Source organism: Pipra filicauda, unplaced genomic scaffold (genome assembly GCF_003945595.2).
Source record: "Pipra filicauda isolate LSUMZ 115617 unplaced genomic scaffold, ASM394559v2 scaffold91_size2508729_pilon, whole genome shotgun sequence".
NCBI classification, from domain to species: domain Eukaryota; kingdom Metazoa; phylum Chordata; class Aves; order Passeriformes; family Pipridae; genus Pipra; species Pipra filicauda.
In genome coordinates this window covers 42,753-186,931 of record NW_024105109.1, presented here as the reverse complement: position 1 = coordinate 186,931, position 144,179 = coordinate 42,753, and the positions used below count along the sequence as shown (strand labels likewise).

Here is a 144,179-nt window from a genome sequence, read left to right as displayed (position 1 = left end):
TTAAGAAATAGTGGGCTCTCTAAAAGAATTACTTATTGATTTAGTGCTGGTTTTGGGGGGGTAATTGCAATATCATTTTTAAATGTCCTCTGTTCAAGTACTAATTCAGACTACTCCTTTGGGAGCTGGTGGCAAGTTTAGTTTGTCATGCTATAACCAGTGTGTCTCAGAGGGGCTAGTGGCTCTTAACTGAATGAGGAGAAAGACTACATTGCTGTAAGAATTTTCCAGTTGGAGGATCACACTCCTTGTCAGCTTGTGAAATCTGACATGAAACTTCATAAAACCCTATGTGCCAGCTGCAGTTTTGTGAGACAGTTCTAATAGGAATGCTATAAAGAATGAAGTTATTTTAGTTATTTAGTTATTTTAGCTTTATGTCTCAGCCTGTATGTATGCATACATGTAAGCATGCACAAGCCCTGAATTTATAGAAGCTGGATTCGGTCTCAGAAATATTTTATTGGAATATGGCTTAAAAATGAAGATAAGGGCTCAAGAAAAGTCAAGACAGCATTAAGAGAAACAAAAGAAAAGATGAAAAATTAAAACCAATACAATACAGTTTAACAGAGACCACCTCACAACACCAAAAGCAGAAAAGAAGGATGCCATGTCTCCAAAGCACATGTATAAGACTTTAAAGAATGAAATTCCTTGTGGAGAAAAGGAGAGGAATAAAAGGCTGAGCTGTGATGGTCCACATCAGCAGATTTCAAGTGGCACCAGAAGTAGATCTGGCATGCAATTTATATAGCATCCTACAGACATACTGTGGAAAGAGGAGAAGTACACCTTTTCCTAAAGGCATAAAGCATGTCTTTACTTTGCTGCTTTGGAGAAAACAGGATAGAAAAAAATGTATGTTTGGGTAATCAGTTGTAGGGTAAGACCATTACTGGAAAGGGCAAACCTTAAACTTTAGCTGGCCACGGTACAAAGTTCTGTAAAATTTCCCTTTCCTTCCTGAGTCTGTATATCTGTCTAATTTCTCCATGCTGCCTAGGCCTACAGAAGGCAACAGGAAGAAACACTCTGTCTGGAAAATTCTGCATTTACAGATAGTACATCCATAGCACATCTATTTCCCTACTTATTTAGGCTTATGTCACATCCAAATTTATGTGCCAGAACCCCTGTAGGGCTCAGAAAATTCTTTTGAATAAATACAGTTAAAGGAACACAAAAAGACAGATCACTCCATTTAAGAACTGCTTTAGGATTCCTTCTAGTATAAGCCACAATGCCTGTAGCAGGACTTGCTGTTGCAGTTCTACCAATGCAACTGCAAACCTCTTCAAATTAGACAAGATCTTATTTCAGCAGCAGAAGGCCTAAAATTATTTTTTCAGAAGACATCCTCTCTTCCATTGCACATCTCTCAGACCAGGTTCAACTGCTCTCTCCCTGGGGACTGGTGGTGTGTACAGTGTTGTTTTTTGATCTCTACAGGCCTTGAATGCAGCATGATCAAATGGATGACTGAGGAGACTTGACAGGCACACAGCTGTGTGATGCAGCTCCACTGCCCCCTGACTTCCCAGCTCATCTGTCTCTCTTGTCTCGCAGCTCACAGACAGGACAGAACAGAAGATTAAAGCTACATTACACATTACTGAATTACGTAGGAAAGAAAGCAGATATCAGCGGAGGATAATGCTCCTAAGTAATAAACTAGACAACAAATTCGGAGAGACCCTTTTCTCTGACTGAAAGGAAGCCTCCATTTCATTCTCCTCTGGATCTGCTTGGGTATTTTTGCTAAGGTTTTAGCAGTTTTAGGCTCTTTAAGGCCAAAAAGATTACTTCCTTATAAAAAACATAATAGCAGAACTGGGATAGTCATCTGTTTACAAATGTTATAAACAACCGTCCAAAAAAAAGATTTTTTTTTCCTGAAGAGCTCCTTAAGCTAGATCTGAGCTGAAGAACACTGTAAGCTAATGATATTTCTCCTTAATTTAAACTGACTTGCTCAATACCAGACACAATTTAGCTATATCAGCACAAAGCTCAGTACAACCTGGCTTGCCCTATAGCAGAACATCCATAAAGGCCTATTATAACTGCCAAATGTTCAAAACCAGTTTTTCTGAAAAGATTTTGAGAAGATGCTGTGGCTCCATCCTCGGAGAAGGGAGTAGATAACTGCACATACCTCACCAGGAAATTCATACCAACTTAACATTCAACACAGTTTGAAGCCTACGTTTGGGGCACGAGAGTAGTTCTGTATGTCATATTTCAGCTTCTATTTCTGAAGGCTGCCCCTACAGAATTTAAGACCACTCTAGACTTAAGACAGCTAGACCGTGTAATTGAATGTACAAAGGAGAAGATGAGTAGGAATCTGTGCCTTAAGAGTAAATCTTAAAGATAAAGACTTCCTGCAGAATCAGAGGAATTAACAAGCTAATGCTTTTATTGATATGTTTGAGCGCAGCATAAATGTTCTTGATTGCATGGCATAGTTGTACCTGCACAGGTAGCTAGAGGACACACAGCATTGCCACATACACCCAGATAGTTGCAATGTTCGGGGACTCCACAAACTGGATTAGTGCAAGAAACAGACAGGCATCCTTGAGGTTCATCCTTTAGAATGGGCAGACTGGTGGTTCCAAAACCCTTCTGTGTGTCTTCTGTCATGCCATCAGAAGCAGATTACTAGTTTATTCCATACCATTTATACCTAGTGAAAATACACCCACAACTGTCAGGCCAGCTACAAAAACCGTACTTTTACATTTACAACAACACCTTCAGCAGGTTGTGCTTTTCTCTTTTCTAAAACAAAAAATCCCCCCCATAAATCGCATATGTCTCCTTTTGAAAATGCTCAAGGAAAAGGCCTCTTCATTTTAATTTCATTTTGTAGTTGGCATGGCTGTGATCATATGCTGTATAACATGCACAGTGGAAAGAATGGTATGGTAAAACCAACATTCCTCATGAAAATTTGGAAAAATTATTGATTTATGAAGTACTTTATGTTATTTAACACAATGAAAATGATGGGGGAAAGGATATCTGTAAAAAACCAAATTTGAATTAATCTCTTGATTTAAAATCTGTCTACTGCAACCCACTAGAGAATACCTCATAACACAGTTGATTATCATTTGATAGCATAAAGCTCAAATTCATCAGGCAAGAAACATATCCATAGAAAAAGCACAAAATAATTTGGAGTTGCCTGCAAAAGTCAGGTTACAGCACTGCACACTTCAGCAATGGTGGATACAACCCCAGTACGTGCTCCTTTTCTATTCACTGATTTGACTAAGCATTCTGCAGGCCAGAACCAGCCAGCATACATTATACTGGTTAATATGTCATACCATTGTATTTACCAGCTTGAAAGAAACTTCTTCATTAGAGCTTTCTGCTTTTGATATACTAAGATTTTAATTAAGCAGTGTCACAACAGGGTGTGCATTAACAGACTATTGGCACATGCCTTTGGAGCATTGTGAAGCACTGGACCAGAGACCAATTACCTTCTACCACCCAAGCAGTACAACAGCAGCCCATTAATGCACACCCTGGTGTGGCCTGTTTCAATTAAAGTATATTTGTGAAAGGACAGGCAGTGTTGAACCACTGAGAAAATCAGATGTTTTTAGGCTAGGATGCCACTGATTATTCAAACTTTTACAAATGTACCCACTGAAATTCAGTAAACAAATTGCCCAGCTTACTTGGTTACACTGCATAGAAAGAAATGGGGCTATTAAGAGAACAGAATGTAATTTCCATCTGAACGTAGAAAATGCAAGGAGGAAGCTGTGGTGTCAGCACTTCTGCTCTCTCCATTCCCCCAAAGGAGGCTCAGTTTCAAGAATTTGGCAGAGACAACACGGAGGAGAAATAGGCTCTACTCACTCCATGGATAGAGTTCATCCAATTATGTAGCACAATGTAATTCACTAGGAACTTAATATCCTCTCTGGTTTTTGGTTTGTCGTTGGTTTTGGTTTGTTTGTTGGTTGTTTTGTTTTTGTTTTGCTTTTATTACAAACCTAGTTTTATACTTCTGTCAAAATTTCATGCATGGCTTCATTAAAAGGCGTATACACACTTGGCAAAAGCATAACTAAAAAAAAATAAATAACTAAACATAAACTAAAAATCCCTTACACAACAGGCAAGTCTCGCTTCCTTGCAGGTTTTTGTTTCCCTCTTCTCTTTCCTCACTCCTTTTCCATCTATGTATTTATGTCAGAGACTGTTTAGGGTAAGCATGAGCCTTTCTGAGATGCTCATACAGCCCCAGATAAAACATCTCATGCTTTTAATGAGTGCTTTCAGCTACTCTAACGGAAGTTACAAATAAATGGAAAGCATTAACCTGTGCTTGACTAGCAGAGTATAATTGCATGTTACAGGAGGAGAACACAAAGCTTTACTTTTGATTGTTTCCCTTCACTCTAATTCAAGTGCACAACACCACCACCAAAAGCCCTAACAATACAAGTTTCAGAAGTCACAGGAAGCAAAAAATCGGTGGTAAAAATTCTTTGGTATGAATCTCACTCAGTGTCCATATAAATCATCTGAATAGGTCAGCATCCAGCAGTTTATAAGTACACTGCAACCATTGCCAAAATACAGGGCTGAATGAATCTGGCAGGAGTACCAAATGTTTGACAAGCTGTATCCTACTTTACTACCTACCTACCTACCAGTGTACATTGAAAGATGTTGGATTGGATGATAGAATAATTGGCAACCGGAAGCACCAGAAAAAGAACTAGTTGCGTAGCAAAACAGAGTTATTACCAATAAACAACTAGGAATGAAGCTAAACAAAGTGATCTGGCTGAGATTTTTAAAGAGAGCAAGTGTGGAGAAGCTCCATGTAGGAAATGATGGTGGCTTTTCTGGCCAGATCACTGAAACTGGTCAGAACTCCAAGAAGCAATATTCTATAGGGGGAAGCCGGCATTCATGGGAGGATGAAGTGGATGGCACAGAGCTGCTTCTCCTTCATCATTTTCCTATGTTTCTAAATAAGTCATCAGCCCGGACATGTAATAAAGTGAAGTCATATACATAGCTACTTTCTACCAAGTCTCAAAGGTATAGCTCCATAAATCTGCAGTATAGCTAGTTAGTTACCCAGGCAGTATTACAGCCTCTAGAGATTTTAACTGCATTATTGCATGTAGCAGTTGGATTTGCTTCTGTATTCCAGGATCTATCTGAGCCAAGTTTGAAATGAAAAATGAGCAATGTGATGAAGATGCATAGCAAAATGATGAGATTTTGTCCCTCCTATTTTGTTTTCTTTCCTCAGGGTGTAGTCTAATAACTCTAAAAGCACATGTCATCTCATGTAAAATACTTTTCTTTCTCTCTTGCTGTAATAATGAAATTTGCCAGTTCTAATTTCAAAGAAAATGCTATGTCTTACAATCTTGAGTTACTATTTAAGTATTAAGAGAACACAAGTTTTCCCTGCTGCAGTCACCTAAAGAGCTGAATGCTGTGCCTATTCTCAATTTTGTATTAACAAACTCCCAATGCAGACAATATACTGCCAGAGTGATGGATATGGTTGAAATATTGACAATTAGACACTGACTTTAATCAAAACTGCAAACATCAGATGAATTTCAAAAGCATTTGAGCTGATGTCACTGTTTCTCCTGCCCTCTTATCTGTTTTTATGGAAATTTATTCTGGGATTGACAGACAATGTCCCTCCCATCTTTTCACTTTCCTTCAAAGGAAAGATCAGTCTTTCAATCCAATCATAAGGTAGTCAGAGAAAATTGGTAAAGAAACATCTAAACCTTTCACTAAAAGCAGTAAGAATATATTTCCTCCAATTTTTTCCTCTACCACATTAAACAGGATGTCTTGCAGGACTTTCAGGATCACTTAAGAATTAAGTTCTCTTCTTTCTTCTCTTTTCTGGATGAAATGATCTTATCATATTTTATTTCTCTTTAGATAAGTATCCTACCAAATTATTAATCAAATAAAGTGTGTATATATTAAGAAGTATAAAGACAGTATATAAATACAGTGAATACACATAAGTATAATAAAGAGATATAAAGTATATATCAACATAAATATGTATATCAAATATGTGTAATATTAAATGTATTAAATGTGATTCCTAATTCAATTTTTTTTAAGGAAGAAGCCAAGAACAGAACATCCCAGATATGGCAAAGGTATTTTCACAGGAAACATTAAAATTCATTTCTCTCTAGCTTTCCTAGAACCACTGTACAGTGGCATCTACTGACAAAACATTAGTGTGAGTTTGACTGAGACTAATATCTAGATAAAGCAAGGTGTAGAGCATTAAAAATTGAATAATATATAGTGGAGTTTAATAATTATGTTGTATTTTTTTATTTTATTTATAATACATTGTTATTATGGTTAAGATGTAGAAATGTGCAATTTTTATTCAAGGTTAGCAATATCTTAGCCCTTATCTACGTTCAAACAACCTTTGAGTAAAATTTTTTGCTCTCACAATAGGTTTCTATTCAGAATGAATCAACTTATTAGTGTCTGGCTTTCGGTGAACATGTCTAATTGAGTACTGCATGTACAACTTGCCATGAAGATTCAGTTGAACATTTAAGGATTACTACTTCAATCACAGTGTTCTTCTATTTGCTTTCTCAAAATTTCATATGATTGGGACTTGTTACCCTAGGGAAAGCAAGTAAAATATTCCCAAAAAAGAGAACTAAGTGTGCTTTCCATAAGCATTTGGGTGTATCATGTAAGAAAAAACGATACTAAAATTTGCACTGTTATATCATGTTTAAAATACTAGTTATTTTATACTAGTTCTTTTAAAGATGGCAAAACTGTTGGAATGATTCCATTTGTAACATTTCCTAAAACTTTCAAAATGAGACAAGAGAAATAAAGCATAAATTAATCTCCTAAACGGCCCTTTCCAAAATGACCTAGGTTAAACCCTTATACCTCTCCTAACAAAAGTCAATTGCTAACAGACAAAATGAATAGCTGGTAATTTTGTTGCTAGTAATCTTTTCTCAAGACTATGCAAGATAAAAGTTGAATTAGTTCTTCATGGTTCAAAGACTACCTGATAGAAGTTAATATCACATAAAGCGATATAAGGGCCTTCCTGGCAGAAAGAGGGCAGAAGGACTTGGTATAAGGGTATTATTTTACCAGTCCTATAAAAGAAAATTATTCTTCCATTAGGAATATATTTTCTCCATTGCTAATAATTGATTTCTTGCTTTAACTCAGGAATTTACTGCTGCACTGCAACTATACAAAGTTGAAGCCATTATTCCAACAGACACAGAAAGTTTTTTAAATTCAAATATTACCTATTGCAATAGTTTAAATAAAATATAAGGAAAACCAGAGTTCCTCTATTATTTTCCATGAATTGTGTTGATGTGAGTACTGTTACAACATACGAAAGATTTGTAGGTTTCAAGTACCAGCTTGTTATTTTATTTTGTCCTGACACTTCACTGATTTTTTGCACATCCTGCTAAAAAGGCAGGGAGCGCTAGATTTCCATGTGTGTTTTTAAACAGCAGCTCATGAGGCTGATCACTAGTTGGATTGATTTATGTTTTAATTTTATGGATGATATCACACAATTATCTCCAGATGGAATAATCGGGATGAAGCATTGCCAAAGAACATTAGACACTAAAGAAGTCAGCCAATGCAATCCACTCAGTACTATAATTATTTTTGTTTTGGCTTCAGATATTTGTACAGAGGCACAAACTCATTCTGGTAGGGCCTTGTTCAGTTTCTATATAAGTCAATGGAAAGACTTCCACAGATGACAGGAGCCACTGGCTCAACACCCTACACACCTCCATTCCCTCCATGCTTTCCCCTATTTCAGAGATTCCTTCTCTTCATTGCCTTTCCCTCTTTTGGCTTTTCCACCCCTGTGGCCACCCCTTTTTTTTTTCTATCTCTTCCCAGAACGGTGCAGCTGATATTTGGACCAATTGTTTGTGGTTTATTAAACAGACAAATGAAATCAAAACTTGTTCAGTCTGCGTAAAATAGGAAAATGTTAATTCCTATAACAATCTATATAGTTCTGATTTGTGTGTATTTTTTTGGATGAATAAGATTGATCACTTCAGGTTTCTCAATGTTGAACTCAATTATTTCTTCCTATGTTAAATCCAACAGTCTAAGAGATGGACAAGTTTCTTCCCCCCCCCCCCCCCGGGAATGCAGACACTTTCTGGCTTAACAGGCCCCATTTTACTCAGTATCCAACATTTCGAAACATACATTTAGTTCTCTAGGAGTGGATTTTCAAAAGGACCTGCCTCAGCTAGTAGCACAGATCCCATTCTAAATATAGTTTGAGTGTCCGGAAACATACCTAAAATCAAAAAATTGATTTTGAAATGTCAGTGTAGACTTCAGGTTGTGATATTTGGGCTTTACTGCCTATTGCAGAACCCAAACAAGCACTAGAGAGGAACACAGTGGATGGCCCTCTTAGGACATGTTGACATTGCTAAGTGCAATACCAGAGAGCCAATGAGCTTCCAGCTCAGAAACTGGAAGCAGTGTCATGACACCAGTGCAGCTTGAGGAAAGGTAGAGATAACTACTCCGAATTCAGAGCTGCACCAGAGTGTTTATAATGCTTTCAGGGCATATGTTCCATCATGGAGCTCTAATTCTTCCTATAGACCCATGTAGGAGTAAATTAAATGTCTTCAAATAATTCTGACCTTCTGATATGGTTTGAAGCTGGCTCCCTGCCAAGTCTCCAAACCTTACCACTCTTATCTGGTGTTTCCACCCGGTTTACGTAAAAATCGTAGGGAACACTGGGTAAATCCGGGCCTTTCCTTGGTTACAAACTGGTCACCAAGGAAGGCCTAGACCAAATTACCACACCTGCCCATAGATCTGAATGTGTTACCTTGTGTTCATGATATGCTCATGCTATCCTCAGAATGTTTGTCTATTATTGTTATTATGTATTTATGTCTGGCTGACTGAAATGTGACAATCTATATAGTGTAATAACATAGAGAGTTTTGCTTGCTTACGTTCCTGAGCCAAGGAATGAAGCTTTCAGACTTTAAGAGTCTAAGCCAAAGTTCCTGAGTTTCACACCTGTCTACTAGGTTTTGAATCAGCTACATAGATTGTGACTGACATTTGTTATTGTTTGAACTGCATGTTCTCCTTCTTCCTACAAATATAAACATATAAAAGTTTTGGGGTAGGGTATCATGTCCGATTATTTCAACTAATTCCTGAAAAAACAAAGAAAATATTAATTTGATGTACTTGTGTCATGTCTGGGAGACTTTTACTATCATTTGATTTCATCTCATTTTTCTGAGAGATTCTTTGCAGAATAACATTGATTTAAATATAATTAGGAAGCATTGGAAAAACAAAAAGACAAACAATTGAGAGAAGCCACTATGCTCTTTCTTCTCTTCTCACTAAGTGTTTGAAAAATTCAGATATTTGTAACAATCATTTCCTTACAAAATTCTCAAGATGTTTTGTCAGGAGCCACACAAAAAAACCCCACCACCTGCCCTCATTTCATAGAAAAGATATCTATATTTAAGGTCTTAGCTTTTTTTAGGATATCAGTTTACAGCTTATGAGCTACTCCATGATATGATCATACATATGTAAAGGCTTATCCTTTAACACAACAGTAGTAAGCTATCTTAGAGGGTAGAACCTTTAAAGTGGTTGTCACAGATCAGCTAACATGTAAATTCCCTGAGCTCCCACCAAACAAACAAGAGGTAATGCAGCCACTTGGTTACTCATTCTATTCCACCATACCACTTGGGTGATTTCTCAATTCCTATAAATAATTTGGCAGGATAAATTCCATTTAAAAGGCTACTGTGTCCCATTGCAGTGAATGCACATAGCATAAGAAGAGTAAACAAAGCTGGGCTCTGAAGCAGAGACACCACAGGCTAAATTGCAATACCTTTTTCACCAAAAACTTCATGCTGAGTTCAAAATGTTCTTGCTGAATAAGGTGCTTGCTCTAGCCACGATACAAGCAGACATGCTGACAAGATGACAAGTGAATTTATTAGACTGGCATTGAACCTGAGCTAATGAATCTTCTTGGAACTTCCTGAGCAGTATAGAGATGTTCAGGTGGCACTCAATAAGCCTGGCTGGCTTTGAACTGCCTCTGTGCAGTCCCAGTCCTTGCGGGAAATAGAAATGCAGTACTGAAGCCTTCTTGATGACTCCACAAAATGAGCCTGGGTCTTTAGGGCTTTTAGTTTGTGTTCTGCAGGACGCACTGTGGCTAAGCTGCTTGCAGACCCAAGCTGGCTGGGAAGGCAGCACAGCTGCCTCTTGTTGGCATTGAGCCTAAACTAATACGTCTGGGCGGCCCAATGTTGGCTGGGTAACGGGAAAGCTCAAATATTTCTGCTTCCATGGTATGATTAAACCTCAAACTGGTCAAAGCACCCACAGATAAGTGAGTGTTGATTGCACATAAGTTCAGAATCCCACAGAAAGCATGTGGCAGAGCCCAGGGCTGTATTTACATTTCCTGCATTGCAATCCTGTGCCTACAAGAGATAGTGTACAAGACTGTTTACACTTACAAAAAAGGAGTGTATTTTCACTCATGTGCCAGTGGGTAAAGGGTGACTTCTCAACACAGATCTACTAGTGCCTGACAAAATCATAATTAACAGAAAGACACCTACAACCATGCATAGGTCAAATAAAAAAGAGCATAGCAACAATAAGAACTAAAAAAAAAAGAGAAAGAAAAAAGCCAGAGACCATTCCTTACACATGATAAGTGAAGCACAAGGACTCTGATCGTATGTAGTCCCCCTGTGGCAAACTGCTTATGTACAAACTACAAAGCATTTCTTCCCAAGTCCCCTCTAGGCCCTATATTGTGCCAAGACAAAATTACCATTTATTGGCTTTATTTCAGGCTCTGAATTCAAACTGGCAGAAGTGATTACTGACTATACTGTAATCAGAGTTTGTAGCATTAAGGTGAAGTTGGGTGTTGTGCGAACACATTATGAGGATGCTTGAGGGGTAAAATCTGCTGAGATTATGCTGAAAAATCATATGAGAAAACACAGCCAGACATATGGCAGCCTTATCCACTCCGCTCTCTGGGGGAGGTCCCTTGAGTGTGTGCTCTTTCACAGAGTTGTATTCATATATTGCCTTAGAGAGCCAAGCTGAGTGGCCCAAAACAGAGCTGGGGTACAGAAGAGTGTAACGAGGGTGCTAATACTGACAGTCCAAGATCCAGTGCATGAGCGTCATGTGGTCCTCTTTTGTTGAACAGAGTACATTTACCTTGATATTTCCAAACTCAACTGGTTTAAAAAAGATATCTTTATATTTAGAAGGTATTCATGTATCCCAGAAATGATGATGAACAGAACTTGTGCATATTGTCACTACTCAATACATATTTCTCAGACATGAAAATAAAATAACCTTTAATTTAAAAGCTTGCTAAAGTTGATTTCATTTCCATCCTAGCAGTGTTCTTAGTGCTAGGAAGAGGCTATGAATTTATCTTTCTCCCTGTCCCCTCCTCCAACGATTAAAAGAAAACACAACATCTGATGGTGAGGAAAATAACCTGAGAGAAAAAAATAACAATCAGAACATATATAGGAAAAAGGAATTATATCCACCAGTGTATTGTGACAGATCCCCTCGTATTTGTTTGACAAACGCAATGAGTTTGTACAGTACAACAACTGAAAATGAGAGAAGTCACCTTTGCCTCCTCCTAATTATTATCAAAGATGAGTTTGAAAAATTCCATTACTGGCTTGTGACTTTATTATTTGCAATAAAAAGAAACTGTGCTAATAAGGATAACAAAGGTAAAGGAAATGAAAAAGCATTCTGCATGCATGGATAGCACGGTAGAAATCAAAATGTAGCACCAACTCACAACATCCCACCTAACCTCTCAGTGAAGGTCAGTGGCATTCTCCTCTGTATTCAGAGACTTCCATTTCAGAGGAACACAGCAGAAAGAATGCATAGGTAGTAGAAATAAGATTACAATAAACTCAGCTAGACCCCTTTGATTCCCAGATTAGGGCAGAACAAGCTACATTGATGCAGTCTAAAAAATTTGAGCTCCATCTTGTGCTGCATTTGATGGAGCATATTCTTGAGCCCTAATGAAATACTAAAACTAGCAGTAGAAACAGCTGTGGCAAAATGGTAAGATAGACATATCAATGAACTTGGGAGGTGGCAGAGAGTATTGGTAACAGCTGAAACTGCTTTGTCACCAATATTTTGCTCCATTACCCAAAGCAACATGTCACTTTTCCTACTATATGAAGTGACACTGTAAACAACAGCTTGTGGATTATGCTAGTTCATAAATAACAGTATGAATATTTTGTCTTTTAACACCTCCTCTGAAGACAATCTGAATAATGAAAAGTAGTCATGAAAAAATAGCAATTACTTGTTCTTGAAACTGTAGAATTAACTTTATTATAGAAAACTATTCTTAAATTATAAATAATTATTTAGAGGACCTAAAATTGCCCAGTTTAAATATGTCCTGTCATCCAAATTTTCTCCTATGCAACAATAACTGCCTTAGGGCTAGGGTGGGCAGTGAGGGTTAGGAAAAACCCCAGCAGATAGAGTATATCTTGATTTTGACTTAGCGTTTCCATCAGTAATCTATGAAATGAAGTATAGATTCCATTATCATACAGTGGGTGAAAAAGTGATTGTTTTGGCTGCCAAATTGATTATTAAAGAGGTCTATTCTAGGCCTGATTCCACTCATTGCTTTCTTAATGACCAGGATGAGGTATGAGAATATGTTTACGTATTCAGTAATGATAATAACTGGGACTACAAAGGGTAGAATTTATCATAGTGTTGAAAACTAAATATGGTTGAAATAGCACAAGTGAACAAAAAATGTAAAATAATACATGCTGGAGGGACAGATCAAGTGTAAAACAGGATAAAATACATAAGCTGTTCTACAAAAAACGAGAAGTTTTTGTAGTAAGCAATAAATATATTTTGAAGTCAGACCATGGCACCCTTCTTCTCCTACACTGTATGTAGTGGTGGTAAAATTTGTCTGGTGCACTTCTTTAACTTTGGGACATAAAAAGTTGGAGAAGAGAAGAAACTATCAACATGAATGGTGTGATTGCTAACATGTAATCAATGAACAAGAGCAGATTGATTTGATTAAAAAACTCTTCTCTGAAATGAGGAGAATAAGTGGATGTATGGTTGGAAATAGTTCAATTCTTTGCAAGAATCTTCCAGTATATAAAAGGGAGAAAAATCAAAAGCTACTGTAACTACTGTATGTACTACAACATTTTATTTAGAAGAAAATAAAAAAAAAAAAAAGGAATTATTTAGAAATCTCTTCCATTACAATTTTTTTTTCAAATAACTCCAAGAAAGGCTGCTAGGCATATTAGTCCTGTATCATGGTAGAGGAATTTCTCATACACGCTCTCTGAATCCCCTCCTAGCCCTATACACCTAAACTTATATCAAAAATTATTTGTACATGGAAAAAGAAGTTTTGGTACAGTGCTCTTATTTAAATATGCTTAAAGCTGAACAGCCCTACACTGATTGCCTTGAGTGCCTTTTAGATGCTTGTGCTAGGACTCCACGGGAGCTTAGGCAGACAAACACTTCTATGCTTCAAATGATATGTTTATCAGAGAGCATGAATCTTGATCTAACTCTGGTGTTTACAAAAACTGTGTTTCTGCATTTCCATTTTGCTTCTCTTGGTAACAGCACACAAGACAGGTAGTGGGATTTCAGTGCTCTAGCAAGTGCTTTGACACTCCAGAGTAAACACCAGCAAAGATCAAAACCTGGTTTAATAAAATACATTGCTTAAGGAAGAAATGCTTCATATTTGACTAACTTCTACTATTTTTTTTTTTAAACACCTATTGCCCAATTGCTGCACATTAGAGTTACTCCTAAAAAATACTGCTACTGATGTACTTATGTGTCGTAAGGTACACGCACAAACCCATCTAGACCACTGACTTGTGACTGGTCAACTCATTACTCGCTCTAATTCTAGGATATCTCCCACTGAATATTGATATGAAAAAGTAGCCAAAAGGAGAAGTGAAAATGATATTTGTGATGTACTTTCAGCTTGTCTTGAACTCCATGGACACTAAGTGATTCTTTGGTGTGGTAGGTATGAATTGCTTACTGTGAACATGATCTCCTAGCAAATAACCTCCAATATCTCTCTTTTGTAAAATTCAGTTCCAGATCCCCTTTCCACCTAGAACTAAACCAAATTTGCATAGTCTGCACTGACTTTCTCTCCATCACCCTGTCTTTTGACTAGTCAGTTGAAGGAATGAAAACTATTCTCTTCCCTTGGCTCTCTAAGTTTGGCTTATTATGAAAGAGAAAGGCAGGACAAGTTTTCTGGCATTGGGTTTTTAATTAATTTACATTCCTTCCTTAAATCAAACAATTTCATCACTTATGGCAGCTTCAATATTGCAATAAAATACTTTATGGGACCCAAAGTAGGTAAATACCTAAAACGGAAAAAGCCCTCAGAATGAAAGATCTTGTGGACAGAACAATAAACTAGTGTCAACTGCTGCATGGCAAGCCCTGTGGCACCTGTTTGTTGTAAGCAGATGATATTTCATCTAGAAAATTAATCTCCCCTTAAAGGTAAGCCTTATTCTCAGTGGAGATAGAGGCAAAAACTGAAATAAAAATCACCACAGCTAGAATTTTACACCCACCTGTTGGGAACATAAAATCTGGCCAGCTCTGCACTGGCACTGCCCCAGTTACTGTACTAGTACAAAATATACAGCCCTCTACCCTAGGCAGAATAGGAAACGCTTGCAAGGGTAATTTAATCTATCTGGTCTATGTAAGGCTCACTTGATAATCTTGGATGCTGTGCCATGTCTCTAAATAAATGAGAAGCATGCCTCTCTTTTTTTAATTGAAACCAATTTCAATGCACAGACTTCCATTACTGGGCCATTCCCCTGAGATTCTGCTGAGTCCAGGTGATGACAGCATTGCCAGTATGGAAGTTTATTTCTGTGCAATCTTGCATAACATTGCCCTGTTGGGAAAGAGCCCCCAAAAGGGCTTGAAAAAGTAGCCAGTCGGATAAGGAAAGCAAGCAGACTTCAAAATCTGAATTCTGACTGCCTACTGCCAGCCAGTCTGAAACACTGCCTAATTGTCCAGGCTAGCCTGCAATCATGTGAGAATACAAAGCTACACTTGTAATCTAGACAAGTGAATTGGCTGCTATTTCCCACACAATGATATGGATTTAGCTGGAATGCTCTCTACTGCAAACACAACTGAGGAAGAAACCTTTAACAGTATTAACCAACAGCCTGGATTTTCTTTGTCTTTTCTTCTTTAAATGAACAAGTATCAGAAGACTAAACCAAAAATGTAGACATTTAAAATTGGGCATGTGCCTATTAATATTCAAAGTATATCTATTCGAACCTCATTTTAAAAAAGACAAACAATAATTAGTTTTTCTCAGCAGAGCCTAAGATGTGGTAGTCTCTATTTTAGTCACCTACTTAAAATGCTAGCCAAGTTTCTCCTCTCTCTCTCTGCAACAGGTCTCCCTCCAACCTAGACAAATACAGCCTTGCCCTACCTTTAGCCATTCAAACATCATTTTCTTAGCTCACCTTTCTGTTCACCTCATGTTCCATATCTTCTTTAATTCCTTCCCTGGTTTTCTTAATCTACTGAATCTAATCCAAGCTGCTTCTCTTCACTTTTTACACTGACCACAACCTAACTTCAACAGACCTTTTACTGACAGTGGAAAAGCTGACTTTCACCCCACCATCTATACCTGTCATCCTTGCCTTAATTTGCATTTATGATTGGTTATCTAAGATGCATCACTAAATAAATTGGTGCAGAAATTAGCTTTTAGCATCTGGAAACATGAAATTTTATTCCATAACAAAAATTCTCAGACACTACAGTGATATAAATGATAACTAAGACCACTAATCTAACACACTTAAAGAATCTTCAGTAGTCTTCTACTGACCACTGCGTTTAGTTTTTTAGCTACTAAATAAATAGAACTTACCTAAACCTTACTAAAGTCAATAATATATTTAACATTAATAATTTTCAACCACTCCAGTTTCTCCCAGCTAACCTCACTGTTCATATGTATATAGTCATTATAAATGTGGCCCACAAGCCTGGCAATAACATTTTCCTGGAAAAGCCAGTTTGTCATTTTATTACAGGTGTGATCAAGAACACGTCTGAAAGCAATATACATTAGTTGTTGATTATACTTAAGACTGAATCTTCAGCTTTGAGGACTGCCATCATCTTCTCTAATTATTTAAACTTTTGAAGGGTGAGACCTTGTAGCTAAGATTCTTAATATGTCACTGGGAAGCATGGTGGTGTAAGAGTGAAGTTTCAATGGTTCTTTATTTCTTTCAGAAGGAGTACTGAGAAAATGTGGGCCCTTGGAATTTCTCCCACTCCCCTCTGTCCATATATACATTTATAAACATATCTATTCATATATATAACTTGTCCTCCAGAATCTGAATCTGGATAGTTGTGAGTGGAATGGGTCTGAATTGTGGTTTTACAGAAATTTTCTGAGACATAAGAGGTTTAGCATGTTATTATAAACCAAATGATACTTAATAGATTTACGGATTCTTCTTTAGCTATTTATTTCAAATTTCTACAGTTGCAGAGACCTCACACTACTAAGTCAACAGAATACCTAGTATTTACAGAATCACAGAATATGTCAACTTGGAAGGGACGCACAAGGATCGTTGAGTCCAACTCCTGGCCCTGCACAGGACCATCCCCAAGAGTCACACCATGTGCCTGAGAGTATCATCCAAATGCTTCTTGAACTCTGTCAGGCTTGGTGCTGTGACCACTTCTACTGGCAGCCTGTTCTAGTATTTAGTCTAAATCATTCCCACAAATTGCTTCTTTAACCTATACTCAGAAACATACTCTCCTTAGGCTGACTTGGTACTCACCAGCTGTTAAAGTCAGCATTTTCCTTTGTTGGAAAAGAAATCTCACAGAAACCTAAGCCCACCAACTCTTGTCTCATCTATCACTGACAAGGAAAGTAAAGAAGATTCCTTCCTTCCTTTACACAGCACCTTTTTATGTATCTGAAGGTTGCTCCATTGTATTCTGCCACTCTTCTGCTTGAGTAGCCTTAATCCTCCTAGATCATATTTTCTATGTGTCCAATCATTTTTCAAGACTGATCATTTCTCCACATCCCTTTGCCACATATGTGTTTGCCTGCATAACGTAGTAGCTGCTGTGGTGAGCTTGACATGCATTCACATAAGTTTGAGAATTATTTAGATCTCTATTTATCTTGTTTTAAAATTTGTAGGACTCCTTATGTTGCCTTCAATAGGACCATATCAGATCCCACTCATGGCAGCTTGTACTGTTCCTCTACTGGTGAAGCTCAGAGCAAGTCATCAACCCACAAATCAAACTTGCTTGGATGTCTGATTTGTAATTAGTACTGCAGTATACATATGAATGCTTTAGTTGATGGACTTCTCTATCTCGTATTGGCCTTTTTAGTCACGAACGTGATTGTAACAAATGTGGGTAAAGCCCTTCCTAAATCTTCATTCACGAAGCCTAGCCATGATGATGATGATAATGATGAGTTGATGGAAAATCTAGTTTACAGAATCCATTTATTTTCTGAATCATGAAGTCAAGAAAATTGCTTATTACAATTGTAGTCTATTGATAAAGCTGAACATCTAGCAGCCCTGTATTTTCTAGGGTTGAAAATGAAAAATAATTTAAGAAAAAGCTAAGTCAATTTGATTTAAGGAGTTTTAACTGATTGAAATAATAGTTGTTTATTATTTTTTTTCCTTTCTTCATAAGAAAATATGTGAAAGCCAGAAAGACCACCAAAGATATAGGCAGGATAGCTTAAAAAAAGAAAAAAAGTGGAACTGAGCTTTAACTTTGATAATACATATAAAAATCAAACTCATTTCTCTAGGTGTACAAGGGCTAACTAAAAAAATAAAAAAGGAGTAGCATGAAATCTTCAAATACCAAACTGAATGAAAAATTCATTTGATAGAGACCATGAATGAAAACTGAAGCTAACCAGTTTTCAGACATTATTTGATAAGCTAACATGAATGGACAATCTTAGAATAAGATCCGTATGGCTTTCTATGTTTTTATTCAAATTTGTAGTGAAAGGATTTAATTGGGATGGAAACCAGCAAATAACTACAATAATCAATGAAGCCAACAGCATCTAAAGAGGACCTTCTCTTAGCTTGAAAGGTGTTTATAAACACATCACCAGTTAATTCATTATTTACTTTCTCTATATATTTTTCTACCTCAATGTTGTCTTTCACCTGCAGAAATCATCACATGCTGCATGCTGCCAAATGAGTTACCCAAGCTGCACCTTAGACAGGAAAATTATTTCAGCTGGAGTGCAAGATCAAAATAGATGAAAAGACTGCAAATTACTTGGAAAAATAGTTCTGACTCCACTGGTCAAGATTCTTCATCCATGAATTCATTTTTGAACCACTTCTATGCAGCCTTTTACTACACAGGACAGGACTGCTTATTAGAAGCTGATTCCAGCCAATGTTGAGTTCAGTACAGGGTCAAACTTAAATGTATCTTCGTGATTCAGGCGTGAGGTGCTGCCGCCCTGACTACAGTTTAGGAAGACAGTTATTACTTGTAGAAGCCAACAGAAACTTCAGTACTAGGTTGTTATGATTAAATAGGCATAAAAAGAATGGGTTGCAAAGCATATAAAACACCTAAGCCACCCTTTCCTCTGGAGTAGATGGTGCTGTAAACAGTCAGCTCATTCTCCAAATCTGGCAGCATGGCCAGGATGTGATTAGGATGACCAGGGAAGGCACACATTTATCATGTTTTCACATTGGCTTTAATTGAAGAAGAATTCTTTCAATCCCCAAGGACTGAAAATTCTGCCTAGAGTGGTTTTTCAGAAAGTTTTGTGGTAGAAATTTTTTATTTAGTGGGTATATATGCTGTCTAAAAAGGCATGCACGTTGTCCCACGGACACTTAAAATTTTCTCATAATTAGACTAAGGGAGGTCTCTGTAGTACAGAAAAACAGATTTAGTAGATCAGGATAACAGGACAGATTGGGGGAATTACTAGCATATTGGAATAAAATTCAGCACATACATACATAAATGAAGGAATGCTGTAGTGATCCCTTTTGACAAATACAAACCCAAACCATTCTGATTTCTTCAGACCTTATTTGCAATAGGATGCAGTGCCATTATCTCCCTTCTGATCTGTGTATTCATAGTAAAGACACTGCTTTGAAAGACAAGAAAATCAGGGTCAACTTCTACCCCTACTAGCTTGGGGTAGGGCCTCATTCAAAGGCCTGTGCTGACTGAATTGTGCCAAAACAAATGCCTTCCAATTTTCCTAGCTAATACTTTTAAACTTCACTTATGTGTTCAGACGTGTGTTGAAACAATGATTCCTATCTCCCTCTCAAATGGGAGGGTGCCATCACAAGCTATCTGTTATAACCACTATTTTTCTTTCTATCTTGATGAAGATGTGATGAGTGATTCCTCTCTAAGAGAGGATGCCCATCCTCTATGTACAATATTTTTTCAGGGCAGCCCAACTCCTTATTTCTAGAAACACAGGCATCAGAAGCAGTGATGATCAAAATTCCAATTCAGAAGACTACACGATGCTGCTCGTGGAATACTTGCTTTTATATTTAAGGCTGATTTTTCACCATATTTTGTTAAAATCTATTCCAGCAAGGTTTCAGCTAGCCACTCTCCATTCTTCATTGCTATTCAACGTTCTGAAGTACTGCAGGAAAGAAGGGACCTTTCTGCTTCAAAATATCTACGGAATTTAGGTCAGAATAGCATTATAAAACAAATGCTATTAAATTACAGAAGGCTTGCTTTCTCCACCTAGTGGCTAAAATACAAAGCTAATATCCTGTACTACACTAGCACCTTAAGGAAAAATGGCAAAATAAAAAATAAAATAACAATAAAAAAGATAAAAGATAAATCCCCCAATTCCCTAATATTAGTGTCTTTATCTCATATGAAAAACTAACAAAGTTTTCCTCTCACCTCAGCCTCAATAAAAGAAATTTTACAGGCAGATCAAGGACATGGATTTTGCCCTCAATGAAAGCTGCTAGACTAAGATTCCTGGAGGTTCAAATCCCATCTTTTTTCATGGAAGAGACATAGTGCAAACAGCGAAGGTCACTATTATGACACTGAGAGCTGCCCAGGTGCTGAGCAACATGAGAGGAAGAAATGCAAAGGTAGTATTTTTCTTACATTTGTGATCCTAAGCTCACTGTGGGTAAGTTTTCCTGACTGCCATAAAGCAGAGCAGCCCAAAAAGGGAGGGAAACAGTCCCTCATCTGATTACCTAAAAGTCCCATCTCACCTAACTCTGTCTATCTCAAGCTGGACTTTTTCTAAATGCAGTGTAGTTTCCCAAGGCTTTCTTCAAAATCAAAGGAGATAAGCAGGTGCCTTCAGAGAGTGAGCCTTCTGGCCTTTCTCAGAGCTTGATTCAATATGAGCTGCATTGGATTCTGTGAGGTCCATCTACCTAGAAGAGACCAAGGAAGACTAGCTCAGAATCAAACCATTTCTAATATGGGGTGCTAATGTAGAGTAGAAGATTTGTACCCTAGCATACTAGGATGGAAATTTTTAAATGCTACATGCTTTCCTTTTCAACCTGAAGACCCATCAGCCTCTCAGAGCAAGGCTCAGAGTGAGCACTTTGTTTTCAAGATCAAAAGTCCAGTCCCCATATTTTTCACTATTTCCAAATAAGACAGGAGAGAGGAGAGTTTTCTATTCGTATTTCCCCCCTCTGTCAGCTAATCATGTAAGCTAACCAGCTCTAAGTTTCACAAAAACTGAAACAGGCAAGAAATTGAGGAAATGCTGAGGTAAGTTTTTTCCATTTTCTAATGGCCCAGTCCAATGAGTTCTGAGGTATTGTGGAAGTAATCTGGCTCAGCAGCTACCACTACTTATTGACCCACACAGATTCATTTGGAGATCACAAACCTCTTGCCCACTGGTTCATAAGGAGCTTGGTTCTGGAAAAAGCATCTCAATTATCTTTCTGGCAACGAGAAACAACAGACAAAACTTCATTCCTAACGCCCAATACATCCAGGCCCATTCAAATGTATATGTTTGCACTTGATATAAAAACCCAATGAATTCAATGTGCTTATGTTTACAAAGAAGACAACCAGAGCAGAGATTCAAATTCTCCAAGTAGAAGGAACTTTGTAAAATAATTGCAATTACTAAAAGTATGGTGGAGAATGTGTAGGGTTGGTTTGAGTTAAATGATATTTATGTTTGCCCTTACAATTAAGCATGTGATTAAGAACTGTACTGATTAGAGATTGATTTAAACCTGTACTTAAGTGTTTTTACAGATCTTTGTATATCAATGACAGTCAAAAACAGAGAACAATTTTGATTTCAGGATTTTCAACATTATAGGAAAATTACAAAAGACAATGTACAAAATAAATCCCAAACTTACAAAAAACCTCACCACTACTCACCCCTCCCCAGTACATGAGGAAAATAGGAATTATTTTTATGGTTTCTAAATCTCTTGAAAGTGGTGGGAAAAAGGAGGGGTTTCTGTTTGTTTGTTTGTTTGGGGGTTGTTGCAACAGTTACACTGGGGACATCCAGTTTATGTATCAATATCTTCATCAATGAGTCATCTGCAACTTAAAGTATGAAAAGCTGAACTGTACCACATTTAGGAAACGATTATAATTTATATTATCTAAGATAAATCTGAAATAGATTGTTCAAAAACCAGAAATGTCCTTTCAGAGTTACAATACCAAGTTTCTCAATGTCAGAGGAAGTTACTTCCTTAACAATATACTGTAAGAAGAAATATTACTGACCTACTTCCATTCTTCTCTTCAAGCAGTGAAAAGTATTGAACAGATACTTGTATGGTTTTGAAACATGCAAGTTTAAAGCAACTTAGGAAGAACCACCATCCAATGGCTTAGTACCTAAATTTAAATTAATAATCAGAGATGATCTTAGAAATCAATCAGATGTCTTAGAAAACAAGTTTTTTAACCTACTTCTGATATGTTCAAAAAGCTCAGGACTTATGCTTCTACATCTTGCACTCTCACTCTCTGAACGCGCTTAATACTTACAGTTAACTATTGCATGATACTTCATTCACCATCTTTTTTTATTCATTTTAGTATATTTTTCATGCCAAATTGAGATGAGAACAGCATATTCTGTATGTTTCCACAAATCTGTACAGGGTCACAACACCCTCTTCAGCCAAACCAGGTTTTGTTATTACTTCAGTACTTCAGCACTGCCTTTTGGACAATATTTTTCTACGATGTGGCAAGATGACTGTAACTTGCTAAACATGACAAAATTGCTAGTCACAATGCCTTTCTCTCTACAATTGAGCTTAGCATCTCCCTCTTCAGTGAAGGATAACACCAACTCAATGATGTATAACAGCTGACATGGTTGAATCTCCTTTTCTATGCTATGAAGACCCATGGCAGAAATATCAAAGTAGCTCTTTTGTTAAATCCCTTACTAGCAGTCTCTGATTTAAGTTCCTTCCATCTGACCAAAGAGATAGAAACACAGATTAATAGTACAGAAAGATAGAACAGGATGACTCTTTCAAGAAATTCATAGCCTTTCAGGAAGAATTTGCAATTAATTTCAAACAGGGTCTAGAAATACCTGTGCACTATATCTGCTTTCTGAATTGTTTTAATGGCATCATCTGAGCACAAAATGGATTCTTTGACCTATCACTTGGAAAACTTGTGCTCTGGACAAAATCTACTTTATTAAATGTTAAGCCACTTCTGCTCCCACCAAAAAAGACACCTCAAACATAAGCAAGGACATCAACATTTTCATCTAAGAAATTACCCAAATATTTGGAAATTGATACAAGTTGACAGAAGTCTCACAGGCAGGCTGCAAGAACAGAGCTGTTTGCATTTCCCACTAAGACACAAGCTATTTTTAGATGATATTGGCTCACCAGCCAAGCATGACTTACTGCTATCCTAAAGGTGAGATGGAAGGGCAGTACAACTCTTCACTGGCTCAGTAAAACTGATTGTTACTGTTGCAAGCATGAGAGGATTTTGCTGTTATTTTTTGAAGATGCTACTAATATTCTCTGAGTTAATTAAAGGAAAATAGGTGTTTCTGTTTCCTCTTGCTTTTTTTTGGCAAGGATTAGTTAATATCCTAGTTAGATACACAAGTTATATGTGTGTATACGTTGCAGCCAGCAGTCAAAGGCAATCATGCATTCATATCTCACATTTCCACCAGGAAAGACAATATGCCGGTGGTATAAATGACAGCTATTTGCACTGCTTAGGCTTCAGACCTGGCAAAGGTCGTTGACAGTCAGTATGCACTAGAAGGCTTTTTTTCCTGTGCTTTTCTGCGGTACTCAGGGGACCGAAATAATGAAACTGCGGGTGACATCAGTAATTGCAGGTAAAAATACAAGCAGAAATGAGAAATAAAAAAAAAAATAAAAGTCCCTCGCTATAATTAATGAATTACTTGGGTTGGGGGGAGAAGAAAGCAGAGAAAATGCTCAGCACCACAAGGTCTGAGCCTCACTGGCTCTGTTCCTTCCTACTCTGTCCCAAGCTATTTCACTCTGCTGAAGCAATTTCACATTGAAGTGACTGGGACTTTCAGAGGCTGATTCCTCATCACCACACACCTTGTACTTCTGCTGCAGTATAATTTCATTGTACAATGTCTTACTTCAACTGTCTGCTTGAGCAGACAATTAAATATAGTACCAAATTAATCTTATATTCCACCACTTACTAAAAGAAAATCCAGAAGATGAAAGATCCACTTCAAAAAGAGCTGCTGCAAATAAGGAAGAGTTTGTAAAAGCAAGATCTTGAGACAGAAAGCAATTGTTTATACAAATTTGTTTTTTAACCCAAAAACATGTATTTCAGCTTTCTGAATCTTCAAGAGTTTCTGATTTAGACTTATACTTAGGACTGAGGCCATACTTCAGTTTGGAGATGATCTTGCAAAGTCACACTTCAGTTTAGATAGGATCTTACAAGTCCATTTCAGGTTGTCTAACTACACATATGGTTTTAAATTAGATACATTGTAAGTGTATCGATGCTCTGTGTCTTAATGCAGTCCAGAGAGATGATCTCCACCACACTACAATTTTTTGTTGCAACTGGGGTAATTTGAAGCAGTAACTGTTTACCTGTAGGAGCTATTTATCCTTCAGCTCCTGCTTAGCACAATGTGAGTTGTAATTTCCAGATAAATCTCAGGAGACAGACTGATACTTGAAAGAAAGAGAGAAGCCTGCAGCAATGTAGTGCACATTACATGCCTAGCTCTCATCTACAAACTGCTCCTAAAAGTGGCTTAGAGTCATAATAGACACTGATCTGATGGAGGGCCTTGTTTGTGGGTAGGATTTTTTTTTTGTTTGTTTATTTTTTTAAATCATATACCCCACAGAGTTAGTCTACCTGACTGGTGTTGTAATCAACACCATAACGTGATTTCTTTTATGAGTATCACTCATTCCTCACACCTCAATGTGACTGATGCTGATGCTTTTTCAGCCAGTTTTAGTGTTCATATTTTACATTTCAGGTACAGCACTGAAATATCTCAAGATTTGCTTTCATGACCTCTGACTTCAAGGTTAGTTCAAATCCCATGAGTTCCCTCCTCATCTCCTTCCTCCCCCAGTAGTTCAAGTATGCACAGCTTATGCCTAAGTGGTGGCCAAAGTACATTGTGGATGCTCAATAGCCCTGCTTACCAGCAAATTGGTTGAGGGAGCAGAGGAGCATCCATTACACTTCTGTTCAACCCAGACACTCAAGAATGTCCAGGATATGCTTCTCTGTCTTACGTTATAAACATAGTCTCTCTTACCCAACATTAAAAGGATGTGCCAGATTCATGACAGGTATTCCACAGTGCTTCTCTGGTATTAACTGGGTTGCTGAAGCAAGGACAGTAGTTTTAAATTAAAATTTCAAAGATGTAGAGGCCTGCCAGAGAGTAGTGCTGCAGCTATAGTTCCCTGATGCCCCATCTTCCTACTCTTCTGCTGCAGTATCAGTATCAGTGAGCACAATATGAGCACCTTCTCCTCAGTGATAATTTGTCCCCTTTCCCCTCAGTAGTTTTATTATACTACCCTATTGAAAAGACCTCACTTTTCTACTAAGACACTAGGAATACACCATGCACTTGCATGAGCTGCTTCCTTGCACCTGGTGTAAATAAATCAACATTTTCAGTTTGTAAAAAAAACCAAACTGAACAGCAACAATAAAAAACCCATGACAACAAACTCAACCTTCTCCAAGTAAAAAAAAACCCAAAACCAAAAAACAAAAAAACCCCAAACACAAATTACCAAAGAAAACAAAAGCAAACCCCACACAACAAGCATCCCCCAATTCTAAATCACAAGAAAAATAATTGATCATGAATAATCTGTGTGGTTTGTTGTGGTTTTTTGTGTTTTTTTCTCTCTTCTTTTTTGGGTATTACTTCCTTGTTTTAACTAAGGAGATTTTTGCATTTTTCTATTGTTTTCTGCCTGTTTGTATTTTTTCAGGGAAACAAGGTATTCCTGTTGGTCAAATGACCACAGCTAATAATTTGTGAACCTGTTAACTTGACCAAATTTGAGAGGGATACAGAGACCTCAAAGCAACAGGATATTTTTTAATTAATGTTTTCTCCATTAAAAGGGTAGGAGGGAAGTTCAGACAGGAACAGATGAAGCACTGAAAGGCTAGTTAGCCTAGACAGGCTTGTCACATTTGGCACTCATCTACCAGGCAGCCGATCAGAGCACAGGTAGCTCTGACCCAGTCATGGTATGATGGACTTCCACATCTGAAGGGTTTGAGTGGGGATAGATTAGAGGTTTTAAAAGGGAATAATAAGAGCACAATTGGGGAATCAAGAAGATACGTAAGAATTGCAACAGGAGACTGATGGGGACATAGGGAAGTGAAGAGAATGCAAGATCCAAATTTGTAGTTGCTCAGGATTCATTAACTCAACTGCAAGCAATTTATTGTTCTCAGTATTCCTGTTTAGAATTACAAAAGACAGCTTCATTTATTCTTCCCAGTTTGCTCATTATTTCTTTGGGAAAGACTCCAATAAAAGTAAGTACAACAGCAACAAATTAAGCTTTTCACAATTGCACTCACACAAACCTAACATCTCTTTTCCATCTTCTCCCACATCCTCAGAAACACACACTATGAAGAAGGTCTGGGCAGAGAATGAGTGCTTACTACTTTATGTTGGTTTGGGAAAGTGAGATGTCTATACAAACTTTCAAATTGTAATGCAATAGTCTTCTATGAATGCACTCATGAGAAAAAAAAAGATGGCTGAAAATTAACCTTAGAGGGAGATACGCTAGATATTAGTTAAGAGGGCAAATTTGTTAATATGTTCATCTTCCTTAATAACTCTAAAGCAGGCAGGCAATTGTGTCACATTTCTTTTGTATAAAATTGATTTTATATTAAAATTACAATCCTATAAAAATATTGCAGCATCCTCAGGATTTAAAGGCAGCCATATATCTTAGTTTCATCTTAGAATGCATACTGACCATGTTTTACCATATGTCATATTTCTAGGAAACATATCCTATTGCATATGTTGACACCACAATGTGATACACACACACTAAGTAAACACTGGGAATTATTTTTCCTCGGACATGGGTGTAGAACTTCCACTCACTTTGGGGACTACATACAGGCATTCCCCTGTTTCTAGTGTAAGTTCAAATGAATGATTAAAAGTCTACAATCAGGAAAGGAGACAGAAAATAATGCTGCTCTATTTGAAACAGAAAGAGTAAGCCATAATTTCTCTATATGTGCTTGTTGTCAGTTTATTCATTAAGAAATACTAAAGTATAACCATACAGCCACTAGTTTAGTTAATTATAGGCCAAGAATCAAAACGGATGTTGTGGCATACTTCCACTATTGTTAATGAAACAATGGTAGTTTATACCAGTTGGATGTATGGTTTCCATTATCATGGAGTAATTGTTGCCCTTGCCCTTGTACATTTATAGCATGAGCAAATGTGGAATAAGAAGGCAGAGACAGTGAATGCCTTCTTTGCATCAAGCTTCACTGACAAGACAAGCCCTCAGGAATCTCCGACCCAGGACCAAGGAAAACCAATGGTGGAAGGCTTTCCCTTGGTCAAGGAGGATAGGGTTAGAGATCACCTAGGCAAACTTGGCATCTACATGTTCATGGGCCGTGACAGGATGCATCCAAGAGTGCTGAGAGCGGCAGACACCATAGCTAGGCTGCTCATGATCATCTTTGAAAGGCTGAAGTGAACAGGAGAGGTGCCTGAGGCCTGGAGAAAGCAAATGTCACCCATGTTCAAAATAGGCAAAAAGGAGGAACCAGGGAATTACCAGTCAGTCAGCATCACCTCAATCCTAGGAAAACTGATGGAGTGCCTCGTTCTGGAAGCCATCTCTAAGCACATGGAAGACAAGAAGGCGATCAGGAGTAGTCAGCTGGATTCACTAAAGGGAAATTGTGCTTGACTAACCTGATTGCCTTCTACAACTGCCAACTACCTGGATGAATGAGGAGACATCAGTGCATATTGTCTACCTAGATTTCAGAAAGGCTTTAGACTATGTCCCTCACAGTATTGTCATAGGCAAACTCAGGAAGAGCAGACTGGAGGAGTGGACAGCGAATTGGATTAAGAACTGGAACAACAACAGATCATAATCAGTGACACAGGGTTTAGTTGGAAACCAGTCACCAGTGGTGTCCCCCAAGGCTCAGTCGGGCCCAGAGTTGTTTAACTTATTTGTCAATGACTTGGATGAAGGGGCAGATGCCTCCTCAGCAAGTTCACTGAGGACAAAAAGTAGAGAGGAATGGCTGATACCCTGGAGCGCTGTGCTGTCATTCAGAAGGACCTCGACAACCTGAAGAGATTGTCACAGAGGAACTTTCTGAAACTCAACAAAGGCAAATGGGAGGAATAACCCCATATACCAGTATAGGCTGAGGCATGACGTGTTGGAAAGAAGCTCTGCAGAGAAAGACCTGGTGGTCCTGGTGGACAACAAGCTGTCCCTGAGCCAGCAGTGTGCCCTTGTGGCCAAGAAGGCCAATGGTATCCAGGGGTGCATTAGGCAGACCATTGCCAGCAGGCTGTGAAGGTGATCCTGTCCCTCTGCTCAGCCCTGGTGAGGCCACATCTGGAGACCTGTGTCCAGTTTTGGGCTCCTCAGTACAAGAGAGACATGGAGCTCCTGGAGTGGGTCCAGTGGAGGGCAATAAAGATGATCAAGGGACTGGAGGACAGGCTGAGAGAGTTGGGCCTGATCAGGTTCAAGAAGAGACCTCATCAATGTCTATAAGTATCTGAAGGGAGGGTGTCAAGAAGATGGAGCCAGGCTCTTCTCAGTGGTTCGAAGCAGTAGGACAAGAGGCAATAGGCAGAAACTGATGCACAGGAAGTTCCATCTGATTATGAGGAAGAACTTCTTTACTGTGCAGGTGACTGAGCACTGGAACAGGTTGCCCAGAGTGGTTGCAAAGTGTCCCTCACTGGAGATGCTCAAGAACCACCTGGACACAATCCTATGCAATGTGCTCTAGGATGACTCTTCTTGAGCAGGGAGGTCAGACCAGACGACCCCACGTGTGGTTCCTTTCAACCTTAAGCCGTTCTGTGACTCTGTAATTAATTATCAGTTATCTCTGAGAAAGTTACATATCAGGTTGTGTCTTTTAGATATTAAGAGAAAATTCTAAAGAATTTGCTCATAATTCAAAAGTTTCCTTCATTTGATTTTATGGTTTTGGTTAAAACTGGGATTGGCTTGTCTGCCATGCTTCTTAATGTATCAGGGAGTCATACACTGAGTTGAAATACACTGCTTTAATATGATTTCACTTCCTTATTGGAGAAAATACAATGAAAAAAAAGACAAAATGACACCTTATTTTAGCCCCAGAAATGCTTCCCTCAGGTACAGAAAGATGTAAACACAAATCCAGAAATACTATATTTTAGTTAGTTAACTCACTACCTCCATTTTGACTTTAACTGAAATGAAATCATGTGCTGCATACTATGTGCTTACATGTTCACCTCTCAAAACAAGCTTTCTGGTGATTAAGTCCTCCCCTTAAACTGCAACAAACTGACCAACCAACCAATGAACTAACCAAAAACAACCAAAAACCCACAAAAAACAAACCCTGGAATAATACAGAAAAAACCAACCAGCCAACCAAAAAAAAAAAAAGGCAAAATTTTGTAGCACTGGCTGTTGGCTGTCAGTGTTGAATTACATATCAAGGAGAAGAGTTTTATTTCCATAGGTTTGTTTGCTTTGGTAATTAATGTCTCTTCTTCTGTTTTTAAAGCTGTCTTTAACAAAATGACAGCTTAAAAGCCCTCCTTATTCACAGCTTGAGGTTGAAATGGAATCAAGCCAGAGTTGGAATGGCTTTCCAAATTAGCAAGGGAACCTACTGTTGAAGTAGACTATTACCCTGCATGTGTTTGTGCGTACAGCCTTATTTCCTCATACCCACAACTGGGCTAGCTATCATTTACTCACCTCGCAAAGCTGCCTCCTTCCTGTTCTTCTCAAAAAACATAGTCAAAACAAAAGAAAAATCAACAGAAAGTCTTTTGTGCTTGAAAGCACTTTGCCACTTCAAATGGCCAAGCACCATCACATCATCTAGGAAATAACACTGAAAGAATCTACAAGTGCTCAAGGAAAACACAGCGGGAAACATTTTCAAAGGGGCTGTGCAAGAGGCTCTGAAAGTCTCATGTCTAGCGAGTACTTACACAGTGTGAGTAGTTGCATGCAAAAGGCATGGGCTACAGTCACACCAAAGAAACACACAGAGCAAATTGCACAGATCAGCTGGCTAGGTGGTCTGCTAAGGAACCTCTTAACCATATGCAAAGACAAAGCTTTTTTCTTTAATTCACCCAATTTGGGTGACCCCATTTAGGGAACACCAACAGATGCAACTGCTTTAGAAATCAGAAATCTAAGTCACAGAAAGGCACAGGAACATAACAAGAAGACCTTTAAAGAGTTACTAACAAAGAACATGTCCTTCCTGATCTAAGTTTCCTACTCTCACACAGAAGAATCCTGAATTTTATTGGAGATTAACAGAAATTACTTAGTTTTTGGACTGGCTTTCTTACAGGTATTAGCACTCACAAAGCAGCCTAGCATGCAAAGATGATGGGCAGTGATTTCCCAAATGTCTCTTGATCATTTTCTCCACAATTACATTTTGCACTGAAATCCATACAAATCATCAGTAAATGTGCTCCTTACGGAGATGCTCCAGAGCTCAGGAGCAATGAAGAAGGGCAAAAAGAGCAGCAAAACTACTCCACAGCTCTTAGGAGATAAAGGGAAAATATCACACGCAATCAGCTGTGTATGTATATGGGCTGCAGTCATGGCACAACTGCATCTTGCAACCCAAGAGCTCTGTGCTGACAAAGTTTAAAATAAAGGGAGCTAAAATAGGAATTTCACAGCTAAGTAAAGGGCACATACAGAGCCTAAAACCACCAGTAAAGTTGCAGCAACAGCAAAATGAGACCACATGTCAAGAATACCACAGAAACTGCTGACTATGATAATGAACTACTTTTGAAAAATACAACCTAATTCCACCTTGCCAAGTGAGTTGGATCACACATTATTCCCTAAAGCAGCAGTTGTTACTCACAGTTCCCTCTCTCAGCTGCCTTGCTGTACGCTTGAACTATAATCTGATGGAGCGCCATACAGCCAGGCTCTTCTGGATCAGCATTCAGGTAAAGGGAATCACACGTAACTTCATGTGCCTGGTGGCTTTCCTCATCAGCTGATAGCACTTCTATTTAGCCCTCTGAAAGAGCTAATGAAGAAAATATGTGAAAGGAGGCTGTAGACAGTTGTAGACTGAACCCCCATCAGTTCCTTCTCCTAAGTAACAAGCGATAGGACAAAAGGAAATGGCCTCAAGTTGTTCCAGGGGAGGTTTAGATTGGATATTAGGAAAAATTTCTTCACTGAAAAGGTTGTCAATCATTGGAGCAGGCTGCCAGGGAAGTGGTTGAGTCACCATCTCTGGACGTTTTTAAAAGACACATATATGTGGCACTTGGAAACACCCTTAGCAGTGAACTTGGCAGTGCTACGTTAATGGTTGGACTCAGTCGTAAAGGTCTTTTCCAATCTCACTGATTCTGTGATTCTCTGGAAAAGGTGGATGCAGCTCAGATTGACTCAGCTTGTCCTGGTTTAGGCACTAATCCCTAAAACCCAGGTGAAATTCAACCCAGCCTTGGTGATTATCTTCTGCCAGCAAGGGGTCATCAGAAGGGACAGTAAGGGTTGATTTCCCCTTTCTGCATAGTCCTGAAGGGTGGAGCTGTGTGGCCTTTCCCACCTCTCTGCCTACAGTGGTGTTCACGCACAGCATGAACTCACTATGCAGGATTGCATGTGGGTGCCACCTGCTTGTCTGTAATTTACTGTATACGCCAAGCACCTCACTGAGACAGAAATGGAGGGAGCGGCTGGGCTGGGGATCATCTACAACCTCCTGGAAGGGGTGGCGGAGGCAGGACCACTGCTGAGCATCCTCAGTGCTCCTCCTGAGTACATGGTGCCTTGTCCAGCAGTCATGCTGACAGAGAAAGTCTCAAGCACTTTTCAAGCTGAGCTCATGGGGCTGCATGTGTGGCACCCACTGCCCGGGAAAAGTGATGATGGGAGTCCACAAGCAAGGCAGTCTGTTACCTACAACATAGCATAGCTTGCAGGGCATCAAAGCATTAGTTTTGGTAGTAAATCTCAAAGCCTGGCAAATGTTATTGCACTTCTGGTATTGCAGTGGGCATTTTTTCATAATTTATAGGTGGCTTTTTCAGAGAGTAATCTTACTTCATAACCACTGAGCTTTCCTTTCCATAGATTATTGCAAATGGCACAATTTCAAAAGATGCAGAAAAGACAGGGCTTTGGGGTTTTTTCACCACTAAATTAAAAAAAAAAGTCCCAAATTGCTTAATAAAATCTCCCTTTTTAAAGCAGTTCCCTACCTGAAACTGATTATCTCAGCAAAATATCTACCCTGGAATCAGAGATCAGTGGTCTGAGACAGAGGAGCTGCAAATGAATGTAGAAGCAGCAAGGACCAGAGGTGTTCCTGCCCTAGCACACTAATCTTGGTGAAGAGAGAGAGAAGACAATGGTATTTATGTTGTGAAAGGCCAAGCCTTCTGAAACTGTGATGGAAAAGAGATATACCTCTGGCCAACAACGGCAACCCAGTACAAAGTGGTGCTACTCCCAACCGCAGCAGTTAACTGGAAATGCGCACACAGATGATGAGTGACATGGGCTGCCTGTGCTGGCCCTGGCACTCAGACAAATGGTCTTCAGTCACTCTGATATGAAAAAGAATGACTTTTAATGACACCAAACTTTTCCTGTTTGTCCAGACTTTCTGTTCCACCTATGTAACACTTCCATGGGCTGGCTAAGTACAGTCCCCTTGAACGCGTCCCAGCTGCATGATCAATAAAATCTGACTCTCAAAAATACTTTCCTGATGGGACTTAGTGGAGTGACCAAGATGATTTGGCAAAGGAGTATTAGACATTAATCTTAATGGCCAGGAAAACTTGGATTTTATATTTTAAAATATGACTAGGGCTTAGTATGATGTAATATTTTATTTATGTTTTAATATTATATAAATTATATAAATGTATATATTTTTAAATATAAAATGAAAACAAAATAAATCAAAACAATTTATTGGGGGAAAATCTTCAGATATACAATACATTGGCAGGGCAGGGAGGAGGGAAGGCAAACTTCTTGTTTTTTTGCATTTTATTTTAGGTATTCTATCATGCAATAGAATCAATCTTCACTTAAAATATGTGCCAGTGTGATGTATTTACTGTTTTCAGGGGACCTATTTTCACACCAGAGTGCTACCTGGCATGAGTGAGCCCACGTGGAATGTTTTATCTGTCTGACAAAACCTGATGTGTTTTGGGTGCTTCATCATTATACCAAGAGTTTTAATATTCATAGCTCTCTAGCCTTTGTTCCCTAACCTAAGGCTCTCCCCCACTTCTTCTCTTTATGTCCTCATCCTGTTTTCCAGCCTCTTTCCCTTGCACCTCCTTCCTTTTGTTCTTTTCAGTATTTCACAGCCCTTGAATCACACCCCTGTTGCCAGACAGTTTGTCCTCTGTACTGCTGAATGGGCCCTTCAGAAGGCAGCGTGTCTCCTTCTCAGGAAGCGACTGCTTATTTCACACACAGAGAGGAGCATCAATTCAGCACAGCGGGAGAAATTACAGAACGCAGCCTGGAGGGGAGGTCGATGAGACAGAACATTCTTCTGGAGCATTCTGGCTTCATTTAACCTCTTAATAAAAGCAGGTTAAAGCATCCTGATATTAAGGACCGTGTGAAAGGGGAAAAAAAAAAAAGCAAGCATAGAGGGGGAAAGGAGAAGGAGAAGGGAGTCTTTAGGTAGGAAACATGTCCTTGCAGGTACTGCTCATGGAATTCCTTCCTGATGTATACAGTATAAGGGATTGTATTATCACGCTCAGCTCTGCAGTTTGCAAGTGTGCTTGTTTTTGCCAGACAGTATCAGGTCTGAGCAGTCGAACCTTGAGTCATGCTTTTTCTGCATCTGAGCAAGGTGGGGGAGAGACTTAAAAGGAGAGGGTGGAAAAAACATTGTCACTTACAAGTCATACAGACGGATCTAGAACATAATGTGTGCTGTGTCCTTAAAAAGAAAAAAAGTGTCTGAAGGTTCAAAATTCTTTGCAAACACAATTATGCTTTCAAAGAAATGCTGAGAAAAGACTCCTATTCCCTTTTCTCTACATGGGGAAACCAAGGAAATCTTAGTTAGTTTTAGACAGCTCTGGACTGGGCAGGCACAGGTAAAGGGATGGGGACATTACCAGTAAAATGAAATGTAAAATTGCCTGTTAATAGAAAATGAAGAGGCTACTGCTTTAACTTCATTGCACTTACTAATGTAGACTGATAATGAGGGGAAAAAATAGACCAGCAAGCCAAGGCAGTTTTTACCGCTGAGTTATGATGGATAGCTGTGCTCCAATAAAGACGTTTGAGTGGGATTTCATAATACATTATTTCTGTTTTAATCAGGCCCTATAAAGCAGCAACAGGACTTATATACTTCACAGCCACTTTTGATTATTGAATGCTCACAGTAGGCTGAAAGAGCACTTATAGTTCATCAAATTAAGCAAAAATGTAGAAATTAAGTACCATTAAGCCCACAAGCCAATGCATTTATGGGGCGTGAAAAGGGGGAAACAGAAGAGATTTAAAGGATGAGGCATTAAAATGTACTTTACAGTACGCTTTTAAGAAATGACATTCACGACAGAAGAAAACAATTAACAAGCGTTTCAGTCTATCCATCCTATGAAGCTAAGACCTATTTCCACACCTCTCCCTGGTGAAGTATCTATCTTCCCATGTCAGGTATCTATCTTCCCTGGTCATTGATTATTGCAGTATTTCCAAAGAGCATGATATATTGTTCCCCCCACACACTGCCATGCCTGTCATGCAAGGCAGGCTCAGCCTGGAGTTTAACAAATGCGATGTGGATACCAAGCTCAGGATCTCCCACCCAGAGCCTATTTTGCAGGATACCATGCAGAGCAGAGGCACTGGGATGCTATGAACCAAAATTGCAGCCTTCTGAATGCAGAGCAGCTTTCCTGTCACATAAAAACCTCATCCAGATCTAATGCTTCTAGGAATTTCATTAATTCTCCCTGTCTCTGGGCCACCAGTGATGGTACCTATATGGAAACTCTTAGCTTGCTTTTTGGCACTATGAGTTTGCTAGTCAGTCCTTTCCTTTGCTGCTGGTTCCTGGACACCCATCATAAATTAGTGATGCATTTTTTTCTCTGGTGGTTCCCATGCAAGTTTTCAATACATTAAGGATTTATTAGGGTTGTAGCTAAGACTGAGGCTAAGACAGGCTGAAGATGTCTTCTGCATGAACTGGAGGCAGCAGGTACCTGCCCATTTCAGAAAGGGTTGGAAATTAATGCCTTGAAAGCGTAGGGTGAGAAGAGGGCAGTAACATCTAATTGGGAGAGAGGGAAGGAACAGCTGGACATAGACAGATGAAGAAAAAATGTAACAAACTGGGTTTTTTTCCACATACAGTACCTAAGATGGTATAATTTCTGTTGTGCCTCTTACTGTTGTGATAGATTACAGGAATTGCCACAGAGTAGATAGTAGCACAAGCTAAGACAGCTCTTTAAAAGCATGGAGGGAAAGCCATCAGGAATTATGAAAATGTCAGACATTGAAACAGCTTGGAAATGAATCACAAACCAAAGCTTCTTATGGATTTGATAAACTGTTTGCAAGTCATGGTCATATATATCTTTAATTTAAATTGCAGCACGAAACATCACCTTTCCAGCAAGGACTTTGTAGTAAAAATATGGTTGTTCTCAAAAAATTAACATTATTTCACACGACTATCAAAGCAAAACCTCTGACATAAAGCAGTCAGCTGAAAATCCCCACTGAAGGCTCTTCAGGCCAGGGAGAAGTTTTGTTTCTAAAGCAAACTGACACAACTCAGAATTAATTAAGAAAAAAATTGGGAATACTATGTAACAATCAAATTTGCCAATTGTGTTTTAAACACTAAAATAATGAAAGTTTTATGATTATTATTTGCAAATTTCTTTTAAAACAATTTTTCTGTGTTCATTATTAATTTCTGCTCATCTTTCAGATCTCTTACAGGGAAGTTGTTAGATTAAGCTATTGAAGAGTCAAATTAAGATAAAAGAAGTAACCAGTTAAGATAGAAAAAGTGTTCTCTTTCCATTGCCTACAAAAACATTGGGTAGGCAGCCCATATTGGAATTGTTGGATTGGAACAGCTGGATTGAAAAGATTTCAGATTTGGATTCCATGGAATAATCCTTCAGCAACTGGACTGCGTATAAGAATGACCATGCACCAGCTATTGCAGTTTAAAAGAAAGTGGTTACCTTACATTGTGCTAGAAAGTAAAAGTTTATAATATGCATTGTCTCTTTAATAATTTTATTTTAGATAGTACAGAGTGCCTGTACCATGAGAGTGTCAAATATAGAAGCATTATTTATAGCATGGTCTCAATGCAAGGTGTTGGTTGGTCTTGCTCCTCCTTCTGCCCTCTGTGGTAGGATAAGAGACAAGCAAAATGAGGTTTGTAGGTATCTAGCACTCAAAAGTCTTCACCAGCATATACATGTCTATGGCTACGTTCATATGCACATATATTTATACAAATATATATACACACATATGTATAGAGAGTGGCTATGGATTACAGTCTGTGGTGCCATCTGGTGGAAAGAAGTCAGCAGCAGCTTTACTGTTATCTTGAAAAAATACAAATGCAGGTATCCTTAAAATAAGGAAGGAATGAACGAATAAAACCCTCAAAGAAGGAACGTCTGATCCATATTATTTATGGAAGTCACAGTGTTCATGAAAAAACAATCAGTTTCAGTCTGCCTCAAAACCTAAAACTTCTTACCTTAACTGTCTCAGGCTGTCACACTCATTGATATGGATCAACAGTCATTAATGAACATTTAAAAGCTTAAATGGATAACGGAAAAATAGAAACACTCACAGAAATTTCTAACCATCTCCATTCCTGATTCTGTCTGAGGTAGAAGGGTTGGAGTCTTGCAGATTTAACGGAACAGCAAACATCTTCAATGTCTTCAATGTCTGCATCTCATAGTGAACCTTTTTATAGTGAGCAAGTCATGTTTATAGAGGCAGTCATGTTTTATTCGAAGAATGTGGACTGGCTTTCTCAAAATTCCCTTTCCGTTTTGAAGAAAAAGAAGTATAAATGGACTGGTTACTTTCTTAGATAAATCTCCTATCTTCAAGGACAGCACTCACATCAGAACAGACCAAGGCCTGGAGGAATCTGCTCAATATAAGTAAGGTCTAATTCTTCACTAGGTTATGCAAAATTTGGTCATTTGGAAATATTCTTCTATACAGAGTTAAGATATTGTGTATTCAGAGTTACACTGAGGACTAAGGATCAGGCATAACATTGTTAAGGCTTCCATGGCAGAAATAAATGCAGCAAAAACAGTTTTGCAGACAAACAAAAAAAGGTTGAAATGTTCATCAGCAAGAGTGGTGGCCTTTTATCATGTTCATATTCCTTTAAAAGTAGTTTGACCTATTTCAGCTTTCCTATTTTCAGATTAAGATCCTGAAATGAGTCAGTTAATGAAATAATGATCAGGGGTGTTTAAAAAAGGCTGCATAGTTTGTCAAATGTTCTATGTCTCACAAAGAAAACACTCTGGAAAGCAGAGATTTTAAGTACATAGGTGAATAAGCACAAATACATATCCATATGCCAGCTGATAATTAGTTTTTGCAGCTAAGGCAAATGTGCTACCTACACCTCTTTCTTAATTTTCTTTCTCCAGGTTCTCTTTTCCCCTTGCCCATTCAGTGGTTATCCATCACTTCCCCACTTAGTTCTCAGGCTCTCTCAAGGCCCCATCCACCTCCCTGACAGACATCAAACCCTCTGAAGAAAGCAGATGGAAAGGCAGTGGGGAAGAGAGGTGATATGACTAAATAAAATCCTATCCCTGCTGAGATAACATCCTAATCCAATGGCAGTCTTTCTTGATAAAGAAGGAGAAAAACCTTGGATAAGTTTTCAGGACTTGAGTTGGGGTTAAAACATCTTTAGAGCCACCAAATCAAATGTATTGCTTGCTTTCCAAAACTCAGCATTGTCAAAACGTAAAATTCACTCCAAAAAAAAAAAAAAAAAAGGAGTTAAAATGTATTATTTTTGTTTCTGCCATTGTCTTATTTCTGCAATTCTTGCTTTTTGCTTTAGTGTTCCTTTGTTTCTCATTGCTCATATTATGATGTCTGAATCATAGGCTGCTTCTTGTATCCAGTGAACTCAATAGAATAATTTGTATTGACTTTACTGGGTATAGAATTGGATTTACTGTCCATTGCTCTAATCTGTTAGATTACTTTCCTGCTATTTCTTTTCTATATGTAAATAAACAATGAATATAGGGCTGTTGTGCTTATTGGCTAATGTAGCTTGTTGGCTAACAAAGCTAAACAAAAGCAATGGCTATTTTGGGGAATAATTTTCACACACTTTTGAACAAAATATTTGCCATAGTTTTGACTGATTAGGATTTGTTAAAAAACAAACTTTGATTTCCTACTGAAATGAAACCATTTCCCAATAACTACAGATTCCCCTTTCTGCCTTCCTGTAGCTGAGATTTTTCCCCACCCCCATCTCTCACCAAATCCATTGGGAGAAAATTATCTTTTTTCTCCCAGTTTTTCTAACCAAATTCCTTGTTTTCTGTGCAAGCTCAGGAATAATTACTGACTGGGGGAGGGTTTCATTTGTAAAACAATTCAGCAAGTTCAGTGGTGAATGCCTGGAAGACCCTGTGATGTGCATTGTTACTGTGATTAATGACTCTTATTATTGATGCAGAACCATAAATTTATACAGGATCTGTCAAGAATAAATAAGAGAGCATTGTGTTCTGCTATAAAGAATTACAGCATGAAAATAGCAAAGATTTATAAAAAGCAAATCTTAACAGATAAACAAACACATAACCAAACTGTGAACATGCTAGTTCTCCCTTTGTAGCTCTTGGAATGTTGTCTTTTCTCTGTGATGGGAGGGGGACTGGGCTCTTAGTGGATATAAGAAAACCAGAACACAAAATTTGAATTTAACAAGGGAGCTGATTCATTTCCTCCTAAAACCTTGAAAAAGTCATTTGAAGACAATTTGTTTATGAACACACACTTAAACTGATGTCTGATTGAAGAAACTGACAGTAAATGGGATAGTGTCACAATTTTGGCAGAGCAGGAAAGAGTGCACCTTTTCAGCCTCAGGGATTTCTTTGCAGGTTATCAAAAGAAGCATTATCTCCTGCGGTTTCAAGGTGCTCTTTTCTCTGGGGTGCTGCTGCATGTCCTCACTCAACGATAAACTCTGTGCATAGGTACTGATGTAAACTTGGAGCGTGGAAAGCAGGAGCTGGTAGTGTCTGGTAATCTGGAAATTATTTAGGCAATCAACAGCCAAGAATATGCACTTTGGGAGTTGGTAGTATTTACCTTGTTTAGATATTCACCTCTGCCTAGGGCCAACAAAGGGGAGACAGTGTAATTTCACCTGGGGCCTTAAAAACTACCAGAGAGATACAGCAGAAAAAATCAGGGAATTGTGGATTCCATATTAAAGAAAACATACTCAAGCTCACTTTCACTGTTTTTTAGTTGCAAAAAGGTAGGAATGCCATCTGATTTTGTGCATAATAAAAAGTATCTCTGAAGTGTTTATGATGTTGTAAAACATAATATGGAAAAAGTAAGATCTAAACACTTGAGAAAACCTCCAGAGCATGTAACTGGATGTAGAAGTGAAATCTAATACCCTGAAAGAGTACAAAAATAACAAAATAAGTCACATATGAATGTTGTATTGACAACATATAAGGAAGGAATGGGATCAGATGTATTTCAAAGCTGAGGCAAGAGGGCACAGATAGCAGCATTTTTTCTCAGAACCTCAAAATCATAAGAATACCTTACATGATCACATGCATCACACTTTTTCTGACATCACCTCTGTCTTTCCTGTGTCCTCATACTATACTCAAAGGAATAATTTAGGCTCCTCTATACTTGATTCTTCTGGGCTGCTCTTGTTCCCTCTGTGGTTGTATTCCATGAGGTTTCCCATTCCCTGCAGTCTTCATCGCAGGGACTCCTTCAGCTGGCACCTTTCACACATTGCTTCTGGCTTCATTCTTAACACACCTCATAGATATTTCCATTGCTTTTTTAATTACTGAAAATGTGCCTGGGCAGTATCAGCTGACACTAGCTGGTTTCCTCTTTAATATCAATTGAAAAATGAGTTCCGTTTCTTGCTCCAAACATCACTTTCATGTCAGTTATTTCATGAGGCCCAGGAGAGTTTTACTAGAGTAGCCAGCTGCTGTGGGTGGAATCGTGCCGTGTTGGACCAAGCTCTGCTAGCACACACTCAGCTGTTACTGGTGTTCTGCATTTTGAGTGCTCAACACCTACAAGAACACCAAGTATTTTGAACAGACATGTGTTTGGTGGGAAGTGGAGGCACTGCTGCAGGGAGCTACTGTGCAGATAAAAGCAGTAATGAATTTTATTGCAAGGAAAGGAGCATCAGAGCTTCTTAAGTAAAGCTATGGGAGAGGACTGAGAAGGGATTTTTTTATTGCTCATTATAGTGAAAAGATTCCCCTGCTTAAGTCTTTCTGTGACCTCTGCACAGAGACCATTTTTCCTCTCTAGAGACTTGGACTGCCGTACTTTTTATTCTCTATAGACCACATCTCTCTGCTGTGTCTGTTGCACCAAATGGCACCTGCAGCCATTAAAAGTGAGGATGGAAAGAGCCTGAGTTTGCACTGGCATGCAGTGGGGTGGATCAAATGGACAGGCACATTTTATATGTATGTCTTTCTATTAAGCATTTTTTATTACTGAAAGTGTTGTAGAAAGAAAGAAACAGGTTGTCAGCTGTGCAATCTGCTTTTTCATTTGAGTTCTGAGGATGGGTTATGGTTTAAAGAAGGTTGAGGATAATGCCACATAGAGTCCCTATGGCATAAAAGTATGCCAGGTGTGTTTATACACATGTATATATACATTGATATCCACAGCATGATGCCTTTCCTAAATGGCATTTTATACACGGGCAGAAGCAAGTGGAACTTTGCAAAGGATGGATGGCAGACATCTTTCTTTCCTTTGGTCAGTACCTTAGTCTGCAAACAAACTTATCACACAAGTGTGAGTCTTCAAGAGTCTAATTATTTTTTAGTTCTTCTTTTTTAATTTAGGAAGTAAGTTATTTCAGGGTGCCTTTAGCCTCTACAGTAACTCAATTTATGGTTTTGTTTTGCTTTTTTGTTTTTTTTAAAGTTTTATTATTTTAAATTCAGTTGTCTTTCTTGGAAAAGAAAATTAACAAACTAAAATATGAATGCTATCTAGGAAGTCAAGAGAAACAAGTCTGAAATAGTCTCACTGCATTTCTGCTAAGGTCTATCGGCAGGTGTAGCTGTGCTGATGAAATGTCTGGCTACGTGTGCTGGGAGTGGGGGAAAGCAAGAGGTAGCTGAGGGATGAAAGGGACTGTGCTGATTTTTTTTTTTTTTGGTAAATAAATTATTTTGGATCACTGTAGAGATCACTACTGGAAAAAGTAATCCTGCTATAAAATTTTTCATCCCATGTTTCTGAGTCCTTGTTACTCACAAAGTAAAAGCTTGTTTGTGAGGACTACACAGTTTTCTGGGCCAGGTGTGGATGTCCTCCAATCTGACATTCAAGTTTCCTTGTTCCCTCACAGCCTGCGTGAACCTCAGCCATCCATCCTGCTTCAGTTCTTCCCCTTTTTAAGCAAAATTAATCAAAATTATTTGCTAATTCATTCATGAGGGTAGCTCATGCTCGCTGTTATCTCAACCTTCCTAAACTGTACCAACCTCTAAAGGAGAGGCAAAATGGGGCAGAGCCTCACTAGCCTGCAAAGCCTCTTCTGACTTAGGGAAGGTTCTTTCTTACCTCTTCTCTTTGGAAAGTTCATTTAGTTTTTCCCATTTTTGTTCAATTAGCTACAACATTTAATATTTCTACTCAACAGACAAACTGCTTCTCTCAGGTAAACAGTCTACATTACCATAATGAGCTTTGATGCTCAAGTTCCTACTTTTTAATGAGAATTCTTTCCAAGACTAATAAAAAATTATACGCTTTGGAAAGAAATAACCAAAGAATTCCCAGCAGAGAATCCAGTGTGGTTATAGCTTGGCGGTTGTGCCTCGGGTACCTTTTGAAGGTTTATTCTGGGTGCTGCGTAGACAAGTAATGGAAATCACCTCAGAAATTGGCATTGTCTACACTCTGTCTGCCAGAAAGGATGTGACATATGGTAGGGACAGATAAATGAGCTTGACGTGGATTGGGAGGAGAAGGAAGTTATAATAAAATAAACTATAATTTAGCTGAAGAGCAGAGGTTTTTGCTTTTGCAATTCCCTGATCCTGGGTCACCACAGCTGGAGGAAGTTTCTTGACAGCCCTTTTTTTTTTTTTTGGTTGAGAGGAGACACGAAGGACTTGTTCTCAGGACTTCCTGTCAAGAGGAGCTGGCTGCAAGAGCTGAAACATATTAGAGTAATAAACATATTTCACACAGCCAGGACTTGCAAATGGAAGCACTACTGCTGCAGCCCAGGGAATTCCTTGATGTGGAAGAAAACCTTCTTTGTCCAGGGGCCTCTCATGACTCTGTGCAGCGGCAGAGTCCTCACTAGAAGTACTGACATTGTTGCCAGTATGCAGTGAGCATGGGAAGGGTCATGTTCAAAGGGAAAGCAAGGAGAAAATGTCATTTGCAGAAAACACTTACAACGCAACCCCTGTCCCCAGGGCAAAAGACAAAAGAAGGGACAGTTTTATGACTAGCTCACTGCACAAGTCCTTAAACAAAAAAAGGTTCCCATCTAGCTTACATTCAGGTGAGGTACTCTTCTACAAAGACAGTTCAGTTGTCTTGTGTAGTAGAAACAACCCTGCTGTGAGCATCCTTTCTCAGATATCACTATAGACAACATTCATCACTACTCAGAGCACGCTCAAAGCTTTAGTACCTTTTAAAGGTCAGGCAGGCCCCTGACATAAGTCTTTTTGGACTGAAGGAGTATCTCATCCAAGCCATACAGGTCTGCATGGGGTGAATCATACACCTCAAGATGATTTTGGTGACAGCACTTGAACTGACTGAAACTACTGGTAACTATATTTTTCTAATCGGCAGTAGATGTTTCTTTTGGGCATGTTTTCTTCTCAGAAAAAAAAATGGGTCTTCTCCAAAAACTGGCATCTGCAAACAGCTCTTTACATCCCTGAGACCTCGTAGCACAGTCAATATATGAAAAGGCAAATGGATTTTGGAAAGCAGTCCTTGCACTCTGAGCTATAGCCAGCCATTGCTGTGAAAAGTAACCAGTAACACTAAAGCCCGCTGTACACAGCTGTGTCAGAGGGTCTAGCAGAAATCTGAATCACTGAATGGATTAAGCAGATCATTCTTCCTTCACCTCATAAGCCTAGCAGAACATGCCTTTTTTTCTTTGCGTGGCACCCGGAGACTGAGGCCACTGTGCTACTGTAATAAATATTCATCTGCTTATTTGGAAGCATGCATGGGACATAATACTGAAGAGACACAATTAAGAAACAGGGGAGAAACACTGCAAAGCTGAATTTTTTTTTTTTTGGTAGTAACTTTCTGTCCCTCTCAAGGACTCACCTCTACAGCAAGAAAGCCAGGTTCTCAGGGTGCTTGCTAAGAAGACAACCATTCACTGCTGGAACTTGCAGCACAAACAGAGAAAGGAAGCATTGGGTCACGTCTTCACTTCTCCTGGTGGCTTACTCAATTCTGTTCGCTGTGCAGTGATGTTAAGGCTCAGGTGAGCCGAGAGTTTAAGCGGTTCTGAACAAAGACACATGTATGTCTAGCTGTGCCACTGGCCACATACTGCACTTGAGAATGCACATACACAATTTTAATTCTGTTGACTGGCTGTGCAGGCCTCCCAGGTAAAAAAAAGAGAGTGTGAGGGAAGTTTTAAAGAACTGATTTCTCTATTGCTTTACTTTCCTCAAACAAACAACTTCCTCCTTTCTTTTCTTTAGCTAAGGATTGCTGTGCCTTGGTATCAGCTGAGGAGATCTATCTAACTCCCTGCTTCTGTCTCCTGCTCTGTACTAAAAAGGGATTCAGTGGCGGCAGAGCAACTTTGCATGTCACCAAGATTAACTAGAAAATAACCAGATCATGTGTGGAAAGCTCAGATGACCCTGCATTCCACTAACAGAGTATTTAATGAGACTGACATTGGGTAGAAGTTGCTCCACCTGAGGAAGAGAGCATCTTAGCCTCTTGCCGTGTGGTGTAGCACAACTGTTAAATGACTTCTGAGTGAAAAACATGGGACTCGATCCCATAGGAATTATGTTCAAGGAGCTCACACAATTTTCAGCTGGCTGTGTGTCAATGGCTGAATTCCACACGACACAGAATATACTGAGTGGTAAAAAATGGTGGAAATAAATCAAATAATAGGTGTAAATCGCGCTTTCTATCTTTTTCTCACACACTTCTTTTTTTCAGCAGCATTTCAATGCAGCAGAGCTTAGGGCCTCAGCTAGTCACACTATAAACATAAGCTCATTCAACTTTTAGCAACAGCTACATCAACTAAATCAACCTTCAATTCTTTCATTTAAAGCAGTGCATATATTCAGTAGATTATTTAGTCATAATTTATGTCTGTTCAAACAAGTTCAGTGATGTACTAGTGCAAAGCATTTGATAAAAGTGAGCATGCCTTTGGCAGAGGTCTATACATATAAATTTTTAAAAGGAAGGAAGTGGTTTTGTCACGGCATCTTTTCCCCAAAGTAGATAATTTCAGGAACATTGTAACATTGGTAAACAAACCTCTCCAACCATGTCTGTGTTTCTCCAAACTGACAGGCTCTGGGAGGGCTTAAGCAGAGAGATGCGTGTCTCCTGCCTGTCTCCCGATCTACACGACTGCCTTGTGTGCAGCAGCGGGCGGCTGCAGCTTGCCTGTCTGGATATGCTGGACAGCATGCTCCTGTTCACGCAGGCTTGCTATTTGCCCGGCAAAAATCATCTCCTGTTGCGTGCAGCCTCAGGACAGCTTCTGCTAGCCATTAATTATCACTGTGGCTTGTGCTCGGCTAAGTCAAATGAAGACTTTTGCCTTTTCGATATTCTGCTGAAGACCAGATTGACAAGAATGAGGCAAGGAGCTGAGGCACAGAGAAAGGCTACAGCAAGTTTACCAACAGGCAGGCAGACGCCTAGGTTTGGATCTTGGCTTGCTTGCTACTTTCAGTAACTTCTGCTGCAGTCCTCTCTGCTCCTGACTGTTCGCTTCTGTCTTTGCTGATCATTGCTGGCCCACTGAGACCTTGTCTCAATTTGCAGTCTTTGGTCATCTCAAATAACAAAAATAAAATTTATTTAAACCTGGTAATATAGAATCTTCCTCAGTTTACACTACACCAGCTACTGATTTGCTTTTTTCTCTTCCCCTCTGCCTGAAATCTCAGGGCGTGACAATCGAAGGACATGGCTTTCTCCACATAGGAGGTCATGGACTTCCATTCCAGATGCAGACTAGTGATAAACACAGTTGTCTCCCTCTGGAAGCAAAATACATCATACATTACCAAGGCCCATTTGTCCTTGTTATTTTAATCCTATAGTAAAGACAGGGGCCTTAGTCTTAAATACAATATCATTTACCAATTAACTTTTTTTTTTTTGGCACTGAAAGTGACACCAAGAGGAGTAGAATATAAAGCCTTCTTACCTGCACTTCTGTAGAAGATGATGCAAACCCTCCTTAGCCTGGTTCCACATGCACAGAGAGAGCCAACTGATAGACAAAAAAAACTACTACCATTGCAACTGTTATTAATATCCTCATTAGTAGACCTTGAAGTGGAATGATCTTTGAAATGGAGCAATCCTGGCAGTGACAAAGCTGAACCTGACACCAGAACTTCAGGTATAAACCACCTTTGCACCACCCGTGTTGGTGGAACAAAGTGTCCCACTTTCTGCTGATCTTCCCAGGCTCCTCAGCTACTACTCAGAGTGCCAGGTAGGCTGGAGCTTCAGCCTCCTACCTTCCTCCTTTTCTCACCATCCTCAAGGCCAGCAGCAATGGACATTTCAGCATAGGTGCAGTTGAAAAAACCTGTCACCTACTTCCTCATCCCATTCCTCCATCTTCTAAAGACTTTTTTGGTCTTTCCAGATTGAGCTGAACGGGAGTTAGAAGCTCACCAATGCATATATCACTGGGCAAAGAGAAGGAAAAGGAAAGTGTGCAGGCAACCACAGAAAACATGTTTAGGGCTTAAAGAGACAGGCACTTCCCTGGTAGGTAAAAAAGGAGCACCCAGTGATTTCCAACCTGTGAATAAAGCTCTTAGGCGGGGAGGAGAGTTACTGGACCCTTTCATCCCACCCTTGCCTTTGCCAGAGAAACAGTTTTCATGGGAAGAAATGCACATGGCAACAAGAGAGCCGCTGAGGGAAGCAGCCATGGGGAATGCGCCAAATAGCTTTCTTGTTCCCTGTGAGATATGGCTGAGGAGGCAATTTACTTTCCAGTTTCCTTTCAAGATGAAGTATGGCTTGCACTACCACTGCTTAGGCTGTACTTATTCCGTAAATAAAGATTTTCTGTCTTCCATGTGGCAAAAGTCACTCTTTAAAATAAGCCTCAGAACCAGAGGCAATGTTCTTTTAGCAGGTGCACTGCTGAGAGCCTGGACAACACATACCCATCAGCACTAAATATTCAGTCTTGGTGTGAGAAAAACTTTCTCCTGCATTTCACCTCAAAGCACATGGGTGGTTGTGCTGCTGATGGGCCAACAGAGCTTACTTGTCTCTCTGATTCTTTCCTTCCATTTGGTGAAGATACAGAGGCAGAGGACTTTGCCGCAAAGCCTTTCTGCTCCCACTGTTCTCAGCACAGAGCCACAGCCTTGGGAAGCCTCTGCAGAAAGGTGTCACAAGAACACAGAGTCACCCAGCTCTTTTCTTTCTTTATTTTTTTATTGAAAGCTTCATCAAAGAAAACAGAAGTTTAAACCTAACATCCACTGATCTACAGAAAGCCCCAGGAGTGGGAAAATGGCAGCTATTTAGGATTGTGTTACAAATGGAAAACATAAAAAAAAAAAAATCATAGCAGTACAGATCTTTCAAAGACATTCTGAGACATCAGCACACAGATGCCCATATAAATAAGATTCATAATTTAATGTATCGCAGAGGTTCTGTGTTCTACATTTTGGCTACAGTGAGGTCTGTAAGGGTTTTTAAGAACCTCTGCCCCATTTTTGTGATGCATGTTTTCTTGATAGGAAGTTCATCTGCTTTCAAAGCTGTTTTGATTTTTCATACAGATAGAATCTGTTCATTCTCCTTTAAAAAGCAGAACAACTAAAAATTCCTAAATGAATTCTGTTCACTTCCTGGTTTTACATAAAATTGTTTTGCCTCTAAAAGATAGTAGAATTTTCTTCCACTCTGTAATACAGCATATTTAATAATACTTTAATTACATAAACATCATGTTCTCTTCTCTAGGCTGTATTTTTGGGCTTTTAAAAATATAACTGACTGTAAATTTCACCAAATTCATAAAATTATTATCCAAGAGAAAGACACTTAAAGGCAGAAAATTAATGTTGGGCAGATACTCTCTTAAGGACAACAGATCCAGATCTTGGAAGGTGCTTACACCTTGCAGGCTTTCGACCTGCAAGGAAAAATGGATTTGTGAACCTGTCAAAGGCTGACATTTTTCACTTCATTATGCATTTTTATTAAGGTAAAGGAACTCAGCTGTCACTGTTGGGGAATTAACAACTGAACTGAACAACTGAAATAAACACAAGAATTTTTTCTTATCATGGAAAACTGAACCAACACTGGGATTCATTTCTTTTACAGCTTTACTCTCATAATTTTCTGTTCAATATTAACAAAGAGCATGTTAATAAAGGGGAGAAGAAAGGGTCTCTTCTGCCTGCTTTGAGGCACAAAGGTGAATAAATCTCTGGAGTACATACAGCGCTCTAGCCTATCTGGGGGACAGGAGCAATATAGAAAAACTCGGTGCTCTTTTTGAGAAGAAAATAACTCTCCTTACACTGCATCTTTGCTGCTTCTGAGATTCTAGAAATCTGCTCCACTGAAGGGGAGAAGTCTGCTGCTCACTCAGCCCTCCTTCTGAGAAAGTGTGTGTGCATGACTGAGTGTATGCGTATTAGAAATGAAAGGAGTCTTTGTTACTGGAGTCAATTGTCATTAAACAGAATAGACTAATGCATCAAACTTCAGCATTTTTGTTGTTTTCTGTTTTGCGTTTCCATCACACCGTGACTGTTTTCTTAGTTCATGTGGGCTACCGAGAAAGACCAGGAAAATCCCTTACCCTAGGGCACTTCGTTTATATCCAGACCAATTTCATGTTAAATAAAGTTTTGAAAGGAAATGTTGACCATGCGTGTATCAAACATTACTATCTTCAACTACCACATTTGGTCTCATCACTAAAAATGGATTGATTCATTACTTTAAGCACATTATCACTCTTTAGCATGACTCTGCTATAGGTGGAGTTAAGCAAGTCTGCCTAAACCTGTTTTGCTCATGTCAACCTCAGCATTAAAATGAAGTGGCATGAGGAGCACCATCAAGCTTAAAATCATGAAGTGTGGCAATTCGTTAAACACTTAGTATCAGTCCCATCCTTCAGTACCATAAACAACATAATATAGATCCAAATACTATGACATATTAAAAATAAACTTTATTACAATGCAGGCTTCCTCAAATTTGCTGAGTTTTGGTACACATACATACATAAATAATACCCTTCATTTGATTTTTACTTGTGTAAAAATCCATTCGAATGCTACAGCCCAATTGCCCACTTAAAGTTTAAGCCCTCACTTCTCTAATGACCAGCCTTTATCTTCCACATTTGGGCATGCATCCATAGCAGAAGATGATACAGTGTGATGCAGTTGCTCTCAAATATGCCTCATTCTGCATTACAGTGGATTTCTTGACCAACACAACCAAGGCAGTCTCTTGGTAAACAGAACTATACAGGTTAGCACAGGCTAAGGACATTTCAAGAATCTGTTTCACTGGAAGGCAATAAGAGGACATTCACAATTTGAGGCCTGACTGTCACAGGTGAAAAGTGCTTACAAAACCAGCAGTAGAGCCAGATAGGAAGAAGAGTCCCTCTGCAATCTCAGTGGGAACAGTAAGATTTTTCAGTGCCCTGATCTACACTTGGGTCAGCACCTGCGAGTATAATACTCTCTTCAGTTCCAATGTCTTTTTTTTTTTTTTCCTCAATGTTCAATGACAAGCCCAGGTATTCAGAAATTTCTAGCCATAATTCATAATTTTCTGACACCCCTTCTGTGTTTAACTTATAAGGTAAAAACAAAATTACCAAACCCAAACATCCAGATTTGATTATTTACAAGAATTGAGGTGTGATGGAAAGTACATATGCAGTTCAGCTTATGGATTGATGTTACTTCTAGACCTCTGGGCCAGGCACCATTGCTTTAGACATCTAGAGTTGTTTCTGCAATCTTTCAGGAACTCTCCTGATATTTAAAGCTAAGTTGGCAAGACAGACATAGATAGTGACTTTACAAACTCAGGTCTTAAAAAAAAAAAAAGAAAAAAAGAAAAACAGAACCTTTACCAGATAATAACAATCAACCTTGAAAAAAATCATATTAGCCAGAACATAAAGAAAACCAGTTCTAGATTTCAGAGGCCACCAAATATTCCTCTCCTATGACAACATCCATGCAGCATGTTGCTATTTCACTGTTCACTTTTATCTCATTTTTAACTTTTAGAAATAAGTTACCACCTTCTGAGCATTTTTTATGTTCTAATTAAGCTTTTTTCTTACCTTATGATCTATGACTGTTTATACTCAAGGCTCACAGTGTTTATAATTCATAGACTTTCAGACCACTTCACTGTTTTTTTTTGGGATCAGTAACAAGATGAATTGCATTTAAGGGATCCATTTTCTTTCCTCTTCTTCTTCCTCTGCTTCTTTGCTTGTTTCTTTTGATTTCAAACACCATTGAACATTATAGCATGGAAAAAAAGGGGAACAATTCTAATACAGAATGCACTTGAAACACTTTAAAAGTGACAGGCACTATGATATCATGTTGCCTGTCTGGCTTAATAAAAAACACTGAGATTGTTTAACTTCACTGAAAAAAATAAGAAAAATGTTTCTGAATGTATAAATAAAGCAGCAGAGTTCTGAATAGAAACAAGAAGGTACCTCAGCATATTCATCAGCCACATGGTAGCTACCTTGTAGCCTCATTGTTGATAGTAAATGAGACTTTTTTTGTGTCACATTAGAACTAACACAGAAATAAATGTGTTTATTTCATATATAACTGACTTGTGCCGGGGATTATCTCCACTTGTACAAATAACTCGGAGAGAGACAGAAAGAGAGTACGTGTAGAAAGGAAGAAAATAAGGCTAGATCGATTTTTTCCCTCCTACGCCCTCCAAAGAAAGAGGGAACCTTTATCCAAGGACAAAATTCAAGTGCCACTATTAAAAAGCAACAAGTAATGAGACAGCATATGAAACAGAAAGAGAGGGTTTTTTTTTTTCTGAATTGAAAACATGTTGTGGATGATGTTGTTGTTTTACTTTGGCATCATCTGGTTTTCAGAAGTGCTGAATATCAACTACTATTCTGGAGAAAGCAGTTTTACTACTTCTGAAAATCAGGCCCTCTTCCTATGCTGAACTCCCATTTCTCTCTTTTCTATGTTGCATATCTAGCAGCATTTATTTGGGAAACCCCCTCCCCCCTCCTCCTATGTTAAAAAATACGATCTTCTTTTATCAATTTAAAAAAATAATTGTGTTCTTTTCCCCAAAAAATTCAGGTTGGGGAAACACAGACCTCTTTTTAGGATTGGGCAGCTGAATCAGATTGATCCAATACATATGTTTTAATTTCATTATTTTTAATGGATACCCTGTGTCTAATCCACCACAAGAAACGTGATGAACCCTCCCCTCTCTTCTGGATGGAGGAAAGTTTAAAAATGTTTGGTTTAATTTTGACACATAGATATGTGTGCATGTATGTATATACTGAAATGCTGCTTCTCTTCTGCCTCCTTAAGGAAAAAAATCATCTTTTGACTTGCTTCTCACCTTTTCCATTTGTTTGTTTGGAGAAACTAAGGACCATAATCAAGATTACTCTACGGAAAATAACAGTCATTCGTAAAACAGGTTTTGGTGGATTAAATTTAGTGTCTTTTTTTTGTTTTTAGGCCTAATCATACTAATTAGTGATTGTCAGCCAACATATTAAGACAACAGAAATCATAGCAGAGAAGAATAAATTTTAACTCTTGCCTGCATGACAATACTACGTCGTTTCCAAAATGTCTGCTTGTATGGGAGAGCTAAAATGAGAAGAAAGATCAAGTTTGCTTTCTCCTGCATCTACCTGGCAACTCAAATGCAACACTGAAAAATAAATGCAGAATTAAGGTGGCTATGCATGCTGGACGATGACAAAGACTGAGGTGAAGAAATGAATCTGCGGTATGTCGGAATTCAGAAGGAAGACTGTTGTTTCAGTAGAAATACCAAAGATCAGGCAATTAAAGATAAAACCTCATCAAAATTAAAGCCCGCCTGGACAGATTAGTTGGTAACCCAATCCCCTTGCTTTGGGATAGTCTCCAAAGCACATCATCAAAAAGCTTCTAATACCAACTACTCTGAAATTTCCACTATAAACATATGCAGTATGTAAAACACCAGTGGAAGATAGTTTAAACAAACGAGAAAGTAAGAACTGGTCCGGCCATGTAGGTCAAATAAAGATAAAAAAAGAAAAAACCCTCTATCTTCTGGACTGCGTTAGGGTGTCACTTCATCTTTGGTATAAAATAGGCCATCCATAGGCTGCATTTGTTCACAACTAGGAAAGACTACAGAAATTGTCAACAATTTCTTCTATCTATTGCTTTTTTTGCACTTTTTTTGACCATAAGCTCCTATCTACTTAAGTTTTTTTTAATGCTCTTAAGCTAGGTTTTTGCAATGTGACAAGCAAAGCAGACTAAAAACTTCTTAAAGCTCATAAAAAAGACTGCAGATAAAAAGCACTAATGCTTTTGCTAGCGATCACGCTTTGTAAATAAAAAAATCTGCATTCTGCAAGAAAAAAACCCTGCATTCTCTATAATGCAGCAAGTTTTTTTCTCAATTCAATAACTTTACTGTAAAATGCTTTAGCCTTCTAGAATTCTTTTTTCTGTCAACAATTAAGACAAAGTTCATAAAAGTCCCAGCATTTTTCCAATCCTTTCAGTTGCCACAGTTCCTTTATCATCAACTTTTCTTCAAAAGAAGAAAATCATTTTCTTTTAAACTGTACAGTTTATTTTTTGTTCACCCCAAAAACTCAGTCTATTAAACTTCTGCACCAGCACCGGTGTGAGCAGTTTCAATTCATTCTCGGGTTTTCTAACAAGACGTTGACAGCTTGCCTTGAGAGCCTTTGACGTCCTTAAAATTAAGGCAATTAAGATTCAAGATAAACCTTACCTAAACATTTTTTTAAAAAAACCCAAAAAACAAAAAACCAAAAAACACTCTAGATTTAAAACAAGAAGAAAAAGAAAATGAGAGAAAAAGAGTAGCTTAATTTTTGAGGAAGACAATTGGTTTTCATCGCAACTTGCTCCCTCTTGACATCATCAGTTTTTCTGTTTTAAAAAAAAAAAAAATCTAGCTACGCCTCCAGGTAAATTCTGAATTCAAATGTTCGTCCAGATGAAATGTCAACCCAGCATTTTTCCTCTGGGCTTTTTCCTTTAGTTGAAAAAAAAAATATAGCAAAAATAAAATTGTCAGACTACATGACAGAACCATTTGCACAGCACATAAAAACACTGTTTTGTTTTCATTGGGAAAGGTAGAAAAAAAAAGCATTCATTTGACGCCTGTGCAAACTGGAAGCCAACTTCTTGTTCAGTGAAGTTTCTCCATTCAAGGCAAAGATTTCAGACCGACATTCTTCAGTCCTGTTTATTGTCTGTAAAAACAATTGAATTAAAGTGGTCATTAAGTCAAAATAACTTTGAAATAGGCTTCTCTCCTTTTTTTCCACCCAATTCACTTTAAAAGTAATCCAAGCTAAACTAACTTCGCAGCTGTTTAAATATGATACCACCAATAAGCTGAAAATAGTCAGGCAAAAATAGGGAATTCCTGCTTTGGGGACATTAACACATTCTAAGCAGATGAATTTATTCTTGTTAATGCTATGCTTAATAGGCAGACTAACTATACTGAAATGAAATGAATACATGTAAATCTTTCAAAAGTAATTCAATAAGAGGGTGAATATTTTCATAATAATTAGTGCTGCTATTTATTTTGGATACTAATAATGAAATGAAGGATAAAATTACAATAAAAGGATACATCCAATTTGCTAGAAAGAACACATTTTCTGATGGCAAGAACAATTAGACTGTGGAGCAGTCTGCTTAATGAGCCAGTTATGGCTAACTTAGTAGAAACATGCAAGATAATATGAATTAGAAAAATATATTTTTTGATCATACAGTGTTAAATCTTTCTAAATTTAGCACAGGGAATAAGCAAAACTATAGACCTTTTTCTTACGGAAGATAACTCTCATTTTCTGTCTTTGAGGTTTCATGTCATTTAAAGATATGTCACATCAAACTTATCTTAACAAGACCGTGAGATCTTTGGGGAGATGTAGAACCTATGTATAAATGCTGTTCCATGTCTAGGGCTATCAGTAAGGATCAGCTGTTTTTTTTCCTACAGTCCTCAAAACTTACATGGAAAAAATCCTTTTCTGACCAAAGCTCAACAAAAGAAAATCCAATATCTTTCCTTTTGCATGCATTAACACATTTGCCCTTGTAGTTTAAAATTAGTTTTTAAATTATGAGTTAAATTGTGAAGAATGTTGATGATCTAACATTTGCCACAGAACTTTTTGTCTGGGATGGCAAACCTAAAACTACAATTTTAAATTTTAAATTTACCAAAGGATTTTTTCCTTGCATGATGCCTGAAAAATAATACTTTGAATGTTAACAACAGATTTATGTGGAATGCAACAATTAACTATTTTCTTCAGGTTTTCTATGCATAATTTCCGGTAGGAGTATTCAAGTTGGATGCTCACCTTCTGAGGTTTTTCTGCCGCTCTGGGTAGAGTGGCTGGTGTCACCAAAGGGTCACAGCACATGCTCTCTAATCTAACCTGGCATTGATTTTGCCCACAAAAGGCTCCAGAAAAACATAATTCTTTCCGTATTTAAAATCAGAGTAGGTCGTCCAGCAGACTTTTGCTTGGAGGTAAGAGTGCATACTTTTCTCGGGCAAGGATATCCATTGATCTCCATTTCATTGGTTTCACACTTTTATGTGCAAAATTAAATATTTACAAGGAAAAAAAAGGAGTAAGGTCTAAAACAATTAAGGTGATTTCCTCATAAAGTAGATTCCTCTGCTCAGAAATCAAGGCCTATTCTACCTGCACAATAGTTAGCCAGGTTTTCAACATGAAGTTACCATTTCTGAACATCTTTGGGTGGGATCCTCAAGTACAGAACTCAGCATATTAAATAAAAGAACATGTATGCTGATTAAAAAAGTGGAACCTAAATTTTAAGTTTTGTGGTTTATTTCTACTTACAAAGAGAGTACAGAGTCCTTATACCACCCAGTTCATTCTTAGTACATTGTCTCTCCTTCGTTGCCTGCAATTTCATGATTGTTGCAAAGAAAATAAATATAAGGAAATATGCTGTTATAACTTTTCTCCTGACTGATCAGCTCCTATGAAATAATTTTATATTGTCCGCCTTTTCCTTTGCCTTTATCTAACAAAATCATTGTCCAGTCATGCTAATTATCTTCTCTTATCTTGCTTTGATAAGTGCTGTTGTACATTGGGCATGATGTTTGTTATTAATAAATGTGCCCTTCAAAAAGCTAAGTGATAAAATTATATTTTAATTATAAAACAACTTCACTTGGTTTTATATTACAGGTTACTGAAATATTTTTGTCAGAAGTTATCTTGTGTATTTTGTGTGTATTTTGCTTGTTTCTACAGCTTCCCACACTGCATTTATGCCTGCAACTGGCAGACATAAATAGAGGGCCCATTTCATAAAAAAAATACTGAAATAAGTATAATAAAAAAATCTGTAGTGGAGCTGACTGTGTGATTAAAAAAGGAAGACATTTCCCTGAATATAAATGCAAGTGCCATTAGAAGTATATCCATCATTGCAAAAAGGCTGTAGATGACAAGGAAAGATGAGGGATCTCATTCTCAGGAAATTCACCACACTGGCAAGAAACACAGCACCCATTTCAATAAAGAATTGCAATGCAGTTTCCTCTTATGCGGAAAAATGCCAGAATCTGCTGCTTACAGCTACCTTATGAGGCCTTCTAAAACTAATTCCTTCTGCTTTAAGGCTTAAGCAAAAGGGAACAGAGACACAGGAATGGCCAGATCCAAACGCCACGGAACACAGTCATCAAAGCAAGCCAATAGGATGATACAAACACATATTTCTCTCTTTGCTCATTGTATTCTATAAGTATTTTGCAATCATTTATTTACAGGTGCTAGAAAGACTGTTGGCTAGAAAGATACACATGGGCAGAGTGTGTCTCCAATTAGGTACATCAACAAAAAGCTTGTGATTTGATTGCTCTTGTAATATGTACACACAGACAGATATAGGCATGACAAAAGAAATAGCAGTCTTCTGTTTTATGGTGGTCAAAAAGGGAGTGCGTGTGATCTGAAACCATTTGCTACTCATACGATAGACAAATAAATGTATCTTGCACTTCCAGAGCTCAAAAATGAAGTAAAGTAACTGACAGAATGGTATAATTCTAATCTTTCCTATACCAGCTCATATCTGATGCCTCTATAAGTACCAAGTCATGATGCATTGACTGACATCTAACATATTTCTTGTCTGGCTATTTGTCTTTCTTGCCCAAGAAAAAACATGTAATTCTCTTTTCACACTGACGCTGGTGTTCAATATACACGTATTAATAAAGGACTCCATTTGTGCCTCTTCCTAGAATCTGTCCAACACTGATCAGTCCCAGTGAGTATCCTGTCACTAAGTAACCTTCCCTTCGTGAGGACTGGTTTTACTCTAGCAAAGAAAAACTGTGTTTGAGGATTATTCTGAAGATGAAGGGACTCTTTAAGAGTTCTAAATCCAGCTGTCAGTGTATAAATTTTGAACTTTCCAAGGTATTCCGTGGGAAGTAAATAAAAGGAGCAGAGAAATGGAGACAGACTAAGCAGCGCTTCTCCCCACCTCTTTCCTACCCATTCTTCTTCCATTTCCAGTTCCTGCCCACTCAATGTCTGCAAGGCACCAATTTTGCACAATCACAAATACCAACTTGAGGTAATTTATACTGCTTCATTAACTACGCTTTCAGAAAGAAAGCTTTACATGTGCCAATGTGTTCTGTGCCAATATTTTCACCATTGCAAATTTAAGCCCTTTTTAACCTCTGATGCCGGATGCCGCTTTAGCCCAGTGTGATGATTGTTAACGCAGTTGTTGAGATCCTTCTGAGTCCAGAAAAGCAGCAGATACTCAGAGAGCATATCATTGTAGGCAGGAACTCAAGCACATTTTGCCAAGGTGAGGCCATCAGCCAAAACCTTTTGCTAATTACACTGCCATACATCCAGAATTCGTCTGAACTTAATGAAGCTATTCAGAATTGCTGAAACAGGGAGTCGAATTTGGCCTGCTATAATCAAGAATCAAAACCTTTTGGCTACAAAGTGTATGTGTACTTACTTAGACTGTTGGTAAGAATACGCAGGCGCATGTTCACTGGATGTTTCCACTGTCATCTGTTGCTGTTGACCACTGGCTTCCTGTGATGAAGATGCTACTGTCTGTGGAGAAGTATCAGCAACAACACCCTAGGGAATCAAATGAGGACATGAAAAACTTAGTAATTGTACTCACTGCAGTAAATTATGCAAAACAGCTCAGTGTCAGCTCACCATTCCTGTATTCCTCTAGAGAATGAGAGAGTTTGAGGTAGCAGAACCACATGCTAACACAACAAACTCCATCATTAGTTTTAGAGAACTAATTCAGTAACAAAAAGCTTTCTCAGCATACCAGTAGTATTTTGCTCTCACAGGTTGCAGTGGAAAACACCTCCACCTTTGAGGGCAGTTCCCTGTCTATTCAAAGCCAGAGGTAAAACTTCTGACTTTGGTAGATTCTGGGTTTTACTTCTTGTCTTTTTCACAACATATGTATGGTTCTTCCAGTTTTCACCTACCTACCTCAATTCACAGTTAGTTCACATTTATTTTGTTTGACTTAAAATGCAATAAAGGAAGAATCTAGGCCTCCTGCTCTCCACTTTCCTACACATCCAACAGAAATTCAGCCACCTTAGAAAAATACTGCCCTTCTCTCCGCATTGCTTTTATGCATGTTCCCTTCAAAATAAATTTGCTTTACGCTAAAGATATTTATCTGTTAAGTCAAAGCTCCAATGAAGTTTTGTTTTATTTATATGTTTGCAAAAGGTAACTAAGTAAACACACAAAGGATTATATGTATGAACTTAACATTATGCATAATTTCTTATCCTGTTTAGACAGTCTGTATAATACTTGGTTTAAGTTTTTTTGTACCCTTTCAAAGTAAGCTACATTTTCTCTTTTACTCTCATGCTTGGTGTGTTGGTCACACGTATAGCAGGTCTCTTCAGGGAACATGCTTTATTACTCTATTGCACACAGCAGAGCCAGAAGAGGGAGCACAAAGCACTTGCTTTGTTTTTATTTGAGTCCTGTGTAAACAACAGGTAGTTTATTTTAAAACATCTGTTAAAATATCAGTTTCATTTTTCAGAAATTCTTCATATCTACTGCTTAACAGACTGTCAGTATTATCTTTTTCTGTCTACTTCCTTGTCTTTATCCTTCTGTTTGTGTCCATCTCATCTTGAGATTGTAAGCTCTCTGGCGCAGAGATTGTATTTTTTGGTCTCTGCTTGAGCAGCATCCAGCATGGTAGGGTCCTGGTTCATGATGCTACATGAATACAGATAAACATTAACAATAATCATCATCACTGGCTTAGTGCAAAACAGGGTATATATTCAAATAATATTTGGATTGTTACAGTAGATAGTTACCACACCATGTTACTTTAGAAGGCACGAATATGCCAGCAGGTGATGGGGAGGAGAGCTCAGGAAGAATTAATTTAAACTCTCATTTGCATAGGTCAGCATGGTGTGCAGCCAATACTGTTGTATGAACCACTCTCCATCCCACCATCTCCTTTTAATTCATATTTGTATCTGCCCAGTTTAATACTTAAGAATATCATTTGAAAAGAGGTGCCCATGGTGCATTTATAAACAAAAGAGGTTTAGGGCAAAATTATATTGAGATAAAAAAGACTGAAACATGATCAGATTAGTATGACACAACAGTAGTAGCCTTTCCTGTGGGACATTATTTGAGAATAATTGCAAAGAACCAGGAGAAAACAGGATAAGCCCACTTGACTGTTGGTGGAACCATGTCAGCAGTACCACTAACTCAGTATCCTCACAGCACAGAGTAGTAATAGCACAAAATCCAGAGTCCACACACTCGAAGACAGAAGCACAGAGACCCTGGCACTCCTTGCCTTACCCCAGAGTAGGGCAGAAGTTGTTAATAAAAGAGGGTAGCGCCAAAGAGAAGCACACAGGGAAGAGGATGCCAAGGTTCCCTCCTCTTGCTGTGCTCAGTTGCCCTTATGAAGATTCACAGAAGTGGAGGCCAAGCTGACGCTCTCCCGGCAGCTTGTGGTCTACAGGGTTGAGTAAATACTTACTCATTAGACTGTCATCAGCATGACTCAGCCCCAAGGAGGGAGGGAGCGAATCCTTCCTCAAGGATGAAAAGCACTCAGTCAGTGCAGCATCCTCCACGTCTGTATATACAAGAGGAAGGTTTCCATTGCTCAATCACTTTTTCTGGTGGCTAAATGTTTCAGCAATTACCTATGCTTGCTAAGGACCGCATCAAACCCTCTTGCAATCTTCTCTTCTTGAAATCTCTTTTGGTTTCGTGGTTTGCCTGCTGGGTTTGTTTTCCTGTCTCTTCCCATCTCCCTCCCAAGTACATGGGGAAAAAATAGTCATAATCACTGATGTTTTACTCCACGTCCTGCTGTACAACAAAACAAATGCAAAACAAGAGCCCTTGCAAATAATTAAAAAAAAATAAAATAAAAAGAGGGGCTAGAAAAGAGAAGGAAAGGAAAAGAAAAGAAAGAAAAGAAAAGAGGAAGAAACGTACAGTCCTAATTTTAAAAGCTGGGAGCTTTCAGCCACCTCCATAAAGAAACTTTAGGCCCCTTTCAAACCATAGGTGCAAGAAAGAATAATACATAGGAGTTCTACTACCCCTTCACTCTACTTTCATGGATGGAGATAAACTTACTTCAATAGGGACAGCTGTTGGAGGCACAGGAGTATACTGGGGAATGTAGGTCCCTTGCATAGGTGCAGCAGCAGTCATGTACTAGAACAAATCAAAAGCACATGAACAATAGAAAACCACAATCAAGATGCATTAAACCATATGTTAGAAGCATGATACTGTTTCCATTTCCATTTCTGAGTCTTTTAGCTAGTGTATAGCATGTTATTTCTTTTAATTAAGGATTTTAGGCAATGGCAGGACTCACAGCTACTAAAAACCATAATCTTGAACTTCAAAGCCAGGTCATATCTGAATATAGGCAATAGTAAACATCTTACTGATGGAGTTAGATTGTTCACAGGTTCTCTAAAACTAAGAGACTACTATTTGTACTTACAAAAAATCCAGCGGATACATGACAGCAGTCATGTCTAAACAATTTTTTGCAGTCTAATTGACCTTACCTAATGACACCTACAAAATATGAAGCATGAAATTTGAGAGGTTTATTCCAGTCTATATTTAATTCTATCAGTAACAGCAGTTGAGTTAACAGGGATACAAAGCTTCAGGAAGGTGAAGTTTAAGTCAGGAGAAACAAAGGAGGAAGATCTATCTGGAGTTTCTCCTTTTGTACACAGATATTTTAGCTAAATTCTTACAGCTTGTTCTTAATATCCAGGGATCCTTTCTATGCATTCTGAAACTTCTGCAAATTATCATATAACACTTTGTATTAGCTTCTCTGAAATACTCTCTCCCAAGTACTACCTGACAATCCTTTTTAAAATTCATGTATGCATGTGAATTTTGTCATTGTCATGACACTAATCTTTTTATATACAGGCTTCTTAAAAAGCTCTTGAACTGAATACAACAGCGATTGTTCAGATTTTCAAATAAAGAATCAATATTAAGTCCTCAGATCTATATGTACCGTTCTTTCTACAATCCAGTCCTAACTACATGTCTTCACCGACAAGAATCTCAGAATGTGCCCAATCCCCCAAATGACTGTATGACACTTCCACTACATGTTATCTTCAAAGACACACCAAAGATCTGAATCAGCCCAGAATGTATTAGATGAATTTTAAAATGAGTTAAATATAGCTTTGCTTCCTGGCAGAGCTAGGAAGTGCTTGCTAGATTTTATTTCGCTGTTTGTAGTAAAATTTACATTTAAAGCACTCTCTCACCTCAATTCTAAACTAACTGGATGGTTTGATATGCCTGTCACAAACATGCACTACGAAACTGCAAGGTGGGGTGCAGACTGCAGCAATGCTAGAGAAAGGCCTTAGGGAATGACAACAGCATATTTAAGAATCTCACAGCTAAGTCCTGAAGTCTTCTTTCAAGTAGAAAAAAAATAAAAATTATTTAAGTTAAATTGTTTTCTATTTAAAAAAAATCAGCGAGGATCATACATGACATAGAATTTATACTTGCAATATGAGCAGCATATGGTGTTGAAAACCATTACAATATTTTGCCAGATTTCACAGTGTTTTCCATAACTTGAGCAAAGTGATGGGAGTGTCTCCAGTGTCTGTGTGCCTGTATCAGGCCATGTTTTTCTTCAGATTTTTAAATTGTCCTTCAGAAAGAGTATTGAATTCAATAGTGTTTTTTATGAAGGCTAACCCACCAAAATACATTAGGCCAACTATCCTATTGTACTCAGTAAAGTTGGGTTATTCTCCTGCCTTACAGATTAAGAGTTAATGAGAATGTTACAGCAGGGTGTTCCAGGGCTGCTTCCGCTCCATTCATTCTGCTTTGTAATGTTGCCGTCACATGTTGGGAAGACATCTGCTGTGTAGCATTGTTCTAAATGTGTCAATATTTAACAGTAACCTGAAGCACTCATTCTTACAGTTCTGCAAAGACCTGTTAGGGTTTTAAACATCTATGCAGGCTAGCTTCACTCGGACAAATATACATAGATTTTAATTAAAAGTGTTAATTTAAATAATGAAGTGCCCTCATTTAATTTGGACTTCCTCTGAGTTGAACCTAGCAGAAGATCAATGCTCAGACTCATAAGATGCCATTGTCTGCCATTCTCTTATCTCACACACAAAACCAAACAAGTTTTAATACACAAATATCAAATTATTCAACTGCTTTTTAATTCACACCAGTCCACTTTTTGCAAAATCCTTTGGCACTGAGTTCTGCAGCACAGCAATTGAAACTGTCTGGGAATTAACTGATGTCTTTGCTGACTCTGAAAACACTGCTCTCAGTACTTGTGCAGTTTCTTACTCTATCGTTATTTTTTTCCTCTTGAGGCAGATCCTGATCTTACTTGCCAGACTACTTCATGTAGCTTCCTTCACTGCTAGACAATCTCTAGGGAAAACTGCACTGCTGACTTGAGTGTCACTGGTGGCTCTGGCCAAACTCTGCTTTCCAGACACTCACACGTCCCCACACTCTCCCAGTTTAATTTTTTGCAGGAATTTTAACTGAATTCAACCAAATAGCAAGTGATTTAAAGTTCTGGAGACCAAAGCCATCTAGTTGCTTGCCAGACTCCCTCCTGAAGAACTGTAGGAAAGTGACTTCTCCCCTGTACATAACATTCTGCTTGTCTGCTCTAATGGTGGTTCAATTTCTTGTATAAATCCTTCAGAGTTCTATAATTAAAAAAATATGTTTTGAGCCAAATTAGTTCCACCAATGGCATACAGTATTTGTGGTAAAGAATCTAATCCTAGTAAAAGTTAGCCAAGGCTCATTCCTACAGAGTATTTCTGCTTAACAACTGTGGCCCTTGACCACACAGCAGCAGTGGTCATTGGTGGAATGTCCAAACATATTTACCTTCTTTATCTTTATGACTATAAATATACCCTCATCATTTCAAGAAAGAGTAATTGGGTCAACAATTAAACATGTTACTGGGGCTTGGAACTGATTCTCAGTCTCCAGGGTCTCACTTAAGGATCCATTGAGGCTTCTCTAAAAATCTTTACCAAGCTATAAAAAAAACCTATGGCTTAGTTCTCAGAGACACACAATTGGTCTTTAGTATCCCTCACATGCAGCAGAGGGAGTCCCCTCTGAGACCACATGAATTTGGGAGTGTCTGCCCTGCTGCATCTGTATTTATCACAGGAAGCCTAGCGCTGAGAAGCTGCTTTAGTTTAGTTTCTATAATGAAAGAGGAAACATTATTTTTTGTGATAACTGACATTAGCTCAATCAAGTTTACTCGTATTTCTTTTCTTTGTGAACTACATAATCCTAATTCTCTGATCTCATAGGATAAATAAAGATTACATAGTCCTAAGGTACAATGTCAGTGTTGATACTTACATCACTGGGTTTGGATAATGCAAGAGTTGAATTCCTTGTCACGAATATTCACTGTTGGTTGTTTAGCAGAAATCTTCCTGAACACTGCTGTTCAGTAGCTTCCATACCCAGACACACTGAGCCCACTGAAATCTGTGTCTCTCCCTGGGTTGCCCAGATACTTTACCTAGTTATTCTATAAAGTAGTGTGCTCTGGATGTGTTGGAGTGAGTGGCACCATGTTGGGAGGTGGAAAAGAGCTTCAGAAAGAATTATGAGATTTAAAGAAAAGTTAAACATTTTATATCTACTCAGCTTAAGACCACCCAGGATGAAAATTCTGGTCTAAAGACATGCTTAGCTGAGGGACTCTGTTGTAATGCAGCTCCATTTTGATCGCAGTTCCTGTAGATGTACATAGTTTCCATATGGCTTCCCATCTACCTCAAGAAACTCATGTAACTTGGAAGTAAGCAGATGGCAAACAAAGAAGACATCTATGTCCGAAGACCATCACTGAGATTTATTTTCTCCATGAACCACACTCACTACAGTTCTTTATCCACACATATGTGTGAAAAAGAGACAGCATGACTCACATGCTTAGTTTAGCAGCAGCTGGTTAATTCCACTAAATATTAGTATTGCGAACACTGAAATGAGAGAATCTCAAAAAGCCAAATCTATTCTTTCTTTGTCATATGTTTCCATCAGGATTAAAGATTTTTGAGCTGTAATGTGATCGGTCATTCAACAAAGTATGTGCAAGGAATAAGAAAGCACAGTTCATTCTTCCACAACTGTACAGGCTTTCTGGATCTAAAATTAGAAGCTGGTTATTTCTGACAGAAAAATGAATGGTGACTCTACATGCACAGCTGATGGATCTGGAGGGTGTAAGTGAGATTTTTTTTGGCACTTTGATCCTTTGAAAGCTGGTAATTTCAACTACAGAAAAAGAATACATTGCTGGTGGCAACATTCTCTTAATTTGCTTGTAAACTATTATTTTCTTCATACGGTACACAGAATGCATGTTCTGAGCACTGAAGATGTACAGTATTATAATATAATTCATGCTTCATGATGCCTGACTGTTTAATTCAGACTGCACTTATCAGGGTACCCATTTACCCTATATGCTACATTAACAATTCTACTCACACCTTGTCCAATGAGATTTTTGGTTTTTACCATTTTGAAACTACTTAAATGTGTGAAAAAATATACAGCTAGCAAATAAGAGAGTATTAGTGTATACTTACAACTCTACTTTCAGATATTACCCTCAGTGACTACAAAGAGTTAAATGAAAGGAGGTAAAGAATGAGGAGGTGGGTTGAAAGGGAAAAAATGAAACTTTGAGAAGGATCATGTTTAATTCAGAGAGCAACACCAGTTCTTAGAGATCAGCAAACAGTAGGGTATCCCAGCCTGGATCCAGCAAGACTGCTGTTAAGCCTGCAGCAAACACTAAACCCATAAAGGTGACAAGCATTGGGAAATAAAAACCGGGAGGATGGCAGCTGCCTGCACCAGGCTGAGTGAGGGAGCGTGCTGCAGTAGGATAATATGGTTTAACCACCAAAGGTGGAGCTGAGTAACCTGCAGGGAATTTACAGGAGCTTTTACATTGAGAACATGGCACAGGTAATGTCCATTTATTCATTTGCCCTAGTAAGCCCCTAGCAAGCCTTTCTCAGGCCCAGATTAATGCAGAGTCAGGTAACTGCCTAACAGCTGAGGTACATAGCAAACACCCCACACACCAGCTATTAGTTACTGAATTTCAACTGAAACAGTGCGTGAAAGAATGCCTCTTGCAAAACCAAACTATTACATCTACATCATCAGAAGGCTTTGGCTGCACACTCTGTTTAAATTCTGAAGGCCATCATTAACAGAAAGTATAAGAAACCACCCTAAAGTTCCATTCTATTTATAGCCCCAATTGCCTATAAAATAACACAGCTGTGATTAGATGGAGGCTGCTGCAGATACGTTAACTCTCTTGGTCACTATGAGTACTGTGAGATTTTACAGCTAATAACTGGATCAGTGTTGAATAAGTTTCCCAGTATAAAGAAAACCAAAAAGAATTTACAAAATGAGATATTAACAGATAAGTTTGCAGTAAATTTGGAAACCTCAAACAACACTTAAAATTAGGAGGGACAACGAACAAGGAAAAATGTTAAAGAAGCCTTTTATAAAATCAACGTGCAAATGCTGCTTTCTGGTGTTTCGCTGTGGTTTTATATGAATGTATATCTGTTGTAATAATCAAGGATCACCTTCCTTATTTCATCAGCTTCCATGTTTCTGAGAAGGCACAAATCCTTTACAGTCAAGGTGAGAGCCAAACTGCAGAAGCCTTGCACCAGCATATGCTGGTAAGCATTTACACCACTGCAGCCTGCTGAAGGGAGATTAAATGGGATGTCTTACGTGAGCAAATGCTAAACCATGTATTCTTCAGTGACTATTTGTGGTTTCATATCACTGCATGAGCTATAGCACAGGGATAATGACTTAGCTCTTCAGGATTCCCAGAATTAATGCCAGGGTTTGTTTGTGTTTTGGTTTTTGTGTTGGTTTTTTTTTGAAACCATCTGAGAAGTCTAGACACTGCATCACTTACAGAATTATGTGAAAACATTTGTGTTGCTGGAAAACTTAAGGAAATGAGTCTGTTGGCTGGATTTATTTTTATCATCTTTTTTTTTTTCCTACCCCAGGAAGGAAACCTGCCTTCCCACTTTCAAATCTCTTTCCCTGCAAAGAACAAAAACTGCATCTCTCTTTGAGCATTGTCAAGTGGTTATAACTAACTGTAATGAAATGTAGAATAAAACTGCTGCTTTTTTGTCTCTGGTTCCACCTTCTCATTTGAAAATATGCTGTTCTCCAATAGAAAAGAACATTGTCTTGCTGTGTCCTCTTATCCCATAGTCTGGCATGGAGACATAGGAACTCAGGAAGAGAAAAGGATCATCTAGTTCATCAGTGCCACTGGCAGTTCAATGAAATACAATATCCAGCTGCCACAGTTTTTACTTTAAACTTAAAATATCTTTTGCTACACAGAAGCTTTCTCATTTTCCAGCTCAATCCTGTACTTATTCAATGTCTGTTATTAATTTCACTTTTTCCCAATTAAAGAATGAGAGAATAAATGATACAGAGTTTCTGCATATATTAAAATAACTTTGCTAATAATTATCAGCCAGGCCTAAAATATAATAATATAATGCCATTTTATCACACAATTACCATAGCCCTATCAAGAACAGCACTGTCATTCAAAAGAATCCCATCGCTGGCCCACTGCACTCATTGTTCACGCAGAGAATAGAAATCTTTACTGGATTTAACATTCTTTCCCTGCTGCTCAGTAATATAAATGTATTTAGGAATCCTGGCTATCAATTCCCTTTCAACCTTCCTAATGAGATGTTACCTAATTCTCTGAGCAAGTTAAATGAAGGTAGAGAGAATAATAACTTCAAGAACTATATTTGCAAACTAATCTCCTTTTCTCTTTAGCAGTTCTAAACATCCTTCACAAATCCCTATCTTTGGCAATCAAAGTAATACAAAGGTATAGAAGAAACAGTGATGAGCTAACCTGCCCTCCCTCCCCCCCAAGCTAACAGGTATTTTTTTCTTTCTGAAATTCAGTCCTGTTACTAAAGCAGAGTGATCAGGACTAATCAGATAAAGACCATTTAGAGAAACAACTATGAGAACAGTCAAATCCCCACATACAGCTGTGCACTACGCTCTCACTAGCATACATGTTTGTAACTGCAAGCTGCATAAACAGATAAAAAACTGGCTCATTAATTTTAACCACATTTTAGAGTCTAAAGGCTGGCATTACAAAGGAATTTGGTGAAATTCTCAAACCACTTGTATAGATCTCATCAGTGAAAAGGAAGAAAACAGAAAAACTCATCAGGATGTGAAAATAAATTCTCATTTTGATTGCATCTTTCATTAAGTGAAAACTTCTTATAGGAATACTTTTTTAAAACACAATGTTTATATTACATTTTTCAGTTTATACATGACTGTGGAACTTGACCTCAGGGTGCCAATGATCCTTGCAGTCCATGTCAGTGTACCTAGGCCCATGGTATTTTCACTCTTCCTTGTGACATAGCCTCCACTGTAGGCAGGGATCCATAGAGGCTGTACAGAAATGTAAACTGATTCTCCCTGTATGACTGAATATAAAAATAGCCCCAAGATGTGCAAACTGCTTTTTTGCATTATTCGAATAATGCTATGCCTCTGATGGATACATTTGCAAGAGAGCAAGACTTCTCTTATGTTTAAAAAACAGGCCAAGACTCTGGAAATTTTTTGAACTTTCAATTCTTAATTCTTCAGTTATTATACATTTCTCTACGAAAGGAGCATTATGAATGTACATTATGAGTTCTCTGGGGTAAGTTTTTGACCAGGGGTTAGTGCATGACTTATTGCAATCATCTGCAGCACCCTATATAAGACCAGGGTATTGTGACTGTATCATAACAAAAGAGTATACTGCATCAGTCTTGGTCAGTCAGGAATCACTGAGATTCTGTCATATCTATATTCCTCTTTCAGATCTCATATACTGAAGAATAAAGGAGTGATGCAGCAGAATTATGACTGTAGATTCTGATATATATAAAAAAAAATTCCCTATGCACCCCCTTAGTTGGAAATTCTTAGGAAATTCCATCTGAATACAATACTTCCAATTAGTCCCTGATGAATGGCTGCTAGTAAGATGAAGGAAGATTGATCTGCATATTTTAATATTTTCAACGTGAGTAAAAAAAAATGTCAGTGAATCTCTCAACATATGAGCAGATTAAACTATTATTAATAACATATCCATTTATATGAACAAATAAGTGCTTTCTAGAGGTAAACATGTCTTCTAGAGGCTATTAAATCTCCATGAATTTGAAGAGTCTAAAGAGAAGCAGACTACTGTGTGCAAATGTCCATACTGTATGGATGAAGCTGTTGTTAAAACACTAGAAAAACTGCTTAGAACAACAGAAAAACTGTGAAATAACAGTTGCTCATCAATCACATACAACTTACATTGCTCTTTCCGACCAGAGATAAAAGTGGACAGCTCATTGGTCAACTTCCAAGAATGGAGCAGATGAAAGCAAGGACAATTAATTACAAGATAAACCAAAACAAAAAGAAAAGTAAAAACAGACAAAAAGTCACCTGAATGTTAGTATATCTAATTATCCTAGAAACAGCAGGAATTCAACACCTCCTGCATGAAAAGGTAGTCATGCTGGACAGATGAAAGGTAGTAAGATACCACCAAAGTACAGCTTGGACATTCTTAAGAGCAGCTGAAGTGTGATATTGCTCAGTTCTTTGCCTCTAAAAGACCCCTAGAATCCAAAATATTTTGTTAACCATAAAGAAAGATATCACTGGGGAAAGAAGGGGTTGGGAGGTGAGGAGAGGACAGGGGAAGGGAAGAGGAGGGAAGGGAACATTTCAATACTTCATAAGAAAACAGCTGTTCACCAGTACCCTGCATCCAGAGATGAAGGAGAATTTGCCAGTTCAGTGAGCAGAAAAAGCTTTGGAGATACCACCTGTTGGGACTTAACACTGGAAGCTAATAGTGGCATTAGGAATGCCTTAAAAGCTGGTCTTCCTGAATTGATGGTCAACATGCAAGTCCAGGCTTAGGCAGGGGGAAACACATTTCCTCTGGGAAATGCTGTGCCCTTATGCCTAAGGATACAAGGAAAATCAGACTGCTGTTGGGTATGCGTGAGGGCCCCCTGGTGGTCTAGTGGTCAGGATGTGGCGCTCTCACCGCCGCAGCCTGGGTTCGATTCCCGGTCAGGGAACTCCTCCGGGCAGATGGAGCTCGTCAGCCCTGTAAGGCCATCCATCTAAGAGAAGGTCACTCTAAACAAACCTACGTCCTGAGGACCTCACTGCCGCCGTCCAAGCTCGCTCGGCCCCGGCAGATGAACCTTAGGATTAAAGGGTGGGCTCAGTTCAGCGCACACTGTGTCTCACCTAAAAAATCCACTGCGCAGGCTCGAAGGGTTAATGACCTTTCCCAAATCTTCGTTCGCGAAGACTGGCCATGATGATGTATGTGTGGATAAATGTCCTGCAAATCATGCACTCAGGGCTTCCAGGCAGCTCAACACCGAATTGGTGTGTTTGAGTTAGGAGTTTGCAAGCTCCAAGAACCCTGCTTCCATATGCGTCCTCAGGTGAAGCTCAGGGATGCCCTTGCCTCTTCTTACACACCTGGAAACTGGCAGTCTCTTCAGTCTTCGAGCCAGTGCCCTGCTTTTTCTCCAGAACAGTCCCACCAAGTTGCCGGCTCAAAGCAACATTCCTAGTGTTTTCTGACTTGGCTCCCAGACTAATCTGGTCCTCAGGAAGCAGACCTGTAAGCCGACTCATCAGGAGATCTGGAAGCCTGCCCAAAGTATTGGACACGGTGAGGCTGCCCTGGAACATGAAATCCTGGGAGTGTCTTGCAGCTGCTGCCTGAAAGCTGACATGGAGCAGGACAGCAACCAAGATGGACATTTTAAACCAGTTGGCAGCTGTCAAGATCTTGCAGACTATATTTTGTATTGGAAATGCCATGAGGCATCATTTCTGAAAATTAATTTTTGTTTGGAATTTCTGGCTCAGGGGAGAATCTTTCTGGTTTGTTTTGAGATTTTAAAAGATGAATTAGAATGAAACCAAATTTCATAAGATGAATTTCCCACAAACTGGAAACCATGAATGTTTCTTAGCCAACTCTTCTATCTGTAGCTTGAGCAAAATAATCAACCATATTCATATTTGGATGGTGTGGGGATAACAGAGAATACTAACCTTTAAAGGCTGGTGGCAACTTCAATACACTTAAAATACAGTGTTTGAAGTAATGTAGTGCAAAATATTGCTTCTCCTTAGCATAAAAATTGTTCTATCAAAATCTTTAAATATATTTACATAATCATTAACTTTGCTTACATGGCAGATCTGTGGAAGGTGGTAATAGCATTTTTGTGAAGACTTCCCTTTTCCTGCTTTCCACAAACTCTTGAAATTCTTACGGGAGAAGGGTCCCCTTAAAATTAAAGTCAATGCCCCAATGATAGAGTGTGACTAAGAATATTACAGTCTAGTCCTAAGTATGTTAATCATCAGCTGTGGGAGGATCTCTGAGACATCAGATCATATCAGCAATAGGGCTGCAAAAGCAAAGGAGAAACCATGCCTTTTAGCAGAGTGCTGGCTAAGTGAACCGAACTACACTGCTATGTCATCAGCTTGTCTACTGTGTAACGATCTGCTAAAAGTGTTGAACTCCTAAACTTACTGCGTGGCAAAAATTACACAGAGTCTCTCCTAATTTGTCATTGTTTCATCCAAATGATGAGGGGGGGAAGGAAGGAGGAAGGAAAGGTAGCAAAAAGTAAAAAAAAAAAACCAACGACCAAACAAAACAGCAGAAGAACAAAACAGAAAATGAAAGAAGGAAAAAAAATCCCAATACTTCAAAAAAGTCATCCCTCCTTGCCTTAGGCCTTCCTGTCTCGTCATCTAATCACTAACTCCCCTCTTAAAGAGGTCTCTTTAGAATGCCTCCCATTTTTGGCTACTGCAGGTCTTTCACACTATTTCTCGGTACTTTTTTCTTTACCTTGTACTGGAACACATTGTTTTGTTGGGAAAGTGTGATCAACACAGCTGATGAACCATAAGTGATGTAGCCAAGAATTCAAGTTTGATGCTTTAGCTTTGACTCTCACTTTGTACAGGTGAGCAACTTAACACCTTGGAAACCTGAGGTTTTTTTTAAAAAAAAAAAGTGCAAGTGCCCATTTTTCATAAGACACTATTAAATACAGCTTTATTGGTGCACTTAGTACTCATTTTCCCAGGAATAACATTAGCAATGCTTGAAGGGGCCAGGAAAACAGATGTGTCTTAGTGCTGGCAGAATAACAACATTCCAAGGCTGTTCTTTGTGTTCTTTCAGTGCTAGCTTTCCAAAGTAGACAGAGTCAGCTCATATGCATTCAAATTATATACAATTATGATTTGGTATGGATCTGTGCTTTGACACCCTCTTACAGTTCTGGAATATATATGCACTGAAAGTTTTCAGGGCTGGTGTATGAATTTTAATAATTTTTAGGGCTAATAAAGACCAGGCCAAGTGAAAAGCAATTCACATCAGCAGAGAAAAAAACCTGTTAATCAGTCTTGTCCTCGCCATCAGTGTACTGATTGTAAATAGTTTTAGACAGGGCTAAAAAAAGCATAGCAGCAGTCTCAGCTTGATAGAGGAGTATGCTGTAATGGTTGTTCTTGATACATTTTTTTCAGGTTAGCACATTCTGTGAAAAATTAAAAGCAAAGCAAAATAACAAAATCTTCTCAACTTCCTCCCCTCCCTCTAGTTCTGATAGAGAATATGAAGAGAATAATCCAGGAAGGGAATAAAAATTGGAGAAGACATTAATACATGTACAAACACCCATATTTCCTCCTTATGAATGTCCTTTATATGACAGAGCTGTCCAAACAGCACTTAAGGAGCAACAGCAAAATACCTGACAGACAGGCATGATAAGTTATGGTTCAAAACATTTGCTTGCCAGACAGAAAGGGTGACTTTTTTTTCTTTTTTTTTTTTCCCCCTGAAAATCCTTTAAGGTAAACTCACTCCATGTCTGCTGGCATGCAGCCATTTTTCAATAAATTCATATTACAATGCTGTATTTCTAATGGATTGGGTATGGTGCTTTTCCATTTTGCTAATGAGAAAAGCTAAAGGCCATTACTTGTTCTGATTGAGATCCCAAGGGAAGAAATGTGATGTGTATATTACCAGGCCATACGTAAAGGAAGTATTTGGCATTTCTAATCAATCAGATGAAGGGTAGACAGAAAAAGTCTTATCCTGCAACAGCAGAGGAAGAAGATATAGGGCAAAAAGAAACCATAGAAAGTGTCTTTAAAAGGTGACTTACGGGACTCAGTTTAATGATATTAGTATGATCAATGACTATGGCTACTATCTGGGAAGGATGTAATTACCAAAATGAAAACTTTCAAATGGAAAGCCTGATCAAGGGCAGAGGTATTGTCATATTTCTCAGAGCACTGTCACTTCTCATCCAGGCAATGTATTACTATGTCCATCACAAGCATTACCATGCCATAAGGCTGTGCTTTCCTGTGGTGGGAGCAGACCTAGGGAGTGAGGGGCTGAGGAACTTTGCGTCCAGCTCAAAAACATGGGTAAGTCTTGCCCCAAAAGGAAATTCAAGACAAGGAAAGACAAGGCCGGGAAAAGGGAAAATAGAAGAGAGAAAAGTCGCTGTCATGGCTGGCTTTAAGGAATGTTTTGCAGTGGTGCACATTTAGAAACCACTTCAAGTGAAAGAAAGGAAATGCTGTAGACCAGTGACCTATTCATCATAAAGGAGAGGAAAAAAAAATGTACCAAGATATGCACTGCTCAATTTGCAGAAGGTTAGTCTGGAATATCCTCTAAGACGTTTCAATATGTAATTGCCACATGTTTAATTATGATGGCATGGAATTTTTCAAATTTATACTTGAATGAAACACAAAGTTTAGAGACATTTTTTCATTCATTTTTCAGCGGCTGCATAGTTACAGTTTGAAAATGGAACAAGATAGATGCTCCAAATAGCAAAGGAAATGAATAGAGCTTGGAGATGAGCGTTCTAAGAGAGGACAAGATCCTTTGATTGTGTCACAATGCGTAGTAAGAGCTGTAGACATAGTTTAAATAATATATTAATTTCAGAGAATATTATAAATCACTCATGTACATTAAAACTGACAAAATTTTACCATACTATATCCTTTCAAATGGAGTCCCAGATCAATGAAATATTACTGTCAATGATGGCAAAACTATAACAATTGATAAGGCCAGCAGGAGATCTTTTAATGTACTCTAGCCTGTTCAGGTAAGCAATCCTGGCCTCTTCTAAATGCCACAGCCCAGTCAGAGACTTGTTCTTCTCAGGAGGATCTTGCAGAGTATCTATTTCTAGGCTAGGTTGTCTATTTTGTTTTTTTGATGCACTTCTGGCTCTGGCATATGGACTGACTGAAAAGCTCAGACATCTTCATTTTGCATTGGTGCTCACTGACTAGCAAAATGCTCCCTTTCTGCTTTCCTTTTACACGCAGAATAAAAAAAAAAGATTAAGCGCTGTGCAAATATTTGCAATGGAGAAAGTCCTAACTACAACACAGATTTTCTTGTCCAAGAATATGCCAGAGATGACAAAGTGGCCATTATTCCATCAAATAAATTTATATCAACACTTTCAAACCATAAGACTTTGCATGATTCACCTTACAAAGAAGATCACTGCTGACATACTAGTGTTATACTGAACTCCCAGGCCGCACTGCTAAAATACAAATTAGCAGAGTTAACATTTAAAAAGTGTAAAACTGGCTATTCCCGAAGCTGAATAAGGGCATTTGTGGATTCCTCTCACTTAGTGGCTGATGTCAGGGACAATGAATTTAATCTTAGGATGGAGGGGGGGTGGGGGATGATGGTCTGCCAGCCTGCCCAGCTGTAATATCCCCTAATTGTCTGGAAGGAATTGTAATTGTGAACTGAAACAGCATCTGCTTAACTGTCATCCTAGTCTCAGGACTGGAACTTTTTGCTTGTTGTGAAGGATCATGAGAAATACTACACAGAGTATGAAGATGAAAACAGAGCGAGATTAAAACCATTAAATACAACCACCAAGACACAGTTGTCCATGCTGCTAGTGAACTCAAGGAAATATAAATGCCAAAATATATTTGACATTCATGATGTAATTTGGTATGGCAACTTAGAACACTGAGGTAACTGCAAACTTCTAGTTTAAAATATTTTTAATTATTATGGTGGACAGATTATTAGAGATCATTCAGTGAGAAGCAATTAAGTTTCACTGCTAGGCAGTAAAGCCAAATCTAACTAGAACTGGTAAAATCTTCTCTTTTCTTACTGAGAAGAATGGGCCAATTAGTTCAGCTGTCTTGACCAGAACAGCTTACTGCAGTCCATCACACTGAGAGTCTGGGCTTTGCTTTAAATATACAGCTTAGCCATCCCTGGGTTTGAAACAGGAGCTGCTGTCTGTACTACAAGAAAGACTACACTGTATGGAAGTAATTTTCCTCAAAGGGAATCAAAGGTCTTGCATTAATTTGCTTATTTATTTAAGCGATGCTATAGGGTTTAATTAATATTTTTAAAACACCTTGAGAATATAAATTTCAATATAGGTACTGCTGCTGTTATTTTCCAGTTGTTTCCTGCTTCAGAATGTCTCTGAAAAGACTGGAGTCCTGTTCTATTTGGGAGGAATAGCAAATGCTATAGATCCCCTCCTGTATAATTTGTACTTCCAGAAAAAAAACCAAAACTGTTTGGCAGAAATCTGCAGGATATGTGCAGATGCAGTTAAATACTTCCATAGAAACTCCACAGGCCCATAAACTGAACTGCCTAAAAAAAGAAGTGCTAACTAACGGTAAGTACTGCAGTTTCTTAGTTTACAATGGGACTAGCTCTGCCTGCAAAGATCTCTATAGAATAATTACAGACCAGAGACACTAATCCATTACACTTCTGTGCCAGACTTGAAATTGGGATCACGTAAGTATATATATATTTATATCTAACTATTCCTTGGAACACATATCTAATAGCGTATGAAATAAAGTAAAAATCCTAATATTAAAAATAAACTCAAGATGATGCCATGATTCTTAAGCCATATTTTTCTCTTTTGAAACACAAGAAAATATAACGCTGCTCATTACATTTGTACAAAAGTTAATGAAAGAGAAAAGTGGATTTATAAGCCTTGAAATGCATAATTCTTTCCTTTGCCTTCTGTAGCAGGTTAATTACTTCAAATTTTTCCATCAGTCATTTTCTGGTTTCCAACTCTGATTTCCAACTCTGATACAATTTTTTACAAACTCTGATACAGTTTTAAACAAAGGATAGAAATTTCAGGAAGGTCAGTGGTCTTCTGCTCTCAATATAGTTCAGGCACAAGTTATACTAATAAGGAAAGAGAACCTCCTCCTTCAATGGCCACAAACTGAATGGAATTTTTTGCTGCAAACTATTTCTCTATGTCCCATAACACATCTAGAAAATTTGAATTTGTTGCTACTTTTTTTTTTTAGTTTTAAATAAACTTCATCTAATACAATAATCTTCTAGAAGGTGTATAGAAAACCAAAATACAATGAATCAAATTATGGTCACTTTGATGAAACAACTATTTATTACCAGAAAATGAAAATTTCTGAGATGAGTTCATTATCTTCACAGGAAATCAATCCTACTAAAGCTAGTTAGGAGCACCTGCATGTTAAAAGAAAGGCAGCAAAATAGCTTTTGTTAAAAAATTACCTTTGAACACTAAAATTTTTGAGCACCCATTTGGATTCTGTGGATAAACTAGGCAAGGTTATCTGTGGAAATATCATCATAGCCAAGTACTCACTTCACCTTTTTACTGTATTTCTGTCACTCCGATTTGGACTGTCAAAAATGGTCATTGAAAAAAGAACAAATACAACCAATTTTTTAGTCCAATGCAGGCATTTTAGGTGGAAAGTACTGGCAGTAGAGCAGTATTATGGTAAACAGGAGAAAGTGAGCAGTCAGGTGCCTGGTTGAAAAAAACATCGCTTTGGAAATCATACATCTTTGCTCTATACTGCAAACCCTGCATACAGCTGTGGTTGACAGGCCAGAGAACACAAAACCCATGAAATTCTTGCATCAGTGAAATCTGCTTGTGTCGTATAAATATTATACTGACTTGAGGAAAACCTCCAAGGGAAACACAGCAAAGGAAAACAGGAAGTTGAGGCTGGTGAACGCACAATTATTTGGACATTCAGATACTAAACTCTTAAGAAAGTGTCTGTTGTTGTATTACAACTGCTAAAATTAAAAAGGCAAAATTAGAAGCATACAGGTGTGCCTATCCCTTTCAAAAGTCATGAAAAATCCCAAGGGATAGAGTAGTCCTCCACAGGACTGACCAGAAAATGATGTGCCTCTGAGATACGATTGCTCCCTAGACCCATCCTGATGTGGTGCAGCTCACCTCTGCCATACAGTAAAAATCTTTCATGTTCAACAGTCAACCTTGCTAGAAAAACAATTCAATTCAGCAAACTCCCAGATTCACTCAGTGCACCTTGTTACAGCTCAATGAAATGTGCTGACTGAGCTGTTTCATAGTAAATATTAGGGACAGCAGAACTCTTCTCCCAAATTGAGTCTTTTAGAAGCAAGAGGATTCTACGGCACTGTAGCTCTGACACAGAATCACCCATAACTCACTGATAATAAAATACCATCAGAGGGCACGGAGGTTATTGCCATCAGCAGGTCCCTACGGAATTGTAAATCGTTTGAACAAAGCTTACCCTTTTCTGAGAACTTCAAGCTAAAATCACTGTATATACACGATCCCAGTGTCTTACACAATGTATGAAGACTGTACCTTTAGCTCCTTCGTTTAACCTTGCTTCACAAATGAGTGAACCCTGACCAGGCTGCTCTTTCCGGAAGAAAATAAGAAAGATACCTCAAAAGCACTGGCAATTTGTCTTAAGGGAAGTTTAAACCTTTGGGGTACAAGCTTGCCAGCCATTTGATAAGCCATGTGGCTTAACTGTGAAACGCACTGTGCGCTGAAATTCAGCGGGATATGTTATGGGAAAAGGTAGTGAAATTCAATGGAATATTACTTTTGTGAGCATCTGCAGGTCCAGGACTTTTCCCGATACACAGGTTATGTTATTTCTGTCATCGTGATTAAAACGTGTAAAATGCTGAACATCCTTCAGGTTAAATTTACTTTCAACTCCACTGTATGTGTTTTCAATAATGTGGCAATGTGTCACCGTCTGAAACACTGCAACATCTGCAATACAGTGTTTCTGTGAAGTCCCAGTGCCCCTGGAAGTAAACTTTTCCCTATTAGAGAACACTGGATATGTAATTCAAAGGCTGCTGCTTAGAGCAGAAACATTTAGCTTAACAAAATGTACCCACACCATTGAAAAAAAAAAAAAAAAGCCAAAAGTGAGTAGTATACTTACTAATCCACACAACACGTGTTGAAATGAGTCAATCTTACCTCTTGGTCCCAAATGTTTTTTACTGAGTGGATACTGTGAATGGTCAGTTGCAACATATGTTTATTCTTTGATTGTGTAAACTTCAGACATTGCAAATAAAATGTTAATTTGATATACAGTTCTCTTCTGTGTTTTGGTACATCATACTCAGTAAACATTTTTAAAAGCTATTATAATTTCCTGAATTCTCAGTACTTAAATGAATCGAAAATAAAAATTAAACTATTATTACTTGTTTTGAACTGAATTAACAATGTTTCTTTGAGATGACAAACAGAGGTTGGAGATGAAAAGAGGCTGTTAGGCCATTGCTTTGGTTTTGTGTCAACACCTGAAAGTGCCTCCTGTGGATTTTAAGGTGTTTGGCCCAGTTGAATTCTAGATGTCCCAGACAATGACTTTTCTACGGTTCATTTCAAATGCTAGTTTACCTCTTAACATATTAATGCAATGTATTAAAGTTACGCTTTCCCTGTTTTACTTTCAGATTCTTTTTGTTAGTATCACTAAAACTTTCTCATCCTTTCCATGGATACCTTTCACGCACCTACACTGTGTTGTAAGCCACTGTTGTCTTTCACCTTCATGCCCTTTTCTTTCAGCTAAAGTTTACATCTGCATTTGAAGTTGATACAATTCAAGTACTGGCAGCCATCAGTAAGACAAGAGTCTTAAGCTCTGCCAGGGGAGGTTTAGGTTGGATATTAGGAAGAAGTTCTTTACAGAGAGGGTAATCAGGCATTGAAATGGGCTGCCCAGGGAAGTCCCTGGAGGTTTTTAAGATGAGACTAGATGTGGCACTTAGTGCAATGGTCTAGTAACCACGGTGGTAGTGGACCAAGGGTTGGACTTGATGATCTCAGCGGTCCTTTCCAACTGGCTGATTCTATGATTCACCTTAGACAGAAAAGGTATTGTGTGAAGGACTGCAACAGTACTTAGGAGAAACTAGTTATTCTTCCGTATAATTTATCATGTTGTTCTTCTCCACTGGGGATACAATCCCTTCAAGGTTTACAGGACTTCTTGCTGTGCCAATGCACACTTGTAGCATGTGGAGACATGACTACAGGACTGTTTCCCAGCTCTTGGAAAACTGTGGAAGCAGCACCTCTGGGAGACACTTCTTGCTTTTCACATGGCCATGGTTCTGAAAAACATCCTTCACCTTTCCAAGATCCTCAAACTTGCCTTGTATTACACAGACCCCACACAGCTTGTCTGCACCACTGATATTTGGATTTATTACTTCTCTTGAAAGCCATATTCATCATTTCTGCCAGAATTACCTGAGACTTCTTTAAACACAGGCAGGACAACAAAACCCAGTTTCATTCTAATACGGCGAATGGTTCTGTTCTTGATTGGAAAATGGAAAATCCATTTCAAAAACAGAAACACATCAAGAAAATACAGACTGGACATTTAGAATACTTCTGTTTTCCACCTTTTATTGAGTTTGCCAGTTGTAGGTGTGGCAGAATGTTTCAAGAATTATTTTCAGGCTTTTTAAAACTATTATTTGTTCCTCTTTTCTACTTCCCTCTCTGTTAAATAAAGAGATTCCTTCAGCTAAATCTTGTACAAATCACTAAAGCAAAGTAAGTGGAACTAAACCAAACTTCTCTTCCCCAAACCTGCCCTGTCATTTGTAGCATCAGCACAATTTCGCATGAACAATTTCACATAACCTTTTTTCCTCTTAAAATTCAAAGTTGTTAGGGGAACGATCTACCAGTAGTTAGCAAAATGAGTTCACAATCTTGGTTCATCTCTATAGAGATATGAACAAAAATTTCCAGGGGTATGACTACAGGTGAGTGTTTTGGGGGAGGATATTCTGTAGATGTCTAACTATACACCAGACACTACCACTTTTATGGCTTTTGGTTTCTATTCATCATTACAAAATAAAAAAGTTCATTTTATATGCAGTGCACAGCTATCATTAAAAAACCCTATTCTTTGGAAGAGGTGGCTTTGAACTATACTGCTATTGTCCTTCGAAGTGTCAACAGGTGGCACTTCTAGAAATCCCAAAATAGAACTGCAGCAGTCATATTTAAGAAAATATGTGAGAAAAAAAGCCTCTAAATGTTCTAGTTCACAGTTATGTGAAGTCATCTGCACACTGATTATGTGAATGAGATTTGTTTGATGATGAAAATTAAGATATATTAGTTATGGCTCTTCTGGCTGATATTTTTTGCTTTGCTGATCCATCACTTTTGCTTTGTGTTGCTGAGCATTTTTATCACCACAATCAGGGAATCTGAAAGGGAATCTGGGTTAATGTCACTTTGAGTCAGTAGCTGATACCTCAAAGAGAGGCAAGGACTCCTCAACAAATGCATTTTGTTCATGTGTGGAAGTGTTGTGTGAAAGTAAAATTTAATACAGAATAAAAGCTACTGACATGCTGGGCTCATATGAAGTGCTGCTTGAACAAAAAATGGAATTCCCTCCATCTGTGTTTATTTTCCTTTAATGTTTTCCTTTCCTGTCTATGGCAGGCAGTGGCTTTTAAGGTACATAAATGCAAACAGTAAGCCACTACCAACAAAGGTAGGAAAGTAAAACTGAGTTCAAAAGAGAAGGAGAAACACTACAGAAATAGGATTTTATAAAGTCTATTCATTCAAAAATACCACCTAACCACAGCTGTAGTCCAACACAGACTGTGGAAGCCGTGTTGAAACAGTTGATTAGAAAGAGTCTCATCTACACAACAGCGGATCGGCCCAATTCTAACACACGTCTGTGTAATTTCAAGATGGTTCAAAAAGGGAAAAGATCACATCTTTCCTTTCTCACCTTAGCAGGTGTTTGGCCTACACTGTCAAATTAAGACTTTTTTCTGCCCTGCTGTTGCATCCACAAATGTTTCCTTTAGAAACACTGAATCTATTTTTTTTAAGGTTGTTAACCTCTTTGTCTCAATAATATTTAGTGGCAGTGGATTCTGCAAATCATTTAAATGCTTCACGAAAAAGTTCTTTGTTCCCTGTTGATTGCTTTCAATCTGGTGCTTTTCCATTGCACTGTATCCCTTTTTTATCTCAAATTATGCATGAGGTAAATAGGAGCTGCCTTTCAAGAGACTGGGAAGGAAGGTTCAGGAGGAGTTATTTGGTTTTTATAACTCTTGAGAGACCTTATGCTGTTCTTCTGCTTTCCAACCAGAATATTTTTTCCTTAAATGGATCTCCTGCCCCAGACAGCTCCATGTTGTTAATCACTTGCATTTGCCATGGACCTTGGCTGAGTAAATGGATAAGGAAGATCTTAGTTTCAACCTGAACTAAGCTATTTCATTTGCAATGGATTCAGTCCTATATTTTTCCACCCAAACAGTAACTGAAACTGTCAGTCAATAAATAAAATAAAAGAGCTCTAAGATTAACACCTGATAACATGAAAGGCACAAGACTGCATAGAAACTTTGCTCCTGTAACTCTCCAAGGACCTTGAGACATACAATTAGAATAACAGAGAGTACTTTTTGAACAAGAATCAGCTCCATGTAGCTGTACTATGTGCAAATAGAATCGCAGATTAAACAGGAAAAAAGCCAACCCTATCTAACAAAGCAGTTATTCTGCTGAGGCCTTCAGGTGACATTTTAAACCACTGGTGACTGTGGAGTATCCAAAGGAAATAAAAGATAAAAAACTTATAACAAGCTTGTTGTTCCATTGAAGGGTTCTGGAGATATCATCAAGCTTTGCTGGCAACAAAAAGAACTAACAAAGTGAAAGATAAGACTGATGGACCTGCATAACAACCCTGTTATTCCACTGAGAGATTTCGGTGATACTATAAACCAGGAAAGCTGAGTTAGGGTAGTTTGCAGCAGCAACAGGATACCACACTATGTCAGTGCAATTCTTCCACCTGATTGCATTTTTAATACAGAGTATCTAGAACAATTAAACACTTTTTGTTGTTGTTGTTGTTGCTTCAAAAGTGCAATGGAGAACTTATTTTATAAGTTGCCTATTTCTAAATTAGAAACTGAAAGCGGAGTGAACCATCTGCAAACGTGAAGAACAATTAAGCAGCACTGTTAAGCTAGCAGTTTTAGTAAAAAACCTGGCTTCTACTCACTCTTCCATTGCTGTGGGCCTCAAAGATTTAAGATGATACAAGGCTACAGTGAGGCAGTTCCAAAAGAGAAGGAGAAAAAGCTGGAATTACCCCTCTGCCAATAAGGACTAACAAAGGCTGCCTCAGACTGTTGAATGAAACTGGAACCCAAGCAGTATCTGAAATCGATGCTAACAGCAGGAAGGGGAGGGAAATCCCGATCAAGAAAGCGCAGAGCAGCAAACTTCCTTCAGGAATGAGCAGCAGAGGAAAAAGAGAAGGGTAAGTATTCTTCCCACTGAAGAAACAGATTATTGCTGCTTATGGCCAAATGTGGAATTGCTGAGCGACAGGGACTGAAAGCAGTGATCAAACTGCTCAGTTTTTGTATTTCTAAAGGCTTCTGTATTATATCCACTCAGGCATCAATCACAACTTTATCAAACCACAAAACAGATGTCAGATCAATGGATGGATCAGAAACATTCTGAATGACAGGCTGATGATGGAACAATTCCAGCCTCCATACATTATTAAACACATACTAATGCTGCTCTTTCAGTGCTACCCTTACAGACTACTCACTCTATTCTCCCTCTGCAGTACCTTTTTTAATAGCAGACCTAATTGTAGATGAATACTACATTGGAAAAACAAGACTTACTGTAATAAATAATAACTAACTCGTAAAAAAAAAAAAATTCAAGTTTAAAACCAGTTGTCTGTCTTCACATTATGCCTTCTGTCACTAACATTTTATTTTAATGCCATTGTAAGAATTGAGACTGGGTTGTCACTAAAATTTTATTTTAATGCAATTGTAGGAACTGAGACTGGGCTGTCAGCCTTAATCAGAATATTCAGAGCTATTGCCTTTTTGCTATAATCTTTATGTAACTTAAGTTTAGGTTTTCTTTACATATTTGCCCACAGTCAGCACACCATGCAAATGCTTTTTGCTCTTTTGAGTGAAGAGGTATGTATGAAAAATACATATAAATATGGCAGAAATTGTCCCTCTGGCAGACTGTCTGCTTAACTCCAGATTTCAGGCAGACTGGGGAAGTGATCAGAGCAGAACACTTGCCTCTCAATTCATCAGTAACATAAACTCTATTTTCACTGGCAGAAATCAATTTGATTTTCACAAAGGCAGAAAGGAATTATGTTCTTGGTGGGAAGAACTGGGAGATACAAAGGCTGTACAAAATTTTGCCACAGCACAGGAATGTAGGGTCAAGTTGCGATAAATGGCAGACCCTTACTTCTTTTCCTCCAGTGCCCTATACCATCCTTTGGCAGTGAAAGCAAGCAAAGATGGATTTGCAGCTTTTCACTTGGCTGGGTGGCTTGATAGCCTTAGTGTATCCTCTTGATGAAGGAGTGTTTAATATAGCAGAGATGTCTAATTTTATGCTGACAATGCAATAATAGATAACAAATAATGTTTAAAAATATAGTAAAATAAAATTAAATATGCATTCTTTCGAAGTTTTAGGGAGAAAGGAAACTTGTCCCTATTCATGGAAAATGGTTTCCTAAACAAAACTATTTGTGCTTTTTGGGGAAGGCTTTCCCTAGCACAAGGAAGATGCAGCTGGCTATGAGTGGGTCTAGAGGAAAACTACTCTGTTTTGACTGCTGAATTGCATGCTCCCAGCTGGAAGTGAACAGCCCTGCCAGTGTTAAGCCAGAAATGCCTGCCCTGGGCAGGTGACTATATGATCAAGTGGATGAAGGCAGCTGCCCCCTGAATTCCCATGGGTTTTAACATGTGCTTTGGGGCTGAGAGATCAAAACTCAAATCCAGTTTTGGTGTCAAGGTAGGAGTTGGCAGAGGCTGCTGTTACTTGAGTCACTTGCCTCACCAGAGGGCTAAAGAGTGCTCCTCCGTAAAGGGTCTCCCATCTGAAATGGCTCCAGCCTGGACAGAGTATTTTAATCTTTCAGAAAGCATCAAAAGGCAGAGTAATTCCCACGAGATACAAAGCTGTATATGCCTTTATGCTATTTCTCTAGCTCACTCACTAGAGAATAGATTTTCTGTTGAAGCAATGTTTTAGAAACCCAGTGTTCATCCTGAATTGGGCAAGTGTGGAAGTGGTTTTGGAGCCAACTCTCACTTAAGCGACCACAGGGGTCTGTTTCAGCTGAAAAATATATTATGTTGATTAGCAAAATGCTTTGTCTAAGGAGGTGAACATATGAAAGCCTTTTAATAAAAACTACTTTGCATACTGCAAGCTTTTAAATTAAATTGGGACAGAGTTACAGCCAACACTGAGCAGAATTGTTTGTGACTTTTCGCCTTGTCTGCCTAAAAAATCTGGCTGTTTCTTGAAAGATAGCTGGTGGCCCTTTATGGCACCCTGTTGCACAGTTTTAAGAATAGAATTTAAAAGTATATTCAGAACAGAAATGTATCGTTTACGTCTTATATCTCCCATAAAACTTAGTCCTGCCGAGGTAGTCACAGTAGCATGATTTGGACTTGACACAATTCTTCATGCTTTATGCTTTCAATGCTCCTCTCTCTTGACCAAAATTCATAATTCCAAAAAAATGAAGTAAAACTATCTCTAAATAAATTATATCTCTAAATATGTTTTGTTCATCACAATTTTTTTTCTGTAACAGAATACATTAGGAAGAATGAATTTCAAGTCAGGATGGATACATCCAACAAAACTGCTACTGGCAGCCCAAATCCTGAAGTTTTCCTATAATTTCTGATAGGAGGAATTTTGAAAAGGAGGAATTCTCGATGACCTCCATGATTATCCTGCTTGCACAAGTAGTTTGACTGAATATGGTACTGATGGTGTTTTTATCAAAGAGAAATCTGGTGTGTGGTAAAGTAGGGTGTCATTTGAGATGCATGGAAAGCCTATGGATATTGTAGCATTCACTCTTCCTTGCTCTTTAAGTTTTCTGTGAACAAATTAGGAGTTTTAAAGACAGAAAACATAAATCTGCATGGTATCCCTCTAAATGGATTTCAAGAAGTTAGCATAGGGAATGCTGTGACCTTGAAAGATAAGAATGCGTAAAGAGTTAGGAAAAGAAATGAAAGATTTTCTTTCAGTTGCAGTAACATAAATTCAGGATATTATTATCACCTACTAGAGGACCCATTACATTTCAGTCCTTCCCCTGACTCCCCAAATGGGTTTGTTCCTATAAGCACTGTAATAGTGGTCTCTAGTCAGAAGAGAGAATTAGCTGGGATTTTTCTAGTTTGTATTAAGGTTGTGAGACAATGTGTGCAGAAGACAATGTCTGTTAAGAGTTATGGAATTGAAAACGACAGACAGAAGAAAAAATTCACAGGAGCTGCCCAACAGCACAACCAGAATTCATTTTCCATTTCCTTCCTTTAATTTTTAAACACACTTTTGAACCACAATAATTACACATGCAGAAATTCTCACTAGTCCTAGTATTTCTTCCATTTCATTAAGGGAAAATTACTTAGATTAACTTTGAAATGTAATTCTTAGTTCTTTTGATTGTTGAATGAAACATTTAAAATAACAGGAATAAACAATAAGCTATCTTACTTAAGTTTTGGCAGAAATGAATACAGAAGTCTTAGATCTCAACAGAATTTTTTTAAGGAAGTGTGAAAAGACATTGGAGTTAGAATTACATTCGACAGATAAGGAAAAAGGAGGTGAAGGGAAGAGGATGAGGAAGTGAAGACCTAAGTGAGTTAAATAACTTTGTACAGATGTGATGTTATTCAGAAAGTTATTCAATTTAAAAAAAGTTAGAAAACTCTGGTTTTATAGATTAGTATCAAGTAGTACAGTGGTGAAATAGAAAAACATTTGTAAGTGCATAACAGATCTTTCATGTAATTATTGTGTAAAGAGTGTGTGTGCTAAAGACATAGAAGTGTAATATTTATGCCTGTATTTTCGCAAAAATTTACCTGTACATGCAGCATGCACACATTCACATATCAAACCACCATATATTGTCTGTAGTTGTTGTATATTAGGAACCTTTAGAGAGCTTCAATAATTTTAAGTAAGAGTATTTTTTGCCTTTCTCTGACTCTGGGAGAGTTAATTGAGTCTGATTTACACAGCTTAAAAAAAAAATTGTTGAAATATACATATTTAAATATGATATACTGGCAACACAGCTGGCCATCATCAAAAATCACATTTCTAAGCCTGGAACAAAATGTGTATGGTTGGTTGTTATGGTTTAGAAGTGAGTAGTGGATCCTACCAAAATGCCAGAACTCCTTTCTCCCAGCAGTATAAAACTTTTTAGATTGACAAGCAAATAATTTCATATTAAAATCCAAATTGACAGAGCAGTAATTCCATAATTACATGAGAATTAGTACAGAAAATTCCTGCTAAGTACAGAGCAGATTTTGTTGACCTGGTATTTTACTACTCATACTACTTTGTCATTTCTGTTCTGTAATACCTAATGCTGACTCTATGATGGTGAAGCACTGAAAACCCAGGAGTAAAAAATTACCTTAAGAAACTCAGTAAGCAATACATGTTTTGCAATATAGAAAGCAAATAGTGTAATCTATGATCTTACCGTTCCTGTTGTGCCCAAGGAAAGGTGGTTCATCTGCTGGGTCAGAGGGCCCATCATGCTTGCTGGCTGCATTGACATAGTGTGGTCCATTGTTGGTGTTATCACAGCACCCTAGAAACACACATTATTTACACTTCAACCTCTCACTTTAAAAAAAAAAAAAGGCAGCATTCTCTGAATGAGTGAACCTGACTGAAAACTTGACATGAATCTTAAAGAGACTAATATATCTGTCAGAGGAAATATGTTTTGTTCCTATTGACAACCAAGCTACACACATATATTATTTGTACTGCTAATGAGGCCATTCTATGTCAGTTCCAATTAAGTGTCATTTTTTACTTTATTGCTTCTGACAAACAAATGCATATGTTCTTTCTAGGATGAATGCTACTGTACATTGCAAAACGCCTGTCATTTCCATTTTTCCATATCCTATATAGAACAATCTTACAGACAGAACACATATGTCCCCAATTTTCTAAAACCTTCAGTCTCAGAGATCTTCAACCTATTATGGTAATTATCTTGGATTTTTCCAGTCACAATTAAGAACCCTTACTCATGACATTTTATAGCTGATTAAGTAAGACCAGCTATTGACAAGTGAGTTTGGCAGTGATACCCATTTAAAACACATAAACAATGTTTAAAAGCATTTTTCGTCTCTGCATGAAAAACAAAGACATTAACAAAAAAGAGCATATGAACTAAAGCAAAAACAAGACTTTGAATAAAAAATGAAACAAAAGACATTCCAGAGAAGCTTTGGAGAGAGAACTTCTTTGCCATTCATATTCCTTGGTTTTTGCCCTCCCTCTCCCCAAGACCCCATGTTGGCAACTTCATGCCTTAGTGAAGTGTTGATTCTCTTCAGTTCTATGGGATACAATGCTATTTCCTGTGTTGGTTAGAGGAAGTCAGTCAGAAACAGTGGTCTGCTCTTTTTCGTGCAGATAGTGAAATAGGGAGGTATTTCCAGCTATTTCTTCATATGAAATAATAGCTTTACTTAGTGCATATACATGTTTGCATGCACACATCACAATTTGCACAATCACATTACACTACAAAGTGTGGAAAATGTAGATTAATGCATCTGTTAAAAATAATTGATTTCTTTTTTCCTTTGAGATTATTGACTAAATCCACCTATAAACTGGAATTTAAAACAAACTAGTTCCAAAACCCACAGCACACCTGTTCTTAAGTGTCTGTCTCACATTTACGTAGAGCTATGTTACTGCATTGCCATGGATCTGATAAGAAGCTAAAGATTTCAAATTTTCAGTAACAAATAAAAAAAAATAAAATAAAAAAAAAATTCCGGGGAAATACCAACTGAATTTTTTCTCATCTTCCAGCAATACTTTTTCTATGCACATCCTATCTGAGAAGCATAGTCTCTCCAGTCTCTGTGAACTCACTACTTGCATGTCCTTGTAATATCCTCAGCATATGAAACATATATACGCTTGTTTTATGTCCCATAGTAGATTACATTTCTTGCATTGACAAGAGTCCCTAGAGAAATTTGGCAAATTACAGAAGCTAGCCTCCACAGAGTATCTGTCATGATTCCAAATAAAGGCTTATAAAACAAGCTGATCAGTGTGCACGTATCAAACCTGCAATACTTGCAAACACTTTTGCTGCTTTCTTGGGTAGATTAATTTGCACTGATTTACATAGATTAATTTATTGATTAACTCATTTAATGAACTACCACAGTGAAGTCTTCCCCTTTGCTTAAACAGTCTAAAAGCAGATCTGTGGGCATACACCCATTCAGCAGTCCCTGCACAGCAGAATCAGTGCAAGAGTCTGAAAAACCATCGTGCCCAAGGAGAATGATGTTCTTCCTATGTATTCAAAATCAGTGGCCTGGGATACCATGCAGCCAGACGGGGTCTTAGGGTTTGGACTTCACCTGCACTTTTTGATTGCAGGAATCATAAGCTTTATGATCAGAATGATCATAATTTTACTGTACCAAACCATAAGCGCTCAAACTAAATTTGTCAAATGATAAACAGCTCTCAGTTCCCTCTACGGGCAGTTTGGTCCTTCAGCTCAGACATGGAGAATTGCCTCAGGGCTCTCCATGACAGACAAGTTGAACTCCCACTTGTGATGTCGAGGAAGGTGATTCTCCCCTTCTCTGCTTTTGTGAGACCCTGCCTGGAGAAACGTGTCCAGCTCTGGGGGCCCGAATATGAGGAGAATGTGGACCTGTTTGAGAGGGTCTAGAGGAGAGCCATAAAGATGATCAGAGGGCATCAATGTATACAAGCATCTGAAAGGAGGGTGTCAAAAGGATGGAGCCAGGCTCCTCTCGGTGGTGCCAAGCAATAAGACAAAAGACAATGGGAAGAAAGTGATGCACAGGAAGTTCCACCTGAATATGAGGAAGAATTTCTTTACTGAGCACTGGAACAGATTGCTCATAGAGGTTGTGGAGTCTCCCTCACTGGACATATTTAAGAACCTTCTGGATGCAATGCTGACAATGTGCTCTAGGATGACCCTTCTTGAGCAGGGCGGTTGGACCACCCACTGCAGCAGCCAGAGAGGAGACATATCATTGCAGCAGGGTTGGACGAGAAGACATTTAAAGGGCCCTTTCAACCAAAACTATTCTATGATTCTTTGTGTGATGTAGTAAGCAGAAAGTCACACATTCATCACAGCTTCATGCAGCATCACGCTGCCAGCAATAGTGGCTGCAATTAATGTAGGATGTCCCAAAGCCTTAAAATACCAAGCCTTTTTTTGGAAAAATGCTTATTGCAAAGGTATGGTTGGAGGAACTTGCAGTGATACAGATGTGACAGACTGATAGCTATTCCTGTGTATAAATTTAGGAACCTGGAAATGAAGAAGGGGCAGCAGTGAAGGAAGTCTTATGATTTAGTGTAGCAAACACAAGTGCCAGACACGCAGCAGAAAAATCTGATGGTAAATGTCTTTCAGCAACTAAGTAAGCAAGACAAGTATTGCAAATAAACTATTTAAAAAAATATGGACTGGAGAGAAAATACATCAGGGACAAAAACATTGCTCAGAGATAGCAAATATATTATTTTTAAATTGAAAAAATAAATATCCTAGTCCCTAAATATATATAATTTAATAGGTTAGAAAAAAAGTTGGGAAAAGAAATCAAGTATTTGCAGCTTTCCTAAGGCAGCTTAACATGTTTGAAATTGACGCTTACCTAGAGCAGAGAATTACATGCATTTTCCAGATTAATAAATCACCAGAGTTTGCAGAAGCTTCTCATGATCACGTAGGAAAAAGTTATACTTAATTAAGAAAATCTCGTCTGGTTGTTAGGATGACATCCAGTCTCCAGACCATAATGTGTTTCATGATACATGCTGTCAAGTCAATTCATATTCAGTTTATTTAGAGGTAGAAGACAACATCTTGCATTAGATGTTGCCATCATATTAAAAGTAATTTCATCCTTTTTAGCCTATAGTAGGTATTTACTGACAAACAGTTGGCTACTGGCAAAGACTACAGCAAACATATTTTTTGTCTTCATCTGTCTGGATGTCTGATTTTACTGAGTTTGTAAGCTGTATAGAGAGACATCTTAGCAATGCATAATACTACTTCAGACCCAACTTAGTTGAAAAAAACTGCACAAGAAATTATGATGAGGTTTTTGCCAGCACCTTTGCCCAAACAAGTGGTTGGCCAGCTAATTATTTAGGTCTGCCTGGTTGCCTCAGTATGATTACTTTTCTTTTTCATAAGTCCTGCAAGGAGCTGGTTACTATAATGACTTCTACATTTGTCAAGATATTCTCGGCATATGACTTGTCATACAATTCTGTCGATGCTATAGTGGCTTTAAAAGAAATTAACAGGACAAATAGTAGGGAATTACTGGTACAGGCAAAAAAAATGCATGATCTTTGCAATGCTGTGATACATCCAAGATATGATGACATACAGACTTTAATTCCTCTTCACTTTATTTGAAAGACCTTGTTGTTTTAAAATGCTCTAAGTTCTGTGAACATACCTTTACTATAAAAAAGTGAGTGCATACATTTCAGAATATAGTCTATCACTGGCAAAGAACAAAGTCTGACTTTATTAACTACAAACACTGTACAACCCCTCTATGGCAACAAACTGAAATTACAGGAAGGACAGCAAATATAGTTTGTTTATTATGTTAAGTAAACTATCTTTAAGCACTTGCCAATAGCAAAAGGCATCAGCAAAAATAAAGTCTTTGTTGGTGCAATGAAACATGCCATCTTTTGTGCGTGGAGGGTGGGAAAGTGACATCAGAAATAAAAAGTGTATTAGGAGGCTTTAGGACCAGAGAGTTCACTAGTTGAGAGATGCACTTAGGGGCCAGTGGGAGGATGGATTAGTTAGTCATAGCCTTCTACAATAATGAACTGTATTAAAGAGTTCTATTTTATTCCAGTGTTCTAATACTGATATTGTCCCTAAGGGGCAAATACCAGCTGAATAAATAGTTTTTAAAGCTTACAGCAATCATCTGCTTATTTTGTAGTTTACTTTTTCTTTATTTAAGAAGTTTTAACAAGTTAACCATACTTAAAAATTCTACTTTGTAAATACTGGCCAATGTAAAGCCAATAAGCATTATAGCAGCAAACTTACTTTTCAGATTTGTTTACAGACACATTGTGCAGACATATAAGCACCAGGTCATTCCATCTGAAAATTTTTTACTCTACTACCAAGTGAATGTCTTTATGTTATTGAGAACATGTTGTTTCTTGAGGTTTTATTAAACTGAGTGAAAGGATGACTTTCCTTACACTTATCAGACAGACATGTCTATCAAGAATTAATAGGAAAAAAATCAACATGCATACTTTTTTTGCAGATAAATATACTCTCTCTGCATACTGAACAAATGATGACCATATTTCTATTGATTCACTGTTCTATCTAGGCTGTCTTGTCTCATTTCCTTCGGCTACTTCTAACAGGCAGCAATAAAAATGGGGTCCCCTTGTCAGAACAGTGAGCCTAGAGAACTACTCTGAACTGGCTGGTAAGTGGCCAAACTTGCATGACAATTGTAGGAAGATTAAAGGTAGCTTTGAAATCCTCTCTGTCCTCTATCATCAACTCTGCTGAAAATACTTACTGATATTCCAAAACAAAGGAGAACCTACTTTCCCTTTTTCAATGAAAAGTTAGCAAGTGCAATTGCCTTGGCATTTGCTAGCTGATCAGAGATTAAATCATCATTTGAGTATGATGAAAAAGATCAGAAAACATCAGTTAATAATGTATATTCTGCAAATCTTAGGATTTGGTTTCATTTCACTACATTGTGAAATTTAAAAGCTTGATAAAAATGTGATAAAGCGAGCAAGGAGGCCAAACCCCGCATTAAATTAAAGCAGCTTTAACTTTGGAATACGCAAACCCCGATACAGACCTTCATCAGCTCTGAGTCCAGCTTCTGTACTGAGTATTAAACTACAAGTTCACATCGTAATATTTCTAATCTTGGGCACAAATTCAAATTCTTATCTGACATCCCCTTCATAACTTAGTTGAATTTCCTTGAAGCAACAGACATACTTGCTTTCCCTTTCTCATTTTCTTGCTGTATATTTGTGAACTTCCTTCCTCGGCTGAAAGTATATGTCATAGGTGCAAGAGAGTTATTGCCCAGAGTAACTGTTCTTAAAGGATTAAGAATCCAAATATAGTGTGGTAAATAAAGAACAAAGGTGACCCTTGTGCATGCACCACCTTTCCTACAACAATATCTAGGGTTTTTGATGGTTTCTTTCCCATTGTTCTTCTTGCCTTTATTTCCTGTCCATTAGTTTGAAATACAGCTTTTGATAATATACTGATATTAGCCTAAATGCAGATTAAAGGATATAGAAATGGGAACATCAAGAGATAAAGAAAACACAGTTGATTCAATAGGAAGAGTTTTATATTAGTAACTGCATGCACAAATAAAGCTGTACATGCAACTATATTGTACCAGTTAATAAATGTATTATATCAGGCAGTACCAGCGTGATTTTATGTCAGCAGTTTATGCATCTAACAGAGTTGACAAAAACAGTAAATTTCATAGCATACATCTGTCTGTTAATCTAAAAGGATTTAATAAAAAGAAATAGCCTTTCTATTGCAAGCAAAAAGTTGCCTCTGTTACTCAGTGCCTATCATGATTTTGCATGGTGACTTAAACCTTTCCACCCAAAATGACATCTCAAAAAAAGGCCATTGAAGAAAAAAAAATATTTATGAAGGGAAAATATACCTGAGTTGCTACAGGGACTCTGAAGCAGAGATTGAGGGCTCCATGCTCTATCTCTGTCATTGCTGCCTGCACATGCAGGCTGGACCACAAGCCCATGTGCTTCACTTTAGACTGAGAAACAGAAGTTTTCATACCCTTCTCCAACTTACTCCAGGAATAAAATAAAATTACTAGTATTACATGCCTGAATAAATATGAGCAGTTTTGTTGGGGCCCGCTAACAGAAAGGAGGTCGCAGCAATCAGGGAAAGACCTGTTGCAGTGGGGTATTCATTCCGTCAAGTGCTGGAGCAGGCAGAGAGGCCATAAGCAGTTCTTGCTCCCTCGTCTTGACAAATTCCAGAAGAGAACAAGAAATCACATTTCTTTTGATTTTTTTCCTACTCTTTACTTCAGTTTATAAGTGCACTTGGCTGTATGATGGCTTTATGTAGCCAATCCACATAACAGTGCTTTTGTTCTGTCAAGAACAGCCATCACTAACAAAAGCACCCTCACAACTCTCATGTTAGGTTTAGCATCCACAGAAGACAAAGAAGAAATAAAGAGGTGGTGCTTTGCCTGGGACATAACCACTGTAATACATCAAATCTTCTCCTGCCCTTCCCACTATCAGATTTCACATAGGAAATATCCAAAGGTCTTTTCAATCCATGTCAAAATAAGCATAGATTTTAAAACTATGACATTATTAGTGAAAACAAATCTCTACTTCCTGTACAGAACTCCTGATCTATACCTAAGTTGTATATGATATATGCTAAAGTGTTGTGTTTGGCAATTCCGTTCTGTTTATATTCTTATATATATTTTCTGATGTGGATGAAGTCCTTCCTCTAGGGTCTCCAGTGGCTCACGGGCCATCCTAATTAATGGGAATCAGGTGTCTCTTTCCTGTGGACTAGTTTTTCTTAGCATCAGAATGGAGTTTCATCTATTAAAGCTAAATCCAAATAATATTTCCTCTCAAACAATTCTGTTGTATTCTCTCCCTTCTTGCCTATAACCAAGCATGAAAATTGACTTAATGGCACACCCTACTTTTAACAAGGTGCAGAATAGAAATTATCAAACAGTACAATTAAAATATGAGCCAGCACCAATCTTTAGCTTAAATTTTCACTTCCTTGCCCTACTGCGTTCAAATGAAACTTTCAGAAAGGATGCCATATTTGCATCTTCAATAGTCTGATTTTACATATTCATATACACACACGCACATAATTACATACGGAAAGACAAATGATATTGCCATTTATATTACACACACTCAGGCCACAATGTTTTTTCAATATGTGGATGTTTATTTTTTTTTTAACATTTGAAACTCTCAGTCCAGGATTTACTATGGCAAAAGTAATTAAAAGCACCAGTGACGGGGTTTCAAACCTCTTGTTCATGAGCAACGTTTCATAAGTGATGCGTAAGAACTTCTGATATTGGTTGAAAATACTTAGTTATTTTATTTCACTCAGGGAAACATGCTCTAAAGACAAGAAAAATGCTTAACAGGAAGATTTACCTCCAGAGCATGTGCTTGGATGTAGAGGTGCAGAACAGGTTGGTGGCATGTATGGCATCTTTAATGTGGTCGGACCAGGCTCTCCCTGGGTCTCAAGTTTTCCAGGCAAGGTGAGGCAGTCCCAGCTCTTTGTATGCTCCATGAAGGCATGACAACACATATTTCATTGGACCAAATGTCTGATACACTGGAGTGTTCTGTGCTTTTCTTTGAGATTTAGTACACAGGTAATTTGCCAGGTACAGAGAGTGGTTAGGGCAGGCAGTGTCTGTGATATTTCTTCTACATGCACTTCTGGCTTCACCATTACAATGGTCAGTGACAGGGCAGCAGCTGTGATCTGTAACAGATGTGCTGTTTCATTTCCTGCCCAAAACCTGGAGGGGCTCGCACTATGTAAGCTGCAATCTAGCAGCTGTGCTGGAAAGGTTTTACTCATTAGAAGGACAAACACTGATACTGGGAGACATCAGAAATGCTGAGGAACTGGCTACCAACAAGAAAAAAAAAATCAAACAGAAGAGAAGGCTGGTAATATAACCCTATGTATTAAGGGTATATTAGAGTTCAGATGACAAAAATGACACCCTACACAACTGCAGCCAGAAGAAAATGATACGGTTGTGCATGGTGTTAACTCCACAACACTAAAAGGACTTAACACAACCAGATTTAGATGGAATTATCTGAAATACCTTCAGCTTTCAAAAAAGTGAGGTAGTATCACTGAATGAAGCACCAAGGAGACATACTGAGGTGCCAGGGTGGCAGACAGCAGAGTGCTCCTCTGTGAGATTCCTAATACTCAAGAGGAGAATGGAAAGAATAGTCAAGGAGTGGATAACTATCAGGTTGTCTTCCTACAACTCTGAGATCAGATAGCTCTTGTAAGCCAGAATTTATTAGTGATGGACAACACAAGTGAGAAGGTTTCACACGGTTGCTCATGGTCTTCATGTCAGCCCTTGCAATGTCAAGCCAAAAGCAACTCTTGAACACCAGAGCTCTTTGGCTAGGCCCAAATCTAAGCTGCATCCTCAGAACCCCTGATCCAGGGGTTACCATGTAATCCACATACCCAGCTGCACAGTTTGGGTAGAACGTCATGTTGAAATCCTGAGGGTAGTGTTGCTGTATCACTCTTGAATTCAGCTACAAATCCAATGGCCATCCTCCATGAGAATGCACTATGAAGCACTGCCATCTGCTGCCTACACTCCTTTTTGTGCAGCTCCTGCACAAAGGAAAGTTAAAGATATAGAGGGTCTGAAAATTATGTAATTTCTCTCCTCTTCCCATTTTTCTGATTTAAAAGTTCTGGAAAGTTGATGAGGAGCAGTAATATCCACATAATCCTCCCAGGAATCCTTCTTATCCTACCTCTTAGGACAGACATATAGTAAGGGAGGCTAGAAATGAAACCCTGGTTGGGTAAGGATGTTTTTCTAAAGGTATGCCATTCAATAATGGATTTTGGAGTTGAAGAGTACAGACTAGTAAATCCTGTACCAAGCCCCTGGTCATGTTTTGTATCAGTTTAGTTCTAGATCACAGTGGTTCAGACTGATCTTGAAGTCTAAAAATGTGTCTTTATTAGGAGAGGACAATACAGAAATCTGTCTCTCTGTCATGTTTTGTTAGATTTGTAACCCGTTATGTTAAACAAGGCCCTTTCCCACACACTAATGGAAAGAAAACTATTCCAACCTGCCTTTCCTCTCATTTAAACACAAAAATTTTCACAGTCTAAATCCCAAATTGCATTTCATTTTTTGGACTTGTGACTCCTCAGAGGAGGCTATGGAAGAAACCCACTCTGTTCTGTAGTGGAATTTGTCCTTTAACTGGTTAAAACTGGCTACCTGGCAGTGCCAGCTTTGTGACAGATCTCAAAATCAAGACTGAGGCATGTATTTTCAATAGTGGCTTCTTATCTTATATTCCGTCATTAAAAGTAATGTGAGACCATGCCTCCCTCATGCCTTTACAAATTTTAACTGTGATTTTTCTAACTCTAACCACACTGGTTGCTGTTTAGATTCAACTCTGTACAAGCCAAGTGCCACCAACACCTGGCTTTTGCTGCACCTGGACTATTCCACCACTCTTGGATGATGCCCCCAATGACATCAGTGCAGTTTTTACATTGTTTTGAACAACTGATAATACAGGTACAATCTAGAGAAACTGTGACTGCAAAAATGTCCTTACCTAAAACTTCTATCACTGATGCATGAGACCATAAGAAGCCAGTAAAGTTGACTCCAGCAAGCACACAGAACATGTCCTTCAAAGGTAGTCACATTTAAATTAGTGTAGGTACAACTGATATAGATGAAATCAAATTGAAGCACTCATTTTTGTGTCAACAGTCAGAAACAAAGAGGCTAGAGAGGGTGAACAGACTTTATAACTAAAAATATGATATTTCAATTTCTCGTTTACTTTAAGGTTATTCCAGTGAAACCAGTTTGTGTATGAGAATAAACTCTTGACATTTATAAGTTTCCCTTCTACTGACGATCCCAAAGTGTTTTAAAAACTGTGTGATATATACAGGACTCAGGAGTTGGTCTGTTGTCAGGGTTCTGGAATGGGTCTGGATCTACATCTGATATTTTCCTAGTCCATGAGTGTTCGGACTGAGGATACATCTTGGGTCATCACCACTGCAGGCCCAAAGCGAACAGGTGGTTTTGATCACACACTCCAGTCCAAATTTACCAAAAAAAGGATACATTTTACCTTTTGAGTCATACTGAGCAGATTTGAAGTAAATTATAGAAAATGGCTAACTTAAGTCTACTTTGCTCCACATTCCATTAACTTTTAAAAGAAAACAAAAATTTTGAGGAAAAGCACTTTTAAAACGGACTCCTGTGAGTAAAAATTCAGTGTGCAAGTGGTTCAACTAGTCTAAAAAATAGACATGTAAAGTTCAAAAAAGTGCAGATTTTGGCTATTATTAATGTAAAAAGAAGAAAAAGTAGGTAACTGATCCAGCAAGGATTACTCACTTTCTTTTTAATATATCTATACTGATTAAGAATGAGTAAATTGATATATTTTCTTTTTTTTTTCCCCCCCAGATAGGGTCACTCTTGGGCTGAAATCTTCCTTATAAAGTTTCAGCCTGGAGCACATTTTTACAGCTGAGTTATTATCCTTAAAATACAAGTTCATACTGGAAATGCTGGCAGCCCTCTTAACTATTGTATAGCAGTGAGCACAGCTGTAACATGTTAAATATGTTGAAAGTACATGGCGGGGACAGAGTGGCTCAGAGGACTGGTAATAGAATAGGGAGTCTCAATGCTGGGTCACCAGGTTCGGTCATTGCTGGGACTGAAAGTCATTATCAAGCTACAGCTGTTCAGTTATGTCCAGACATCAGCTACCCACAGAGAAACCCTCCCCCAGAAAAATACTCTGTTGCAACTGGTGGTGTCCAACAGCCTTCCCAAGGGTTGTGAAAGGTAGGGAGCTTCATCCCCACAGGTCAGCTCCATGGTTCAGAGCAGCGATGACACAGAGGGGTGAGACTTGCACAGTCACTGCCCCACACGCTGCCCAGCCCACAGAGGGTGTTCATCACCAGCCTATGGCTACTATGTCTTTTCAGGGCACTCAATTTTTTCAAAAAGATGTTAATCACCAAAGATTGATCCTGAAACAGCTCTTTTTCCACATTAGCGAATGGACCACAGTCATTCTATCACTCTACCATTTTCAGAGGAATTCTGGTAATACTGGTTAAAGGAAGGCAGAAAGCATATGATAAAGTGCTTTCCCAGCTCCTCATTTTCAGTAATACCTAGAATTACCAAATACTTTATTATTACCTCTCTCTACATTCATAGATGGCATTTCCATCAAATTATAATCCAGTTCAATCCCAAAATAGTTGTCAACTTTTGCATGAGGAGATGAATGTAGAGAGTTCTGTATTTCTCAGAATCAGGCTGCCTGCTCAAGTGCAGTCTTCTGTCACAAACCAAAGTAGCCAGAGCAACATGGGGAAATGAAGTCCAAGTTTGCTGCTTCAGTTTTCTATAAATGAATTTATTGGAGTAAACCAGGTAAATCTCTCTGGTTTACACTTATCCATACATGCTGCAGTAATCTCTATAAAAAGCTTGGTTTATTATAGTGTTTTTGTACACCACCATTTCCTACCAGTCACTGTGTACTAGCCCACGTGAATGCACAGCAAGCAGTGAGATCCTGACATACGACAAAGATGTTCTTTACTTCTTTGTGGCTGTGTGGTTTCCACACACCATCTGATTTGCAGAATTTTAGGTTGAAATCAAAGACGGTTTTTTGGGCAGTTTTCCTGAAGATCTTCTAGCTATTTGAATATTGTAGAGGTGCTCAGTTTCTAAGGAAAAAATGTTTATGTTTGTTTTATTTTCTCTGGCATCTACAAGTCAAACTACCATTCAGCACTAATTTCAGAGGTCCCTAGGATGAGCCAAGAAAGAGCAGTTCAAGTTTTTCATGGCCTTTTTCTAAACCCTACCTGAAGTCAATTCTTCAAGCTACAAGGCAGCTGATGGGAACTGCCTACTACCAAATACTGCTCTGAAAATGTCTCAGACAACATAGAGCACCTTGCTCTGTAGTCAGAGAAGAAAAAGCTGGTGGGTCACTACTATGGTAAAAGTACCAGAGTGAGTCTTTGGCCTAAACTGAATGATGAGCCTTCCGTGAAGCACTGATCAGGCAGCTGAGTCTGCCATGAGTTTAGTAAGACGTCTTTTACATGGTGGTAAGAAGATCTCTATGCTTTGGAGGAATAAATCATAGTACAAGCTAGAGAAAAAAAAGCCAGCTAGATGGTATACACATATTGCTGAGACGAACAGTAAATTATTTGGAAAAAACACTTTGAGGGAGAATAAAACTTCTTGTGAATCCAGGTCACACTTGGCACATCATTGTGACCAAAAGAATGAAAAAATTGGAGCTGTCAAAAAGCAATGTTTCCACTATATTTCAAAATGACATGTCATTTCAGAATTTATCTAAATTTGAAGGGAAAAAAAAAGCTTAAAATTAGTTCAATAACCCAGAAATGAAAACAGGAAGATTATAGATGTTTTGTCTTTGTTCTTCTTCTCACCCTCTCCCCACTCCCTAAATTCTTTCTGGGAGCAGAGTCAAGACAATATTTTCCCAACTTTTTCCATGTCACTACCCTCTCCCTCTGCACATTTTCAGTTGAAGACAAGTTTTAGAGTTATTATTTGATTCTGCCCACAAAGCCAAATTTTATTATCCACAGAGTATTATATATGTAATAGTCTTGTCGGTCCTAGCCAGAGGCAAAGAGTAGCCTCAGAGGAAAAGGAAACAAGAAACATCCAAAGGAAGATAAATAGGAATGAGATGATAGGCAAATGGCTAATATTCCCATCTTTTGTTGAGAGCTGTGTGGATAGAAAAAGAGCACTCTAATTAATTCCAGAGTGATGGGGACTCGAGGGCTGGGTTCTGGGCACTGCATGCTTGTGAATCTTCATTCTGTGTGAATCTCCTTCCTTCAAAAAACAAACAAACTCTTGTTTTGTCTTTGACATCAAAAGATGCATCATAACTAACAGCAGATGTTCTGATAAACTCCAGTAGAGACCAACCTCTTGGCAGCCGTATTTCTGTTCTACAGTGACTTTTTCAGGCACACAGAAAATCCATTTGTGTGACTGAAAAGAACATAAAATGGTTTTCTGGTAGTATTTCTTGTGGTATTTTTCATACTATCAAGGAACTGCAGCATCATGAAGGACCCTGTTTGTGGTGTTTTAGCTCAGTGTCACTGCAAATTATTATAAATGCAGGGAAATAATGCAGAATTGCACAGCTTGAAGCATAGAATTGGAACTAGATGAGGACAAATTTTTACCAAAAGCTGTTGGCAATTTCAATGGCTCAAACTTCCATAATCTAACCATCACAGTAACATACAGATCTTAGTGAATTTGAAAAATTTGGCCTGACATCCTGGCCCCACTGAAATTAATTAGAATTTTGTCAGGAACTTGAATGCTACCAGTATTTCACATTGTTTTAATCCCGTACACCCAACTGTACATTGCTATGCAGGTATCCAATAGATTTTTACACCACAGACAGATTTTCATTAACTAATTATCCCTAGCAGAGATGATTCTGCTCTTATTTTCCGATTCAGATTGTAATTCAGTGATTTTTTTCCTCAATAATACAATTGTAAATTTTGTGGCCCTACGCTGCCTGCAGACTTGTTTAATCAAGAAACAAAATTTTATTTTATGGCAAGATAGTCATCTTGTCTAGAAGCTGAAGTAATTAATAAAGATAAGGACAACCAACCTCTGGACAGGAAAGAAGCAAGTCTAATAACAACTTCCAGCATGAAATCATCTAATAAATACTATGTTATTCTTGAAAAGAATCCTTAGGCTGAAATGTTGCCATAAATTATTCATATGGAAGTTCTGGACTGTAAACAAATTTATGAAGATAATGATCTCTTTGCAATTCAAGAACAAAAGTGGAGGGAGGGGTCAATCCCCAGAATAAACGGCGATGTATAAATCCACCAGCTGTAGGCATAAAGTACTGATGCAGAGATTCACTGAAGAAATTGCAAAATAATCCCTGTATATTGTCGCTTACCAGAATGACAGTTTTGAAGAGTAAATGCAGAGCCAGATAATTTAGCATATCCTCATTTGCTGTTCTTGACCAGAGACTTGTGACTTCTTGACTTGTGACCTAATCACAAGTTAGGAATCAAAGTCTTTGGACTGTAACGGGTGAATCAAATCAGAACTGTGCACAGCATTAGCCTGGGCCTGCTTAAAACTAACAGCAAGCAAGCATAAAACCTTTGTCAATACAGACCACAAGGGGTTGTTGCAAGTTTGAGAAACACTGATTCATTTTTGTTTGATGTATCAAACAGCTTTTCCTCAATTGAGGATCCATACTGAGTGACTAGGTGGTTTAATAAGCTAAATGAATTTCACAATGGCAAAGTTTACTTCCAGTACATTTATTTAATGGCTGAGGGAACTGATGAAAGGGAAATAAAAATCTGATGAGAAGAAAAAAAATTAGTCTAGAATCTAGACTCCCCCAGGACAATTTCTTGTGCTTTGTATCCTCTGTACTGACAGACAACATATTTGCTTTCTAGCTAATTACCAACAAGACTAAAATTTTACATCTTTGATGTGTATGAGATCAAAGAATATTAGGATATAAAAGTAAGATTAACATAATTGTCTTGTACAGCTATAATAAATTATGACTACATATACGAGCAGACATCCTGCTCATGAGGAAAGTATAAACTAGAATCAATTGAACTAAACAAGAATCTTATTTAACTTTGTTTCCTCTGCAGCTTCTCACCTCTCCTGACACCCACCACTGGATCACAGATGCAAAGCCAGGAAATAGGCCCTCTCCCAGTGGCCCATCTGACATCCATGAGACCCACGGGAGCTCCTGTTTCAGTTGTTGAACCTTTAAAAAAAAAGTAGCTGCCTTGTGCAGACACAACAGGCCATCAGCAGAAGAATTAAAGGATCTCCAGGTCCAAATTCACATATCCCTAGTACTTGCTTGATCTAAAGTGTTGACTTCTATTTACTCTTTTTTACGACTATTGTCTATCTATTGTGCACACACAGACTGGGCATCAAACGTCTTTGGGAGCACGTTGTGGTAGTGCAGCCTTTTCCTATTATGCATACAGGATACAATTCTTATCCATCAAATCTTTGTGACAGTATGGCTCACTTCAGAAACAAAAAAAAAAAAAAAAAGAGAAGGGACCCAGTGCTTTGGTGTATACCTGCATCTAACCTGCATCATCCTTACCATGGCTAAAATACTGTGTTAGGAGTATTGCATTTTCTTTAAACTATCTATGAGAACAATACTGCCCTATAATAACTGAAAACCACTTGGCTTTGATTGATTTGTTTTCAGTCTTTATACACCCCAGCATGTTTGTTTACTCCATAAATATCCAGTATTCCTACTTCCTCATCAGCTCAACTGTGAGAAAAAAATCAAAGGCAGCCAAAAGTAGCTGCCTCATAAGAGTAAAATGAGGTAGGAACGTTTGGATCACTTCAGCTCATTAGGGTGATGGGGAAGGTCTACTTCTGGCTGGGAGCTGTGAGCTACTCCTTCAAGCAAAAACATTTTGAAGGTTTTATTTGTCATCAGGTGGCAGTGACAATGAAAAACATCTATTGCACTTCAAGACAGCTGGTAATAAAGCAGCGCAGGGAACGACTGACAGAATAACAGTTACTATACCAGTGTAGCTTCTAAGATTTTACAGCCACTCAGCTGGAGTTATACCATTGTATTAAAAGTGGTTTAGGGTATAAAAAAATGCTTGGTATAGAAGGGTTCTCTCCCTCCCTATTGCTGTACAAGGAATCAGCATAACAAAATTTGGGAAAAGCAGCTCTTTTGCTTAATTGAATTCAGGTATTTTTACTGTGTAGCTTTGCTTTAGTTCACACAAGGGCAAGCCTAAATATGTTTCTGACAACTGCCTCATTCAGCACCCTTGCAAGCAGCTCCCAACAAATCAGAGTCTTCAAAGGCACATTGTTTTTGTTTGTTCTCATTGTAACAGATGTTTTGTATCATGTACTTCAACGAACTAATTCATCTGCAGAGGACTGCCTACTCTGGCTGGTGTGCATCCAGCTGTGGAAATAGCTCAAGTGTCATCTGTGACCACTTTCATTCCAGTCTTCTTACCTCACAGGATCTCAGTAGCCGCATCCAAGTCCATAAAAAATAAACAGACCTGAGAATATCCTTTTAAAAAATTTCCAGTGGAGGAGTAATGCTACTCCAGGCAAGAAGCCTTTCTGGAAAGAATGCAACTGATGTGAAGGAAGACTCACTCAGCTCTGGAAGACTCCTCCAAAACATGTTGGTTTTATCATATGAACTGCCCAGACAATATTAAGAGGCACAGGAGCAATGTCATGTGTGATTTTGATGTGGCTGAGAGCTTCTGACTAACTCAGTGCCATATCAATTAGGCCAGGCACCAGGCAATCAATCACCACTTCTTCTCTAAATGTACTGAGCTCCCACTAGAAGCTGCAAATACTGTGAGGCTAGTTCATCTCAACACACTGAGCACTTTTATATACTGTGGCTCTACTGTAATATATTTCTGAAGTAGAAACAAAATCAATCTGAATTGCTCTGGAGTGGAAGCATATTCCATTAACAGCTGTGCTCCAAGATTAAAATGTATTAGTGGATAAAAAATAGTCTGCATCTGTAAGAAGACAATTACTGCTTTCTTAAAAGTGACCAAATAAAACATCCAATAGTAATAAAGAATAGGCTTTCTGAAAATGCCCTTAAAATCAGCTGGGATCACTTCATCACAAGTCAAAACATGCCTGGGATGGTGCAACCATTCCTTGATTAGCTTCTTTAGAAAAAGGAGCAACAAGTTGCCTTCTGAATTTGTTGAGAAGTTGACTGCAGTTTCCCACAGGAAATAAGTAGTTCCTGATAAAATGCTGATCATACACTTCAATATCAGGTCCACTGTGTTTGTTAATTACTTTCAAACCACTTAGTCAAGTCACCCATTAAGAGGAAATGATTCAATTGCAGATCCACTGAACCGAGAAACTGGGTGACCAAAACTCCTTGTGGAGCTACAATTATCCACCTGTGTAAGAAGGCTCACAATATGTCAAACTGAGTAGTTAATTTCAGTTTTGAGAAGCAACTATGGCTGTATTTAATTAGACGGCCTGGCAGGACTTTTAATATTTTACAACATCAATTACTAGAATATTTCAGAAACATTTCAGAAACCTTCGAAAACCTTCAGGAAAATTATAGCTTTATATCAATCATCAGAACTTATTCATCACTTTTAGGAAGTTGCATTCCAAGTCCCTTAATTCTGCAGCGAAAATTCTAAAACTTGCTGGCAAGTGTCCTATATTTTAGAGATGGTGATTCATCTTTTCACTTCTGATCAGGTGTATTTGCTATACACTTGCTATTTGGGTATATCTATGGGTCAGCTGCTTCAAGGTCCAAGTAGATCTTGCAGAAGGTCTGAAGAGCTGGCTGCAGCTCATGACATTTTCTGTAGTTCCTAACTCAGAGGTCAGCAAAATGGACTCGGTCAAAGCAAAGTTAAACAATTTCACATTACTATGCATTGACTTCACAGCAACTCATTAACCAACGATACCTAGGTTAAAAATGAGTGCCTGACAGAAGACTTTTTTGAGATTTTTAGTCTTTGTCTGTTACACATTCTAGCCTTCTGCTGATTTGGCTGTTGCTTGGCTTGTTTGGCTTGGGCTTCCACTTTGGAGCATGTCAGAATGATAGATAGTGTTCTTTGAAACAGAGAAAATACTTCTCAGAGGGAAACCATCAAATTTGAGTAAAACTATTGTCCTTTAGCACATATAACATACAAAAGTAATGCCTCTGATGTGCCTACGACTTATACTGGATATTGGAATTATTAACTTCAAAGAGTTCCATCCCTTGTATTTACCAGAATTTTACCAGCAGAAAAGAGTTAATATAGCTTTTTATGCTGTGAGAAGAAGAATAAATATTGCATAATACCCCATTACATATTGTCCCAGCTTGGCCAAGAAGATGAAAGGAAAGAGCAAGACACAGTCTCCCACTTCACTCGACGCAACGACATTCATGGCATGCTTCTACTTGTTCCTTTACTTGTCTATCGAACAAAATGATGAAAAGCAGCTCAGAGAGGATTCAAATACATTTCATATTGTGGAGGCAAGTGAACATCACCACCAACAGACCATTGCTAATCACCATAGCCCACACTCTGAGCCATGACCCACATCACTGATTTTTATCTGGAAGACAGATTTGAATGGCATGTAGAACTCTAGGAAGAATGACAAATTTACACAACTGAACACTGAGTTCCCTTGTGAAAAAGTTCTCTTAGATTACGGTACTCAAAACTCCTCAAATTCTATTAAAAAAATCTTTGTAACAAGCTCACCTGGCTTGCAGCACAAACACCTCCAATTTTATTACTTTTTTTCTGAATGGATGGCAGTTACACACATTGATCCATTTATAGTATCCCTGTGAAAACATCTGTGGTTACTATCCACTGAAGTACAAAATATGTAACCTCAAAGACCTGCACAGACCATCACCTGTGCAGGCCCAGCAAAATGTTTCTCATGGTTATAGCCAAACCTGAACTTTGTCACTCAAGGATAAATAGTCTTGCTTTGCCACCCTGGAAAGTGAAGGCAAAACAAAGGAAAGGATAAAACTAGTATGGAGGTCCTGGGACCTACTCCAGGAAAGTCTCACCTGGCTTTAATATGAACACTGGCATGGTATGAAGGTAGGTTTGCTGTGTGAGTTCAAATTTGAGAACTGAGCCAAGACTCTCGGCAGCAGCAACAGTACCAAAGCTACCTTTCAAAAAACATTTTCCCCCCATTGCCATGCTCTAACCAACTGCATAAAATTGGCTCTTTAGTCATCTCCTGGTAAAGCCGATGTGCCCAAGGTGTTGAACAGCTGTGAAGATTTAGGTTGAAATGTTATCAAATTGGATATCAAGTGGAGGTTGAAGATGTGAACTGGGTGTTACTCTCTGTAGAAGGCAGCATTAAACCAGGGGAATTGCACAGGTCTTTCCCTTCAAATTCTTCCTATTCCTGTGTTATTTCTGAGGGGAGATGTGTCACAGCTTTAGCTGTCATGATGAGCAGCTTTGCTTGCTGAACTTGGAGCAGGAGTTAGCGAGGGAGCTAATACAGCTTTGCTACTTCCACAGACACAAATCAGGGAGATGGGGTGCTGCATCTGCCTGTCTATCAGAAACACTCAAAATGCTCCTGACAAATGTCCACCCCCTCCTCTCCCTGAAGTAAGACCTGTGATAAGCACCAGGAAATGATCATTGCATCAAACAATTCATCCTCATTTAAATTAAGTACATCTAGAGCAATCCTCTCCTTTCCACAAAAATGACATGGTCTGCCAGCAGGAAGAAATGTCTGTGGTGGAATGCATATAACCACGCTTTTCCTGGCCCACTGCAACTCTGGGTTAGCCAGGAGCAGCTGTGGCAGTGCGGATGAACCAGCTTTACAATGGCAGGTTCTTTCCCCTACCTGCCCACAGAAAATATGCCTCTACCCTCAACCCTGTCAGATGTGGGACATCTGTGAATGTGACACCCACCCTGTTGGCTAGAGGCAGGCAGTAGACTAGTAATTTCCAAAGCTGCAAGCAGGAGTTTTTCATTGATAGCACTAAAGAGGAAGGCTATCAAGCTGGGAGCTGACACAGACTCACATCCTGTGTGGATTGGGCAAAGAGGGGGTGCATAATGATTTACAGATTGCCGTACCGGAAAAGTACAAAGGCAATTTAAAAGCAGGCTGTGTGCTGTGTGAATCATGTCCAGCCCTCTTGTCCCACCACAGAGATCAGCTTGAAGTGATCCTCAGCTTGAAGCTGAAGCAATCATCCAAGTTATCCTGGAGTGAGCCGCAGATGAGGACATTGCACATGTTTTTTCTCCATGAATCTACAGCTTTTTAGGAGGCAGAAGTAGACAACTGATAATGAGGAACCCAGTTGTCTTCCTGCTTTGGGATGTGTGTGTGTGGTTTGTGATGCATAGAGAAAAGATAACTTCCACTCGACTGCTCACTCAGAAAAGCACAGTGGTGAAAGGCTACACCTGAGATTTGGGATGGATGTTAGAGATGAGCTCTCCTGGGCAATAAGGCCTGCAGTGGCATTACAAAACCTCCCAGGTAGCTTATTTAAAAGGCACAGAAAGGCTGTTCAGTAGACATCCTTTAACGAGAAACTGTAGTCAGTTACAAGAAATAACAAATTGCATTTAAATCATGGTAAGAAGAAGTGAAATTCTTTTTAACAATAGGCTATTTGATAAGAGAACCTACCCTGCTGGAAATGCCTCTCTTTGGCAGGTAGTCCAAAAGTAGTGGTTTCACTAAATAACAACTTGGCACTCCTTCAAAATTCTTCAGACTCTGTTGATCTGTCACTGTGTTACACAACTCATTCTTCATCAATCCACTATGAAACAGCCAAAGAATGTTCAGTGTTTATGCTATTACATTTCACTATTTGTTTTTGCAATCATGTAAGAAAGAGGTTGAAACCACGCTCTCAACAGCGTTTCAGATACCACTGATTCACAACAAGAGGCTTAATGGCAAACACTGTTTAATGCATGGGTTTAGAATGGGTTTACTCCTAATTTACACCAGTTTGAAAGTAAAAGAAGGACACAAGGTTACAACTCAAAAACTGTAATTAAGCAATTACTCCACTTCAGTGGGACTGAAATCAGTTTAGGAAAGATACGCATGATTTGCCTCTGTACTGCAAAGCTTAGGTCAATATTACATGCTTTCTAAAGGCATCTGAACTGAAAAGAAAGCATTTTATTTATGAGAATAAAAAAATGAATAGCAAATACTGTTAGACCTGACTATATTCAATAATAAGCTATTACTTATGATATCTTGGATGTTTCTAGCTTCCAGGATGTCAAATCACAGTGTACATTTATAAACTGATACAAAAAAATAAATTGTTAGCACTGTCTTTGCAAAAATAATTTTAAAATAATTATGTTATTAAGATTCTTCAAGTTACAGTCAAAGAGGTGTTAATTAGTCAGGCACTTACTCAGACACCTCAATAAGTATATCAGGAAGGAACACAGAAGGGAGGGGAAAAAAAAAGGCAAAAAAAAGCTACAACTGGAGGCCAGAAGTAAGATTTGCAAAAAGTCCATCTGAGACTTCGCAAATGATATTCAAACACCTAAAAAAAGGTTTCTCATAAAGACAAATGAAAAACAAGGAGACAACCAAGAGTTCAGCTCCCTATACAGTGAAGATGGGGGACACATTGAAGGTACTTCAGAAGTAGCCCCAGCAGGACAAGGACACTCTCAATTTCCCACACAGACATCAGACAGCAGAAGCAGCTTTCTGAGAATGAGCATTTGGGCAGAAAAATGAATACAGTCAAAGGAGATGAAAAACCCACAGAAACCACTGAGCTCAAGGTGAAACGAGGAACCAGGACTGGATCATCTCTACTGCAGAGCTGGTACACATAAGCATAGGTCCAGTGGACAGGACTAAAGGATATTAATGAAGATAGAACATAGATAAATCAAAGATAGAGTTAGCTAACCTCATTTTTTAAAATAAAATGACCTATTTTCTAGATAAAGGACATGCAGCAGATCTAAACTCTCTAAAGGTCAATAAAAGTATTTCAAGCAGTGCTACACCAGAAATTACTAAACTTTGGGGATGATAAAGGAATAACTAAAGAGGAAATGATAACAGGTTGTGCTAGAATACAAACTATATTGGTTCAGTGGGAGGGTCACTAAAATTGCCATAAGGATTGTTCTCATTCAATGTTTTTAATAATGCCCTTAAATAATAAGATTTGGGGAAATTGTGCAGTTGTAAGGTACATTTAATAAAGTGGCAAATTGAACTACCATACAGGAAGGACTGGATCATACAGAGCAAGGCGCAAATTCATGAAGACAATTACGCTAATATGTGGTTTCCTTCATCATGTAGGAGTATCTACTGGAAACTGAAAGAAGGAAAAAACTTAGGTATATCAGTGAATTACAGGATTACTTCACTACCAGTCATGAGCAAAAGGGAAAAAAGATATTATTTTACAATGCAGCAAAGTTGTCCCATAGAAAAGAAGGAAATATTAATGCTATTTGCACAAAAAAAGTTGGAAAACTGTGAGCACTGGCTGTCCCAGAAATATGAATTCAAAGTGGAATAGATCCAAAGAAGGGTCATTGTTGCCATGAGAGGTACAAAATCCCTAAACTACTACAAATGCAGTGATGTTAACATAGTTAGCCTAGAAAATAAAAATGCAGCTAAAATTTTTGTCTATAAATTATTATGGTGAACATGGAGAAGGGACAAGAGTTACTGAAGGTAGGGAAGAAGGTTTGACCAAGAACAGATGGAGACAAAATGAATAGGAGCATCTATAGGTTGGAAATTAAAAAATGCAGTGCTAAGCCTCAGAGCAAAGGTATTTGGAAATAAATGTCCTGATAGGATTATCAAGCAGCATAAAATCAAACTATTTAATCAGGTTTTGCAAGGGATTATATAGCATGGTTCCTGGATACAGGAATTTTGAGTCTTATAAACTGGTCACTAAGTCCTTAGAGTACATAATTATAATTTTTTACACAACTCCTGCACTAAATAAATCATGATGCAATCATAAGTAATACACAGATTAGCTAGTTTCCCCCACTTATGTAAATTGGTCCTTGAATACGGTTTGCATAACACAATGGTAATTTATGGAAGTGCTTTTGTTCTAGAGGATTAAGAAGGTGCCTGAGTCTCCTTCATCAACTTATTGCTGCAGGCATGATTCTCTTCTAATTCTTACTGTTTCACACCTATGTGATTCAATTTTCTTAAGTCAAGTTAATTCTTGATTTATAACAGTAAAAATCAAATCTAACATGAAAACCTCAAACCTTAACAGTATCATAGTGAGGATGTGTTTAGAGACATCAGTCAAGACAGACCCTTGTTTCACCAGACTTTTAACAAACATCTACTAGATACTGTTTAGTGGTATGACACTTTAATAAACTAAATAGACCGGGATTAAAAAAGACAAATCTGAAACTGAGCCTAGGAGAAAGATGTTTTCTCCAAGGTCAAAAAACTGATCAGTGGTAGATGAAAAAGTACCTGTCACTAAGTGCTATAAGCCTATGTTTATTCTTTGAAACCAGGGTGAGGAAAGGCAGGCTCAAGTCAAAAAGTAGCTGCAGCAAGGATAAATAAAACTATACAATACATTTACAGCTGAACAAGTACGCATGATTTCCATTTGAGATTTTCTTCCAAAATTCAGTTGAAGTCTCTGAGACAAACCCCCATATCAATACCATATTTTAAAAAATAATAATACAATAATTAACTTTGCAAGATTATACCTTGATCCTTACATAGCTCCCTTCCTACTCAGTTGTATATAAAAGAACATCTTCTCAATAGTCTAAAACTTGACTTGATCCTTCACTATCAGGAATTCACCTTTACAACTTTGACACATTGTGACAGTCTTTATAACTCCTATTTTGGAGTTATCACAGTTACGGTGCTGCTGCCTTGGCATCTTGCTGTAAAATACAGCCTTTCCTCGATAATGCTCTTCTGGGTTCGCAGGGCTGTTCCCTTCTCCAAAGCTGCCCAATGTCTCATCAGCAATGGAAATGCTCATTTTCTGCAGTGTAGGGATGGGGTTTGGGAAGCAGAAAGAAGATACAGGTTCCTTTCTACTGGAGAACTGTTCTGCAGTAACATCTTGTATTCTTAACTGCACTATGGAAAAGAACCACATCTCCATCATGGGAAAGGCACCCACAGATCATTCCCAGCCTTTTCACCAGCCAGTGTGAAACCTCTGTGCTCCCAGACCACAGAGCGTATTCAAAGCTTTTTACTGCTTGTGGCAGATGAAAATTTTTGCCTTTCCCTCCACCATCACAGAACTTACATGCTTGGAAATTTGTCACAAGCAGGCTTGTGTCCTGCTTACTACATGCATATCATCTAATTTGCTTAAGCCGGCATAGTAGAGTGGTCCTTGCAGGAGATGGATAACATTAGCATCAACTGCAAGACAATGGATAATACTAGGCACACAATAAGAGAGGGTCCATGATGGAGGGCAGATTTGAGAGACTATAATATACCTGTTACATGCCTCAGCATGTTCACAGCACATCTATGCATGCATAACCACAATGGGCAAAATATTTGATGGTGAGCTAAACTGAGAAGTCATCTGAGAAATCACATGCTTACCTAATTCACCACTCTGCTGAGCCCATTACTTTCTGCACACTCATTAATCTAACTCTTGGCTTATAATTAATACTATGTGCTTACGCAGTCCATCATTCTTTCCTGATCCTATCACATTATGCCTACTTATTAATCTACCACCAGGACAATACCTAACTTGACCAGTGCTCAACAGATGAGGAATTTTTGCTCAAGATGGCAAACACAACATGAATTCTACAGTTTGTGTTAAGGTTTTGACTTTGTGTAAATTTAAAACTTGACATAAATGCAGATCTACTTGAAACCAGAGACATTACATATATTATATAAAATAAAGGGTTAGTAATATTCTAAGGTGATGTACATGGAGTTGGAAAAGTTAAAGCAGAATGCATGCTTTGTAAAAAATTAGAGATTGATTTTTTTAAAAATGCACTACATTCTTCCACAGAAGGTACTCTATTGTCTATTGATTAATAACTATCTTTAAAAAAATAGTCCCCTTTGATAAAATCACTTTTAAACAGCTATTGTGTTAAGATTTTTCTTGACAATGAAGGTTGAGGGATAAGGTTGCATCTTTCCTGTTAAAAAGAAATCAATATTCTATAACCTCCACTAGAATTTCCTGGCTTCAAAGTCTCTTGGGTACCTTTCAAATTTAGTGTCAGATGTCTTCTTTTCCAAATATCTTTTCCATTTATGTTTATAGATTTTTATGAATCATAAATATATGTTTTTTCCACTAATGTAGATATCTTTAAACAAAAATCTTAGACTGATGTTTTATCCATTTAGTATTCACACTGTCTGCAGCATATTTGAAAGAAGAGAAAATTTTACTAGAGTTCTTAAGTTTTTTAGGATAAAACAGCACAGCACAAGTTCCTCAAATGCACAGGCTTGTCTACTGGAAACATTTGCGGTTCTCCCATCCATGTTTTCTAAGTGAATCCATATGTGGTGTGTCTTGCTGCCATCACAAAAAATGCTCGCTTTCACTAGGGAGCTCTAGTAGAGTGTCAAGAAAGGTTGGAAATCTAATTTAAATATATCTTTTCCTGGCATTCATATTAATTTTTACAACAGCAGAGTGAATGACTGCAGCAGTACTTTGATATGATTCCAGGAGCATTGTATAATCAAACGTCCAAACTGCTACATTTGAGTAGATGTAACTCGGGTTTGTTTACACCTATTTTTAAAAGTCTGAGTTGGTTGAGCTTGGGCACTGCTTTTCTTTCGTGGGTGCTCTCCTCAACTCAAAAACACCTGGCACTAAAGAAGGTCAGCACGTGCTAAGCTGAATCTGGAATTACCCATTTAGTAGCACTGAGACAACACCTATATTAGAGCGGGTGCTGGGTGAGAGAGAGGCAGAAATGTGAGTCTGCCTACCCCAAACGAACATTAACAATTACTGTCTTGATTATCTGTTATAGAATCGGCAGTCTTCAATTTTCTGTCTCGGGAAACACTGGAATTAAAATTGTTCAGCAGAACTTTGTCATTGGTGTTTGGTTAGTTATTTCAACCTCTAAACACTTTAGCCTTAAAAGTTCAAGTAAGTTCATGTTCAAAGGATCTCTTAAAAATATACAGCTAAAAGTTAAAAGACTAGCTGGAGATTCCAATTTCTAAGGATTATTTCCTGTTTACTTTTTATACCAGCCAGCCGAATTCTCACATTTCATCTTGGAAGCAGGACTCAACTGTCTGCAAAGGACATCCTTTATTTCCTTACACTCAAACAGGCAAACTCAAGATTGAGTCCTGGCTCTGTTTACTAAAGAGGTAGGGGAATAAATGTGAGGTGGAGAAAGCTGTCTTGGGAGAGGGATGTGGATTGGAGCACAAGGAACTTCTTTGTTCCAGAGTGTAGGAATCAAAACACTGAAACTGCTGTGGTATTTTGGGTATTATCCAAAAAAGCAAAGTAACTAGTGAGAAAATGAAAACTGATATATTTCAGTTGAACAATTTGTACCTTTTATGCTACATTCATGCACAACAATAAAAAGGCAAGAATTTGGAGTCCTTACTCAGCCTCACTTCTCACCAAAGTAGGGGTTTGACACTGATTATGAAACGTTTTTGTTGTTGCTTTTAAAGACAGATTTCATTCAGCCATGAGCCAGAGGAAGGAAGACAGAAAAAAATAATAAGTGTTTTTAAGACACTGACCTTTCTAAAAGGGCTGTAAGGGCTTGAGAAACATGCAGAAGAGAAGTGCTCCCCAACACCCTTTATCATTATCAATGCTACCATATGCTACCCTGCTTGCACCCTTTATGCTCCACTGGCGTACTCCAGTTATTACGTAGAAACTATTCCAGACTGACAAGAACACATATCTGTGCATACCCAGTGATTACTTATGGTCACACTGTTTTACTTGCAAATAAAAGAGCGTAAGTGTAAAACCAATGTGTACATTGACTATTAGGGTAGGATATTTCTGTTGGCTCACCAAAAAAAATTGCCTTTAAAGAGGAAGAGTACATGCATTTTTTGTAAAAAAGATTTGAATCAAAAAAATGAGATTGTCTATATGTGAATTTACTATAAACACATTTTTTTAAAGTAAACCCTGAACTGTCAGACAGCCTCCAGGGACTACAGGAAAAATACAATAATACAGCAAATGTTATAATCCCCAGAATAACTCTTATCCTATTTATGTTTTGATTCTGCCATCACTATCCATCTACCCTTATCCTGAGGCAGTAATGAAATACAAGACTTTTTTCAAGTAGGGAAGAGTGAGCATTGTACTTTGAAAGCTACAGTTAACTAAACAGAGCCCAGACTGCCATCAGTGCATTAAACATTATGCCAATTTTAATCCACACCCATACTGCTATAGCTCTTTTGGAGCTTGTCTTCCATTACAGCTATGGAGAGTGACCAGGGCACATAGCAAAGCAACAAAACCGGCAAATTTTAGTCATTCTTACTTGGACACCGCGCAGTCAATATGGGGAAAAGTGGTGAAGGTTCAATTTACAAAGGGTACATTTTTCAGAAGTGTCTGAGTCACACATGAGCCTCAAGGTAAATTTTTCATCATGTCCACATGATTCAGGAATCCTGTTTTCCAAAACTCTGAAGGTTGTGCAAGCACAAAGATGTGAGAAGTTTTCATGTGTGACCCTACTATGCCAGCATATTTTTAATACTATTTATTCAGAAATAGCAATACTACCTCAACCTATTTGATATTATTTTTCCATGGCTCTTAGCATAAGATCAGCAAAAATCACTGATAACAAAAAATAAAACCCCTTTAAATTGTATTCGCATCAACCTACAATATCAATTGTATACCTGCAGACTCCTTGACTGTCCGTCTGACTTTCTCCCATTAGGACAAAAATTTTCTGACTGTTATTTTCTCAGAGAATGAAATTTTGGTTGTTATCTGTTTTTAAGGGATCACAAAAGTAAGAAGACAAACAAGGCTGGGAAATGGAAAGCAATATATGCAAATATTTTCTAGTTAATATATATGTCATTTTTGTTTGTTAGGGTCAGAGGCTTATGTGGTTGTAGTTAAAAAGCTAGAGAAAGAATTGAAGATACAATCTTTTACTTTAGTGAAGTTTTTAAACCACCAAGTAAATGGATACAGAATGCACACATGCACACATCAGGAAAACGTAGCTGAAACTGATATATAAAGGAGTGACACGTCTGGCAGGCCATCCTATTACAGGAATATCACTGAAGAAAGGACTTGGTATTTACTGCAAATGGAGGTGGGTAGAAAGGGAGATGAGGTGGGCAGGCAGAGAAGAGGCAGGCAGACACAGGATGGTAGCACTGTGCGGCACAGCTCTTCTCTCTGTGGGCAAGCTTGCCTGTCTAGGATAAGAGTGCCCTGTGTGTGCACAGGACGCAGAATGAAAACCCTCCTTTGTCTACTTTACAGCATGGTTCTGACTGTTTTTCTGCCATGAGGGACAGTACGTGATGTTAAATTATACATAAATATGAAGTAGGACTTTCTGTTGGAAATGAAAAGCTAATCATCTAGTAACATGATTTAGTGGATACTTATAATCAAAACAAAGAATTAACCACCAGTGTCTGAGCAATTCAAACTGTGCTTTCTATATGAGTTCATCTCTACTTACAAAGAATAACAGAGGCTTAACAAAATGTTCTTCTTCCTGGGGCAAGAGGAATGTAATATTTATCTGCAGTGGTTTCCAGGGGGACATCATGTGCGACAGTCAATCACCTTATAAAATATTATGAAGTAAAGTGGTGGCAATTTAGATAATAACATGGAAAACTAAGTTACAAGAAGAAAAAACAACTAACCAAATTAGAAAATTCCCAATTTCATCAGCTCATGGGGTTACCAAAACTCACATCCTAAATTCTGCCAACTTTATTGTAATCTTTTCTTCATTTTATTTTTTAAGCGATGGAGGTGCCTACAATAGAGTCTATAGTTAGGCATGAAACTACAGTGAACTTAAAATGGACACATATTCTTTATTTTCTTTTAAAACAGACCATCAATTCTGAAGCCTCATGAGTCCTCTGTGTAGTAATACTCTGACAATTTTTCAGGTATTTCTAATAAAGAATTCATCTCTGAATGAAACCTGGGGAATGGTAGTTCTGCCTTTTTGCTTTTATACTTCTTCAGTACTAAATGCCTCATGTCCACTTACTTAAGAACATAGTTTTGGGAAACACAAGGGAAAAATCTTTTGGTGAAGAGACCAGGGTTGCTCCAGAAAACCATGTAAGTGTTTCCACAATGTCAATGACACTGGAACTGAAGTATTACACCACTTATCCACTGCCCCTCTGCTTTTCCACCTAGAAGCACACATCCTTTTTTTGACATGACTCTCTCGCTGACAATGAACTTGGCATATTGAGGATGCCACTCACTATAAAAGATAGTTTTCTTTTCATGACCTTAGCAAGGAGTAAATACATTTGATAACCACACCAGAAAGCCTCTTCTAGTACTGCAGAAAAATGCTTTGCTGAATATTGTCAAATAAAAACTGGGATTGGTAAAGTGCTTAGGTTTTTCTTTTAGAAAGTGAGTCTTTCTGCAAGGATCAGAGACTTCCACAAGTCTCATAACTCATCATATCTACATATCTAAGATATCTTGTGGCCTGCAATTAAATCCGAATGTTAGAATACAGGACTGATTTGTAACTGTGAATTTGTTCAATACAATTTGTCTCCCTACAAGGAACACAGCAGCAGCTTTACTTCATTGAGATGGAAATTTCCCCCAAGGGATGCAGAGAGGTGCAGTATTGCAGAGGTAGGAACTGGGCATCCTGGAGACAGTCAGTCCCATGCTATAGTCATTGCCTGGTGAGAGAAAACTAAAGAACTTGTCTCCAAACAGTTAAGGGAAGTGAAAGGGGGCTTCAAATTGCGATGAGAGTCCTGTACTACTAAACTGATATGTAGTGCAATTATATTCATGTTGTTGTACAGCAAACTCTCACCAGAAGTTACTCTATTGTGAAGTCATAATATTTGAACCCAAATGTGAATAACAAATAATCCTTAAGCATAGACTTTCATTTTAATTTTACTCTCCTCGTATAAATCAATGTATTGATGCATATGTGAAGCACACATTTAAATTTTGATTAACGACACTCTTAAGTGGATCCATACCTGAAAAACTGATTAAAGGTAGGAAATGGAACTAAAGCAATCTGTATATAGTGGAATTCAGTATGGTGACTGCTTCTGGTAGATTGCTAATGTTTAGACAAAGTGACCAAAACTCTTTCGTGAGGCAAACAAAAAATCAGCTGCACTACTTCTAATGAATGTTGGTTAGAAGTGTAATGCAGCTTTAAGCAGTAGTTATAAATTGATAGAGATGGCAATTTACTCGGGGGAAAAAAAAAAGTTGACCGATCAAATCATAATGCAGATTCAGATTTGGTAGAGAGTGCCTCAGAGTTGTGCTTTACCCTTTCCCACTATATTGAAATGCACTAGTGAGGCAGTGAGGATCCTTTATATACAACTACATAGGAAGTTTTTGATGGACAGGCATATAAGGGAAGGGTAAAGTGTTGATCATGGCAATTCAAAGTAGGAAGGAATGCAGTTATCTTGCTTGTAGTCCCCTAAGCAGAGTTTCACAAGCAACACTTCAGAACTAGTTAGTCTCTCACAATCAATGCAATCAGATAACATATCACCCATCCTCTTGTTTCCACCAAATCAAATGGTGCTCCTTAAAGGAACAGAATCTCTACAGCAGAGGGCTCTTGTCACAGGTAGCAGCTGGCTGCTCTTCCATGACCCAGGAATTTAATATGGCTGGACAAGCAGAGAGGCTACAATGTAAGCACTTTTAGCTGGATATAACCAAGTATCCACTTACTGTTGGTTGCATAACATATGGCGGATGAGGCATCCATGAAGTACTCTGGACCTGCATATTAAATACTTATAATTAGCACAGAAAAGTTTAAAAGTTAACTCAAAGATTTGCTTGAAAATATTCTCTGTATTACAACTATGGTGCTAATTTTGACAAAATACTGAAGTCGTGCAACTCAACACAAAATTAATTTATGCTTCATAATGTTATTGACAATAAAGCTTTCAAATTCCATTTGATTATATTTTCTACCAAAGTCAAAAGTCTGAGATTTGCACCACTTCTATGATTCACATCATTTTATCTCATAAAGCAGTCTTCAACATTCCATATTGTCCTATTTTTTTCATTTGTATTGTTTCCTTTCATCTATCAATATCATCATGAACATGTCATCTAACTGAGTGCAGGAGACATAACACGTTCAAAGTTTATTTACAAAAGTATCTGTATGAACTTTTAGAGGTATAACATTTTCAGAGATCCCAGAATTATTTATTCTGTTTTCTGTAAGAGCTGCAGATCTAATTCAGAGTATTTGAAACTTATTCTAATTGAAAGCTCTCATGGCAAAGCTAGCTTAAGAAGTCTCTCCCCTCCAGGATCATTCTTAGCTTGGGCATCTTGGGGTTGGTCTATTCCCACCAGAACTCCATATGCCTCACTGAAGTCCTTCTTTGTTGTTCTGCCTTATGACTGACATGTAACACATTCCAAGGATAGAACGATTTTACTAACAACTACACGCATTACAGAGTGTTTGCATATTTGTGGTGGCATCTTCGAGCCATAACTCCCTTTTGTGCTACATGTGAATGGCCCACATGTTATCAATAACTCAGACTCAGCCCCAAGAATTGTGTATCTTAGTCTCTTTTTGTATCAGTCTGGGCACCGCAACACACAACAAGTAAACAAAAAATGTAGCTGTGCTACAGACATCAGTGGGCGCCCCGCTTGCTGTCCCCAAGCTCACAGAGATGGGTATGTAACACCTCAGACAGAACATGATCAGGGCTAAAAAGGAGAAAGCTACAAAGTCCCACTTCTCCAGATGCCCTGTGATTTTGTTCATGAAGCAAGTGGTGAGTATTAATTGTATAACTGTGCGCTTCAGCATTTGTATACATTTATCAAAGTATATTTTTTCTTGAAAAGCACGTTCCTCAAAACATCTTTAAAACCAAAACCAGTACACACACATGAAAACACACCTTTACTACAACATTCTATGTTTTGAAACCCCATGAATTAAAATACACTAGAGCTGCCACAGCTCATTGCTCCCACTCTTGCACCCTTCCAGTTTCTTCTCTGTGCCAGGGCAAACGCTTTTGGGCTTACATTGCAACCTGTCTGAGGAGAATGATATGGGTTAAAAAAATAAAAATGAATGTTTTTGATGCAAATGCATCAAACCACAAATGGATGCAATGGTTCAAACCAGAATGAAAGAGGGGAGCAAATGTGAACTGTGCAGCAGTGATGTGTGGGTGGGTGGCTGGGTGGCCTGAATTCAGTTGCCTGAATAAGAGGGAGGAAGTATAACTCTTAAGCCTGCCTCGCTACCAAGAAAATTGCATGTGAGGTGCATTCGTATGCCTCTGGCTCTGACACTTCTTTGGTGTTGCCACTTACTGAAATTTGCTGAATTTACCTCATCAAAACAACTTTGGTTTGGTAAGTGTTACATACCCATCTAAAATAAAATAATACAAAAGTCAAAGAAAATTACAAGAATCATTTGTCTTTGAAGATCAAGTTGAAAGCACAGTAACCTCCCAGAATTCTCTGTAAGCAGTACCATACCATCTCAAAACTCCCACCCCCCACAAACCAACCCAAACATTAAGAACAGCCCACCTTTCAGCTTTGCAAGTTTGGATTGCTTATTTCAGATAAGACTCAGGACTGGAAAAGCACCGATGCCATAGGACAGAAATAACTAAAATTGGAAAAGGTATAGCCAATGACCAGCTTCTGTGAAGTGCTATGTTCCCAGAGAACGGCTAATAAAACTATACGACCTGGTTTTGACTTCCATTTCAGAAAGCCAAAGCAAGACAATAATTTCCCAGTGGAAATCTGTGAGGGATATGCTGAAAAGAGAAATTCTGAACAACAATGCATGTAGCAGACTAAAGAAGGATATGAGGGCAGTTATCCTCGAGTAATTTTTTTTGTTAGGGATTATTGGATAAAAATGAGCACTTTTAAAGGATGCTGTTACTGGAGCAAATACAGCTGAGGTCAAAAGGTCAAAATACAATGCAGTCAACATAAATGATAAAAAAACACAGTTAAAAAGTTTCGGCTAATGAAGGGGAGACAAACTGAGAAAACATTTCAATTAAGAATGATAAGCTTTCTGGTGTTGTCAGCTGTAAATTAAGTAAAATGTTGTTTTCTAGAGCAGCTGATTGAAATAAAAAATTATGGTGCTTTTCATTACTACTGTAAAGAATGCAGGAAACACTTAAAACTCTATACCCAATGATACCTGAATATTACTAGAAAGACCTTTGTTTAAAGTGTGACTCAAGAGCGCAAGCACTCACACAATTTTCTATGGTATACACTCTGCCTTCATCCACATCCAAAACATAATTAACTGGGAAAAATAGTAGACAAGCGGAAATCTGACGTACCTGATATGTAGAGACAGGGGAAGCAGCAATGAATGGTGTGATTGATGTCTGTGGAATCATGCGGTTTGTTGGAATACTGTACGGTGAGGAATAAAATCTGAAACAAAGAACAAAAGGGAGACTTTTTGAACCTTTTGACTGCTTAGGCTCTGACTAATTCACTGCCTCCTAGGCAAAGACAAAAAGAGTCTACACAGGTAATTTATGTCCATCTATTTCCAAAACCACAATAAAGAAGATGTGATGGCTCCATCGAGCAGATCTTGAAAATGGAAGGAGGAAGAATATTTACACGAAGCATATTTTTTTCACTTCAACTAGCACAAATACAGAACTTCATGATACAAGAAGTAATTATCTGAAATGCAAGGACAGCTGATTTTCCAGAGTGCTAGCTATTGAAAGGAAATTTCTTACGCGATATTGAAGACAATATTACTGATTTCATTTTTACATGCTGTACTGTTTTCTTTTCAGATCTTAATGCTTCAGTGCTGAGAATAACACATTCTATATACATGCCTGAATTATTTTATTAAGGGGTGGCTACAAAAACTCTGGCTGAAATTTTCATATTCATCTAGGCAGAGAGCAAAAAACCCTTATTCTGGTGAAATGTATGAAAAATTATGAGGCTAAATGCCCCAGGCAGCACTGAAAATCTGAGACTGACTTGGTTTTATTTCCACTGTTGCATGCTATGAACAGAAGTTGCACTATCTCTTGCTTGATGGTAATAAATGTTATATTCTTTCTCCTTCCCTGTCGGTTAATGATTATTGATAAAATTATCACTTGGAAAATATCACTATTGCTGGATTGTGTAAGTACTTAATATGTGTGTGCTCGTAGAGATTTTTGCATTTGCCCTTTTTTCACTTTCAACTGCAAGCCAGAACAATAAAATTGCTTAAAACAAAAGAATGTTTGTAGTCTTCCAGTTGTCAAAATGATGATATTTTGGACTCAGACAGAAATACTCATGTGCAGCATTTTCTTGTCTGATCTAAACCTCACGTAGATCCTTCTCATAGAGCATGCACCAATGAGTAATAGAAGATTCTGCACAGTGAAGTGGATTACATTCCCTCTCTTTTTATATTTTTTTCCCCTCCCCACTCTGAAGCAATCAACACTAGCTTTCCATGACAGCTATGTAACAAACAAAAAAAAATCATTATTGGTGTTTAAACAAGTGCTCTATTTCCTGATCGCCCTGGCATCACAGATTCAGTACTAATCAGTCTAGTTCAGACTGGATGCATTCATTGTGGATGTAGGTTAAATAACCACTGACTTCAACCAATAGCCTTGGAAAAACAGGCTGCTCTCTTTGAAGGCTGGGCGGAAACATTCAAAGTTAGGAAGGGAGAGGGGGACAGAGAAGCAATCATTTGTTCTCTCTATTCCAAATCAGATTTTAAAATGCCAAAAGCAGCAGGTGGCGTCTGACTGATTTCTTGTTTAATAGAAATATAATGCTATTTTAAGACCATTTATCTGCCCTTACAATGCTTGCACAGAGACTATTTTAAAACTGTGCCTTTGCCTGATTTTATATATATCGTATAATGAGAACTCAGAGGCATTTTTATCCCATTATATCAAACATTAAGTTCACACAACATCAGGGTAGAAAGGATTTTTACACCACTAGCCAGGTCCATTTATGGCATTAGCATGATGCATGCTATCTAAGTCCTGTACAGGGGTCTTTGCCCTGGTCAATGTTAACCAGAAATCATTTGTATTGTGCTGTCGTTAAGCAGATGAACTAAGAAATGCTGTGTGCAGCAAATGAAAATCATCAATTGCAGACTGACGGAATTTACTTTATAGGTAAAATGCATAATGTACAGAAATACCTATAAACCTCTTAAACTAAAAGATAATATAACACCAAAACTCTTCTGAGAAAACTACATATTTTGTTCATTCTGTTTTCATTCCATTCATCAGCCTGGCACTGATGCTGGGTTCATACTCATACCACATATGAATTGCTTGGACAAAGACAAGTATAGGGGAGAAACAACTTTCCATTTGGAAGTAGTGCTGACTCTTTGGAATCAACTCTCCAGTAAATCCCAGCAAATACCAACAAATTTACAGAAAATGTGTGCTAAGCCAAGAACTTGACAGACAGCTTGCCGTTTCAGTTTCAGCTTAGAGATGCAGTTATCTGAATAGTACATAAGCTTGTAGAATATACACTATGGTAATGAGAAAAATACAGCCCTTCCAACACCCCTGCCAGTACCATTTATCTATCGTCATTTGGAATGCTCTCAAATAAGCATCAAATAAAACATACTCTCAGGATACTCAGCTATATTGTGAAAATTCATGCACTAGGGCATCAAGAAAGAGAAAGGAAGAAAACCTGATGCTGCAAATGACAATGTGAGAAAATCCATATATTCATGTATGTTCATATATTTTAATTTTAATAATAATAGTAAATCAAGTTAATAATCTGATTCACTGTGACAGGCTGTAGGGCAAACACTTTTCAATCAGGAATCTCTTACACCAAGAGACAAAGACTTGTCTTCTTTCCACAGTGTCACTTGTGGCCAAAGGGATCTAAAAATAAAGGATGTGGATCTCTGCCACACGTGAAATACAGTGGTATGGTGAGGATAGGGATGTCCTTGCTGTTGACAGACCCAAGCAGAGCAACCCTCAGGTATGGGATGCTCAACCTACCAAAGTGCTGGAGCCATGCACTGCCATGACAGAGCCCACTGACAAACATACCCTCACCATGGGACTCAGAGGCATCTCCCTGAATTCCCTTTGCATACAAATAGGCTAATGTCCTAACACGTAATTGGCTTAAGTGACATGCTGGAGATCTAACGAAAGACAAGAGGAACAAAAATGCAACAGTGGCCTGTTCTGGTGTAAACCCTACAGCATGCCAACAATATCTGCAGCTGCTGACCTTGCTATATTCAGTCTTAGCCTTTGCCTTTTTTTTTTCTTTAGGCTCAGGGAGAGGTTAAATGAGGTGGAAGATGCATGTTGTAAGTTCATTCAAGGGAATACAGGATTCTCAGTTATCAGAATATCTATATCAGAAAGCGGAGTGGAAAGAGATATGAGTTATACTGTCTTTGACTCATTTCAGATATATTAAATTATGCCTCCAAATTTCCTGGCATTAAAATAAACAGTATCTAGTATGGTATTTTGAGAGCTGTAGACATTGTGGTAGTTGACCTGTGAGCTCCAAGGAGAGCTCTCCAAAAGGCTCAGCTGCATTTTCTGCAAATGCAGTTTGCATCCTCACATGTGGGTTTTTTTTTTGCAGGCATAAGACAATGTCCTTGCTCCTCAGCTGCAATTGCAATGCTAGAAGCACAAGCATGCAGGTGGCAAGGGCAAGGTAAAATGGACATGACCCGTGTATTAAAAATGGATTTTTTCAGCATGGCCATAAGTACAGGGGAAACTCCTCACTAGGAGGCAAAAAGATGCTCCTTGATGCTCCTAAAGAGGGGTTTATAAAGAAGGGCTCAAAAGAAAACATTTTTAAGAGATGCTGAAAAGAACCATGTTTTCAGTACATCATCAGACACACAGAGGCAGCGTTTTAACAACAGTGTCTGTTGCTCAATAGACAAAGCACATACTCCCCTGCTACATCAACCCTCCCTTCGCATTTGGGGACTGCATTATCTGCAGTGTCTGGTCGCTATTTCCCTGCCAAAAAGTAGAAAAAAAAAATCCATATGGTTCCCATTCTGTGGGGGAATATGCAACCTTCCACACAGAATCTGCACAAGAGAAAGATCCTATTTGCACTGCAATAAACACCATTTGCTCATGCCTCATGCCTGCGGGCAGTACTGAAAAAGTTAGATTCATAAATAGTATCCTGGGGCTCACATAATGTAAGAGTATTACCGAGCATTATCAAGGCAGCAATTTTCTGTTGCAATAAGCCACACAGTCAGATGTTTGAGTTGGAAAAGACCTATCTGAATATTGAGCCCATTGGCCAGCAAATGCACAGTATAGTCCCCTAGATATCAGATATTAAACTGTTACAGTACATCGCAATCTTAGACAAATGGCCAGGAGGACTCCAGCCTCTGGAACATTTTAAATGAGCTTCCTTACCATGCAAGTACAAGACCTCTATCTTGTTCTTAATATGAGTGCATAGAACTACTAAACCCATGTTAATACCACAAATTGAAAAATAAATAGCATATTACAACAGGCACACTACCCCCCAAAATAAAACCTGAGTACCTTTGTAAATGGGATTCAGAAAAGGCTGATTTTAAACGAAAAAAAGGCACAGAGAGATTGCTAGGTGAAAAGTGCTTATCTACTGAAGCGTATGCTTACCATATCTTCAGTAACTCACACTGCAGTGCTATGGTACACTACGGGCTGGATTCTCCACTCCATTATACCAGCTTTATGCTGATGTAACTCCACTGGATGCTTAAACAGAGCTACGTGGGCATAAAAACAATATAATGAAATGGAGAATCAAGCTTTACAATGTAATAGACTCTGAAGAAAATTATCTATTGCTTAGTGGGGAAAAAAAATCTTAGTTATTTTTAGTGAAAGTCTCTCGCTCTCTTTTGTTTTATTCCTGCTATAGATTTTCAAGGCAAATATGCAGTTATACAGTAATAAAAGTGATCGTACTACACCATGAGCAATGAGAACCCATCTTTTCACTTGGAAACAAGAGTGCAGATTCTTCCCTAAGGTTTGGTTATGGTTCAACTCAAAACCTAATATAATCCACACCTCTTAAGGAACCGTACATTTTAAATACCATGATACCTGCAGAGACATGTCTCTTTAGTAGACTTTCATGGTCCATATAATCCTCTGTGGACTTAGCAACTTACATGTATCAAAATGCATCTATCGACCCAATAGAGAGCTCTAGTAGATGTCAGCATGTGCAGTTAATCTTTCTTCTTAAGTTTTATTGGTAATTCATAAGTCTTCTGAATCATCACCTCAACTTGGTTATCTTTTACATTTCCCATCCCCAGCCTCAGTTCACTAAGCTCCACACCCAGTGGGAGCACCAGCACACACAGATCTGTGCAACTCATGCTTATCACAGCAGGTCAGCACCTGCTTGTCCCGACTGCTGCACAGACCAGACCTGCTACAAGGAAGTGGCCTTTGTTTTACAGACCTTTGCATAACATTGCTCCATGTAAACCTTAACAGCTTTACCCATGTTACTGCCAAAGTATTATGCAGCATCATTCGTGCAAGAGGGGGTGTGGGTACAGCATCAACACAGGGGGGGCTGTAAGCAGCAGCTTTGTGCTCACTTCCAGACTGCCCTCACCACGAGGAATATCAATGTGTTTGCCTAATGTCCCTTCACCGATAACTGAGTTAACCTGTTTTACTTCATAGTCATTAAGAGCCTTTAAGTCTCTTGCACCATGGCCACACTACTGCTATGATGCCTGTGTCTCGTGTCAGCAAGCAACAGACTGCATTTACATATTTTACAAGCAAAAAGCATCGACTTAACTAAAATAAACCCCACGAGCGAGATTTTCAATGTTCTTGCAAGTAAAGAGGTTTATGAAAAATAATAAAAATATATATCTACAGGATATGTAGAGACGACTATGTGAATGCCTGGGCAGATTAAAAAAATCCAGTGTAACAGGACAGGAAAACAATTGCATAACTTTTGATGGACAAATTTTTCTGCATAGTAAGAGCTTCTTTGATACTGCATACAATCAAGTTCTCACCACAAGAGCATTTTGAATGATGGTTTAGTTCTGATGAAACTGAAAATATTTTGACACTCTAGAAAGAAGAGATACGTCAAAGCAGTAATTAATTGTCACTCTTAGACAGATATCTGGTACTGTAGTATATCTCTTGCTCTACAAATAAAAGAATATTTAAAAACTGCACAGCTGAAATTCTCCGTTGTATACAATTTCTTTTCCAAATGATCAGTGACAGCGTGTTCAAACGATTGAGTGACCAAACCATCCGAGCAGTCTGACCTGAACACCGTGCATGCTCGTTGATACAAATCATGTCTGATTCTGAGACAACTTTCATAACTTCAAAAAATTATTCTTGAATTAAAATAATATTAATCACAAAGGATCATTCAAATTACAGTTTCCAAAACATTCACATAACTGACATGCAGGAATTTATTTGAAATAAAAGCCAGTTTTTCGCAAGAAACACTGGTGGATTATGAACCAGTGATGATTTTATTCAGAGACTATAATATTTTACCAGCTGAAAAGTATAACAATAGAAGAGAAAAACTCATTTGGAGGTAAAAACAGGGAAACAGAAGCAGAGGAATCTGAAATCACAACTCCAAACAAACTACCTTTTCTTCTGAGTTTGGCCTCTTCCTCCACACATGGGAATATCACGAGTCCTACAAAACCATTGCTTGTAAAGTGTAATTAATCAAAATAGACTATTACTATTGATTTTAGTAGGTTTTTTTTTAACTAGTGGGAATGTTAGTTTTTTTCCTAAATGTTTCAACTAGAAGTGCTCTAACAAATATTTAACAAATAAAGTCATTCTCATCTACATCAATAAATTTTCCCATTCAGCTGGAGAACACAGATGGGAGTATGCATGGAATTTAATAATCATATCAAACATCTCTCTGATCAAAGAGTGACTGTCAAGGGGTTCAGGGCCAAACCTCCTGCTTCTTTTCAAATTGTTGTTAACCTCTACGAAAGGAGAGCTAGATTTCAAGGATATCTTTTTCTGGTTCATGAAATATTTGGAACTGCAATCATGCAGGTAAATAATGTGATGATGTAATTTCTCTGCTCAATTTGAGAAAAAGTTGCAAATCCTTGTGTCAGCAAATGGTAGCTGAGAAATGAAGAAGAGTGTTGCTCAGAATTTTACCCCTGAATTCCATCTGCTTACACACTAATTCAAGGCTTTCTCCCTATCTGGCATTTTTATTCAGACAATGCCATGGATGCTAGCCAGCCTGCAGAGAGAGCCCCAGATGAAGTAATAGCTCTATTATCCAAAATACAGTGGAATCTTCAATGATTATTTTAACAAAAGCAAAGTCAGTAAAGGAAAACTTTACTGGTTTCCACTTCATGACAGAGAGAGATTAAAAAAACATCCACTCACATTGGGCAAATAGAGATGGAAACTATCAGGAAAAACAGCTTCCCATTCAAAAAGATATTGCAAACAAGAGGGCATAAAAAGAAAAGGGAAACTAAAAGCAGAACTTGACAGTATAGCTTTACATGCTTCAGACAAAATATGACTGGGTCAATTTGCTTCTGAAAAAGTTTCACCACAGAAAGAGAAAATAGAAGATGACATTCAAAATAATTTTTAAAAAGGCATAAGAAAACATGCATTCCTTACCCATTCTGTATAGCAGCTGTTGGATCATAAGTCAAAGCCATGCCAGCCTGCACATAGTTAGGGAAGAAAAACAGATTTTTACTATTACTGCAGAAAAAAAAAATGACATGAAACATATTCTAAGCCAATATGAATAAAAACTGAATGCAACTTATATGGAAATCTAAATTCTTAAGGGAAGCTCAGATGGCCCAAAGCAGCACGGAACAGATTGGTTACCTCCCCTGCCTGAGAGATCACTGAGAAACAGATCTGTTCAGTCTGTTGGTTGTCATCTCTCCATAACATTTATGGCAAGTGGAGCTTTTGTTGCACCAGTTTCAGTTACTAACTCCATTGAAATCTATGCGTTTACAGCTGATTACTCACTATAAAAAGACAGGGCCAAATCCTGCTGTTGCCTGTGAAGACAGGTAGTTGGTAAACATTCCAAAGTTAACTTCATGAGAGATTCTCAGGAAGGAATCTCATCTTTTCTGCTAAGGTCACACCCTGCATGACCCTAGCCTATTGTTTCGCTGGGGTGCCACTCATATTTACAGTTAATTCATTACCATGAGACAAGAAAAAAAATGAGCTGTGAAGCAGAAAATCTTGAGCTTTTAAACAAGGCTTTTAAAATACTGGACAATGTTTTGACACTGCCAAATCCTTTTGCACAGGTCATTGTCTGCCTGGTGGTAAATGGCAGCTGAAAAGCTCTGTGTAACACATTAACAAATTCTTTTGCTGTCCAGACCTCTGAAGTATTTTAAAAGCCACCATTAGCAGACATATCCACAGGTACCACAGGAGAGTGAGAGAGCAGGGCTGGAGATACAATTTACTGCTCCACCTTATGCTCCAAGACAGCAGTCAGGGTCACGCAGGAAAGACCTTTTTTCCCTCCCCAGACATGGAACAGACAATCTCTCCTCCCACATACTGCATCTGCTTTAACTTTTTGCCTTCCTTATCTATTTTTCCCCTCCCTTTGTGAAATACTTTCCAACGTAAGACACTACCATGAGATGGAAGATGGGAAGAAATTGCCCTTTGTACGGGACTAGAAGCATAGGGGAGAGGAACCCCATTACTCAAGGTGTTGTTTTCCCATTGGCAGCAGCTGAAAAAATGCCATGGCACCATCCCACTCCAAGGCACTGTTTCTCTTTGTTTGTCATACATATCCTATGTCTGTTGCCTGAGACAGGCAGCATTTTCTTCAAGGACAGATGCTTCACCAACCATGTGGCAGGGTCTGTGTTCCTGCTGGGAGCTTTTAATGCCCCTAAATCCATCTACTAAAATACTTTTGAATAATGGCGTCTGCCCCCTTCCAGATGGTTGCTCCAACAGGTCAGGACAGTGTTTGGGCTTGGCAGGTTCCACTGCAGGCAGGTGAGCAGCCAGGGTAAATGCTCCGGTGACAAGCAGGCAGAGAGTGGGTAGCACTCCGGGAAGAGCCAGGTTAGCCAGCAGCTGCACAGCGGTCTAAGAGGAGATGGCCCAAATTTCCAGAGGCAGAAAATAGTTTCTGCTCTGAAAGGCAAGGCTTCACACTACCTTATGTCGCCAAACAAAAGGTTCATGTCTTTATTAAATTTGTATAATTTTCTCATTATTCTTTTAAACAGATACTAGGGCAAATGCTTTGCTTTGTGAAAATGCCACTGTTTTAATAAAATATGTAGTCTCTCCCAAGCAAAGGAGACTAAGTCCAAGTACATGTGGTTGTTTTTTTAAAAAGTATTCACTTAATACAAAGAAAAATAAAATGGCTATTTCTGCAAGTTTAAAATGTCAAAAAAAATGAATTTAGGGTGACCTCAACCACTACTAATTTTGATGTAAAAAATAAATTAGCTCAGAAAATCATCATCCCTTACTTAGTTTTATATTCTTATGTCTTATTATATTGTTTGGAAAGGTTGCATTAATTCCTAATGGGAATATGTACATTTCAAAACAAAAGAGAGATAATAAAACTTTAATATCATAAACTTTTTTTGAATGCAATACACTTTTGAGGAAAAATACTGTCTTGTTCTCCTTTCTATTTTCAACACTTATAAAATTTGTTATTGTTCTCTTTTTATACTCCTGCATTGGTAAAGACAACCTAAATAGTATGTAAAAGCCCTAGAGGGACAGAAAAATTAGCTCTAACAACTCAAAGAAAAAAAGAAAAAAACCATCAAAACCCAAACCTTTTAAATAACTTAAGATATTCTCTATAAATTAAGGTGTTGACATTTTAACATCTCATCACATATCTACTCAAGACTAAGGAAAAAACCACTTATAATTTCTTGGGAAATGACAGATCCAAGCTTTCAATATTAGGGAGTTTCTACATCTAATCGTCCTTAGAATTGCACGGATCAGAGCACTATATTCCACAGCTCACATTAGTGACCTCGGGACAAAATGGTAACAAGGGAGGTAGTTCTGTGAGGAAAGGGGAAATGAACAACTGGTGTTATTTTAGTTTCTTTGACATACGTAAGAATGAGGCTGCAGAAGAGACAAAATGCAGCAGCTCTTTCACTGCAGCCCAAACAATGTTCACCATCCATGTGAGACCTGCAAACACATATTTATGCCACTTTCAGTTATGCTGCTTTTCTCATGGATATTTGAGTCCATGGTCATTGCATGGACCCTCAGCTTGTCCTCCAACTCATCATGCCCCAGACCTGTGTGTGGGTGCATGCAGACAGACTGCACATATTCCATTCTCTATATATTAGCATCAGGCCCATTACATAGCATCACTATTAGGAATAGGGGACACAGTTGTGTGCCTGGAGAGTATAAAATATGAAAGGTTAGACACTCCTTTCCTTATCCATGCTCCATACTGCATGGAGACAGATTATCAGAATCTGTTCAAGTACTTCAGCAGTGACCACTATTAAATATCACCATCGCATTTACCAATAAAGGAAAATTTTCACATTAGACAAAGAGGACACAGCATGTGGCAATACGTGCATATTGTAACCACCTACAGTTTGCCCAGTAATATTGCTACTATCCCCCATTGCTGAATAGCCTTAAACAGCTGCTATTTCAAATAGCTGCTAACACAGGACTATTTACTTCTTTCTCATCAAGTTGTGTAATTCCTCCCTACAAAATTATGCTGGCTAGAAGCCCAGGAGTGGCAACAGTTAGCCTGGACCAGTCAAAGATTTATGATCTGAAGCATCCTCATTCATCAGGAATAAAAACTGATGAGTAATAATAACTTGCTGGAAAATTGTTTGCACTTTCCTCCATAGCACACAAACAGCAATTCCAAAAATACCAAATACAGAATATTAGGGTGGCATCAGATTTCTATGTGATAAAGGTCCAGCTTATTCTTTCAAAACCAGAACTGAATATAGCCATCACAGCACTTAATACAGACTGAGCTATACTGAGGCAGAGGCTGATGCCTCTATAGCAGCCCTTTGTCGTGCTGTGTTTTCTTCCGGATTTTTTGCATCCACTGCTTTGCTCATGTTTCAGTGAAAGGACACGGTCTTATTCCTGCTTCTGATAGTGATACTTCCCGATGAGATGGAACCTGAGAGAGTGGTACTGATGATGGACTGCTGCTTTAGGAAAGTATTTGTCAGATAAATCTTCTATGAAGGAACAACTGAACCACATAATTTTTATGCCACTCAGTCAGATAATGGATATGCACTAAGCTATTGAATGAAAATCTTGCACCTCAATATTTCAATATGCAATCCTTTAAAGTAATCAAAAAAAGGGATAGCTGCTATCAGTTCCAGACGTAATGGAAATAAAGATCCTTCTTAATGACTACTGGTCTGTTCAGAAAGTCAGGTGACATAGAAATAAAACAGCTTGTTTAAAATATCATGTTTTTAAAAAGACTATTTAAACCACAAATTTACTTATCTCTGATACTTAAGACAAAGGAATGAAAATTTTTGCTATTTTTCTGCATTTTTCTAACTATTGACATCACTAAACAAAGAGATTCTAAGAACAAGAGACTCAGTCTGCACCTTTTTAAAATTTTAACTCTTTGCTTCAATAAAGAGCAGGAAATATCAAAAAGCCTCTGGAAGGCAAGGGTTCTCCAGGAAGTTTGAAGGCCTTTGTTCAACACTTCACGGTGAAAAATTTTCCATGGGCAAAGACAAGGTGTTCCGTTTCTTGGTGGTTTTTTTTCACCTCTCTTTGTTATATTTCGAACATAAATGAGCACATTTGCCTCATTAAAAAGACTCTTAGACCATCACATTTGCATTTCTTATGTAAATTGGACTTGTAAATCTCTCAAAGAAATGATTAAGTTACGGAGTGATTATTAAAAGAATGATCACACCTTCAATATCGTGTGAAACAAGGTGGGTTCATTATTTCTCTTTCAAATCTCTGTGACATCTCACAAGAAGAACATTTATGAGTGCAGTATCTGTCTTCCAGCAAGCATAAATACCCATAAATGACCATTTTGTTCTGTGCATCTTCGGTGCATCTCAGCCTCTTTTGTGTTGCTGGGAAGCAGCTTACATTAACAACTTCACCATCACATCACCACCTACTCTCAGTGTACATGTCTTTCCAACTCTGGGGGCAAAAATTCACCATAATATCGACTGGCTACAGAGATGTGCTATGCCTCTTCCTCAGAGGTGTGACTTCCACATTATCTCCTCAAACCTGCCCTGGTCAGTCTATGCCTAGTGCTGGAGCACCTGCACAAAGCAAGGCTGCTGCCACCACAGAATTTCATATTGTGCTAAAGGCCACAGTCCCATTAGAAAAAAAATGGAGAGGTCTACCAATTAAAAAGGGGTGAAATCCATGGATGTGGTGGGATTTCCAAGCAGAAGACCCCTTGGATTTCTCCTCCTTAGGGTGAGATTTGGAAAGGTAAGGTAGTAGAAAGATAAGGCAGAACTTGGAAACACCATCTCAAGACTATTTGGGAGTGGCGGCCCTACATTGGAAACTGGAGAGAAGCTGACAGACTTAGTTCAGGTGAGCCCCAGGGTGACTGCCAGCAGGAGGGAGCCTCTGCATTTCGCTGTGGCAATTACGCAGAATTACCTGTTTTGTGAAACATTTGCATGGAATTTCTACACTCAGACTCAAGGGATTTCTGTGATGAACTGATGTGGGAGTTAGACCAGCAGACAAGTCTCCCTTCCCCATCTCCTCTGACTCATACCTTCGTCTTTTCACAGGAGGACTGCCATCCCAGGGGAATGGATGTGCCCTTGGCTACTACAGCAGAATCAATTGAAATTTCAACACTCAGACTCCTGTACTTGTTTCGTTACCATTGCTAATATCTGCCAGGCATCACAACACAAGCATCTCTTGTGCTCTGACAGCAGATACTCTGAAACACTTGGAAGAAAGAAGAGGGAATAGGGTGAAGACATCATCAACCCAAATGAGATTCATTTAAAATACTAATTTTATAAAATAAGCTCAGTCACAAGTGAAGTCAACTTGGCAGAATTCCTTCCTTTGATTATTTAAACAGTTCTGTCAGAAATATTCCACATTATTAGAAACATTTTTGAATTCAATTCTGAATAAACCCCTGTACCTTTCCTTTTTAGAGAAAGATAAATCTGGAATGTAAATGTGACATCTCTTGGATATATAGATGTACATGAAAGAAATGGAGCATTTCCCAGTAATGTGTGCTCCTTAAGCTGCTGCAAGTTCTGAGAAAAAAAAAAGGTGGTTGTGGAGAGAAAAATATATAACACTGATGTCAGACTTGAGAAGTGATTCATGAACCTCAGAAGGTCAAAGGCTGTACTGATAGACACAATGACAAGTTCATATACCTAAATGAATGACAAGAAACTCTTTTGCCCTACAGAACTGGAATGAAGTCTGACCTACACACCTTCTGTTCTTTGGGTCGAGTCACTTTGTTCCCACTTCAATTTATCTGATTAGTTAAAACATAAGTGCTGAAGTCTACAAATTTTGAAAAGAGAAAGAAAAAAGAAAAGAGGACATATGTAATACCACATAATTATTCTGTTTCCATGGCCCGCTCATACATTTAACCTTCAGGTCTATCAACCATTTACTTTTGGGGATCCAGCACATCCATTTTGCCATAAATCTGACCCAGTGTTATATCAGCTGTGGATTACAGTCACAACCGCACACTAGATGTGTGTGCTACAGTGAGTTGGGAAGACTTCCAGGGATGGCTTGCAGCACTACTGAAAATGGCAGCCCACCAGATACCTGTTGGGGACACAGCAGAAAAAGGTATGTCCTTTCCCCCTTTCTACAACATCTGTTTGTTCTGCCTAAGAAAACACTGTTGTAGGAGCAGAATTCAGAGGAAAACCTAAGTACAGAAAAATCTCCAGGGCAAATGGCATGACATTTTTCACCACAGAAGGAAATTCAAAGCCAAAATGAAAACTAAGAAAATTCATCTCTGAGAAAAGGTACAGTGATGATTCTATTTTAACCAAACCACGGCCCTTATTAAGAGTAAAACCAGTCCCTCATAAAATCCTGATTTCAGTAACAGTGATTTCATAGGTCATTAGTTAAAAATATTACTATGTGCTTTATAAGCTCAAAATCCAACCATTTAAACTGGTCTTTGGGTTTTGAGCCACTAAGGTGCCTTTTCAAAATGTTGCCCACAATGACAGAGTCTTGTGTTTTGAAGAATATTTAACTCATTGGTTCGCACCTTTTCACTTATTGGTTAGTTATCTTTTTTGCTAAACTAAGCTTTTGTTGAAAATAAGCACGCAAAGTGCCAATATTTAACTTACGTGCATGCTAAATATATGTAGTAAATGACTTTGTGGGTGGTTTACATATGAGGGTACTACTGCTTATCTGGACAGAACTGGAAATTGCCTCTCACAGTAAAGAGAAGTTATTTGTCTAGGTATAAAATACATCAGCCCTAGACACTGAGGATTATGGAGCACAACTAAGTAGTACCTATCTCCTTGGAAGCATATAAACAATCTATGTCTGAGTTACAAATGGGCCTGCCACAGAACTACTAATCATTTCTAAATGCATGTTGCTGGTAAAGAAGGGACAACTGGCACCAGGAACAACTGCTTTTGCCCTTCGCTGACTTAAAAAAATTCAGGAAGTCTCTTAAATTACCCATTTTTTATGTTTTCTCTCTAAATTACTGTTTGCATTAGGCAAAGTTGTAATAAGCAGCAGATAAAAAGAGAAACTGTTAACAAAAGCAACATTCCCGAACTACTGGGTCATCTTATTTTTCTAAGAAAGAATTAAAAGCATGTTTAATTCTTTAGATATTCCACCAACTGGTCTTGAAAGAAAACAAAGGAGAAATGAGGAGAGGAGGAAGAGAAGAAAGGAGAGGAAAGAAGGGTAGCCTTTTGATTATTTAGAAACAAAAAATGCAATCTAGATTATAGAAGCAAAAAAGCAATCAATAGAAGAATAATTGGTAGCAATTACTAAATATCATTATAGACATCAGACCAAATTCAATGGCAAGTGGGTTGCATTCAGTGGTGCATCTCATTGTTGTGGTATATGCACCCTGTAATGGTGATATTCTCTTACAAGAAAGACAACAAAAATATTTTAATTGTCTAAATTTTACAGAAACTAGCAAATGAAATACCAAAGACTTCAAAATATTATGGCTCTAAAAAAACTCTTAATCACTCTGGGCTGACCAGATATAGAAAGGCTACAACTTCCAGAACTGTAAACAATAATAAACTTTGGGTAGACTTCTCCCTTTCTACAAGATAATTTTCAAACAAACTCTCTCTTAAATACACGTATCAAAAAATGCATTTCTGAATAACCAAAACAAAGCTTCAGTAAATCTGCAATAGAAGATTATCTTGCAAAATTTATGTTCAGGCTTTTAATCCAATCCGATCTCAATTTGTGACTACACTTAATTCCCTGGGTGCATTCTCAGCTAAATGAACATTTTTCGGGAGCTATGTCACCCACCTCTAGACTTGTCAATTGCAATTTAGAGGTAAATTAAATCAAATATTTTACAGACAGAATTTGAATACGATTATCCTCTCTCACCATCTCAATATGATCTTGTCAGGACAAGTTTCAAAATAGAGTGCTGAATTAAACCAGGGTGACATATGAGAAACTAGCCTGAAAAAAAATTACTGACCTCTGTGCAGAAATTATGTCAGCAAATATTTCCAGCATTTGCAGGTTTCACTGTACATTTATTGCACTTCTATGTTAGATGTCTAACTTGACAGCCTTGTACAAAACCATCGCTAAATCCAAACTCTTGGCTCCTTAGTCCAGAACTGGTCAGCCATCACAAATCCTTAGTTAAATCTCTCAGTAAATCTGCTTAGCATTTCCTGGGACTTCAAGCAAGAGAGGAAGGTCAAGAACTAGAAAGTGCTATTCAAGATCTGGCATTCTTCCCTGGTTGCAACTGGCCAAATAACCAAACACCAAACCCACCCACTCCCACTCCCCTAAAAAGTCCTAGAGAAATTCATTGTATTCCTAAAGACTTGACTTTAAAAAGGAAGTCAATTTAACAGCCAGTTAAAGTATTTCTATATGGCTGTGAAGAAATCTATAAAGATGTATATGATAAGAATAAGATTTTCTATTGCATTCTGCAATATGACCTGAAAACTTTACCAAAAAAAAGAAAGTAATCCTGTTTTATAAAATTCCGCAGAAGCTCTTCATACAAGAGAGTAAAACCTCGGAGAACAGCGTGGCCAGAGAGAACACTGCAGCAAACCTGCTTCTCCCCACTGAATCTTCTGCCATTCCCTCCCTACAGCAGAGTACTGGGCACAGTTGTCTGTCTCTATTTTGCATGCTCAAGTTTGAGGCGAGTGACAGAATGGCTGGCGTAATTTCTCTCGGATGTGCCCTTCCGACAAATAATCCTCATGCACGCTTAATGTTTTAGAAATGCCCTTCACGCAAGTATTCAAGAATGCAAAGTCAAAATACATCTTGATGTAGATACCAAAGGATTTGGCCAGGGTGGAAATACTAAGGGAGTAATCTCTTGGATGCTATTTCAATACTTTTCTTTGGGGAAGAAACAGAGAAAAAAGTAGAGGTGAGGGGAATATTTCCAGATACCATTTGTAATCGGAACCATGACACTTGTCATATATCAATTATTTCTCACTACTCACTGCCTGTTCTTTTTAAGAGAAATTAAAGCTGACAGGAGTAATTGTAGGAAGGTTACCCGAATGCTGCTACATAGAGAACAACTGAATGATACATCACGCTTAGAGTAAGATTATTAAAGGACAAAGAGTTAGAAAAACCCTATTGCATATAAAATAAAAGAGTAATTATACAAAAAATTTCACATTGGAGATATGAAAATTAACAACAGTGGGGAAGAAATCCAAGAAATTAGTAACCCTAAAAAAGAATATGTATCCTTGTCTTTGACACTCTAAGTAGTAAATATCTAATGTGCAACAAAGTATTAACCAGATGTTAGTTAACAGAGAAAATCTAGTCTGAAATATTTCTGAGTTTGTATCTTTACAATTTTTCCACATTTGTACATTATACCATGACAACAGCTCTGTAGTTGGCTGTGATCAACAATAAGGAATGACATCTCCCAGTACTGAAAATTAATTTTTAAGTGTTGGTACTATAAGCACACCAACCACACCTTGCCTCTAGCTCACCATGATATTACTGTGCTTAACAGGTAACACTCCACTAGCAGCAAATGAACTATGCAGGATATAATAAGCTGATGCCTAGAGGCCACAGGCATAATGGTGGCTTGCTGGCTTTAACTTTATATTCTCTTTTTTCATTGATTTGAACTGAAGGAAAAAGAGAAGACTGGAGATAATAGCTATGATGGTATTTACTGTTTAAACAGGGATTTAGAGGTCTTTAAAATATGGATTGTTAACCTTATTGAGGGTTTATTATTGTCTCCTATATATATACCTTTGTTTTTTCAAGCTCTGTTTACCCTGACCTGAGTCTCCTGCTTGAAGTACTTCTTGGTCACTTGTTCCTCAGCAGACCCTTAATGTGACAAACCATAACGGCTCCTGAGAAGACATCTCCATTTCTTGAAACATACAGCACAAGAGACTGCAATGAACCTCTGGAGACTTCTGCAATCTCCTAGAGCAAACGTGTCTGCTGCACTGAGATTTTCAGCCCACGGAGCTAAAAATGGATCATTGCCGTTGGAACAGGGTACAATAACCACCTTGGTGGTGGGAGAAATTTGTACACTTTCAAACAGCCTTTCTGTTTGTTTTAGGAGCTCATCAATTGTGTTAGGGTATGTATGTCATAAACTAATGGTCTGAAAACTATCAGCTAGCATAATCAAGTCATTACAAAAAAGCAGAAATCATCTAGTAATCCTCATATAACTTAGAAATACCAATTATATTTTTTAATTTCCTTGTAAAATTGAAGCAAAACCCACCAAAAACCCCACAAATAAACAAATAAACAAACAAACCAACCAGAATTCCCCCCCACCAGCTTGTATTCTTGTGGGTCACAATTGAGCGATATACTTTTTTTCCTTAAAGTCTCAATCATAAATACAAAGAATAGTTGTTTAGGATAGAAATACTTGTAAGTCCTTCAGCCTTCATAGCTATCACCATGTATAAGAAGGGACTATGACCAGGTCTACCTTATTTATCTTTATTCTATAATTAAATTCCAAAGTAGTAAACAAACTCCTGAAGAGTTAAATAATTTTCTTCCCTCTTTCACTCGTATTTGGGGACACTTCACATACAAGAACACAGAAAAGAAACTCCAGTAACAGACTATTTGCAGCATACCAGAAAGCAACTACTAGATTATTTTAAAACTTTGTACATATGATGTAGCTGAGACTATTGTAAACCATTTAGTCTTGAACAGAATGAAGAGCTCAGCCCAAATAAGCTTGCAAAAAACTTTTACATGGACCCTACATGTGGATGTGTAAGTACATCTCTCCTTTTTGGAACAGCCCACCTATTTCCTAATAATCTTTTATCACCAGGAACTAGACGGAGAAAATAACACTGTTCATTTGCTTCAGTGTAAATTGATTTGATTTGTAAAAGGTACACCACAGGTGCTGATTGGCACACCAGTAAGAGAATACTCGGCTCAGGTCCGGCTGTAGACAGAGCGCTCATGGTGGGACCAGGCTGTGCACAGTTGCACATCAAACTTGGAAATTTTCCTTTCCTGTAACTTACACTCCACACATTATCATAAACCTTCATCTCCCCACTGCTTACAAAGCTTTTTCTGTATGAAACTGTTGTATTTGGTGTGCAATCTGATTTCTTCGTAGCCCTGAAAGGTAGACCTCCAGGTCTGTAGCTGACTTCTGCCAAACCCCAGGAAAATAATTGCCGCGTGGCACTTACCTCTCCTTCTCTGGGCCACGGCCTTCCATTCTGTGTGTATTTGCTTTGATTCTGGCGCTTCTTTTGCCCTCCATCAGCAAATTTGCACAGCAAAGGCTCAGTGGGGGCTGTGAAGACAAGAAATCCAGTCTGTATTAGCATCCCCCCCAAAGAAAGTGATTATACCAGCAACAGTAGTGCTTTGTAATACTGATCTTTTGAAGTAAAATCTTGCCTTCTGCAGATATTTTTTGCCTCTTTTAGCCTTGACTCCAGTGGCAGCTGTTCTTATTAACTAAGCTTCAAAAAATATATACTGGCAGCCCTTAAAAGAATTTAGCAAATATTGTTGAAAAAATAATCAGCCTACGCAAAATGGTAAATTGCTGTAGTGGAATAGTATAGTCAGGCATTAGTTCCAGCTAAGTTAGACACGTATTCATGACCAGCATTAGTGCAAGGATAAACACCGCTTTACTAAAGCAGCTTTCTGTTTTTATTGTAAAAGCTTTGCAAGAACCTGTTTAAGGAATAAGTGTTCTCACTATTTCAGTGTTTCTCAGCACCCAAACCTTTAAAAATTTGAATAAACAGAACAGAATAGAGACTTTTGCCAAGCACAATCCAATTAGCTTTCTTTTCCTTTTAACTCCTCTTTTAAATAAGTTGGCAGTTGGCAGCTGAGGAAACCTTTTTCCTCTCCAAGTGAGATCTGAAGTGTGTGAATACAATAGGGAGGTGAGGGGAACCTGAGAAAGAAAGTGCTGCACACCCAAAAAGGCAGCCCACAACAGGGCCCTGTAGTGAAGAAATCACCACACATCAAATGGGTACAACAGGAAGGGAACTTGGTGTCTTGGGATCTTTTCCCATCCATCCAGTTTATAACAGCCTCCTAAAATATTTTTTTAGTGTAATTAGCATGCTGGTGGGTAGCTTGTCGTTGCTGCTTCATCCCTAGAAAAGGGGTCAAATTCTACCCACTTCGTTAGGTGTATGTGACGGTTGTCCTTTGTTGCCTATGTCAACAGAGAAGCAAACCAATATCAGGTTGGTTGAAAGAAATCTAAAACTGATGTGTAACCTCTGAATCTTTTCAGGAATTTTTGGGTTCCCAGGCAGGATAAGTCTGTAACTAATTAACCAGGGGGTTTGATGGAAAAAACCAAGAAATCTGTTTTTTTCCTCCTCATTTCCTGTTTCTGAGAGGCTAGAAATGTTGAAAGAATACAACTGCAGAGATATGAAGAAAACATTGTGGTAGGGGGTTTAATTAAGTTGTTGACTTATGTATTTGTAATAAAAATTATGATTTGGTTAAGGGATAAATTCATGTAGTATTAAAACAAGCTAATCTCCCCAACCTAATTACAGACAGTTCAAAATGGGTCAGAAAGCATAGATTTGTGATCACCCAAAAACTGCAACCAAGAAGCCATGTATGTAGAGAATCTCACATCAAAAAACCAATTTTTCATTGGAACAGCATCACTTTGGCTACTTCTGAAGCTATAACAGCTTTGTTTTTTCATTACCATTTTATCAGGCTAGTAATTTCCAAGGTCACTAGAAACTGAACTGCAGGGAACAATCCATTATTGGCAGAAAGCTTGACTCTGTGACCCCAGAGGTCTTTCCCCACCTCCGACTTTGATTATTGTATCAGATTTTGGTAGAAGCAATGCTCAACCAATCATCCTAAATTTAAAATAATGAAGGTTTAAAAGCATCCAGGTGGCTACGGAGATTTTTTCTGCAGATGACGAGATCTTACAGGGCCGATTGCCCCGCACTTTTACCAGTTTTACTCCACAGCACGATGCTGCACGATTTCAGAGTGGTTATGCAGAGTTCATTTTGATGTGACTGTGAGGGAGGAGCAGGTGCTTAGCCAGCATTAAAGAAAGACCAATTAAACATCACAGCTGAAGGTTCAAAAGTTTTTTGTTTTAAGCACTGAAGAACTACCAAGCAACATATAATGCCATTAGAAGGACCATGTAAAAACCATCTGCACATTGGATATTTATACATGCCATGATCATCTGCTAATGTACACATGTGGTATTAGCCCATATACTGTGATGTGGTTAAACAAGCTAGGAAATCACATATTTTACTACACATTCTCTCTATATATTAGCCAACCACAAATAGGAAGTTGTTGCCATTTCCGGAATTCTCACTAACCAGCATTACCATCTGACAACCTCATATTTGTTAATTAGCGGATTCCTAAAGTTGATCGAGATTTAATAGAACTGCCAAACAACTTTATTAGCCCCATCTAGAAAAAATTTGAAAAACATTTTAAAGACTCTTCAGGAGTTTGGAAAGAAGGTGGAAGAGACAGTGGTACCATGCTCTGCATGGGCAAGTTTCTGCATGGGAGGTTATACTCCTCTAGAGCAAACTGAGGGGAATTCTGTGGAAAAAGTTAGTCTGTGTTGATCAACATTAAAAGAGACAAAAAGTTCAAACCAAAATATTTTGACAGGAAGATAGAACCCAGATAAGATGGTTTTGGGTTGAGGGTTTTAGTTTTTGGTTTTGGGGAGTTTGTTTGTTTTTCCTAAACACAGGCATTGTAGCATCAAGAAAGACAGAAAATTGTCTTAATAAGTCTGTATTGGTTTACACCTGGAAACAACTACCAAGCTCAAAATATATAAAAAAAATCAAATTAATAATCTCTTCTTTCAGGACACAAGGTAGAGTGTAACAGTCACTATAAAGAGCACATCCCATTCCACCATGTGAGTAAAACTATTTCTAAGTAGAATTCTTTTTAACGGTTTCATTAAATTTCCAAATTTCCAAAAATAAATTTACTTCAGACGAGAAAAAGATCACAATTAGCTACTATGGTTATCAATTTGAAAAGAAAATATTTAGGAACTAGTAGAATGATATCAATATTAGATGAATAATAATGATAGATTGCAGTAGAAGTGGTATATTTTACCCCCAAATACTTCCGAAGGAGAGGAAGGAAAATTGGGAATATTTTAAACTTTCCTGTTTTTTCTTTTCCATTTCACACATACTCTTCAATTTATGGACTGCATTTTTACTTTTCTCCTTTTCCTCTGTATGAACACACTGACTGAAAAAAAAATGCCTATGCCCCTGCCTTATTTCTCACCTTTTGTACTGCTGGCTTAACAGAAAATGTAATTTGTATATCTGTAGATGTTCACATTTTGAAGCGATAAGCGTATCTTTTTATATGGTTCTTGACATCCTCTAAGTTTTGAGCATATGTGGTATTTTGAAGCATATCTGGAAAATCTACTGTTGCTATTTTCCTGTCAGAAAAGTGAGAATTGATTCACTTGAAACAAATTTCAGGCTATTCCAGCCTGATAAACTCTTCAAGATAGAAGGCACCGCTCTTTCTTTGACTTCTACCTGACAGTAACAAACACAAATATCAAGAATGAATAACACCTGTAACCTGAACAAGGTTCATTAAGCCATAACCCATTTTTCAAGGAGAAGATTTAAATGCTTGCTGTAGTTCCCATCCAAAGCCTGCCCTAGTTAGTAAGACATAAATAGCCCTGAACTTGGCTTTGAGTCCTGAGAAGGAAGCGGGATCAAATTGATAGTGCTTCTAAACAGCATTTGCCAAGATACTCAGGACTGCCTTAGGAGAGGGCAGTAGTTAAAATTTAGTGTTTAAATTCTGTTCCCATGGAAGTCAATGGCTAAACCTCTATCTCTCTTCAGTCAGGCCTTGAATTTACTCTAAGAGTTCAGTGGAGGTGAAAGAGAGAGACTGGCCTTATGTCAATCAAGCCTGTCGATATTGTTGGAGTTCCCTCAGGAGATCAGCTTCTCATGCTCTGCTACTTTAGATGGACAGATTGTGCAGACAAACAGTACAGAACTGCCAAAAGGCTGTTAATATCACCAAAAGCAACACTGGTATTTAAAATAGCCCAAAACCTTTAGAAGGAAGACGATGGGGATAACAGTGCCCCCTTCTCAAATCTTGCAGCCTCTAAGAAATGTTCCAACTCATGAAGTGAACTTCAATTAAACTGGAAAATTCAACAACAACAACAAAAAAGCAAACTTCTAACTAATTCTGAATACATAATTTCCTTTTTCCTTCATTCATTGGAAGGGAGATATATTTGAGCTTCTATATATGCAAAAATGTATATATTCATGAGCATGTGCTTCATAAAGGAAGATGAAAGCTGTCATTTGCATTCAGTGAATCTTTTTCACTATTTCAGGTGCTCTGAAACTTCTAATGTTTTATGAGTTACTGAGAAAAGCTTGTTCTCCACAGTTTCTGATTCAGTCATATAGCATCATCTGTCCAGCAATGGCAAGAATTACATATATAAAAAGTAACAACAAGAACATTTTTATGCATTATATCTGCTTTTACTATGAATATTTTTGAAGACAGAGTATTTTTTAGCATGTCAGGAAGAGTTTAATCTCTTCATATTTTACAAGAATGAAAGTAACATTTTCAGTAGACAGCCTAGTAACATGTGCATTGTGAACATTCATGTGGGTCTTCAGACAGATCTATTTTGTTAATGTGAAGAAAAATGATGAGAAAGTCATTGGCATGTCAATGAATGGTCAGCGCACGGTCAATGATCTTCTTCAAAGTATGTTTTAATGAGAAAGTTGGATTAATTTCTTTTTCAGCCTTGGCAAATCCTCCTCCACAATAAAAAAACTAAGCATAGTAATAACTGAGTTCACAATTACAAAAAGCATACAAATTGATCAAGCTCTGATAACTATTTTTCTTCCTAACTGCCTTCCAAATTTTAACTATCTTGATAACATTTTCATGTACAAATCACACAGAACAACTGATTGAAACACCCATGCAAGAACCAACCTCTTTGTCTCCTACAGATCTATCATTTGTAGTCTTTAAGAAAAACTTCACTCTATGGTAACATCAAAGCCATTTTGTGAGGAGACCTGTTTACTCATACAGTATTTCAGAGGGAGACCTGAGAGACACAAAAGCTCCAGAGAAAGGCAGGACAGAGTAAGTTAAAGTTCTGATTCTATATCTGGGCTCAGATGCATGTACCCAGCAGGACTAAGGTCTTCCTGGGTCCTTCAGAGCTTATTTACAAAATGAATTTTGCTGTTGTTAGCTTTGAAAATATAAAAGTTCCAAGACTCCATCAACAGAGTGACTCTCTGCTCTAGTGAGTCCACTGGCTTCTAGGAAAGTTCTATCACGCAATACTTATTCATCTCAAAGTTGTAAATAAATGAAACTCAAATTTAAGGAAGATTATAAAACAAAACCCTAGCTATTCTGCTCTTGGGAAATGAAGAATTACAAAAGATGGTACGTGGCACAAAAGGATAAAAGGACATGTAAGGACAAAGTATTAGCTTAGTAAGGAAACCATGAGAAATGAAGCAAATAAACACTTCATCCTACCCCACATGAAGTTGTTGAAGGACAGAATAGAACAATACATACAGAAGTCCATGATATAGAATGTGATGTCACAGGACAGACCCTAACATATACAAGAACCAGTGCTTTTAAGGCAGGTCAAGCAATATATGGCACATTTCCTAGAATCACAGAACCAAATCCTGAGAAGGGACCCACAAGGATCGTCAAGTCCAATTCCTGGCCCTGCACAGGACCTCAACATTCACACCATGTGCCTGAGAGTGTTGTCCAAACGCTTCTTGAACTCTGTCAGGCTTAGTGCTGT

General features: G+C 38.2%; 1 protein-coding gene across 1 annotated transcript; it reads right to left on the bottom strand.

The window, feature by feature from the left end:
- Positions 1–47,110: 47,110 nt before the first annotated feature.
- On the bottom strand, positions 47,111–138,615 carry RBMS3 (RNA binding motif single stranded interacting protein 3). The gene is made up of 8 exons (XM_027733402.2): positions 138,475–138,615; positions 127,079–127,125; positions 119,678–119,774; positions 117,030–117,080; positions 85,882–85,992; positions 59,704–59,784; positions 57,035–57,162; positions 47,111–53,223 (listed from the first exon to the last, which is right to left on the bottom strand). Exons 1-8 carry the CDS (start codon positions 138,613–138,615, stop codon positions 53,217–53,219), a joined length of 663 nt encoding a protein of 220 aa, XP_027589203.1. The 3' UTR covers positions 47,111–53,216.
- Positions 138,616–144,179: the final 5,564 nt, after the last annotated feature.

What these genes read in the sequence shown, in the direction of transcription:
- RBMS3 (XM_027733402.2), bottom strand. Translation starts at nt 138,615, where the DNA reads ATGCTAATACAGACTGGATTTCTTGTCTTCACAGCCCCCACTGAGCCT. An exon ending in CGTGGCCCAGAGAAGGAGAG is followed by an intron (nt 127,126 to 138,474) that starts GTAAGTGCCACG and finishes AACTATGTGCAG; the next exon opens with GCTGGCATGGCTTTGACTTA. An exon ending in CCTTGGGCACAACAGGAACG is followed by an intron (nt 59,785 to 85,881) that starts GTAAGATCATAG and finishes GATTTGTTCTAG; the next exon opens with TACATGACTGCTGCTGCACC.